The 144,179-nt window shown below is 42.1% G+C and overlaps 4 protein-coding genes and 1 long non-coding RNA gene across 10 annotated transcripts in view; 3 read left to right on the top strand and 2 right to left on the bottom strand.

The window, feature by feature from the left end:
* The window catches only part of errfi1a (ERBB receptor feedback inhibitor 1a), a 6,404-nt gene extending 31 nt beyond the window's left edge, over positions 1–6,373 (top strand). The window contains exons 1-4 of the mRNA XM_084349922.1: positions 1–204; positions 2,662–2,868; positions 3,078–3,166; positions 3,405–6,373. The exon at positions 1–204 is cut by the window's left edge and continues 31 nt beyond it. Coding sequence (XP_084206048.1) covers positions 2,717–2,868; positions 3,078–3,166; positions 3,405–4,516 — 1,353 coding nt within the window. The 5' untranslated portion in view covers positions 1–204; positions 2,662–2,716 and the 3' untranslated portion in view covers positions 4,517–6,373. The remainder of the gene's footprint in view (positions 205–2,661; positions 2,869–3,077; positions 3,167–3,404) is intronic.
* Positions 6,374–49,672: 43,299 nt separating this feature from the next.
* Positions 49,673–53,193, bottom strand: mrps16 (mitochondrial ribosomal protein S16). The gene is made up of 4 exons (XM_084348407.1): positions 53,037–53,193; positions 52,751–52,785; positions 50,653–50,919; positions 49,673–50,118 (listed from the first exon to the last, which is right to left on the bottom strand). The coding sequence occupies exons 2-4, from the start codon at positions 52,761–52,763 to the stop codon at positions 49,982–49,984; spliced, it is 417 nt and encodes a 138-aa protein (XP_084204533.1). The 5' UTR covers positions 52,764–52,785; positions 53,037–53,193; the 3' UTR covers positions 49,673–49,981.
* A 20-nt stretch (positions 53,194–53,213) lies between these two features.
* Positions 53,214–114,963, top strand: pax7a (paired box 7a). 6 transcript variants are annotated; one of them, XM_084348404.1, is made up of 14 exons: positions 53,214–53,300; positions 54,807–54,932; positions 57,120–57,162; positions 60,804–60,877; positions 68,591–68,939; positions 69,041–69,169; positions 70,464–70,699; positions 71,446–71,590; positions 71,991–72,119; positions 90,594–90,793; positions 99,263–99,428; positions 99,899–100,092; positions 110,785–111,034; positions 112,232–114,963. In XM_084348404.1, the coding sequence occupies exons 6-14, from the start codon at positions 69,082–69,084 to the stop codon at positions 112,345–112,347; spliced, it is 1,524 nt and encodes a 507-aa protein (XP_084204530.1). In that variant the 5' UTR covers positions 53,214–53,300; positions 54,807–54,932; positions 57,120–57,162; positions 60,804–60,877; positions 68,591–68,939; positions 69,041–69,081; the 3' UTR covers positions 112,348–114,963. The 6 variants fall into 6 exon arrangements, with proteins under 6 accessions (XP_084204530.1, XP_084204528.1, XP_084204531.1 ...); XM_084348402.1 differs by having other exon boundaries at positions 60,840–60,877; positions 68,591–69,169; XM_084348405.1 differs by having other exon boundaries at positions 68,591–69,169; positions 71,446–71,575.
* Positions 69,076–76,406, bottom strand: LOC311254564. The gene is made up of 3 exons (XR_014622265.1): positions 76,284–76,406; positions 74,845–74,919; positions 69,076–69,162 (listed from the first exon to the last, which is right to left on the bottom strand). It is a non-coding gene; the product is annotated as an uncharacterized lncRNA (long non-coding RNA).
* Positions 114,964–140,488: 25,525 nt separating the features above from the next.
* park7 (parkinson protein 7) overlaps positions 140,489–144,179 on the top strand; it is a 6,240-nt gene continuing 2,549 nt past the window's right edge. Inside the window, exons 1-4 of the mRNA XM_084349310.1 lie at positions 140,489–140,679; positions 141,200–141,301; positions 142,018–142,077; positions 144,007–144,076. Coding sequence (XP_084205436.1) covers positions 140,590–140,679; positions 141,200–141,301; positions 142,018–142,077; positions 144,007–144,076 — 322 coding nt within the window. The 5' untranslated portion in view covers positions 140,489–140,589. The remainder of the gene's footprint in view (positions 140,680–141,199; positions 141,302–142,017; positions 142,078–144,006; positions 144,077–144,179) is intronic.

Raw genomic sequence — 144,179 nt, 5'->3', positions numbered from 1 at the left:
ACAACACAAGACTTTATTTAAAAAGTGTCACATTATAGAGGGAGCGTCACCAATGCGCTGGCGTCCTGTTCCTGATGCAATAGACGCCTTAAGACTCAAATCAAACCGAGAAATTTAAAGAAACAGAGGAGCTATATTTGACCAAAGAGGAGTGTAGCCTACAGGAGTCAGCCGGCGGAGGAGGACGACTGCGAAGTTATTTAGGTGAGTTGAGAAAGTGGTCTGAAATGTCTGAACCCATGTCTCTGTCGCCTGTCTGTTGTTTTGTATGTTGGTGCCAGCTCCACAGACACCGCTGATTGATGCAACCTCACCTCCTTCCTGCGATGATTCCTATGCTTTCTGTCTCGTTGTGTAGGAGAGCGAGTTGTTTTTGTTTCATTCAGCTGAAATCAGGAGGATTTAGGAAAATAAACAACAAATCAGGCACACGTTTGTCAACATTTACTCACTCTTTAAGTCTATCTGTGAACATCTGAGCATATCCCTGACATAACTTTTGTCCAAGTGCAACCCCAATGACGTGCTTTTATTTTTTTAAAACTCACAATATCTATTAGTGTCTTCTCGTCTTATATCATAATGTCCTGGCCTCACCAGATAGCCGACTGTTGTGTGTTGTGGTGTGAGTCACCTGCCTGCTAGAGGGCTTTTAACCATTATTATCTCAATCCGGTAAAGTGAGGGGGTGTGCGCGCTGTTTGCTTGCCGCACAGGTAGAGCGGGTATGGTTGCTCGGAAACCGCTGCAGGGGTGTCATGAGCGGGGTGTGAACTGCTTCTGTCAAGGTCTGTGTGTGACTACTGCACTCCTGAATCAAAGCAAGCAAGCCAGCTGCCTGCTGATGTTTTACATCACTGCCAACCCCATCAGACCTCCTCCTTTTTCCCCCAACACCCATGGGCCCTGTGTTATGTCCACAATCTCACACTGAGCCTAGTCCACCTATAGTTTGACCGTAGAAAGACTCAAAGTATCTGAATTAAGTGCCTTCAACAATTCCTTTCTTAATGCCCTGCATGACTACACATCATTTGTTTAATCCCGTTGCCTGTAAATGCCCCTGTGGTTAACTGCCAGGATGAACTGTCTTTGCACCTGTTGCAAGAGGAAGCACAAGCCCCTGGGGGTTCATTATCGAGGATCATGTTGCTTCCCATCCCCGCCGAACCGAATCGACGGCCCCGGGCAGGGGGATTGCATGCCTTGTTGGGCAGTTTGGCTCAGGCCGATGCCCCAGGCTTCCTGTTGTTTTAGAGCTTTGTTTCTCACCAGCTGTCAGGGCAGCACATAAATATGGCTCGCAGGAGACCGGGAACGAGGGGGCCGTGTTCTCCTCAGTCATCACTCCTACATTATAAGGAGGACGGCGTGTCTCTGGCTGCGGTCTGCAGAAGAGATGACCACCAGGGCTGTGGATGCACCTGTTTCCCAGCACTCTGAAAAATAGGATTAATGGTTAAGACTTCTGATCGGGCACTGAAGTCATTAGGAGATTTGCTGCAACAACGCACGTCTGGTGAACTCAGACATTGTGACACCTACAGTGACCACGAAACACAAATGCTCTAGCACATTTAGTGACTTTCTAAACTCATTTCACCAGAGATTGTGACACACTGAACAGGTTTATCCAGTGCGAGGCAGGAGACAAAATCAGATTTGCTTCCAGTGTATCGCTGACAACAGAAATATCAATATGCTGCAGGGTTTCCTCCCCTCTGAATATTGTATATGTTGTTTACTCAGTCCTGACGCGTACTTGACATGACACGAACATGCAGGTCATTTGACATGAGGAGTTCTTGCAACATCAGGTATATCTCCAGTAACAGGAGGAGTCCCTTCCTCTGCTGTTTGGGACCAGCCAGATTGCAGCAGTGGGGCAAGAGCACAGTCGGGTTTTTAAATAAAGTGTACACTTGTGAGGTGTGGACACACGGTACATAGAAAAAGTCTGAAAGTCGGTTAATGAGTTCAGACCTAAGATCGCTATGTACGGCTTATGTAGACTCCAGCTATAGGTGGAATGTAAAGATAGTTCAGTGATTTGTTTATTAATCTAAACATTTTAGGTGTTCTGCCAAATAAGTGAAAACATCGTTCTCACTGTTTCCAGTTTATAAGCCTACATTTTCTCATCAAGCTAAAGAAAAAAAAAAGAGCTTCTCAAAGACTTGGAAAAACAAACTAAATCTGTGCATCACGGCATTTTTTAAAAATGAAATCTGCGCGGACCATCTGCTGCTATTATGCTTGAATGCAAAATACAATGAGCGCAGAACATTATTAATGACAGAGCGCTCTGTTGTCAAGGTGTGTTGAAACACACGTGTCCTAAAATCTTGTCAAACTGAGCTTTCGTCATTCCTCTGTCATAGAAGATGGCCGTCTTGTCGTCTTAGAGCGAGGAAAATCACAAGCACAAGGCCATAGCTAAGTCTTTGGCTTGGTGGGCAGCAGAAAGGGGAAGATTTGTGTTATTTGTTCTCTATTCTAATATCAGTATTTTCTTTCGTTCTTGGCTTCACGAGAGGATGTTGGCTCTGCTTTCAGAGAGTGTTTTTCAGTGTGCTGCCACATATTCTGTTTCTCTTCATCTGCTTTTGCTTTCAGCCTCCTTTCACTGTCATTCATGGCTGTGTCTTGGCTATGTTACAGGTACACCAGAAGCAGGGGCAGCCAGCCGGGGCGATCTGAGTGTTTCCTGGCTTTGATGCGACCCGAGTGTGCCTGGAGCATGTCCACAGTGGGCCTGACTGCCCAGGAGATCTCTTTTCCCATAGAAAACCCCTTCCTGGGGGGCAGCTACTGTCACAGCATGGCTGGACCCAAATCGTCTTGGAGCTCTCGCCATGAGCCAGACAAGTGAGTGTTCAGGTGCCAGGACTAGCAGTCCATTAGTGGAAGGGTTTTAGAAAGAGCAAGGGGGGTTTTGTTTTTGTTTTGTTTTTCAAATCTGCATGACATGCTGAAGTTTTGTTGCTCAGGTCAGTCTGATTTCTTGAAAATTACAATAAAATGTTCTTTGGCTTATTTCAACTGATGCTAATCAAGCGTTTCTCTTTCTTTAACAGCTTCTACTTCAGTATGGAGACTGCATACACAGATCACAGCTCTCGTACCCAGCAAAAGGGGCCACCTCCACCGTCTCTAAGTCATGAAAGTAAGTGCGTCATCTGTCATCTGCACAGTGCAGGTCTTCTGAAATACACAGATGCTGCATTGCATGTGTTGTGCCTTTAAATCATCTGCTACATCCCTGATATAGTAAGCGGTTTTCCAGAAATGTAGAGAAAGCTTTTTTTTACAGGATACAGTTAAGTTATAGTAGGATGCTGTTATCAAACTTCAATAATTTAATACTGTGCCATTAATGTGATGTTATTTTTCCTCTCTGACAGGACATAAACACAGTCCCAGCTCACAGAGATTGCCCCCAAAGAAATCCCGGCCCTCCCATCTCCCCCTGTCCTGCAGTGTTGAACCGTCCACCCCAAGTCCTGCTGATGACGACCAGGTGGTCCCCTCATTCCAGAGGCTCTCAGTGTACGAGTGTAGCAGTCCACCACAGACACCGGGCAGATGCTCCAAGCCTCTGCCCCCTATCCCTCCCCAAACAGACATCTCCCCCGAGCAGGCTATTGACAATGAGGTAGAATTTTTCACGAGTTCGGACGACAGCTGCTGCCTGGTGTCTGATCAGTACAAACCGTCTCCTTTTCGATATGGAGTCCCCAGTCGAAGGAGCTTCAGGGACTGCGGGCAGATTAACTATGCTTACTATGACGGACCATTAGGACCACAAAGCCCGAGGCAACCCCAACAGCACCCTCAGGCACATCCTCCACAGGAAGTGCGGGAACAGTATGAGCAGCAGCGACAGGAACCACCGGAGCCGGCGGTCTGTCTGAGACAGCAGGATAAAGCTCAGAGGAAGCTGCGGCGCTCGCACTCTGGCCCAGCTGGATCCTTTAACAAACCCTCGCTGCTGCGCCTCACATGCCACAAACGCCACCCCAACGGTATGGATAAGCACGAAGTGCCACCCCCTATCCCTCCACGAACCATCAAGACAGGAGACTACCGCCGCTGGTCAGCAGAGGTCTCGTCAGGGGCATACAGCGACGAGGACAAGCCACCCAAGGTGCCTCCAAGGGAACCTCTGTCCAGCGGCAGCTCCCGCACCCCCAGCCCCAAGAGCACCCCGACATACATTAACGGAGTGATGCCCCCAACCCAAAGCTTCGCACCGGACCCTAAGTACGTAAGCTGTCGGGGTTTACAGAGACAAAACAGTGAGGGTTCCCCCTGCATTCTTCCGGTTATGGAGAAAGGCAAGAAGGCCAGCACCACACACTACTATCTCCTGCCTCAGCGGCCTGCCTTCGTGGACTCACCTTGTGTAGAGAAATTTCTCAGAGTCATGGACAGCCCCGCAGCTCGCAATACAGACGTATCGGACTCAGACTGGGACTGCAACACCAGGAGGAAAGCCCCTGTGGATTTAGTTTGACAGGTTTTAGTGGAAGTAGCAGAAGACTCTACTGTACATGAGCAAAAACCACTTGCTGCTTTTACTTTTTTTTTTTTTTTTTTAACCCCTCATGTATTCTCAACACAGGGTATGGTCGCACTGTATCCAGTTACTAGTAATGTTGGAATAGCTATCCCCCACTGAGATTAAAAAAACAAACAAACTGTATCTCTGATTATAGAAGTGGGCAAAATTCAACATTGTAGAGCTTATTTTTGATATGATTTTTATTTCATGACATTCAACATTGTGCTGTTTTTGCTGATGATGTGGTACAGTCTGAAGGTACAAGCGGGCCTTGAACCTCACGTGCTCAGTGTTCTCTGTGTGTGGAAGGTTGAGGATGTTTTGTGAGATACATCCATGCTGCTTTTGTATCTCACAAGGGACAAAAGGTCAGTAGTGTAACCATGTATCACTTAATATATGAAGTCTAAATGCAAGGCCAATTAACTAAAATGAAGGATGCTCGCACACAAACCTCCATTCTGTTCGCTATTATGTACGGACACTGATATGGTTTCCCTGCCTCGATGAAGTCTTACTCAGGCCACTGTATCTGTGTAAATTTGTGTTTCCCACATGTCATGGTACATTTTGTACTAAGAGGTGGGTTCATTACTGGTAGCTATGCATGTTTCCATTGGAATGTCTAGTGCAGCTTTTATGGTATAGTTGTCTGTGGATGTGTGTGTCTGTGTGAATGTATGTGGACGTGTTTGTGCATACGTGAACAGCAGTTGGAAAAGTGTTCTGGTGATAAAATTACTTGTAGATAATTGTCAACCATACTTGTTACTGTGCTCTGCTTATTCGCAGCGCCTGCTTTTGAGTACAGCCCTCGGAGAAAAAAAAAGTGCACGCGTTTGATTGCTTTCTTTCGGTGCCCAGGTCTGTTTTGTTGCACAGAAATTGGCCTGTCGAACATTAAGTGAATGTACGCTATTCTTACTGAAATTCCATCAAACAGTTGGAGAAGCTTGTTTTTTTTTTTGGTCAAGCTGTGAGTTTTTGCTTGGAACGACTACCTCCCTTTTGATAGTAATCCTTTATTTCACATACACCCAGTTAATAAAGGCGAAATCTGACATTTGAATCGACAAAAGACGAGGTATCCAGCTCCTTTTGTGACCTGACACAGTTTTAATTCAGTGAAGAGTTAACACAAAGTCAACTCTAACCGGATATCCTTAAAAAGAGATTTAAGATCACGTGGATCTGAGATCGCAGAGATGTTAGGCTAATACAGACAAATTACAAAGACAGTGCAGGGTTTACCTACCTGACACAGACTTTCCTGTTCTGCTCATGCATTCCTGCCTTACATGATTGCAGTGGGTGTGGTCAGAGAGACTTTGGCTGCTGGCAGCCTAGAAAATATATGAAATTTATTGTTGTAGATTATTCAAGAGGCGTCAGGATGATATAGTAAATGTAGCACATGTATTGAAGTAACCCTTAGGTATCGAACACGGTGTTCAGTTTGGGAAACAGATATCTGCTAAGGTCAAACGGTCATTGAAATATACTTTTTCTCTCCCTTCTGCTCACAAAACCTTGCCAACACAATGTTGCTTTTGACTTAAATGTCTGAAAAAATGTTTACATCATACACTGATACTATTTAATCTTAAGGTATTCATATGTCTTATTAGAAATAATAAAACTGAATGAAGACTAGTTTCTCAAGAAATAACTTCTCTGCTGTGGTGAAGACATGCACTGGGAGAGTACAGTATGCTGTGTACAGTATTTAACAATTCCAATTGTTGTTATGAATAGTTGATAAGTATATAGTCTTTGAAAAGAAAGCAAAATAAAATGACTTATTTATGAGCCTGCTTCGTTCTGTTTCTTGAATCCGTCAAGCCTCAGCTGTTTGGCCTGTTTTATCACCCACACACCCTCATGCTGTGCCTTATTGTGACTGGCCTCTATCCAGAGAGGGAAGAGTGACTTACAATGGTCGATTGACAGGTGTACAATATACCGTCTTCCTCTTCCTGGTTATAACATGCTCTCCTCCTACATGACTGCTTAGATGCTCCGTGGCAGCCAGCTTTGCGCCCACACATTTTTAAGCACTTGACAATGTTGCAAGTGTTTTACTCTTGACTTGTGTCCATGTGGTTAGGCACTGAGCCGAAACCACAGTGAGCCATACAGCGCTTTTAGAGGTCAAATAATTATTAAATAAGGTGGAATTCAGATGCAGTAACTATATCCACCAAAGCCTCTCAGCAAGGTTTGCTGTGCTGACAGCAACTGATTTTTCATTATCCTTTGAATGGCAGGAGTTTGAACTCTCTGGGCCACCTGCAAACTCTTTCACTTGCTTCACTGCTAGGCGACAGCATGGGTAGTGACTATAGCAACTAAAGACAGGCTGCTCATTGTAAATGTCTGTTCGAGGCAAAAAGGTGAATCAACAAGGCATGTGGTTTGAGATTAGCTTTTGAGAAGTTATTGCACTGCTGTGGAACTAAAAGGCAAAGTTGTGCTCGGACACATGACTTACTTAGACTCCACTTTCACCGTTTTCATGACTTTTGACTCGGCTTGTGACACTTTCTTATCAAACTTGGCCAATAAAGCCAAAGGGGTCATTAAGATTCTCTGTGAAATTCAGTGTCCCAGACTGTTTCTTTCCTCTTTCTGTGCCACATTTATACAAAAACTTGTTTCTTTCCTGAGTGAGCTTTATTTTGTCACCACGACTTCTTAAACTTATATTGGACACTGGGTTTACTTGGGTTCAGTTCAGGCCTCAAATATGTGGGACATAACTTCCAGTTTTAGTGGCTCAACTTCATCAAATAATATTTTTGGCCTCAGTTAATTAGGTGAAAGTCCTTGGCTGGCTCTGCTGATGGATTAACAAATGGGACAGGACTAACGATAAGACTAATAACAGTAATTATGATTACTGCCTCTTTAATTGCGATACAGATTACAGCCGATTAGTTTGCAGTTGTTGGAGTTGTGTGTCTGGCTCTTGACATGTGTCTGCAGCGCTGCATGGATAAATATTGTAAAAGGAAACTGATCCTTCATTAAATAACATTGAGTTCTGCCATAAAGTTAGGCCAACTAGTTATAGAACATCTTATACACTTGCATGCAGATGTGATTATTACCCTGATGGGTCTAACTCCGGGGTCAAAAAACTGAAGCTGAGTATCAAGCAGCTATTCTGTTGAACCTTTATACAAACAACCAAAAAGTAAATGTTACTGTACTTGGTTAAATTCAACTGTTATCATCAGTAGTATTGTACTGTAAAAAAGGGCCATGGAGGCAAATTGACATTACTTAAAACCTTACATCAAAACCTTTAACGGTCAAAATAGCTTCTTTTGCACTCAATCATCCAGGTTTAATTCACACCAAATTCATAAAAGACCAAAATGGGTAGACTGATCATTATCTTTTCATAAATATAGTGGTAAAATCTTCTTAACATTGAAAAATTGCTATTCTTTGATCAACCCCTGAAAGTTTTGCTCACATGTATCTGTTATATATATAGTTATATAAAACTTTGGTTATAGCATGAAAATGCATATCTGCAGTCGGTCATATTTTCAAGAGGCTTGTGTTTTTTTCTGGATATTTTGATTATCAACGTCCCTTAAAAAAAATGTGTGCATTGACTTTTGTTTTGGTGTAACTTTTCTTATCATTTGCTGTAAGGGGTGGCATGGGTTGTAAATATTTAACTTAGACCTAAGCGCTGGTGGTTAAATTTTACTCAGGTCAGAGTACTTGTAAAGAAAATATAGTTTGTCAAGTGAAGGTAAAGAAATTGGTCCCAAGTGTGTGTTCTGAGTCAGGGTCGAGGTGGACACAAACAGCCATCGATGGTCCAGACGAGAAGATGTCAAAGGACTGTGTATTGCTGTTGTGGAACAGCTGCAGGAGTGTGGCTTTGAGGTACAGTGGCACCAATGCCACTATTACAACTAGTACGACTGGCAGCAACAGTAATAATGGACTGTTAAAGGACTGTAATTATAAAGCTGTTATTACCTGATGCTGACAGTGCACAGTCCCAATTCTACACCAGGACAGAGACCCGCTGAGCTCACTGTCTTTCGCTTTAAAGATATTAAAAATGTGTATTAAACTCCTGGCGGTCTCTGTGCCTTTCTCCTAACATGAGGCAGAACATGATTAAAATCAATGCGTGTGCGCCATCTAGTGACAAAATATTGTACTTACTGTGAGGGATGTTGACAGCAACCACTACCCTCTAAACCTTGAGGAGATATAACCAACCTGATTGAAACAAACGGAAACAAATACAGAAACCCAAGATACTTGAAAAAAACAACACCTTTGACACAATTAAAGTAGCATATACTGTACTTGATTTCATAAAACTTGACAGATGTGCTTAATTTTGTCACCCCATGTATTTGAATGCTACAGATTATGTGTAACTGTGATTTTGTGTTATAAATAATTATCACTTATAGTGTTATGGCACACTGCATATATTTATATATGAAATAATGTGAGAAGTGGTAAGTTGGCCTGGCCCACTGCATTTGGTTGCACAATACCGAAATTGGTATGACTTTTCAAAATCAACTTACTCCGAACCCCACATCAATAAAAACTACACTTAAAGGGGCACTACATAGTTTTGGAGAAGAAATTTATAATGTGAATCTTAATAATTTAGAATATTAATGAAGTAATAATAAAAAAACTCAGAAATATTCATTGTTTCCATAACTGAATAAATAAGCTGTTGTCAGAGGAAAATAAGGTCCCCAGAACACTGTTTGTAGCTAGAAAGGTGGCAGGGTCCGCCAAGTATAAACAAAGTAAAACATATATAAACATATACATAAACATATACATATAACATATAAAAAATGTGTCGTCCTTTAAGGTCAGTTTGTTTATTCAGTTTATTCAGACATGAAAACAAAAATTGTTTGTTTGTTTAGTTTGTTCAGGCATAAAAAAAAATCAGTCAGTGAAGATCTTTGCTTTCTGATTAAAATTTCTTCACCAAAACTATACAGGGCAACTTTCACTAAGCTATCTTTAAAACATTTTAATTTTTTAAAATGTTGACTCGGGTACAATAGGAACCGTAAGTAGGCTTATAACATGAATAATATGAGATTTGTTTGTGCACTCTTAGAAAATGCACACGTACAGTGCTTGTAATTAAAGCCACCAGGTCATACATGCACTCAATGAGGAGACCATTTTCCTGTATGTTGATGACAAAAGTGCTGAAACAAAAATTGGGGAGGAGTTTTAGGAAGGGAAGGAACAGAATATTTATACTATAAATAAATAAATAAATACAGCATAATGTACTTCTCAAATTTCACATCCCAGAGTGACCCCAAGAAATATATTTATATATAGTGTAAAGTGAATCAACAACAATGGAGTCTGAATTGACACGATCAATTTTATAGAGCACAACAGGCTACAGTAAATTACAGGTTACATAAATAAAATCATAAATATTATAATATATATATACGGAAACATTTCTAGTATATTATTCATGTACAATACATGGTTATTAGCTCATACTGATCTGTAATTTTCTTTATTTCAAGCATGGAAACCGCACTGTAGCATACGGTCTGTCACTACCAGACTACAAAACAGCTTCTTCCCCCAGATCTGAATACCTCTGTTACCCTGTTGTATGCTGTCCTGCATCGCTGATTATGTATTAGTCTGATGCACTACTGCACCTCATGTAAAAAAAAATAATAATAATAATCACACAGTCACTTCACCAGTATTTTTGCACTACACTAGCAGTTACATGTAGCATATGGTATTGTTGTTGTTCTATGTTGTTGTTGTTTGTTTGCACTGAAGCTTCTTGGGAAACGTTATTTAATTGCACTGTTTACTGTGTATATGGCTGGAATGACAATAAACCCCCTTGAATCTTGAATCTTGAATCTTGAATCTTGAAAACACTGTAATCAAAATAAAATTCTCTGGTCTGTGGCCTTCATCGAGGGTTGACGTTCAAATCTCTGTTGTGACCTGGAAATACACAATAGTTATCTCATATTACTATCAATGTACTATCAGAATCAGAATCAGAATCAGAATTCCTTTATTTGTACCGCAAATGGGGAAATTTCTTTGTCACAACAGCCAAAGGACAGTATCACACTTAAACAGTAATAAAAGTAAAAAATAAACAATATAATAAGACATAAGAAATAGAATTTAACTGGTATATACATAATATCTACAATATGAAATTGGTATTTACAATATGACATAGTATTTATTATTTATAATATGGACAGTGTAAGTTTAAACAGTTGGTATTTTTATTTACAAACAATAAATAATAAATATGGATATTAAAAATTGTCCAATTTGTGCAAACCAGAAAGTGTGTGGATATGTGCAGAGTTTTTTATTGTACAGTGCACAGTGAGGTCTACTGGGAGCAGTGCTGGTTGTAGACTCTGACAGCAGCAGGAAGGAAGGACCTGCTACCTACTATCGACTATAATCTTCGATTCATCTGTCCTTGTATTTAAGAAGACTTTCGTAAGTACTGTATGTAATATAGGGTATTAAACAAGCATACCTGCAACTGGGTGTCAATGTTTTATAGGTGTTGCCTGGAACCCTGTGATGTGTAAGTGCCTGTGATTCCCAAGTTGTGGTGTCCTGGGGATAATAATTTGAAAATGCTGAAACTGCAAATGTTAAAGTCCTTGCAGAGATATTGTTTACAGATATTTTTTGTTTAAATATCCAACTTATTACTAAAATAAACAGACCAGGACAGACCTGTTTCAGAGAAATCAAAGAACTCTTCATCAAACGCAGACAGTCTTCTGTTATACTGGTTTCTTGATTTCCTAAAATATAGACAGTTTTATTAGCTTCACATGGCAATGTTTGTAACTTTATGATCAAAGGCAACAAGACATAAAAGTTGTCGGCCATTATCTTTCTTATAAATAGGACTCACCAAACACCTGTGTATCTCTTTTTGGCAATGACAGCAATGACAATGATAATCAAGAGCATGAGTGCTACTGCCAAAGATCCAAACAGTGCTCCATAGAAACCTGGACCATAACGGAAGAGGTCACACTGTGGGCCATAATACTGCTTCAGACTAGACTCGAAGCACCTGGGGAGAGGGGCCATGAGAGTGAATTATGCTAATAAATTAGTAGTATGAGCAACATTTTGGACATATTTAAGCTCCTGGTGATTAAAATAAGAATAGATGTTTTGACTTACCTACAGACAGGTCCTTCGTTAATGTTATTTAAACATTCTCCATGTTGATGACAGTGATCAGGGTTTGTTTTGCAAGGTCCAACACACTGCCATTGACCATTAATAACCTCAGCAGTGTATTGAGCAAACTTGGTACAGTTAACAAAGGGCTTCAGGTCTGTGATATCTGATTGATTGAAAAGATATATCAATTTTTCATTTTGCACAAGGATCAGAATACGGATACAAAAACATGGACAAATATTGACTGTGCGAAGAAGCAGGAAGTCAAATATGCATGTGTACAGCTCACATTGTACACTTACTTTTAATCACAGGGGGCTCAAAGGTGAGTTTCTTTAAAGTGACACTTGCATTAAAGACCTGAGAAATCTTGTGGAGGTTACTTGTGTCATTCAAGATTTCAGTCAACACCCCATCAAGCTCATTGTTGACAAACTGGATTTGCGTGTCATTGTTTGCATAGAGGTACTCCACCACGCTCTCTGCAAACACACTCCCCGATCTACAGTAGAAGGAAAGAGAGCGATATTACAAATTGTACTTAATGGTAAAGTAATTTCAATAATTTTATCAGTAAAGTCTGTTGAAAACCTACGATAACTTGATGACTTGTACTGTTTTGAAGTTTTGTGGATCTGCTTCTTTGCACAAGGCTTCAAGCTGGAACAGAGGACAGATGTTATTATAGCATTGTTATGGGAATAAAACCACATCTTTGATTTCTAATGTAAAAAACAGTAGAGGGCAAAACACAAATAATAAATAGCACTTATTGCAAAAATTGCCTGTTAATTAATGATTAAGTTAGAAGTTATAAGACATTATTCTTGTGCTCTGAAATTAGATCACTTATTGTGTGATAATCATGAAGTCATGCAACAATGAAAAAATGATTTACCTCCTTTATCAATGTCTTGATGAATTCTAATGACTGAGGAGAATTTATGTCTTCAAAAGCCACATCAAAATCCATTTGGATCCTCAAAGAAAAAGTTGCATTGCGGGTTGGTCTATTTTCTGGATCTGCAAAAAATGATGACACCCGTACATTGACATTGCAATGACACATTTGTTAAATTTTAAACGAATATTTTGCTAAAAGCAAATAAGCAAACTATACATTCAACATTTATTTTCAGCTACTATAATTTTTTGAAGAACTATGTTTTAGGATAAAAATCTCACCGATATCAGCAGAGGTGTCATTCTCTCCAAAAACACATGCATCTCCAAATACAAACGCCCCACAGTTGCAGTAACATCCTTCAAGTGTTGTGTTGAATATACAGGTTCCAGTGCACCCTGGACAGTCCTTTTCTGTACACTGATGAGGTGTAGATGGCGCTGTCATAGTGACAGTGGCATTTGAAAGGGGGGTAATCGTAGATGTTGAAGGACTGAATGTTGCAAGTGTTGTTTTGGTGATGATTTCTGTTGAAGTCAAAGCGGTTGAAGTTTGGGTACTTAGGGAAGCTGTATGTGGATTGCTACTAGAAGATGGACTGACTGATGACTTGGTGACTGTGGAAGTCACAACAGTTGATGTTGATTGATCACTGCTGGAGGTGGTTGGAGTTCCACTTGTTGTGACTGTTGAAGTTGAAAATGTTGACTCGGACTCTCCTGTGGTTGTCACCATCGCAGAAGATGTAAACTGTACCTCTGTGGTTGAGGAACTTCCTGTTGTAGATGGTTCTTGGCTAGTTGATGGAAGCTGAGTGGTCCCAGGACTTGTTGGTGTTGTTACAGTTGGGTGTTCAGGAGATGTTTGAGTTACATGAGAAGTTAGTGAGGGTGAAGCAGAAGATGGCCTGGATGATACCTCAGAATTTGTGGAGGAAGTAACAGTTGTTGTTTGATCACTGCTGGAGGTTCTTGGAGGTCCACTTGTGGTGACTGTTGAAGTTGACAATGTTGACTCAGACTCTCCTGTGGTTGAAACCATCGCAGCAGATGTAAATTGTGCCTCTGTGGTTGAGGACCTTCCTGTTGTAGATGGTTCTTGGCTAGTTGAAGGAATATGTGTGGTCTCAGTAATTGTTTCTGTTGTTTCAGTTGGGTGTTCAGGAGATGTTTGAGTGACATGAGAAGTTATTGAGGGTGATGCAGAAGATGGACTGGCTGATACCACGGTGACTGTGGAGGAAATAACAGTTGTTGTTTGATCACTGCTGGAGGTTGTTGGAGGTCCACTTGTGGTGACTGTTGAAGTTGACAATGTTGACTCAGACTCTCCTGTGGTCGAAACCATTGCAGCAGATGTAAATTGTGGCTCTGTGGTTGAGGACCTTCCTGTTGTAGATGGTTCTTGGCTAGTTGAAGGAAGCTGAGTGGTCTCAGTAATTGTTTCTGTTGTTTCAGTTGGGTGTTCAGGAGATGTTTGTGTGACATGAGAAGTTATTGAGGGTGAAGCAGAAGATGGACTGGATGATACCTCAGCATTTGTGGAGGAAAAAACTGTTGTTGTTTTATCACTGCTGGAGGTTCGTGTGGGTCCACTTGTGGTGACTGTTGAAGTTGACAATGTTGACTCAGACTCTCCTGTGGTTGAAACCATTGCAGCAGATGTAAATTGTGGCTCTGTGGTTGAGGACCTTCCTGTTGTAGATGGTTCTTGGCTAGTTGAAGGAAGATGTGTGGTCTCAGTAATTGTTCCTGTTGTTTCAGTTGGGTGTTCAGGAGATGTTTGAGTGACATGAGAAGTTATTGAGGGTGAAGCAGAAGATGGACTGGATGATACCTCAGCATTTGTGGAGGAAATAACAGTTGTTGTTTGATCACTGCTGGAGGTTCGCGTGGGTCCACTTGTGGTGACTGTTGAAGTTGACAATGTTGACTCAGACTCTCCTGTGGTTGAAACCATCGCAGTAGATGTAAATTGTGGCTCTGTGGTTGAAGACCTTCCTGTTGTAGATGGTTCCTGGCTAGTTGAAGGAAGATGTGTGGTCTCAGTAATTGTTTCTGTTGTTTCAGTTGGGTGTTCAGGAGATGTTTGAGTGACATCAGAAGTTATTGAGGGTGAAGCAGAAGATGGACTGGATGATACCTCAGCATTTGTGGAGGAAATAACAGTTGTTGTTTGATCACTGCTGGAGGTTGTTGGTGGTCCACTTGTTGTGACTGTTGAAGTTGACAATGTTGACTCAGACTCTCCTGTGGTTGAAACCATCGCAGCAGATGTAAATTGTGGCTCTGTGGTTGAGGAACTTCCTGTTGTAGATGATTCTTGGCTAGTTGATGGAAGATATGTGGCTTCGGGACTTGTTGGTTTGGTTTCAGTTGGGTGTTCAGGAGATGTTTGAGTGACATGAGAAGTTATTGAGGGTGATGCAGAAGATGGACTGGCTGATAACTCGGTGACTGTGGAGGAAATAACAGTTGTTGTTTGATCACTGCTGGAGGTTGTTGGAGGTCCACTTGTGGTGACTGTTGAAGTTGACAATGTTGACTCAGACTCTCCTGTGGTTGAAACCATTGCAGCAGATGTAAATTGTGGTTCTGTGGTTGAAGACCTTCCTGTTGTAGATGGTTCCTGGCTAGTTGAAGGAAGCTGTGTGGTCTCAGTAATTGTTTCTGTTGTTTCAGTTGGGTGTTCAGGAGATGTTTGAGTGACATGAGAAGTTATTGAGGGTGAAGCAGAAGATGGACTGGATGATACCTCAGCATTTGTGGAGGAAAAAACAGTTGTTGTTTGATCACTGCTGGAGGTTCGCGTGGGTCCACTTGTGGTGACTGTTGAAATTGACAATGTTGACTCAGACTCTCCTGTGGTTGAAACCATTGCAGCAGATGTAAATTGTGGCTCTGTGGTTGAGGACCTTCCTGTTGTAGATGGTTCTTGGCTAGTTGAAGGAAGATGTGTGGTCTCGGTAATTGTTTCTGTTGTTTCAGTTGGGTGTTCAGGAGATGTTTGAGTGACATGAGAAGTTATTGAGGGTGATGCAGAAGATGGATTGGCTGATAACTCGGTGACTGTGGAGGAAATAACAGTTGTTGTTTGATCACTGCTGGTGGTTGTTGGAGGTCCACTTGTGGTGACTGTTGAAGTTGACAATGTTGACTCAGACTCTCCTGTGGTTGAAACCATTGCAGCAGATGTAAATTGTGGCTCTGTGGTTGAGGACCTTCCTGTTGTAGATGGTTCTTGGCTAGTTGAAGGAAGATGTGTGGTCTCAGTAATTGTTCCTGTTGTTTCAGTTGGGTGTTCAGGAGATGTTTGAGTGACATGAGAAGTTATTGAGGGTGAAGCAGAAGATGGACTGGATGATACCTCAGCATTTGTGGAGGAAATAACAGTTGTTGTTTGATCACTGCTGGAGGTTCGCGTGGGTCCACTTGTGGTGACTGTTGAAATTGACAATGTTGACTCAGACTCTCCTGTGGTTGAAACCATTGCAGCAGATGTAAATTGTGGCTCTGTGGTTGAGGACCTTCCTGTTGTAGATGGTTCTTGGCTAGTTGAAGGAAGATGTGTGGTCTCGGTAATTGTTTCTGTTGTTTCAGTTGGGTGTTCAGGAGATGTTTGAGTGACATGAGAAGTTATTGAGGGTGATGCAGAAGATGGATTGGCTGATAACTCGGTGACTGTGGAGGAAATAACAGTTGTTGTTTGATCACTGCTGGAGGTTGTTGGAGGTCCACTTGTGGTGACTGTTGAAGTTGACAATGTTGACTCAGACTCTCCTGTGGTTGAAACCATTGCAGCAGATGTAAATTGTGGCTCTGTGGTTGAGGACCTTCCTGTTGTAGATGGTTCTTGGCTAGTTGAAGGAAGATGTGTGGTCTCAGTAATTGTTCCTGTTGTTTCAGTTGGGTGTTCAGGAGATGTTTGAGTGACATGAGAAGTTATTGAGGGTGAAGCAGAAGATGGACTCGATGATACCTCAGCATTTGTGGAGGAAATAACAGTTGTTGTTTGATCACTGCTGGAGGTTCGTGTGGGTCCACTTGTGGTGACTGTTGAAGTTGACAATGTTGACTCAGACTCTCCTGTGGTTGAAACCATCGCAGCAGATGTAAATTGTGGCTCTGTGGTTGAAGACCTTCCTGTTGTAGATGGTTCCTGGCTAGTTGAAGGAAGATGTGTGGTCTCAGTAATTGTTTCTGTTGTTTCAGTTGGGTGTTCAGGAGATGTTTGAGTGACATGAGAAGTTATTGAGGGTGAAGCAGAAGATGGACTGGATGATACCTCAGCATTTGTGGAGGAAAAAACAGTTGTTGTTTGATCACTGCTGGAGGTTCGCGTGGGTCCACTTGTGGTGACTGTTGAAATTGACAATGTTGACTCAGACTCTCCTGTGGTTGAAACCATTGCAGCAGATGTAAATTGTGGCTCTGTGGTTGAGGACCTTCCTGTTGTAGATGGTTCTTGGCTAGTTGAAGGAAGATGTGTGGTCTCGGTAATTGTTTCTGTTGTTTCAGTTGGGTGTTCAGGAGATGTTTGAGTGACATGAGAAGTTATTGAGGGTGATGCAGAAGATGGATTGGCTGATAACTCGGTGACTGTGGAGGAAATAACAGTTGTTGTTTGATCACTGCTGGTGGTTGTTGGAGGTCCACTTGTGGTGACTGTTGAAGTTGACAATGTTGACTCAGACTCTCCTGTGGTTGAAACCATTGCAGCAGATGTAAATTGTGGCTCTGTGGTTGAGGACCTTCCTGTTGTAGATGGTTCTTGGCTAGTTGAAGGAAGATGTGTGGTCTCAGTAATTGTTCCTGTTGTTTCAGTTGGGTGTTCAGGAGATGTTTGAGTGACATGAGAAGTTATTGAGGGTGAAGCAGAAGATGGACTGGATGATACCTCAGCATTTGTGGAGGAAATAACAGTTGTTGTTTGATCACTGCTGGAGGTTCGCGTGGGTCCACTTGTGGTGACTGTTGAAATTGACAATGTTGACTCAGACTCTCCTGTGGTTGAAACCATTGCAGCAGATGTAAATTGTGGCTCTGTGGTTGAGGACCTTCCTGTTGTAGATGGTTCTTGGCTAGTTGAAGGAAGATGTGTGGTCTCGGTAATTGTTTCTGTTGTTTCAGTTGGGTGTTCAGGAGATGTTTGAGTGACATGAGAAGTTATTGAGGGTGATGCAGAAGATGGACTGGATGATACCTCAGCATTTGTGGAGGAAATAACAGTTGTTGTTTGATCACTGCTGGAGGTTCGTGTGGGTCCACTTGTGGTGACTGTTGAAGTTGACAATGTTGACTCAGACTCTCCTGTGGTTGAAACCATCGCAGCAGATGTAAATTGTGGCTCTGTGGTTGAAGACCTTCCTGTTGTAGATGGTTCCTGGCTAGTTGAAGGAAGATGTGTGGTCTCAGTAATTGTTTCTGTTGTTTCAGTTGGGTGTTCAGGAGATGTTTGAGTGACATCAGAAGTTATTGAAGGTGATGCAGAAGATGGACTGGCTGATAACTCGGTGACTGTGGAGGAAATAACAGTTGTTGTTTGATCACTGCTGGAGGTTGTTGGAGGTCCACTTGTGGTGACTGTTGAAGTTGACAATGTTGACTCAGACTCTCCTGTGGTTGAAACCATCGCAGCAGATGTAAATTGTGGCTCTGTGGTTGAAGACCTTCCTGTTGTAGATGGTTCCTGGCTAGTTGAAGGAAGATGTGTGGTCTCAGTAATTGTTTCTGTTGTTTCAGTTGGGTGTTCAGGAGATGTTTGAGTGACATCAGAAGTTATTGAGGGTGATGCAGAAGATGGACTGGCTGATAACTCGGTGACTGTGGAGGAAATAACAGTTGTTGTTTGATCACTGCTGGAGGTTGTTGGAGGTCCACTTGTGGTGACTGTTGAAGTTGACAATGTTGACTCAGACTCTCCTGTGGTTGAAACCATCGCAGCAGATGTAAATTGTGGCTCTGTGGTTGAGGACCTTCCTGTTGTAGATGGTTCTTGGCTAGTTGAAGGAAGCTGTGTGGTCTCAGTAATTGTTTCTGTTGTTTCAGTTGGGTGTTCAGGAGATGTTTGAGTGACATGAGAAGTTATTGAGGGTGAAGCAGAAGATGGACTGGATGATACCTCAGCATTTGTGGAGGAAATAACAGTTGTTGTTTGATCACTGCTGGAGGTTCGTGTGGGTCCACTTGTGGTGACTGTTGAATTTGACAATGTTGACTCAGACTCTCCTGTGGTTGAAACCATCGCAGCAGATGTAAATTGTGGCTCTGTGGTTGAAGACCTTCCTGTTGTAGATGGTTCCTGGCTAGTTGAAGGAAGATGTGTGGTCTCAGTAATTGTTTTTGTTGTTTCAGTTGGGTGTTCAGGAGATGTTTGAGTGACATCAGAAGTTATTGAAGGTGATGCAGAAGATGGACTGGCTGATAACTCGGTGACTGTGGAGGAAATAACAGTTGTTGTTTGATCACTGCTGGAGGTTGTTGGAGGTCCACTTGTGGTGACTGTTGAAGTTGACAATGTTGACTCAGACTCTCCTGTGGTTGAAACCATCGCAGCAGATGTAAATTGTGGCTCTGTGGTTGAAGACCTTCCTGTTGTAGATGGTTCCTGGCTAGTTGAAGGAAGATGTGTGGTCTCAGTAATTGTTTCTGTTGTTTCAGTTGGGTGTTCAGGAGATGTTTGAGTGACATGAGAAGTTATTGAGGGTGATGCAGAAGATGGACTGGCTGATAACTCGGTGACTGTGGAGGAAATAACAGTTGTTGTTTGATCACTGCTGGAGGTTGTTGGAGGTCCACTTGTGGTGACTGTTGAAGTTGACAATGTTGACTCAGACTCTCCTGTGGTTGAAACCATCGCAGCAGATGTAAATTGTGGCTCTGTGGTTGAGGACCTTCCTGTTGTAGATGGTTCTTGGCTAGTTGAAGGAAGATGTGTGGTCTCAGTAATTGTTTCTGTTGTTTCAGTTGGGTGTTCAGGAGATGTTTGAGTGACATGAGAAGTTATTGAGGGTGAAGCAGAAGATGGACTGGATGATACCTCAGCATTTGTGGAGGAAAAAACAGTTGTTGTTTGATCACTGCTTGAGGTTCGCGTGGGTCCACTTGTGGTGACTGTTGAAATTGACAATGTTGACTCAGACTCTCCTGTGGTTGAAGCCATTGCAGCAGATGTAAATTGTGGCTCTGTGGTTGAGGACCTTCCTGTTGTAGATGGCTCTTGGCTAGTTGAAGGAAGATGTGTGGTCTCGGTAATTGTTTCTGTTGTTTCAGTTGGGTGTTCAGGAGATGTTTGAGTGACATCAGAAGTTATTGAGGGTGATGCAGAAGATGGATTGGCTGATAACTCGGTGACTGTGGAGGAAATAACAGTTGTTGTTTGATCACTGCTGGAGGTTGTTGGAGGTCCACTTGTGGTGACTGTTGAAGTTGACAATGTTGACTCAGACTCTCCTGTGGTTGAAACCATCGCAGCAGATGTAAATTGTGGCGCTGTGGTTGAGGATCTTCCTGTTGTAGATGGTTCTTGGCTAGTTGAAGGAAGATGTGTGGACTCAGTAATTGTTTCTGTTTCAGTTGGGTGTTCAGGAGATGTTTGAGTGACATGAGAAGTTATTGAGGGTGAAGCAGAAGATGGACTGGATGATACCTCAGCATTTGTGGAGGAAATAACAGTTGTTGTTTGTTCACTGCTGGAGGTTGTTGGTGGTCCACTTGTTGTGACTGTTGAAGTTGACAATGTTGACTCAGACTCTCCTGTGGTTGAAACCATCGCAGCAGATGTAAATTGTGCCTCTGTGGTTGAGGACCTTCCTGTTGTAGATGGTTCTTGGCTAGTTGAAGGAAGATGTGTGGTCTCAGTAATTGTTTCTGTTGTTTCAGTTGGGTGTTCAGGAGATGTTTGAGTGACATGAGAAGTTATTGAGGGTGAAGCAGAAGATGGACTGGATGATACCTCAGCATTTGTGGAGGAAATAACAGTTGTTGTTTGATCACTGCTGGAGGTTGTTGGTGGTCCACTTGTTGTGACTGTTGAAGTTGACAATGTTGACTCAGACTCTCCTGTGGTTGAAACCATCGCAGCAGATGTAAATTGTGGCTCTGTGGTTGAGGAACTTCCTGTTGTAGATGATTCTTGGCTAGTTGATGGAAGATATGTGGCTTCGGGACTTGTTGGTTTGGTTTCAGTTGGGTGTTCAGGAGATGTTTGAGTGACATGAGAAGTTATTGAGGGTGATGCAGAAGATGGACTGGCTGATAACTCGGTGACTGTGGAGGAAATAACAGTTGTTGTTTGATCACTGCTGGAGGTTGTTGGAGGTCCACTTGTGGTGACTGTTGAAGTTGACAATGTTGACTCAGACTCTCCTGTGGTTGAAACCATTGCAGCAGATGTAAATTGTGGTTCTGTGGTTGAAGACCTTCCTGTTGTAGATGGTTCCTGGCTAGTTGAAGGAAGCTGTGTGGTCTCAGTAATTGTTTCTGTTGTTTCAGTTGGGTGTTCAGGAGATGTTTGAGTGACATGAGAAGTTATTGAGGGTGAAGCAGAAGATGGACTGGATGATACCTCAGCATTTGTGGAGGAAAAAACAGTTGTTGTTTGATCACTGCTGGAGGTTCGCGTGGGTCCACTTGTGGTGACTGTTGAAATTGACAATGTTGACTCAGACTCTCCTGTGGTTGAAACCATTGCAGCAGATGTAAATTGTGGCTCTGTGGTTGAGGACCTTCCTGTTGTAGATGGTTCTTGGCTAGTTGAAGGAAGATGTGTGGTCTCGGTAATTGTTTCTGTTGTTTCAGTTGGGTGTTCAGGAGATGTTTGAGTGACATCAGAAGTTATTGAAGGTGATGCAGAAGATGGACTGGCTGATAACTCGGTGACTGTGGAGGAAATAACAGTTGTTGTTTGATCACTGCTGGAGGTTGTTGGAGGTCCACTTGTGGTGACTGTTGAAGTTGACAATGTTGACTCAGACTCTCCTGTGGTTGAAACCATCGCAGCAGATGTAAATTGTGGCTCTGTGGTTGAAGACCTTCCTGTTGTAGATGGTTCCTGGCTAGTTGAAGGAAGATGTGTGGTCTCAGTAATTGTTTCTGTTGTTTCAGTTGGGTGTTCAGGAGATGTTTGAGTGACATGAGAAGTTATTGAGGGTGATGCAGAAGATGGACTGGCTGATAACTCGGTGACTGTGGAGGAAATAACAGTTGTTGTTTGATCACTGCTGGAGGTTGTTGGAGGTCCACTTGTGGTGACTGTTGAAGTTGACAATGTTGACTCAGACTCTCCTGTGGTTGAAACCATCGCAGCAGATGTAAATTGTGGCTCTGTGGTTGAGGACCTTCCTGTTGTAGATGGTTCTTGGCTAGTTGAAGGAAGATGTGTGGTCTCAGTAATTGTTTCTGTTGTTTCAGTTGGGTGTTCAGGAGATGTTTGAGTGACATGAGAAGTTATTGAGGGTGAAGCAGAAGATGGACTGGATGATACCTCAGCATTTGTGGAGGAAAAAACAGTTGTTGTTTGATCACTGCTTGAGGTTCGCGTGGGTCCACTTGTGGTGACTGTTGAAATTGACAATGTTGACTCAGACTCTCCTGTGGTTGAAGCCATTGCAGCAGATGTAAATTGTGGCTCTGTGGTTGAGGACCTTCCTGTTGTAGATGGCTCTTGGCTAGTTGAAGGAAGATGTGTGGTCTCGGTAATTGTTTCTGTTGTTTCAGTTGGGTGTTCAGGAGATGTTTGAGTGACATCAGAAGTTATTGAGGGTGATGCAGAAGATGGATTGGCTGATAACTCGGTGACTGTGGAGGAAATAACAGTTGTTGTTTGATCACTGCTGGAGGTTGTTGGAGGTCCACTTGTGGTGACTGTTGAAGTTGACAATGTTGACTCAGACTCTCCTGTGGTTGAAACCATCGCAGCAGATGTAAATTGTGGCGCTGTGGTTGAGGATCTTCCTGTTGTAGATGGTTCTTGGCTAGTTGAAGGAAGATGTGTGGACTCAGTAATTGTTTCTGTTTCAGTTGGGTGTTCAGGAGATGTTTGAGTGACATGAGAAGTTATTGAGGGTGAAGCAGAAGATGGACTGGATGATACCTCAGCATTTGTGGAGGAAATAACAGTTGTTGTTTGTTCACTGCTGGAGGTTGTTGGTGGTCCACTTGTTGTGACTGTTGAAGTTGACAATGTTGACTCAGACTCTCCTGTGGTTGAAACCATCGCAGCAGATGTAAATTGTGCCTCTGTGGTTGAGGACCTTCCTGTTGTAGATGGTTCTTGGCTAGTTGAAGGAAGATGTGTGGTCTCAGTAATTGTTTCTGTTGTTTCAGTTGGGTGTTCAGGAGATGTTTGAGTGACATGAGAAGTTATTGAGGGTGAAGCAGAAGATGGACTGGATGATACCTCAGCATTTGTGGAGGAAATAACAGTTGTTGTTTGATCACTGCTGGAGGTTGTTGGTGGTCCACTTGTTGTGACTGTTGAAGTTGACAATGTTGACTCAGACTCTCCTGTGGTTGAAACCATCGCAGCAGATGTAAATTGTGGCTCTGTGGTTGAGGAACTTCCTGTTGTAGATGATTCTTGGCTAGTTGATGGAAGATATGTGGCTTCGGGACTTGTTGGTTTGGTTTCAGTTGGGTGTTCAGGAGATGTTTGAGTGACATGAGAAGTTATTGAGGGTGATGCAGAAGATGGACTGGCTGATAACTCGGTGACTGTGGAGGAAATAACAGTTGTTGTTTGATCACTGCTGGAGGTTGTTGGAGGTCCACTTGTGGTGACTGTTGAAGTTGACAATGTTGACTCAGACTCTCCTGTGGTTGAAACCATTGCAGCAGATGTAAATTGTGGTTCTGTGGTTGAAGACCTTCCTGTTGTAGATGGTTCCTGGCTAGTTGAAGGAAGCTGTGTGGTCTCAGTAATTGTTTCTGTTGTTTCAGTTGGGTGTTCAGGAGATGTTTGAGTGACATGAGAAGTTATTGAGGGTGAAGCAGAAGATGGACTGGATGATACCTCAGCATTTGTGGAGGAAAAAACAGTTGTTGTTTGATCACTGCTGGAGGTTCGCGTGGGTCCACTTGTGGTGACTGTTGAAATTGACAATGTTGACTCAGACTCTCCTGTGGTTGAAACCATTGCAGCAGATGTAAATTGTGGCTCTGTGGTTGAGGACCTTCCTGTTGTAGATGGTTCTTGGCTAGTTGAAGGAAGATGTGTGGTCTCGGTAATTGTTTCTGTTGTTTCAGTTGGGTGTTCAGGAGATGTTTGAGTGACATGAGAAGTTATTGAGGGTGATGCAGAAGATGGATTGGCTGATAACTCGGTGACTGTGGAGGAAATAACAGTTGTTGTTTGATCACTGCTGGTGGTTGTTGGAGGTCCACTTGTGGTGACTGTTGAAGTTGACAATGTTGACTCAGACTCTCCTGTGGTTGAAACCATTGCAGCAGATGTAAATTGTGGCTCTGTGGTTGAGGACCTTCCTGTTGTAGATGGTTCTTGGCTAGTTGAAGGAAGATGTGTGGTCTCAGTAATTGTTCCTGTTGTTTCAGTTGGGTGTTCAGGAGATGTTTGAGTGACATGAGAAGTTATTGAGGGTGAAGCAGAAGATGGACTGGATGATACCTCAGCATTTGTGGAGGAAATAACAGTTGTTGTTTGATCACTGCTGGAGGTTCGCGTGGGTCCACTTGTGGTGACTGTTGAAATTGACAATGTTGACTCAGACTCTCCTGTGGTTGAAACCATTGCAGCAGATGTAAATTGTGGCTCTGTGGTTGAGGACCTTCCTGTTGTAGATGGTTCTTGGCTAGTTGAAGGAAGATGTGTGGTCTCGGTAATTGTTTCTGTTGTTTCAGTTGGGTGTTCAGGAGATGTTTGAGTGACATGAGAAGTTATTGAGGGTGATGCAGAAGATGGATTGGCTGATAACTCGGTGACTGTGGAGGAAATAACAGTTGTTGTTTGATCACTGCTGGAGGTTGTTGGAGGTCCACTTGTGGTGACTGTTGAAGTTGACAATGTTGACTCAGACTCTCCTGTGGTTGAAACCATTGCAGCAGATGTAAATTGTGGCTCTGTGGTTGAGGACCTTCCTGTTGTAGATGGTTCTTGGCTAGTTGAAGGAAGATGTGTGGTCTCAGTAATTGTTCCTGTTGTTTCAGTTGGGTGTTCAGGAGATGTTTGAGTGACATGAGAAGTTATTGAGGGTGAAGCAGAAGATGGACTCGATGATACCTCAGCATTTGTGGAGGAAATAACAGTTGTTGTTTGATCACTGCTGGAGGTTCGTGTGGGTCCACTTGTGGTGACTGTTGAAGTTGACAATGTTGACTCAGACTCTCCTGTGGTTGAAACCATCGCAGCAGATGTAAATTGTGGCTCTGTGGTTGAAGACCTTCCTGTTGTAGATGGTTCCTGGCTAGTTGAAGGAAGATGTGTGGTCTCAGTAATTGTTTCTGTTGTTTCAGTTGGGTGTTCAGGAGATGTTTGAGTGACATGAGAAGTTATTGAGGGTGAAGCAGAAGATGGACTGGATGATACCTCAGCATTTGTGGAGGAAAAAACAGTTGTTGTTTGATCACTGCTGGAGGTTCGCGTGGGTCCACTTGTGGTGACTGTTGAAATTGACAATGTTGACTCAGACTCTCCTGTGGTTGAAACCATTGCAGCAGATGTAAATTGTGGCTCTGTGGTTGAGGACCTTCCTGTTGTAGATGGTTCTTGGCTAGTTGAAGGAAGATGTGTGGTCTCGGTAATTGTTTCTGTTGTTTCAGTTGGGTGTTCAGGAGATGTTTGAGTGACATGAGAAGTTATTGAGGGTGATGCAGAAGATGGATTGGCTGATAACTCGGTGACTGTGGAGGAAATAACAGTTGTTGTTTGATCACTGCTGGTGGTTGTTGGAGGTCCACTTGTGGTGACTGTTGAAGTTGACAATGTTGACTCAGACTCTCCTGTGGTTGAAACCATTGCAGCAGATGTAAATTGTGGCTCTGTGGTTGAGGACCTTCCTGTTGTAGATGGTTCTTGGCTAGTTGAAGGAAGATGTGTGGTCTCAGTAATTGTTCCTGTTGTTTCAGTTGGGTGTTCAGGAGATGTTTGAGTGACATGAGAAGTTATTGAGGGTGAAGCAGAAGATGGACTGGATGATACCTCAGCATTTGTGGAGGAAATAACAGTTGTTGTTTGATCACTGCTGGAGGTTCGCGTGGGTCCACTTGTGGTGACTGTTGAAATTGACAATGTTGACTCAGACTCTCCTGTGGTTGAAACCATTGCAGCAGATGTAAATTGTGGCTCTGTGGTTGAGGACCTTCCTGTTGTAGATGGTTCTTGGCTAGTTGAAGGAAGATGTGTGGTCTCGGTAATTGTTTCTGTTGTTTCAGTTGGGTGTTCAGGAGATGTTTGAGTGACATGAGAAGTTATTGAGGGTGATGCAGAAGATGGACTGGATGATACCTCAGCATTTGTGGAGGAAATAACAGTTGTTGTTTGATCACTGCTGGAGGTTCGTGTGGGTCCACTTGTGGTGACTGTTGAAGTTGACAATGTTGACTCAGACTCTCCTGTGGTTGAAACCATCGCAGCAGATGTAAATTGTGGCTCTGTGGTTGAAGACCTTCCTGTTGTAGATGGTTCCTGGCTAGTTGAAGGAAGATGTGTGGTCTCAGTAATTGTTTCTGTTGTTTCAGTTGGGTGTTCAGGAGATGTTTGAGTGACATCAGAAGTTATTGAAGGTGATGCAGAAGATGGACTGGCTGATAACTCGGTGACTGTGGAGGAAATAACAGTTGTTGTTTGATCACTGCTGGAGGTTGTTGGAGGTCCACTTGTGGTGACTGTTGAAGTTGACAATGTTGACTCAGACTCTCCTGTGGTTGAAACCATCGCAGCAGATGTAAATTGTGGCTCTGTGGTTGAAGACCTTCCTGTTGTAGATGGTTCCTGGCTAGTTGAAGGAAGATGTGTGGTCTCAGTAATTGTTTCTGTTGTTTCAGTTGGGTGTTCAGGAGATGTTTGAGTGACATCAGAAGTTATTGAGGGTGATGCAGAAGATGGACTGGCTGATAACTCGGTGACTGTGGAGGAAATAACAGTTGTTGTTTGATCACTGCTGGAGGTTGTTGGAGGTCCACTTGTGGTGACTGTTGAAGTTGACAATGTTGACTCAGACTCTCCTGTGGTTGAAACCATCGCAGCAGATGTAAATTGTGGCTCTGTGGTTGAGGACCTTCCTGTTGTAGATGGTTCTTGGCTAGTTGAAGGAAGCTGTGTGGTCTCAGTAATTGTTTCTGTTGTTTCAGTTGGGTGTTCAGGAGATGTTTGAGTGACATGAGAAGTTATTGAGGGTGAAGCAGAAGATGGACTGGATGATACCTCAGCATTTGTGGAGGAAATAACAGTTGTTGTTTGATCACTGCTGGAGGTTCGTGTGGGTCCACTTGTGGTGACTGTTGAAGTTGACAATGTTGACTCAGACTCTCCTGTGGTTGAAACCATCGCAGCAGATGTAAATTGTGGCTCTGTGGTTGAAGACCTTCCTGTTGTAGATGGTTCCTGGCTAGTTGAAGGAAGATGTGTGGTCTCAGTAATTGTTTTTGTTGTTTCAGTTGGGTGTTCAGGAGATGTTTGAGTGACATCAGAAGTTATTGAAGGTGATGCAGAAGATGGACTGGCTGATAACTCGGTGACTGTGGAGGAAATAACAGTTGTTGTTTGATCACTGCTGGAGGTTGTTGGAGGTCCACTTGTGGTGACTGTTGAAGTTGACAATGTTGACTCAGACTCTCCTGTGGTTGAAACCATCGCAGCAGATGTAAATTGTGGCTCTGTGGTTGAAGACCTTCCTGTTGTAGATGGTTCCTGGCTAGTTGAAGGAAGATGTGTGGTCTCAGTAATTGTTTCTGTTGTTTCAGTTGGGTGTTCAGGAGATGTTTGAGTGACATGAGAAGTTATTGAGGGTGATGCAGAAGATGGACTGGCTGATAACTCGGTGACTGTGGAGGAAATAACAGTTGTTGTTTGATCACTGCTGGAGGTTGTTGGAGGTCCACTTGTGGTGACTGTTGAAGTTGACAATGTTGACTCAGACTCTCCTGTGGTTGAAACCATCGCAGCAGATGTAAATTGTGGCTCTGTGGTTGAGGACCTTCCTGTTGTAGATGGTTCTTGGCTAGTTGAAGGAAGATGTGTGGTCTCAGTAATTGTTTCTGTTGTTTCAGTTGGGTGTTCAGGAGATGTTTGAGTGACATGAGAAGTTATTGAGGGTGAAGCAGAAGATGGACTGGATGATACCTCAGCATTTGTGGAGGAAAAAACAGTTGTTGTTTGATCACTGCTTGAGGTTCGCGTGGGTCCACTTGTGGTGACTGTTGAAATTGACAATGTTGACTCAGACTCTCCTGTGGTTGAAGCCATTGCAGCAGATGTAAATTGTGGCTCTGTGGTTGAGGACCTTCCTGTTGTAGATGGCTCTTGGCTAGTTGAAGGAAGATGTGTGGTCTCGGTAATTGTTTCTGTTGTTTCAGTTGGGTGTTCAGGAGATGTTTGAGTGACATCAGAAGTTATTGAGGGTGATGCAGAAGATGGATTGGCTGATAACTCGGTGACTGTGGAGGAAATAACAGTTGTTGTTTGATCACTGCTGGAGGTTGTTGGAGGTCCACTTGTGGTGACTGTTGAAGTTGACAATGTTGACTCAGACTCTCCTGTGGTTGAAACCATCGCAGCAGATGTAAATTGTGGCGCTGTGGTTGAGGATCTTCCTGTTGTAGATGGTTCTTGGCTAGTTGAAGGAAGATGTGTGGACTCAGTAATTGTTTCTGTTTCAGTTGGGTGTTCAGGAGATGTTTGAGTGACATGAGAAGTTATTGAGGGTGAAGCAGAAGATGGACTGGATGATACCTCAGCATTTGTGGAGGAAATAACAGTTGTTGTTTGTTCACTGCTGGAGGTTGTTGGTGGTCCACTTGTTGTGACTGTTGAAGTTGACAATGTTGACTCAGACTCTCCTGTGGTTGAAACCATCGCAGCAGATGTAAATTGTGCCTCTGTGGTTGAGGACCTTCCTGTTGTAGATGGTTCTTGGCTAGTTGAAGGAAGATGTGTGGTCTCAGTAATTGTTTCTGTTGTTTCAGTTGGGTGTTCAGGAGATGTTTGAGTGACATGAGAAGTTATTGAGGGTGAAGCAGAAGATGGACTGGATGATACCTCAGCATTTGTGGAGGAAAAAACAGTTGTTGTTTGATCACTGCTTGAGGTTCGCGTGGGTCCACTTGTGGTGACTGTTGAAATTGACAATGTTGACTCAGACTCTCCTGTGGTTGAAGCCATTGCAGCAGATGTAAATTGTGGCTCTGTGGTTGAGGACCTTCCTGTTGTAGATGGCTCTTGGCTAGTTGAAGGAAGATGTGTGGTCTCGGTAATTGTTTCTGTTGTTTCAGTTGGGTGTTCAGGAGATGTTTGAGTGACATCAGAAGTTATTGAGGGTGATGCAGAAGATGGATTGGCTGATAACTCGGTGACTGTGGAGGAAATAACAGTTGTTGTTTGATCACTGCTGGAGGTTGTTGGAGGTCCACTTGTGGTGACTGTTGAAGTTGACAATGTTGACTCAGACTCTCCTGTGGTTGAAACCATCGCAGCAGATGTAAATTGTGGCGCTGTGGTTGAGGATCTTCCTGTTGTAGATGGTTCTTGGCTAGTTGAAGGAAGATGTGTGGACTCAGTAATTGTTTCTGTTTCAGTTGGGTGTTCAGGAGATGTTTGAGTGACATGAGAAGTTATTGACGGTGAAGCAGAAGATGGACTGGATGATACCTCAGCATTTGTGGAGGAAATAACAGTTGTTGTTTGTTCACTGCTGGAGGTTGTTGGTGGTCCACTTGTTGTGACTGTTGAAGTTGACAATGTTGACTCAGACTCTCCTGTGGTTGAAACCATCGCAGCAGATGTAAATTGTGCCTCTGTGGTTGAGGACCTTCCTGTTGTAGATGGTTCTTGGCTAGTTGAAGGAACCTGTGTTGTCTCGGTAATTGTTTCTGTTGTTTCAGTTGGGTGTTCAGGAGATGTTTGAGTGACATGAGAAGTTATTGAAGGTGATGCAGAAGATGGACTGGCTGATAACTCGGTGACTGTGGAGGAAATAACAGTTGTTGTTTGATCACTGCTGGAGGTTGTTGGAGGTCCACTTGTGGTGACTGTTGAAGTTGACAATGTTGACTCAGACTCTCCTGTGGTTGAAACCATCGCAGCAGATGTAAATTGTGGCTCTGTGGTTGAAGACCTTCCTGTTGTAGATGGTTCCTGGCTAGTTGAAGGAAGATGTGTGGTCTCAGTAATTGTTTCTGTTGTTTCAGTTGGGTGTTCAGGAGATGTTTGAGTGACATGAGAAGTTATTGAGGGTGAAGCAGAAGATGGACTGGATGATACCTCAGCATTTGTGGAGGAAAAAACAGTTGTTGTTTGATCACTGCTTGAGGTTCGCGTGGGTCCACTTGTGGTGACTGTTGAAATTGACAATGTTGACTCAGACTCTCCTGTGGTTGAAGCCATTGCAGCAGATGTAAATTGTGGCTCTGTGGTTGAGGACCTTCCTGTTGTAGATGGTTCTTGGCTAGTTGAAGGAAGATGTGTGGTCTCAGTAATTGTTTCTGTTGTTTCAGTTGGGTGTTCAGGAGATGTTTGAGTGACATCAGAAGTTATTGAGGGTGATGCAGAAGATGGATTGGCTGATAACTCGGTGACTGTGGAGGAAATAACAGTTGTTGTTTGATCACTGCTGGAGGTTGTTGGAGGTCCACTTGTGGTGACTGTTGAAGTTGACAATGTTGACTCAGACTCTCCTGTGGTTGAAACCATCGCAGCAGATGTAAATTGTGGCGCTGTGGTTGAGGATCTTCCAGTTGTAGATGGTTCTTGGCTAGTTGAAGGAAGATGTGTGGACTCAGTAATTGTTTCTGTTTCAGTTGGGTGTTCAGGAGATGTTTGAGTGACATGAGAAGTTATTGACGGTGAAGCAGAAGATGGACTGGATGATACCTCAGCATTTGTGGAGGAAATAACAGTTGTTGTTTGTTCACTGCTGGAGGTTGTTGGTGGTCCACTTGTTGTGACTGTTGAAGTTGACAATGTTGACTCAGACTCTCCTGTGGTTGAAACCATCGCAGCAGATGTAAATTGTGCCTCTGTGGTTGAGGACCTTCCTGTTGTAGATGGTTCTTGGCTAGTTGAAGGAACCTGTGTTGTCTCGGTAATTGTTTCTGTTGTTTCAGTTGGGTGTTCAGGAGATGTTTGAGTGACATGAGAAGTTATTGAAGGTGATGCAGAAGATGGACTGGCTGATAACTCGGTGACTGTGGAGGAAATAACAGTTGTTGTTTGATCACTGCTGGAGGTTGTTGGAGGTCCACTTGTGGTGACTGTTGAAGTTGACAATGTTGACTCAGACTCTCCTGTGGTTGAAACCATCGCAGCAGATGTAAATTGTGGCTCTGTGGTTGAAGACCTTCCTGTTGTAGATGGTTCCTGGCTAGTTGAAGGAAGATGTGTGGTCTCAGTAATTGTTTCTGTTGTTTCAGTTGGGTGTTCAGGAGATGTTTGAGTGACATGAGAAGTTATTGAGGGTGATGCAGAAGATGGACTGGCTGATAACTCGGTGACTGTGGAGGAAATAACAGTTGTTGTTTGATCACTGCTGGAGGTTGTTGGAGGTCCACTTGTGGTGACTGTTGAAGTTGACAATGTTGACTCAGACTCTCCTGTGGTTGAAACCATCGCAGCAGATGTAAATTGTGGCTCTGTGGTTGAGGACCTTCCTGTTGTAGATGGTTCTTGGCTAGTTGAAGGAAGATGTGTGGTATCAGTAATTGTTTCTGTTGTTTCAGTTGGGTGTTCAGGAGATGTTTGAGTGACATGAGAAGTTATTGAGGGTGAAGCAGAAGATGGACTGGATGATACCTCAGCATTTGTGGAGGAAAAAACAGTTGTTGTTTGATCACTGCTGGAGGTTCGCGTGGGTCCACTTGTGGTGACTGTTGAAATTGACAATGTTGACTCAGACTCTCCTGTGGTTGAAACCATTGCAGCAGATGTAAATTGTGGCTCTGTGGTTGAGGACCTTCCTGTTGTAGATGGTTCTTGGCTAGTTGAAGGAAGATGTGTGGTCTCGGTAATTGTTTCTGTTGTTTCAGTTGGGTGTTCAGGAGATGTTTGAGTGACATCAGAAGTTATTGAGGGTGATGCAGAAGATGGATTGGCTGATAACTCGGTGACTGTGGAGGAAATAACATTTGTTGTTTGATCACTGCTGGAGGTTGTTGGAGGTCCACTTGTGGTGACTGTTGAAGTTGACAATGTTGACTCAGACTCTCCTGTGGTTGAAACCATAGCAGCAGATGTAAATTGTGGCTCTGTGGTTGAGGAACTTCCTGTTGTAGATGGTTCTTGGCTAGTTGAAGGAAGCCGTGTGGTCTCAGTAATTGTTCCTGTTGTTTCAGTTGGGTGTTCAGGAGATGTTTGAGTGACATGAGAAGTTATTGAGGGTGAAGCAGAAGATGGACTGGATGATACCTCAGCATTTGTGGAGGAAATAACAGTTGTTGTTTGATCACTGCTGGAGGTTCGTGTGGGTCCACTTGTGGTGACTGTTGAAGTTGACAATGTTGACTCAGACTCTCCTGTGGTTGAAACCATCGCAGCAGATGTAAATTGTGGCTCTGTGGTTGAAGACCTTCCTGTTGTAGATGGTTCCTGGCTAGTTGAAGGAAGATGTGTGGTCTCAGTAATTGTTTCTGTTGTTTCAGTTGGGTGTTCAGGAGATGTTTGAGTGACATCAGAAGTTATTGAAGGTGATGCAGAAGATGGACTGGCTGATAACTCGGTGACTGTGGAGGAAATAACAGTTGTTGTTTGATCACTGCTGGAGGTTGTTGGAGGTCCACTTGTGGTGACTGTTGAAGTTGACAATGTTGACTCAGACTCTCCTGTGGTTGAAACCATTGCAGCAGATGTAAATTGTGGCTCTGTGGTTGAAGACCTTCCTGTTGTAGATGGTTCCTTGCTAGTTGAAGGAAGATGTGTGGTCTCAGTAATTGTTTCTGTTGTTTCAGTTGGGTGTTCAGGAGATGTTTGAGTGACATGAGAAGTTATTGAGGGTGATGCAGAAGATGGACTGGCTGATAACTCGGTGACTGTGGAGGAAATAACAGTTGTTGTTTGATCACTGCTGGAGGTTGTTGGAGGTCCACTTGTGGTGACTGTTGAAGTTGACAATGTTGACTCAGACTCTCCTGTGGTTGAAACCATCGCAGCAGATGTAAATTGTGGCTCTGTGGTTGAGGACCTTCCTGTTGTAGATGGTTCCTGGCTAGTTGAAGGAAGATGTGTGGTCTCAGTAATTGTTTCTGTTGTTTCAGTTGGGTGTTCAGGAGATGTTTGAGTGACATGAGAAGTTATTGAGGGTGAAGCAGAAGATGGACTGGATGATACCTCAGCATTTGTGGAGGAAAAAACAGTTGTTGTTTGATCACTGCTGGAGGTTCGCGTGGGTCCACTTGTGGTGACTGTTGAAATTGACAATGTTGACTCAGACTCTCCTGTGGTTGAAACCATTGCAGCAGATGTAAATTGTGGCTCTGTGGTTGAGGACCTTCCTGTTGTAGATGGTTCTTGGCTAGTTGAAGGAAGATGTGTGGTCTCGGTAATTGTTTCTGTTGTTTCAGTTGGGTGTTCAGGAGATGTTTGAGTGACATCAGAAGTTATTGAGGGTGATGCAGAAGATGGATTGGCTGATAACTCGGTGACTGTGGAGGAAATAACAGTTGTTGTTTGATCACTGCTGGAGGTTGTTGGAGGTCCACTTGTGGTGACTGTTGAAGTTGACAATGTTGACTCAGACTCTCCTGTGGTTGAAACCATAGCAGCAGATGTAAATTGTGGCTCTGTGGTTGAGGAACTTCCTGTTGTAGATGGTTCTTGGCTAGTTGAAGGAAGCTGTGTGGTCTCAGTAATTGTTCCTGTTGTTTCAGTTGGGTGTTCAGGAGATGTTTGAGTGACATGAGAAGTTATTGAGGGTGAAGCAGAAGATGGACTCGATGATACCTCAGCATTTGTGGAGGAAATAACAGTTGTTGTTTGATCACTGCTGGAGGTTCGTGTGGGTCCACTTGTGGTGACTGTTGAAGTTGACAATGTTGACTCAGACTCTCCTGTGGTTGAAACCATCGCAGCAGATGTAAATTGTGGCTCTGTGGTTGAAGACCTTCCTGTTGTAGATGGTTCCTTGCTAGTTGAAGGAAGATGTGTGGTCTCAGTAATTGTTTCTGTTGTTTCAGTTGGGTGTTCAGGAGATGTTTGAGTGACATCAGAAGTTATTGAAGGTGATGCAGAAGATGGACTGGCTGATAACTCGGTGACTGTGGAGGAAATAACAGTTGTTGTTTGATCACTGCTGGAGGTTGTTGGAGGTCCACTTGTGGTGACTGTTGAAGTTGACAATGTTGACTCAGACTCTCCTGTGGTTGAAACCATCGCAGCAGATGTAAATTGTGGCTCTGTGGTTGAGGACCTTCCTGTTGTAGATGGTTCCTGGCTAGTTGAAGGAAGATGTGTGGTCTCAGTAATTGTTTCTGTTGTTTCAGTTGGGTGTTCAGGAGATGTTTGAGTGACATGAGAAGTTATTGAGGGTGATGCAGAAGATGGACTGGCTGATAACTCGGTGACTGTGGAGGAAATAACAGTTGTTGTTTGATCACTGCTGGAGGTTGTTGGTGGTCCACTTGTTGTGACTGTTGAAGTTGACAATGTTGACTCAGACTCTCCTGTGGTTGAAACCATCGCAGCAGATGTAAATTGTGGCTCTGTGGTTGAGGACCTTCCTGTTGTAGATGGTTCCTGGCTAGTTGAAGGAAGATGTGTGGTCTCAGTAATTGTTTCTGTTGTTTCAGTTGGGTGTTCAGGAGATGTTTGAGTGACATGAGAAGTTATTGAGGGTGAAGCAGAAGATGGACTGGATGATACCTCAGCATTTGTGGAGGAAAAAACAGTTGTTGTTTGATCACTGCTTGAGGTTCGCGTGGGTCCACTTGTGGTGACTGTTGAAATTGACAATGTTGACTCAGACTCTCCTGTGGTTGAAGCCATTGCAGCAGATGTAAATTGTGGCTCTGTGGTTGAGGACCTTCCTGTTGTAGATGGTTCTTGGCTAGTTGAAGGAAGATGTGTGGTCTCAGTAATTGTTTCTGTTGTTTCAGTTGGGTGTTCAGGAGATGTTTGAGTGACATCAGAAGTTATTGAGGGTGATGCAGAAGATGGATTGGCTGATAACTCGGTGACTGTGGAGGAAATAACAGTTGTTGTTTGATCACTGCTGGAGGTTGTTGGAGGTCCACTTGTGGTGACTGTTGAAGTTGACAATGTTGACTCAGACTCTCCTGTGGTTGAAACCATCGCAGCAGATGTAAATTGTGGCGCTGTGGTTGAGGATCTTCCTGTTGTAGATGGTTCTTGGCTAGTTGAAGGAAGATGTGTGGACTCAGTAATTGTTTCTGTTTCAGTTGGGTGTTCAGGAGATGTTTGAGTGACATGAGAAGTTATTGACGGTGAAGCAGAAGATGGACTGGATGATACCTCAGCATTTGTGGAGGAAATAACAGTTGTTGTTTGTTCACTGCTGGAGGTTGTTGGTGGTCCACTTGTTGTGACTGTTGAAGTTGACAATGTTGACTCAGACTCTCCTGTGGTTGAAACCATCGCAGCAGATGTAAATTGTGCCTCTGTGGTTGAGGACCTTCCTGTTGTAGATGGTTCTTGGCTAGTTGAAGGAACCTGTGTTGTCTCGGTAATTGTTTCTGTTGTTTCAGTTGGGTGTTCAGGAGATGTTTGAGTGACATGAGAAGTTATTGAAGGTGATGCAGAAGATGGACTGGCTGATAACTCGGTGACTGTGGAGGAAATAACAGTTGTTGTTTGATCACTGCTGGAGGTTGTTGGAGGTCCACTTGTGGTGACTGTTGAAGTTGACAATGTTGACTCAGACTCTCCTGTGGTTGAAACCATCGCAGCAGATGTAAATTGTGGCTCTGTGGTTGAAGACCTTCCTGTTGTAGATGGTTCCTGGCTAGTTGAAGGAAGATGTGTGGTCTCAGTAATTGTTTCTGTTGTTTCAGTTGGGTGTTCAGGAGATGTTTGAGTGACATGAGAAGTTATTGAGGGTGATGCAGAAGATGGACTGGCTGATAACTCGGTGACTGTGGAGGAAATAACAGTTGTTGTTTGATCACTGCTGGAGGTTGTTGGAGGTCCACTTGTGGTGACTGTTGAAGTTGACAATGTTGACTCAGACTCTCCTGTGGTTGAAACCATCGCAGCAGATGTAAATTGTGGCTCTGTGGTTGAGGACCTTCCTGTTGTAGATGGTTCTTGGCTAGTTGAAGGAAGATGTGTGGTATCAGTAATTGTTTCTGTTGTTTCAGTTGGGTGTTCAGGAGATGTTTGAGTGACATGAGAAGTTATTGAGGGTGAAGCAGAAGATGGACTGGATGATACCTCAGCATTTGTGGAGGAAAAAACAGTTGTTGTTTGATCACTGCTGGAGGTTCGCGTGGGTCCACTTGTGGTGACTGTTGAAATTGACAATGTTGACTCAGACTCTCCTGTGGTTGAAACCATTGCAGCAGATGTAAATTGTGGCTCTGTGGTTGAGGACCTTCCTGTTGTAGATGGTTCTTGGCTAGTTGAAGGAAGATGTGTGGTCTCGGTAATTGTTTCTGTTGTTTCAGTTGGGTGTTCAGGAGATGTTTGAGTGACATCAGAAGTTATTGAGGGTGATGCAGAAGATGGATTGGCTGATAACTCGGTGACTGTGGAGGAAATAACATTTGTTGTTTGATCACTGCTGGAGGTTGTTGGAGGTCCACTTGTGGTGACTGTTGAAGTTGACAATGTTGACTCAGACTCTCCTGTGGTTGAAACCATAGCAGCAGATGTAAATTGTGGCTCTGTGGTTGAGGAACTTCCTGTTGTAGATGGTTCTTGGCTAGTTGAAGGAAGCCGTGTGGTCTCAGTAATTGTTCCTGTTGTTTCAGTTGGGTGTTCAGGAGATGTTTGAGTGACATGAGAAGTTATTGAGGGTGAAGCAGAAGATGGACTGGATGATACCTCAGCATTTGTGGAGGAAATAACAGTTGTTGTTTGATCACTGCTGGAGGTTCGTGTGGGTCCACTTGTGGTGACTGTTGAAGTTGACAATGTTGACTCAGACTCTCCTGTGGTTGAAACCATCGCAGCAGATGTAAATTGTGGCTCTGTGGTTGAAGACCTTCCTGTTGTAGATGGTTCCTGGCTAGTTGAAGGAAGATGTGTGGTCTCAGTAATTGTTTCTGTTGTTTCAGTTGGGTGTTCAGGAGATGTTTGAGTGACATCAGAAGTTATTGAAGGTGATGCAGAAGATGGACTGGCTGATAACTCGGTGACTGTGGAGGAAATAACAGTTGTTGTTTGATCACTGCTGGAGGTTGTTGGAGGTCCACTTGTGGTGACTGTTGAAGTTGACAATGTTGACTCAGACTCTCCTGTGGTTGAAACCATTGCAGCAGATGTAAATTGTGGCTCTGTGGTTGAAGACCTTCCTGTTGTAGATGGTTCCTTGCTAGTTGAAGGAAGATGTGTGGTCTCAGTAATTGTTTCTGTTGTTTCAGTTGGGTTTTCAGGAGATGTTTGAGTGACATGAGAAGTTATTGAGGGTGATGCAGAAGATGGACTGGCTGATAACTCGGTGACTGTGGAGGAAATAACAGTTGTTGTTTGATCACTGCTGGAGGTTGTTGGAGGTCCACTTGTGGTGACTGTTGAAGTTGACAATGTTGACTCAGACTCTCCTGTGGTTGAAACCATCGCAGCAGATGTAAATTGTGGCTCTGTGGTTGAGGACCTTCCTGTTGTAGATGGTTCCTGGCTAGTTGAAGGAAGATGTGTGGTCTCAGTAATTGTTTCTGTTGTTTCAGTTGGGTGTTCAGGAGATGTTTGAGTGACATGAGAAGTTATTGAGGGTGAAGCAGAAGATGGACTGGATGATACCTCAGCATTTGTGGAGGAAAAAACAGTTGTTGTTTGATCACTGCTGGAGGTTCGCGTGGGTCCACTTGTGGTGACTGTTGAAATTGACAATGTTGACTCAGACTCTCCTGTGGTTGAAACCATTGCAGCAGATGTAAATTGTGGCTCTGTGGTTGAGGACCTTCCTGTTGTAGATGGTTCTTGGCTAGTTGAAGGAAGATGTGTGGTCTCGGTAATTGTTTCTGTTGTTTCAGTTGGGTGTTCAGGAGATGTTTGAGTGACATCAGAAGTTATTGAGGGTGATGCAGAAGATGGATTGGCTGATAACTCGGTGACTGTGGAGGAAATAACAGTTGTTGTTTGATCACTGCTGGAGGTTGTTGGAGGTCCACTTGTGGTGACTGTTGAAGTTGACAATGTTGACTCAGACTCTCCTGTGGTTGAAACCATAGCAGCAGATGTAAATTGTGGCTCTGTGGTTGAGGAACTTCCTGTTGTAGATGGTTCTTGGCTAGTTGAAGGAAGCTGTGTGGTCTCAGTAATTGTTCCTGTTGTTTCAGTTGGGTGTTCAGGAGATGTTTGAGTGACATGAGAAGTTATTGAGGGTGAAGCAGAAGATGGACTCGATGATACCTCAGCATTTGTGGAGGAAATAACAGTTGTTGTTTGATCACTGCTGGAGGTTCGTGTGGGTCCACTTGTGGTGACTGTTGAAGTTGACAATGTTGACTCAGACTCTCCTGTGGTTGAAACCATCGCAGCAGATGTAAATTGTGGCTCTGTGGTTGAAGACCTTCCTGTTGTAGATGGTTCCTGGCTAGTTGAAGGAAGATGTGTGGTCTCAGTAATTGTTTCTGTTGTTTCAGTTGGGTGTTCAGGAGATGTTTGAGTGACATGAGAAGTTATTGAAGGTGATGCAGAAGATGGACTGGCTGATAACTCGGTGACTGTGGAGGAAATAACAGTTGTTGTTTGATCACTGCTGGAGGTTGTTGGAGGTCCACTTGTGGTGACTGTTGAAGTTGACAATGTTGACTCAGACTCTCCTGTGGTTGAAACCATCGCAGCAGATGTAAATTGTGGCTCTGTGGTTGAGGACCTTCCTGTTGTAGATGGTTCCTGGCTAGTTGAAGGAAGATGTGTGGTCTCAGTAATTGTTTCTGTTGTTTCAGTTGGGTGTTCAGGAGATGTTTGAGTGACATGAGAAGTTATTGAGGGTGATGCAGAAGATGGACTGGCTGATAACTCGGTGACTGTGGAGGAAATAACAGTTGTTGTTTGATCACTGCTGGAGGTTGTTGGTGGTCCACTTGTTGTGACTGTTGAAGTTGACAATGTTGACTCAGACTCTCCTGTGGTTGAAACCATTGCAGCAGATGTAAATTGTGGCTCTGGGGTTGAGGACCTTCCTGTTGTAGATGGTTCTTGGCTAGTTGAAGGAACCTGTGTTGTCTCAGTAATTGTTTCTGTTGTTTCAGTTGGGTGTTCAGGAGATGTTTGAGTGACATGAGAAGTTATTGAGGGTGAAGCAGAAGATGGACTGGATGATACCTCAGCATTTGTGGAGGAAATAACAGCTGTTGTTTGATCACTGCTGGAGGTTCGCGTGGGTCCACTTGTGGTGACTGTTGAAATTGACAATGTTGACTCAGACTCTCCTGTGGTTGAAACCATTGCAGCAGATGTAAATTGTGGCTCTGTGGTTGAGGACCTTCCTGTTGTAGACGGTTCTTGGCTAGTTGAAGGAAGATGTGTGGTCTCAGTAATTGTTTCTGTTGTTTCAGTTGGGTGTTCAGGAGATGTTTGAGTGACATCAGAAGTTATTGAGGGTGATGCAGAAGATGGACTGGATGATACCTCAGCATTTGTGGAGGAAATAACAGTTGTTGTTTGATCACTGCTGGAGGTTCGCGTGGGTCCACTTGTGGTGACTGTTGAAATTGACAATGTTGACTCAGACTCTCCTGTGGTTGAAACCATTGCAGCAGATGTAAATTGTGGCTCTGTGGTTGAGGACCTTCCTGTTGTAGATGGTTCTTGGCTAGTTGAAGGAAGATGTGTGGTCTCGGTAATTGTTTCTGTTGTTTCAGTTGGCTGTTCAGGAGATGTTTGAGTGACATCAGAAGTTATTGAGGGTGATGCAGAAGATGGACTGGCTGATAACTCGGTGACTGTGGAGGAAATAACAGTTGTTGTTTGATCACTGCTGGAGGTTGTTGTTGGTCCACTTCTGGTGACTGTTGAAGTTGACAATGTTGACTCAGACTCTCCTGTGGTTGAAACCATTGCAGCAGATGTAAATTGTGGCTCTGTGGTTGAGGACCTTCCTGTTGTAGATGGTTCTTGGCTAGTTGAAGGAAGATGTGTGGTCTCAGTAATTGTTTCTGTTGTTTCAGTTGGGTGTTCAGGAGATGTTTGAGTGACATGAGAAGTTATTGAGGGTGAAGCAGAAGATGGACTGGATGATACCTCAGCATTTGTGGAGGAAATAACAGTTGTTGTTTGATCACTGCTGGAGGTTGTTGGTGGTCCACTTGTTGTGACTGTTGAAGTTGACAATGTTGACTCAGACTCTCCTGTGGTTGAAACCATTGCAGCAGATGTAAATTGTGCCTCTGTGGTTGAGGACCTTCCTGTTGTAGATGGTTCTTGGCTAGTTGAAGGAAGATGTGTGGTCTCAGTAATTGTTTCTGTTGTTTCAGTTGGGTGTTCAGGAGATGTTTGAGTGACATCAGAAGTTATTGAGGGTGATGCAGAAGATGGACTGGCTGATAACTCGGTGACTGTGGAGGAAAAAACAGTTGTTGTTTGATCACTGCTGGAGGTTGTTGGAGGTCCACTTGTGGTGACTGTTGAAGTTGACAATGTTGACTCAGACTCTCCTGTGGTTGAAACCATCGCAGCAGATGTAAATTGTGGCTCTGTGGTTGAGGACCTTCCTGTTGTAGATGGTTCTTGGCTAGTTGAAGGAAGATGTGTGGTCTCAGTAATTGTTTCTGTTGTTTCAGTTGGGTGTTCAGGAGATGTTTGAGTGACATGAGAAGTTATTGAGGGTGAAGCAGAAGATGGACTGGATGATACCTCAGCATTTGTGGAGGAAATAACAGTTGTTGTTTGATCACTGCTGGAGGTTCGCGTGGGTCCACTTGTGGTGACTGTTGAAGTTGACAATGTTGACTCAGACTCTCCTGTGGTTGAAACCATTGCAGCAGATGTAAATTGTGGCTCTGTGGTTGAGGACCTTCCTGTTGTAGATGGTTCTTGGCTAGTTGAAGGAAGATGTGTGGTCTCGGTAATTGTTTCTGTTGTTTCAGTTGGCTGTTCAGGAGATGTTTGAGTGACATCAGAAGTTATTGAGGGTGATGCAGAAGATGGACTGGCTGATAACTCGGTGACTGTGGAGGAAATAACAGTTGTTGTTTGATCACTGCTGGAGGTTGTTGTTGGTCCACTTCTGGTGACTGTTGAAGTTGACAATGTTGACTCAGACTCTCCTGTGGTTGAAACCATTGCAGCAGATGTAAATTGTGGCTCTGTGGTTGAGGACCTTCCTGTTGTAGATGGTTCTTGGCTAGTTGAAGGAAGATGTGTGGTCTCAGTAATTGTTTCTGTTGTTTCAGTTGGGTGTTCAGGAGATGTTTGAGTGACATGAGAAGTTATTGAGGGTGAAGCAGAAGATGGACTGGATGATACCTCAGCATTTGTGGAGGAAATAACAGTTGTTGTTTGATCACTGCTGGAGGTTGTTGGTGGTCCACTTGTTGTGACTGTTGAAGTTGACAATGTTGACTCAGACTCTCCTGTGGTTGAAACCATCGCAGCAGATGTAAATTGTGGCTCTGTGGTTGAGGAACTTCCTGTTGTAGATGATTCTTGGCTAGTTGATGGAAGATATGTGGCTTTGGGACTTGTTGGTGTTGTTTCAGTTGGGTGTTCAGGAGATGTTTGAGTGACATGAGAAGTTATTGAGGGTGATGCAGAAGATGGACTGGCTGATAACTCGGTGACTGTGGAGGAAATAACAGTTGTTGTTTGATCACTGCTGGAGGTTGTTGGAGGTCGATTTGGGGTGACTGTTGAAGTTGACAATGTTGATTCAGACTCTCCTGTGGTTGAAACCATCGCAGCAGATGTAAATTGTGCCTCTGTGGTTGAGGACATTCCTGTTGTAGATGGTTTTTGGCTAGTTGAAGGAAGATGTGTGGTCTCAGTAATTGTTTCTGTTGTTTCAGTTGGGTGTTCAGGAGATGTTCGAGTGACATGAGAAGTTATTGAGGGTGATGCAGAAGATGGACTGGCTGATAACTCGGTGACTGTGGAGGAAATAACAGTTGTTGTTTGATCACTGCTGGAGGTTGTTGGAGGTCCACTTGTGGTGACTGTTGAAGTTGACAATGTTGACTCAGACTCTCCTGTGGTTGAAACCATCGCAGCAGATGTAAATTGTGGCTCTGTGGTTGAGGAACTTCCTGTTGTAGATGGTTCTTGGCTAGTTGAAGGAACCTGTGTTGTCTCAGTAATTGTTTCTGTTGTTTCAGTTGGGTGTTCAGGAGATGTTTGAGTGACATGAGAAGTTATTGAGGGTGAAGCAGAAGATGGACTGGATGATACCTCAGCATTTGTGGAGGAAATAACAGCTGTTGTTTGATCACTGCTGGAGGTTCGCGTGGGTCCACTTGTGGTGACTGTTGAAATTGACAATGTTGACTCAGACTCTCCTGTGGTTGAAACCATTGCAGCAGATGTAAATTGTGGCTCTGTGGTTGAGGACCTTCCTGTTGTAGACGGTTCTTGGCTAGTTGAAGGAAGATGTGTGGTCTCAGTAATTGTTTCTGTTGTTTCAGTTGGGTGTTCAGGAGATGTTTGAGTGACATCAGAAGTTATTGAGGGTGATGCAGAAGATGGACTGGATGATACCTCAGCATTTGTGGAGGAAATAACAGTTGTTGTTTGATCACTGCTGGAGGTTCGCGTGGGTCCACTTGTGGTGACTGTTGAAATTGACAATGTTGACTCAGACTCTCCTGTGGTTGAAACCATTGCAGCAGATGTAAATTGTGGCTCTGTGGTTGAGGACCTTCCTGTTGTAGATGGTTCTTGGCTAGTTGAAGGAAGATGTGTGGTCTCGGTAATTGTTTCTGTTGTTTCAGTTGGCTGTTCAGGAGATGTTTGAGTGACATCAGAAGTTATTGAGGGTGATGCAGAAGATGGACTGGCTGATAACTCGGTGACTGTGGAGGAAATAACAGTTGTTGTTTGATCACTGCTGGAGGTTGTTGTTGGTCCACTTCTGGTGACTGTTGAAGTTGACAATGTTGACTCAGACTCTCCTGTGGTTGAAACCATTGCAGCAGATGTAAATTGTGGCTCTGTGGTTGAGGACCTTCCTGTTGTAGATGGTTCTTGGCTAGTTGAAGGAAGATGTGTGGTCTCAGTAATTGTTTCTGTTGTTTCAGTTGGGTGTTCAGGAGATGTTTGAGTGACATGAGAAGTTATTGAGGGTGAAGCAGAAGATGGACTGGATGATACCTCAGCATTTGTGGAGGAAATAACAGTTGTTGTTTGATCACTGCTGGAGGTTGTTGGTGGTCCACTTGTTGTGACTGTTGAAGTTGACAATGTTGACTCAGACTCTCCTGTGGTTGAAACCATTGCAGCAGATGTAAATTGTGCCTCTGTGGTTGAGGACCTTCCTGTTGTAGATGGTTCTTGGCTAGTTGAAGGAAGATGTGTGGTCTCAGTAATTGTTTCTGTTGTTTCAGTTGGGTGTTCAGGAGATGTTTGAGTGACATCAGAAGTTATTGAGGGTGATGCAGAAGATGGACTGGCTGATAACTCGGTGACTGTGGAGGAAAAAACAGTTGTTGTTTGATCACTGCTGGAGGTTGTTGGAGGTCCACTTGTGGTGACTGTTGAAGTTGACAATGTTGACTCAGACTCTCCTGTGGTTGAAACCATCGCAGCAGATGTAAATTGTGGCTCTGTGGTTGAGGACCTTCCTGTTGTAGATGGTTCTTGGCTAGTTGAAGGAAGATGTGTGGTCTCAGTAATTGTTTCTGTTGTTTCAGTTGGGTGTTCAGGAGATGTTTGAGTGACATGAGAAGTTATTGAGGGTGAAGCAGAAGATGGACTGGATGATACCTCAGCATTTGTGGAGGAAATAACAGTTGTTGTTTGATCACTGCTGGAGGTTCGCGTGGGTCCACTTGTGGTGACTGTTGAAATTGACAATGTTGACTCAGACTCTCCTGTGGTTGAAACCATTGCAGCAGATGTAAATTGTGGCTCTGTGGTTGAGGACCTTCCTGTTGTAGATGGTTCTTGGCTAGTTGAAGGAAGATGTGTGGTCTCGGTAATTGTTTCTGTTGTTTCAGTTGGCTGTTCAGGAGATGTTTGAGTGACATGAGAAGTTATTGAGGGTGATGCAGAAGATGGACTGGCTGATAACTCGGTGACTGTGGAGGAAATAACAGTTGTTGTTTGATCACTGCTGGAGGTTGTTGTTGGTCCACTTCTGGTGACTGTTGAAGTTGACAATGTTGACTCAGACTCTCCTGTGGTTGAAACCATTGCAGCAGATGTAAATTGTGGCTCTGTGGTTGAGGACCTTCCTGTTGTAGATGGTTCTTGGCTAGTTGAAGGAAGATGTGTGGTCTCAGTAATTGTTTCTGTTGTTTCAGTTGGGTGTTCAGGAGATGTTTGAGTGACATGAGAAGTTATTGAGGGTGAAGCAGAAGATGGACTGGATGATACCTCAGCATTTGTGGAGGAAATAACAGTTGTTGTTTGATCACTGCTGGAGGTTGTTGGTGGTCCACTTGTTGTGACTGTTGAAGTTGACAATGTTGACTCAGACTCTCCTGTGGTTGAAACCATCGCAGCAGATGTAAATTGTGGCTCTGTGGTTGAGGAACTTCCTGTTGTAGATGATTCTTGGCTAGTTGATGGAAGATATGTGGCTTTGGGACTTGTTGGTGTTGTTTCAGTTGGGTGTTCAGGAGATGTTTGAGTGACATGAGAAGTTATTGAGGGTGATGCAGAAGATGGACTGGCTGATAACTCGGTGACTGTGGAGGAAATAACAGTTGTTGTTTGATCACTGCTGGAGGTTGTTGGAGGTCGATTTGGGGTGACTGTTGAAGTTGACAATGTTGACTCTGACTCTCCTGTGGTGGTCACCATCGCAGCAGATGGAGATTTTGGCTCTGTGGGTGAAGGCATTATTGTTGTAGATGGTTCTTGCCTAGTTGATGGAAGCTGAGTGCTCCTCATACTTGTTGGTGTTGTTTCAATGTTGTATTCAGGAGATGTGCGAGTGACTTCAGTCGTTATTGAGGATGCAGAGGATGTACCAGGCGATTCCACAACTTCCATTGTTTTATCTGATGTATCTTTCACCTTTTTGGCTGAATTGAATGTTGTTGATGCATCAGTGGTGAATGTTGGCTTCCCTCCTTTTGAAGTTATTGATTTTGTTATCTCAGTTGAGGACAATTTTTCTAAGTCAGAAGTTACTGATTCTTTGGAAGTCGTAGTTGTGCTATTTGTATGAGCCTCCGTAGATATATTGTCAATCATGATTTGATTAGATTCAAGCCTTTGAGTCATTTTACGTTGGTCTGTATTATTAAATGCTAATCTAATTTTCAAAACCTCTGACAATTCACTAACTGTCATGTTTATATTTGAAAGATTGGTTCTTTCCTCGTTGTCCGCTGTCTGTTTTCTCCTCCGTGTTTCATCAGGTTGTTCCTGTTTTGGTTCATGATTTCCTGTTAAGTAAGACAACATTTGTGTGAGATAAATGTATTAGTCAGTGCACCTCAGAGCAACTTCCATCACAGTTTAACTATCAAGCTAAGATAAATTTAACACTCCCTTGTGTTTGTTTGTTTCAACCGTTACCTTGGAAATATCCCCAGTGTCTTACTCAATTCAGTCTTCAAATTTAACCAACATAGGATAGGATCTTAGTGAATCAGGTTTTGTGTCAGGGTTATCTTTGTTTCTGTTCAGCAGTGCAGAGCCTGACTTCTAGACTCAGACAAGAGATTTAATACAACAATAATTATGGTCACATACAATAAAATTCCGTTCCTCCAACACTGAATAGGCTATATTGAACTTATTTAAGGCACAAATGTAACAGGGTAAATTTTGTATTTTATCATTCAGTTTCTTCAGTTATAACTGAATATGCCAGTCAGTTGACAGCCAGTATCTGTTATTTTCCCTTTTATGTGAACTATACTGCTTCTAGGGAATTTAGGTTGCACCATGAACAAAATTACAGTCCAAGCCTGAGATGATGTGTGGTTGTTAAAAAATTAAACTTACTGAAAAACTGTACAATTGAATAGGTACAAATATGTGCTTAAAAGTCATGTAACAGATAAGAAATGGTTTGTATGTTTCAGATGTTTTTGAATAAGCTTCTTTAAATAGACCCAATAAAACACATTTGAATAACTACTTGATGACAAAACAAATTAACATCAACATTGAATTGTATGAAGATTAGGGTGCAAGTTACCAGCGATAAGCAGTCATTCTACTTTTACTGTCTGCATTGATTTCTTATCAGATTGTCTGGACTAAAATTAATAATGTCAAACGTTAATGGCAATATACTGTATATAGCTTAGAAATAATCAGTGTTAAGAGGGTTACATTCAAAATTATTATTGAGGCTCACTTGGTTATGCAAAAAACAATCTAAGAAATCACAGACTTACCTCTTTTTTGTGTAAAGAACACACAAACTGCAATGAGCATGATGGCAACAATGGTAAGGATTATAACAACGGTGAATAGCCTCCTCCAATTCCAGGTTCCCGAATAATCCGGCTTTTTCATTTTCCCATGCATTCAGTAAATCATCCAAAAGATATAAAGCTGAAATACTTCAACTGCAGCAATGTCTTTCAGTCATGGATGCAGTACAGTGAAGAAGAAGAATTTAGATGATCTACAATTTTCAATCTTGCAGTAAACTCCCGATGAATTCCGTTGATAGCTGTCTCTGAATTGGGAGTTAAGTTTGATGCTGTTGGCAGTAGTAGGTCATATAAACATTGGTCTATCAGTACCTGTATTATATGACTCAGTGTATCATCAATGATCAACTACTAAACTGAGGCTGTTACAGCTGTTGTGCCCTCCCTAGGCAAACTTTTTAAGTATTGTGGCTTGGCACTGCAGCAATTTATGAAGTTCCCTGAAAGTGCACTCACACCCTGTACATGCTTGTTTACAAAGGTACAGATCACGGTGACGTTAAAGTGAACAAGGACTAAGGCACAAGTGGGTGAGGTGGGGTTTGGGTGAGTGTGATTCTAGTAAGAAAATACTTATTACCCAATGTAACATCATTAAACATGCATTTGCTGACATTTTTCATACAGTAAGTGCTGGAAATATGCATATACCTTTTTCAAAATAATTAATGAACACTCAATACACTTAACACTTAAGTCGTAATATTTAAATTGTATTTGCTTGGTTTTTGACATTCATTTCAATCCAATATTTACTTGCTGTGACATAACTGGGCAAGAAGGTCATATGACTGTGACATGAGTGATGTTATATTGAGCAACTTATGGACAATACAGTCTTTTGAACTGTATAGACAAGCCATAAATAGTGTTAAACATGATCCAAGTACAGCTATTAAACAGTCTCAATAGCACCAGGTGGGGACCTGTGACGAGGTTAAACACAAATATTTCTCTTAATCTTTAAGTCACAAGAGGTTTGGGTAAAGCTCTCCACACCTCTATTTGCCATGCAAAAAAGAGAATATTTCCTTCTCACTATGTTATGCTTGACTGCATTTAATTCATAACAGAGCTTTTGTATTTGGGTCATTTTTTTAATATACAATCTAATTTGTTATGTTCTTGAAATACATTTCATATAGCCCATAACTGTCCTGAGTGTGTCCAAAATGTTTCATCAATGCCCTGCTGCTTCATGATTACAGATGCATGGGAAAGCTCAGTACGCCAACATGTTCAAGAATCAAACTGACTTATATTCCACAATCCTCAAGGAAATGAAACAATGTCAACAGAAACAACTAAATTGTGTAATTGTTTCTGCCCCACTTTCATATGACACCTGGGTGTTGTTTAGTGTGTCTTGGCACAAATCAGTCTTTTTATCGCTATATGATAAACGCAAACCACAGTTGATTGATTTGGAATCGGGACCTGTTCAAGATACGAGGGGGAGAATGGAGGAAGTTGAGCCAGTGGGTTTAATGAGTTGATCCCCTGTATCTAGGTAACCATTAACAAAGGTAGTCATTTGACCACAAGTTAAGGAAATACACTTAAAATAACTTAATTCATGAAGCACATGGAGAGAGTGGCAAGCAAACAACAGCCAAAAGAAAATGATAGCATAATTGTGGACCTAAGCCACTATGTGAAACAAGACGGAGGTCTAGATTAAAATGATAAAATGTGATGTGCACATAATGTTTGATGACTGTTACAAGTCTTACAATGTTGATAATATCTACCTAATTGTTGACTAATGGTAAGTTTAAGCAACACACAAATGTGTTGTACACAAAAGCACATTTAGACATACATTCATTCTGTCATACACACAAAGATTACAATTTAATCTTTACTGAAAATGTTAAGTTAGCGTGTTTACCAGGAACACACACACATATGGATTTACTTAAAAGTCCTTCGTTAAGTTGATGGTATGAGTAAAGTTAAAAAAAAATTCTCAAAATTATTTGATTTTATGTCATTTTTATATCAGTCTTTAATGGTGGCTGTTTACACCTAGAGGGCTCATGTTACTCCACCCTGGGGCAAGTTGTGCCATACAATTACTTTTTTTGATTAATCATTGTTCTGAAACCATCATAGATAACTTGTTATTAATTTCAATGGGGACACAACCAGAGGTGTATATACTGTAGCATTATTGAAACAATTACATTTTTATTTTGAAATAAAATAATAAAATGTAAAAAGTTGCTTATCTTAGCCCATTCTCCAGTGTTTGTGGTACTTTACGTTACATGATTTGTAGAACCTCTTTGTATTGATCTCCAGAGCTAATCTCTTTTAGTGAACAGGTACCACAAAACACTAAAATAGAACTAAATGTGCAGTGTACTGTGCTTTCTCTGGACTAGGTTTGACAAAGACAACGTGCACATAGGTGTCAGCAATCTTTTTTGTACAACGAGTTGTTCAGGAAGACATTTACTGCTTTAGGTTTTTAAAATTTAGTGGTGTGACTAAGCTTTAGAAGTTAAATTAATCCATTACTGCAACGTTTTTCCATCGTAATCATGCAAACTCTGAAGCTGGTTATTTACTTTATGCATGGTTTATTTTGGTGGTCATTATTACAAGGTAGAGCTGATAAAATGAGGAATATAGTCTATAAATCTTGATCCTGTAATGGGAAAACATCACATCCATCACAAGGCCGCTACCTTTTAAACACATGGTTGGTGGTTATCATAAATCTAAAATTGGCAACCATTATGTGTCTTCTGTCAGTAAACAGTGATTTACAAAGGTTTCCAAAACACACAGTATAAGGGTGGAGAATGCATGTCTAAAAAGGAACAAGGTGCTGTAAAGCTTGCCAATCATCGTATCAACAAACCCACCCACTTCTGATTTCTTTCTTTTCTTGTGTTTGACATCATTGACGTTCACTATTGATTCATGTGTGCACATTCAAATACATGCAGGCCAAAAAAAGAACCAACGCAGACCACAGAAGGAGGAATGATTCCAAGGTTCACTAGTCAGGTTGAAAAGAAACAAAACAAATTCATTTCTTGACATTCTTGGGCGGATCGTCTGTAAAGGTCAGAGTTGCACAAAGCATAAAAGAAAAAATTCTGCAACGTAACGTCCAACAAATTCAATAATAATGAAATACTTTATTTAAATCAAATGAAACAGTAAATACAAACAACTGCCTGTTATGGCACTGCACTCTCAAAAACAAAACCTGAAGTTATTGAATTTGATTTGATTTCACAAGACTCCATTTTAATATGAGTTGGTCAGAGCTGCTGCTAAAGCAACTACAACTACAATATGCCATATTTGACGTTGCTTCCTCCAGTCCACCCAACAAGTTAGGAAACAAATCAATCAGTTGTGTGTCCACATAACTGTGACATCCTTTTGTTCTGGACAGTCACACGCAGTTCCCAGCTTTAATTCTCACACTTCAGCCTCCTTCTGTGCCTCCTCCTGACCATCCTCTGTTCCTGTTGCTGTTTCTGTCAGCATCGCTCGGGCTCTTTGACGCTCTGCCTCTGTTATTGTCATGGGGTGCAGAGGGAAAAATCCAGCAAACCCTGTTGAAACAGAAAGTGGAGAGAGGAAGACCACATCTTTCACTACAAGCTTTCCCCAACTATGGTGTAGACATTGCTTAGAGATGCTGACATTTTTTGGAAGCTGATACATCATAACTTTTAAGATAATTTGGATTCCTTGTTGTGAAATTTTTTGGAGAACCAACTTGGTAATACAGACGCTTGTTATCATCATGAAAGGCTAATTTGATCTGTATCTGTACAATGCTTAAACCGGAGGGCATGGATGACGTGCTTGAGTGCACAGTTAACACATTAATACTTAACATTAGTCATCTGTACGGTTGAAGATAATAAAAAGAAGGAAGTCAACGTTCCAAAGAAAAGTCAGCACAGATAAGTATTTCTCAAGCTAAATATTGCCTAAAAGGTGTTGGTGCTCATAAAGTTACAGATATACCTCCTTGATTAAACAAATCACTTCAGAGCAGCAATATTTTAAGGACAGGCCCACAATAAACTGAAGCAATGTTGAGCCACCTTAAAGAACATGCTCATGTAATAAATACACACCTAGAAGTTTGGCCACTGGCTTTGTCGGGTGTGCGCCACAGCCGATCCAGTGCTTGATTCGGTCAAAGTTGAAGCTGACGAGTTTCTCGTTGTAGATGTTCGGGAGTGGGTCGTAGGTACCCAGCTGCTCTATGTATTTACCATCTCTGGCCCTTTTGTTGTAAGCTGCCACAATGCGATAAAAGGGTCTGTTTGCTTGTTTGTGGCCTGCAAGAGCCAATCGGATGACAACATAACCCCCATGGTACTTTTTCAGCAGGAATGATGCTGCGGAAGGAAAATAAGCACAGTAAGCATGGTCAAAGAAAAATAAATAGTTTCTTGTAAGCATTTAACACCTCACTGCATCAGTGAGAGATTGGTAACCCACATTCTCCAATAAAGACTGCATTGTCTTTATTGGAGGGGATTTACAACAATGTGCAAGTCATTTCCTGAGAGGCATATTTCATGTCATAAAATCTTGTGTACGCCAAGGACTGACATCTTACTTAGCAACTCTATTTACCACATGTCTGACTTCCTCCTGTTTCAAACAAAATTACTTCCTTGAACAAGATGAAGGGCAGAGCAGTGAGGGGAAGGCGAAGTAGTGAAACAGCCGCAACTTGCTTTTGGGGTTAAATTGTGTCTGTTGCTTTTTTTTCTTTTATTGTGATATACTACGGAAATCTGCTCTATAAAGGTGGTACAAATACACAGTAACCAGTTTGTTTACACCTAACTAAGACAAATGCAGTCTAAATCCTACTTTATAAAGTTCAGTTTCCGTTAGAAGTGTTTCATAAGTGTTCTACTATTTAGTCTGCTTTTGACATGAAGAGGGTGGACAACATATCAGAAACATCTCTCGGAACATAGCACTGTAAATCAAAATAAAAGCAATTGAAACCGCCCTCTTCTAAAAACTAGCAATAGAGTTAAATCAGTGCCTCTCTAAAACAGTACAAACAAAAACTAAGTATCATGACCTTCACAAAGAATTGTATAGTTTTCACTGGGAGTATCTACAGAAATTGGAAGCTGCATGTACTTGATAATGTGTCAATTAATAGACTGACAGAAAATGAATCAACATAAAATGCATTACTCAATAAAAATTCACCAAAAATTGAAAATGTAGTCATTATCTACTACCCCCATGCTGATGGAAATTAGGGTTAAGTTTCATAATCCACAAAACATTTCTGGAGTTACAGCAAATCAGCATTGCAGCATTCCCCTAAACAACTGAAGTACATGGGAACTTGTTTGAAAACATTAAGAAAGGAAAAAATTGAATTGAATCAGCTCGTCCAGCATAATCCAAGTCTCCTGAAGCCCGAAGATACAAAAATGATTTGAAAAGACGTTATTTACACTCTTGACACTGTGTCAAGCTTTTTGGACACACATCAAACATGATGCGCACTAACACTTTCAGCTCAGAAGCTTCAGAGACAATTTTGGCTTAAGCAACTCAATTTGGAATCTCAGGGCTTCCTGATGCATGGATAATGCTGAACGAGATTCATGGAGCCATTTTGTGCTATTTTTTAATTTTTTGGGAGGGATATTTCAAATCAAGTATCAATCTACTTAAGCTGTGTAGGAGAATGTTGCATTGCGGTTCTGCCATGAAGCTCCAGAATTGTTTTGTGGACTAAGTAACTACACACAACTTTTTATCATCATGAGGGTGAGTGGATAATGACTGAGTTTTAATTTGTGGGTTAACTTAACCTTTAAGATTTTTGGATACAATTTCCTTTATTCCTGCTGTTGGGTTATAAAGCACTGAATGGTTTTAGGGCCATAAATACATTTCTGATCTTTTGCTACATTATGAACCATCCACGCCTCTGAGGTCGTCAGGTACAGGTCTGCTTTCAGTCCCTAGAGTCAAAACTAAACATGGAGAACCAGCATTCAGTTATTATGCGTCACACATCCTGAACAAATAAACTTCAGGTGACTATTGTGTGCGGAAGCTACCCTGGGTGCTTTTATTGAATGTCAGTCTCAAATAGATGTGATATTACATTCACTTGTCTCGCTAAATCTCTGCTTAAGTCCCTGCTGCCACAACACAATGTGCCCTTTCACAATGTATACTCACATAAGTGAACCATGTTGTGTGCTGGCTGGATAATCCTGCAACAACAAAAAAAAAAGTCACCTTTAAACCGAAGTGTATATTAGTAACTTTCTTTAGCAACATCAGCAGTGAGTCTCATACTTTTACAAGTTTACTACACATCCAATAACCCTTAAAATGTCCTTTAATGTCAGGAGTGCAGCTACGGAGATGTTGCTAACGGCTAACATTAATAGTACAGAGCATCTCCTGCTTGAAGACAACGTGTGGTTTAAAAAAAAAAAGCAAATAAAATATATCAAAATACCTTGATCGAAGTAACACACAATCTCCGCAGATGTCGCCCTATTAATTGCTGGCCATATGATATAGAAAAAACGTAAATAACTGTATGTTTTCAGCAGCAGAAGTAATGTCACATTTAACAGTGCGCCGCCATGTTTAAACAGGAAGTGACGTAGCTGCTCCAGCGTCTTTCCAGCCCGTTGACACAAGATGGCGCTGCTGCACTGCTCTCCAATGTACCACACGAAACTGAAGGTCTACATGACTCCGTGCTACTCTGGAAAAGGTAAGTTTGTAATGTGAACTTCGACGTTACAGCTGAAATATTTAAAAATAATTTATGTCGGCCTTGAAAATGTCCCTTAAATAAGAAAAATATGCCATTAGACGTAGATAGGTGTTGCATTAATACTGCAGTTGTATAATGCATAGTCTGTTTTGGTCAAAGATCTCAGGCTAGTAATACTGAGATTCTTAAGAAGGCTAAACGTAGTTATAACACACGTTGAAATAATATTTGACCAGTAAAGGTTATGTATTTAAAGTTTCAAGTAAAAGTATAGTACTATTATCAGCAAAATGTACTTCAAAAGTAAAAGTAGGCCGACTCATGATACAGTGTTGGCAAGTGTTGTTAAAGGCTAATATAATATGCTATTGCTACTAAATTCTGTTAATGTATTTCTATTATTGTGTTAGCATGTAAGCAGCATATTAGTCTTTTAGCTGGTTGAGGTAGAGCTCATTTAAACAACTTTTTATGCTGTTGTGTACTTTAATTCATATCATATTTTATAAGCAGATGTTATGTTTTGTGTGTCAAACATTCAGCCAGTAGCTGTCAGGCAAATGTAGTCTGATGAATAAAAGTACAGTATTTATACAACATACAGTATTACCTTAAATCAGTGGTTTTCAAACACAAAAGGGCAAGACAAAATCTCAAGGCACATCTGTATTCATATCGATGCAAAATACCCTCAAAAACACGTGTTATCTCATCATTCTGTACACATTTATTTTGGTGCCTTGTAAGGTTTTAAAAGGAGTTTTTAAGGCTTAAAATTTGCCTCTGTATTAGGAATGTATCTGTACAAAGTAAAGATATAACTTAAAAACATATCCATTACTTGTTGTATAGTTGTATTTACCAGTAATAATCAATGTAACAAAATCCCAGGGCACATATGGACTTGCCTCACAGCTCACCATTTGGGAAACATTTGCTTAAATGTTATAGAACATAGACTAGATACGTAAAGTGGGATACAGTTGAAATTAATTCAATTTTTTCTGTAAGGGACTGCATTTGATGATAAAATAAACAGTGATTTCAGTGCCTTATTAGGGTGTAGTATAGCTACATTTATTGCTATTCCACTTAACTGTCATTGGTCAAATACATAGTGTATATGTATCACATATATAGCCTACATAGGTTATACAGGCAGCCAAATGCCTGACATGTGTGAATATGTAAATGTACTCAAATTTATCTAAATGCAACGCTTCAAAAACATGTATAATCCAGTTTCTAGTTTTAGTGAAGGTAAAGCGGGGACAAAGATAATATCATAAGCATGACAATAACAACAAAACCAGCTGTTACATTTATAATTATGACTTTGTAGGTGTCACTTGAGGTTATAGGCTGTCTGGTTACAACTGTGCTGTCAGTCATGTCATCTTTCATGTTCGCCTTTCTATAATTTCTATTCTACATGTGTTGTGTTGTGCCTTACATCAGCAACGCATTGAGTTTCAAATCAGTTTCCACTGTTGACCCCAGCAGAGATGAAACACTGATTTCCTGAGAGCGCTCATGAATTCTGGGGTCATTGCGTTGCCTGATGTCGTCCGAGAGCACAGAGATTTCTGCCCACTGGGAGCCCAACTACCCCCCCAGTGTTGGAACATGGTGATTTCACACTCCTGTTGTGTAAAGCTTGTTTTTCTGTCTGTGTGTGTGTGTGACAAACACATGTTTTTTTCTGCAAGGAGAGGTCACTGAAGACACAAAAGAGACGGGCTCTTGTTTGTGATTCTGAAAATATCCCCCTGCCCTTGTGTGTCTTCATCAATAAAGCCAGTTATCCCTTTTAACTGATTGCAAAAAGATAAAAGAGACATAGGACTTTTGTAAAATACTTCATTTAGTTATGTAAAACCCTCTTTCCATAAAATGTATTTGAAATACTTTCAGTAATACAGAGATAGTTTCGTCTCTAATTTAGTCAAACTTATCTTAATGATAAACCATTAATACAGAACAGCAGCTCTGATGTTATTGCGAATTAATAATGACAAATATCATAGCCAAAATACTTTAATTACCAAAATAAGATAATACTTAATACTGTATTTTGAACAAATCTAATTGACATATCGTAACACATTACTAAAACACTCACATACATCTTTAACTGAAAAGAATAACAAGATTACAAGGATATTAGTTCAGAAAAGATCTCAGAATTTTTGTCAGTTTGGTTTGTCACAGAAATCATGTCAGCAACCAGACAAACAACGTAACACAAAACATTGGCTTCTCAAAAATCAGGGCTGAAATTTCACGAGGAGGGTGTCATTATGGGGTTGACCACGTTCTTTCTGTGAAAAAATCTGAAAATGAATAGAGGCTTTACACAGCTAGGCAGCAAACAAAATGCATCTTACATGGTGAATCGGCAATGCGTGATTATCTGAACGGTGACATTGATTCTAGTTGTGGCTCAGTCTCTCGTGAGGACCCCATGCTCTTTGGGATACCAAGACGAGTTGTTCCTCCTCTAATCATCTGTGACAGTTCAGTTAGAGACGCTCAGATGACCAGATATTTTACTTGGAAAAAACAAGACGAGTCTGCTTTAAACGAAGAGAGCTGCTCCAGACATTATAGTAAAAGATGTCTGTATTTAATTTGATTATGTGGAAGATTCCACTAATATCATCTAAGCACTGAGCTTGCTCTTACATCGTGCCCTTATTAATACCTCTCACTACATCTGTAAGCTGAATTAAAGCAACATTTAAGATCATTTGAGGTCATGGGTTTATTAAACCCAGCATAAAGGCAGTTTGTGAAACAGTGATGAAATTTAATCCATGGGAGTCATATACATTGACATGAATGTTCACTTTTTGTCATGACCCTCAGCACCACTTTAAAATGGAAAGTTCATGTGTATGTACATGAGTCCTAAAAGTTAAAGGGCCTGTTTGTAAAAAAAATAGTTTTTGATGAGTTGGGGATGAGACTCAAAAATCAATTTTTCTCACAAATAGGTCCTTTAAATTTCATCACTACTTCAATAACTGACTTTAGCATATAACCAAAATCACAATGTTATACCTTAATCAAAGTGAATCCTACAGAATAAATGTTGTGACTGTTTCACATACTAAAAATATCTTTGTCTAACCTTAATCAAAGTGCTTTTGTTGCCGAAACTTAACCACAGATCGGATACGAACCCTGGATTCTGGTGTCACAATCTTTGTACGTCCACAACCCACCGCGATCTCCTTCCCCTGACACCAGCGCGGTTCATAAATCTTGTGTTTCATTCAGTCAAAGAAAAGTAGTGCAGGCACAAAATATCACACAGAAGTCACAAAATGAAATACAAAAGTAGTGACTATGTAAACGAATCCTGTAGATCATATTTTGTGATAGTTTCACAAACTGCTATGATAATGTGGGGTTATTATATAGTCCTAAACATGTTTTCTTTCATATAATGTTGATTGATGGAATTAGGGTTAGGATTCAAGCTAAAAATTGATAGCCATGTTTTTTTTATGATATAACAATATAACATGATAGACCTTTCCTTATTTACCAACTACCTGCATGGTTGTGCATTTAAGTTCACACTTTCTGTCATGATTTGCATCCTTAACACACTGAACGAAGACAGTATTTAAGGGAAACTTTGACATTGTTGGAAAGACGTCTTTAAATTTTTTTTGAGAGTTACATAAGAGGGATTATCCCACTTTTATATTTACACGCAGTTTTACATGCATGTGGGCTGGGGTGTCCAAAATTACATCTTGCAAAACCTTAACATTCATCTTCTAATGCGTGCTGAATTATTTTCAGGCAAGAAGTCGGTTTGGAGCAACTTGAAGCTTAAACATGGCAGGTAAGAAGACACCTTGGACTTCCCAACACAGAGACACAGAGACAGACATAGTATAGTCTGTCTGTATAGTGTACATTAATTTATATAGGTGAGTGATGTCAACTCTCCAGCCCCCCTTATGCCTTTGAACTATGTAATGAAGCCATTATAAGCCCATGAACAGTGGGAGGGCATGCAATCTCTTTCATGCAGTATTGGAAATGTTGCAGGGACATTCCGTCATGATCACAACCATGAAACATTTCTCTGTCCAAAACAAGACAGCACAAGTGAATATTCATTTGTTGAATGAGTCACGCCACCCATAAACATCTTTACATTCCCATGACTACTTTCGATGACCTCTCAGTAGTCAGTACTACATTGTTACATGAGTGCTCAGTACACACGGGTAGGACCACGCCCATTTTCAAACTTAATTTTGACCTCAACTACACACCTGTAAAGTTTCAGGACTGCATGTTACAAGGTTGTGATACTATTGTGGTGACAGAGTCAGTCACCAGACAGACAGACAGACAGACAGACAGACAAGGTGGAAACAATACCAGCTACGACTGGACAGGAATGATTGGGACTGGGTTACAGTGATCTGCAACTTAAAACTAATGTGGCCAGAGGCGTAAAGTGAGGAGCCAGTGGCCCATTTCCTACATTCTACCTCCGTAGGTCCAGCACCCTCACTTGTACCACACCCATCTTCAAACTCAGCCTCAATTTTTTATCTCAACTACACACCTGTAAAGTTTCAGGACAGCATCTTGCACGGTTGTGATGCTATCGCAATGACAAAATCTGTCCACAGACAGACACATAAACATCACATTCACAGTCCGTATTAGAGCTTGTTTTAACCACTGAACCACTGTGCCACCCAAACCTCTCTAAAGGCTCCCGCCGTTTTATGCTTCTTACTTCTGACCACCATTTCTGCAACAGATAATGCATCTTCTAAGGCAAATCATCAGGAAAATAACAATCAGTCAATGTGCTCGTCTAGACCAAATGACAACCAAAGTTCCTCCTTAATTAGATTAGCTTCTCTGGTATTTTTTATTGCTGAAAACCTCCACATTTATTTTAAGATTGCATCTATATATAAGTTTTACCTGAACTGTTAATAAATTGTTTACAACACACTATAATGTAATCCTGAGCAGATACTGTGCGAGTACAGTATAAGTATAATGAACACACAGTGATGGAAATGTATTGACAACTATATTGAGAACTCATTTAAAGGCCTTTAATCTGCTTACCACTATGTTTTAGTGTGGTAAACTGTTTATGACGTGTGTGTACTGCTTATAAATGCTACAGGGTAGGTTAATGTTGAACATTTTGTAAAGACAGTCTGAACGAATATTGAGATTCAAATGTGTGTGTTTTCCAACCACATGGTAGTTTATGTGTTTTTTTAAAAAGTTTGTTATTTGAAAGGAACCGCATATGCGTAAGATTCCTCAGCACGGTTAGTCAGAATAATGGATCCTTTCAATCACAGGCGCCGTGTGACTTCTAGTCTGTGAGCTCTTTGTGATGCCCTCCACTTTCTTAAGCATCTGTGTCCAGCTCGAGCGGAGATAGACGTTATGGTTGCAGAGAGCACCTAATGGAAAGACAGGATTCGGTCACAGATGGGGGGTCAAGTGATCTCCCTTCTCTGGAAGGATCTTTCAGATGGTTGTGGTGAGACTAATTGTGATAGCATGCAAAATGGAGGCATTACTTTTATGTTCATTAACAAAGAGACTTTTTCTTTTTCTGCCACTTTTTTTCTGAGATTTGACTGCTCTCACAGCTTCTGATTAATACAGAAATGTTCTGTGTTCTTTTGAATTGGGAGGCATGTGGTCGCTTGCCTCAGTCAACAAAGTAGTGAATGTTGTGGGTGATACACAGCCCACTTCATTAGACACATGTCAAACGTCCTTAAACTCTGATTTGAAATAACTAATTTGGTTACTTAGAAAAATCTTTAATTTGTCACTAATTACGTAGTTAGAGTGTTAAATTACTAAAGCAAACTGTTGTTTTCTCCCTTTTCAAACATCAGCAAAGAATAGGTCTACACTGTGTTTCAGTTTTCAGTCAAAATCCATCATTTACATCTTGCACAACTTGAACCTCTTCAACAGTTTTTAGATTTGATAAAATAATGAACTCGCTTTAAACACAGTTTAATGGGTTATCATATAAGTTTTCAAAAATCAGGATACATTTCAAAAACAAAAAGCTTGCAGGTGAGTCACGATAAACTAATTAAAATAGTGCTCTAAAGTAAATTTTAGCTTTTTATTAGCTTTTGATGACTTTATTTCTTCTTCAGCATGAGAAACAGAAGGCTGTCCAAAGATTTATCCCATTTGTCCAAATGAAAAGCAAATGTTTGACACCACATTTTTACTTCTACAACAAATATGCCTGCCTGCTTATAATGTGAGCTTCTCATCTTCATAAAGTGGCAACAGATAACTTTTCCCCCTTAGCGTTGCACGTGGTATTATGGATGGTGTCCCTGTCACACAGACAACTGGATAATTTCTGTTTTCCTCAGAGTTGCAACAACACAGGACAAAACGTATTTATTCAATCACTGATTCTACAATATAAATAGATCACCAGTTGAACTTCCTTTTCCAGGGTGGCAAAAAAACATTGTATAGTGTTAGTGAGGTTTACAACACAGATGGTTTCATTATCTTATATTCATTATATTGTGCAATCAACATTTACTTCATAATGATACATTGCAGCAGAAAACAGAACTATTGCCAGTTTAAATTACATTAAAGGACCATTAAACATTTTTTATAACCAGTAACAGGCTACATATCATAGGTAAGTTCCCTCCACTGGAGCCAAGAGAAGTTAACTATATAAGTTAAACATCATTCTGACAAAAATTGCGCTCAGTCAAAGACAAATAGATATAAAAAGAGAGCTGGGGCACATGTAACTAAAGTTAGAGTCTAATTAAGAAACGTGAACTCAAACTCCAGTTTTGAGGTACTTACCTTGTACCTTGTACCTTACTTGAGTATTACCATTTTCTACTACGTTATACTTAAACATTTCAAGGGGAATGACTGTACTACAACACTACGTATATTTGACGGCTATCGATATGTACCCTTAGTTTATGTACACATTACATTTTCTTTGGGTTATTGTGTTGGTCTACTTTAATGTTTTGTGTTGTTTAAAAACTGTATACATTTCTGGACTTGTAGAATTAAGCTTATTGGTGAATACAATAATTATTTCATTATCATTTAAAGTTTAACTATTATTTTATGTATTTACAGGTAGTTACTATTTCATGTCCCAATATAAACAGTTGCTTAATAAATTGTTTATAATTAATTTCATTGTTTGTAAACAAAAAATATTAAAGTTTGATTAACTATAAATGTACTGTTTATTAATGATGGTTATGATAAAGTCTTACCACTTACTCTATTTCTGTTTGTAGCAAAGGGGGGACGAAGTGCTTAGAAAAATCTATTTAAGAATACAAATAATTTACACTATGAAATGATTACAGGCCAGCGAGGACAGACGGGGTAACTGTAGCTAGTTAGAGGTAATATTTGGTCACATTCAGTCAGCACATCACATTGTGATTTCTTCTTTACGAGGTCGTGACCTGCTTCCTGTGCTGCTGCTCTCCCCAGACCTCGGCTGGCAGAGCTGAAACGGCAGAGCCACACTGGTAGGTTGTGTGAGAGGACAAGTGGATTTGGCATGCACATCAGAGCGTGATACCCAAGCATTTTGGTCCTATCACATGCCACACACACAGACTCACACTAGTACAACACACACACAGAGCATTCTTGGTCGTGTAAAATGGATTGTAACACTGGCCACTGTAATGAAATGATGCCAGCAACCCACAGTATTCCTTTACAGCCAAACACACGAAAGGTTTCAGTGTACTCTCAGTGTCCGCTGTTGTTACAGCATAAAAAGGAGGTTTAACAAACGTAGGTTTTCTTACATCAAAAATAAATACTGTACATCTTCTTTAGGTGCATGTTTGCTGGACGGGGCACAAACAGGTTTATGTTTGACAGTCTTAAAAGTATGTTTTAGTTTTTAATTTGACCAATAAAAATGCTCCGATTAATATAAAAAACCTTCTGGTTGTTTTCCAGTCAAACCTTTGAAGGGATTTTCAGCAGAGTGGCAAATATCATCAGGGACAAATTCTCCCAAAATGTTCGTTCACTGATTTAGTCTCAGTCATATTCGTGCATGCTTCAGGGAAATCTGTTCATCTGTGATCTTTCACATTTAGGTGTTAGTGTAACCTGTAGCGACAGAGTTACTCCTTGTGTAACTGTAATGAAACCCCTCTCTGAGGCAACTGACACTAAACCAAAGGCTGCCTTATCTTGGGGACATCGTAGGCGGCCATGACAAGTTATACACCATTTAAAATGTTGCATTATCGCAATGCGTTTGTGCCGGTCTGAGGCGAATCATCAAAGACACGAGATCAGCGGTTGGCTATGACATGGTACCTTGTTTATGCACGACTCAGAGTAGCAGGCATCGCGTTAAACTCTCACGACCAACGCCATCCTCGCATAAACAAACGTTACACAAACTGGCTGCGGTGAAAGTGTGATTTCATGTGACAGTAGAACAGAAAGAGGTGCTTTAATGGTTTTCTGTTGCGTTAAACAGAAGCGGACAGGTGAGCTCTGCGGTGGGGTGATAAGAGCCCCAGGACACAGAGACAACAGGTTTCTTAGCGTATTGTGTGAGGAGGATAAAGGAGCACTGTTGGACTTCCCCAGATGCGGAGGAGACAAGAGTCTCCATCGTGGCATTGTCATGTGCCTTGTATTTTCTGCTTGTTTGTTCCTTGTTACTTCTCGGCCTCAAAGTGTGAGATCGCTCTCATTTGAAGACTAGAGATCATCTGTCTTTGTGCTGCGCATTGTCCACCATCTTTATTGTCTTCCACCTGTTCCTTACTGATCAAACTACATTTGCACTCTCTCTTCTACCCATCTCCAGTGTCACATCACCAGCTCGTACTGCCTGTGCCAACTGAAGGTGTTATTGAGGATACACAGAATTCACACTATAATGAGCAGTGACAGGATGTCACCCACTCTGCCACAGATCAACCCCCAGCACCCACCTGCACCCATCCAGCTGAGTCCGCCTGTTTGTGTGATGTCACCGCATAGAGTTGTTGTCTCTGCAGAGCCGATAGGCCTGTTGACGGTGTTGCAACAAGGAGGCAACACTCACTCTGTCTCCTTGTTCCCCGCCTTGGCCTGATAAGACTGAGTTGTCCTCTCAGTTTTACCACAGTTGTTCCATCGTTTGGTGTTTTCCTCCCTCTGATACCTCTGATCTTCTTGGAAGTGAGAGCTGCCCTCTTCAAGTGGCCTTTGGGCTGTGTTTGATCACTGCTTGAGTTATAGTTGTCTCTGTGAGTCATAACTCAGACGCCAGACTCAGATGTCAACATAACATATGTTGTTTTCCAGCCCCGTTACCACACATTGTGTGTGAGTACAGGGTGATGTAGGAAAGAGTAAAGTGCTCGAGCTTTTTGGCTTTGGATAAAGGGTGGGATAAAATATCGCTACAGGAAAATACTGTATTACACCCTCTGATCGATACATTATCCATAAATGCTGGTACTAAATATCGATATTTTTATTCAAACATACAGGCTGTCTAAACATTTGATGTTACCAGAGTCATGACTTCATGACGCTTCTGTAAACTCAATTTACACAGATTGAAAAGTGAGACATTGTTGTGTCCTTCCTTTAAAGATTTTAACCCCAGGAGAGTTCTGCTTTCTGTCAATTTAGGGCTATTTTATGTTATAATGATGGCACACATAGACATGGACAAGTTGAAGTCAGTGTGTGTGTTAAAGAGGCACTAAGCTAAGATTTATTGGACGTTTTTGTACATTGTTTCATCTACATTCATGTACATTTCTGTCTCCACAAGGCAATGAATAAATTCATGATTCCTGCTTTTTGCCCTTTTTAGGGGTAGTTTTTCTTCTTCGGTTATACAGACATTGTGATTTATCTTTGATACAATACGAAACAATTTAATTGTCAGTTTAAACTGATATTCATTTTGCATCCTCAGGCAGCTCCGCTTGAGAGGTTTACATATAAGTTAGACATACCGTCACACATATGGATCGCGTTCATAAAATGATGTTGAACAGTTATGACCTTGTCGAATATCATATAATATCCTGAGATCCAGATCTGATTTAGCAGCACACTGATTTGGTTTAGCAACAGGATAGACTGATGTATAAAATAATTCTTCAGCCTGTTGTTTTTAAATGGAGAGATTATAAATGGCCTATTAGAAGGCAGAAGTTGGTGTTGTCCATTCTCCAAATGATTGTCTTGCAATGTGTCAAGTATTGCAGAATCACGTATTGTGATACCATTGGGATCATGGGCATTATATCGTAAGTTCTTCTGTGATTCCCACCACTCCTTTGGATATCTCTAGATGAAACAGTTTTTCACTTGGGAAATGAGTTATGAGCAGATCAACCAAAGCGTGATCTAATTGTTTCATTTTTGTGGTCTGAAGTATTATAAAATGGAAACAGACAACCTTCCTGCCCCTAGCGTTTCCAAGTGGTATTATTTGTTGGCGGCGCTGGAGACAGCTGGATTGTTTTCCATTTTCCTCAGTGTAGCAACCAACAACACAGGACAAAATGCGAGTTTAGTCATTCATGTAATGAAGACGTAAAAGCAGATAGAAATGGTGCCAGGCTGCCAGCCTGACTTCATTTGCACTGGCAGACGAAACTGCGCAGTGCAAGTGAGGTTTATAGGGAACCAATCTTAACACCAACGATGTCTTCATTCTATTGCCATTAACTTGTTTGATAACATTTAGTTCAACAATAAATAATATGTTTCCAGTTAAACAAAGAAATGAATAAATTGACAAATGTTGTGTAACAGATCTTTTACTTCGTTCTTTGACCCCTCAGATTCAGGTTGTTTCTTGAAAGGACCATTTCAAAAAATCATTGTTGTGCACACTGTAGTCTTTATGGTCGTGTAAAAAAAGGTTCTCTGTTGTACTTTTGAAAATTTATTACATTTTCCAAACCAGCAGCCTCGCCTTTGCAGACCTTATTTTATTATACCTCTGTGTTTCTTATACAGTATATGTACTGTATAGAGCCAGCTAGGTGGAGACTGAATAACGGGAGTTCAGGCAAGGTTCACACGTATGGCTAACTTGTTCCAAATGAGTGTGAGGAATGCCTGCGTCCTTGCTCTCCTTATTAACCAAACATCACCTTGTCGGACCCTACATGCCTGTTCGGAGCTCCTCCCTGTGCAACACATAATGAGATGAGTATCTCAAATCAGCTTTCTTTAATTAAAGTTACAACACAAACTAAGCTTTTCGCCAGTCTCCTCTTAAGAGCGCATTTTATACGCTCTCTCTCTATCGTGATAGAGTGATTCCCATAAGGAAGTGATTACACATTTGGATAATTCTGAGCAGATGTGAAAAATGGCTCAACAAGTTAACAAGGCTGTGGTGGAAGTGCAGACCATGTCACTGTTGAAGCGGCGTGCTGCGGCACCGAGAAACTGTCTCCAGAGCCTGGAGCCTGCAGTGGAGGTAAAATATGAATGGGAGGATGAATTGTTCGCTATTTTTTGGGGCTTTATGCACTTGGAAAACTTCCTCCTTGAAATCTTTGGGTGGCAATTTGTCATTGTGACCACTGTTCGGCTGCATGCAGGCAGATTTTGCATGCAATACTTTCAAATTGGTGACGCAATCATGGGGGAGAAAAGCTAGCTTGTGATTCGTGTATTGAGTGCTCGTGCAGATGTAAGATTATCTGTAAATACATCTGTTATATTATCAACAAAGAGCGGAACTTGCCCTCAGCATTAAAATGCCCACAGATGGAAAAAAGCTTCAGGAAACTATTGAATTTGATTCATGATTTTATTTTATTTTTAAATTCTGGGGAGTGGGGATCATAAGACTGCAGGAGACGTTGTGTTTGTCTGAATGTTTACTGTGTTTTGGGTTTTTGTTGAGAAATAAATTAAACCTGTATTTAAACTCTTTTATACATTTCAGTCCCCTTTAAACAGGGACGGAATTTGAAAACAAAAAACAAGCTTATTCCTTTTTTATTTTATGAAATTTATAGCATGAAGACAGTGCAAAACAGAGGTCTATCAGCTCTGACAGATATCTTTCAGAAAAACATAATCTAAAGATATTTTGCACACCATTCACTAAAGACAAAAGGTTGAATTCAACACTCCACCCTCATTTCAGCAAGATAAAAGCACTGTTAAAATTTAAATACAGTAAAAAAAAAAAATGTTTATATGCACTTAATGCCTGTATATCTCGCCTTTGTTCAGCTCAGACGAAGATAAAGCCCAAATTGGCGATGCCTCTCATCAAAGGTGTTTTCTCTTTGTGCTAGCTGAACGTTGTGTATAGAGAAAATACATGTAGATAGGAGAGAGGGGGTGAGGGGAGAAAAGTGTTCACCTACAAGCAAAAAAGAAACTTTGGTAATTGCCATAACACAAATAATGAGAGGCTATGTAGGGAAGTGTTTGAAGAGCGGTCCTGATCAAGATAAGATTGGAGACAGTATCGAGAGAGAGGAAGTGTTTTTTCTGTCTGCTGCAGCTGAAAAGAAACTTAAGTGACGGAGTTACTTATATGAGCCAGACGCTGAGCTGAACCCTGCAGAAACAACACGGCTAAATGGAGTTTAGGCTGTGACGAGGACCAGTGTAATTCAGATGCCACTTGTGGTCAGATGATACAGAAACATTACGCATTCATACACATGAAAAACTGTGGTTTGGAGGAGCGTACAGATCACATAAAACGTGCCCTTTAACATAAGCTGATGGAGAGAGTGAAACAGTGGTCGCCCACTAGTGGACATGGTGCCACAACAGTGTGAAAATATTGTAATCCAAAATACTCAAAACCTCAGTTTAAACCATCTACAGGCATTTGTAAGATAAAAAATGTCTTTGCTGCAATGTTGAGATTTTAGTTTTTTCCCCCCAAAGGTCTAACAAAGGATAAAAAACGGAAAGAAAGAAAAAGGCAAGTAAAGGCTTACTTGTTTTTTGTTTTTTTTGTACCTAAACAAACTAAATCAACAAACTCTCTTTGTTTTCATGACCGAATAAACTGAATAAACAAACTGACCTTAAAGAACAACACAATGTCAGACTGTTTTACTTTGTTTATATGTGGTGGACCCTGCCACCTGTTTAGCTTCAGACCGTGTTCTGGGACCTTATTTTCCTCTGAGAACAGCCTGTTTATTCAGTTATGGAAAAAATAAATATTTCTGAGTTTGTATTATTACCTCATTCATATTGTAAATATTAAAATTCTTAATTTGAGTTTGAATTTCTTCTCCCAAACTACACAGTGCCCCTTTAAAGAGGAGGCTTTAATAACCAGGTAATAACCAGGCAAGCTAAAGTTGCAATAAATATAAGCGGGCATTTTATTTTTTTAATTCATCATCTGACCTCTTTTTAAAAATGTCCTCGGAGACGCTGTTAAAAACTGAACACAAACAAAGAAACGTCTATAAAATACAGTGCAATAAAATGACTGAATGAAAACCTGGCAACTTATCTAACTTTTTCCTTGGATGAAAATTAACAGCACATTACAGATATTATAATATTCTTGACACACCTAAAAGCAAAAATAGCAGAATATACATATTTCAGCCCTACAAGTGAGAAAACACCTGTGTCTAAAAATACAACAATGTTTGCAGCGTTACATTTTAATATTAAAGAATGAAAATGAGGCATCATTTCTCTGCTGCACTTCAAACTCTGCCCTGTTTGAGTGTAATTATCAGCAGCTGCATAACAAGTGAACACCAGGCTAATAATGATTAGGATAACAGAGGCAAGACCTGGTGGATGTGAACCAATAATATTTGCAGGGGAGAGACGGGATTATTAGCTTTATTTGCGTGTCTGTGTGATTTCAGAAACATACCTGTTGTAGCTTCAGAGAGAGAGGGAGGTGAAATGTTTGCAAAGGAACATGCTTTCCATCAGAGAAATTGGCCATTGTTTGGATTTCACATGATTGATGCTTGACTTAATCCAGTGCTCTTTGCGCCTTCCCAGGAGGGTGAGGCGGTCTCTTTGTGCTTTCCTGTCCCATGTGAAGCAAACCAAAGCGGGAGAGTGAGGGTCATAGCTATTCGGCAGGGTACCAGATCCTTCCCACCGGCACATCTGCATGTGAAATCGCCATTTCACCCCTCCACACTCCCTAATTGTTGCTAAAATTATTTGTGAAATTGCCTTCCACCAGGAGTGTTTTCCACGGCAATTGTCACACAATTTTATATGCACGGTGGGCCCACAGAGTTGACACATGCACCTCTTCTTTTCTGCCATATGTGCTCTTTTTTTTTATTCGAGTTTAATAGTAGCGCATTATTATTTTTTTTTATTATTTTTTTTAACAATTACCTTTAAGCAATTACTCGTGCGTACTGGAGGGCAAGTCAACCTGTTGTCATCAATAGCGGGTCGATCCAAATGCTGTAATTACCACAAAAGCTTTAGGAGCGATTTAAGATGTTCATGCTGCGCACATTTACTTAATTGAAAGGTTAACAAGCGAACAGCATCTTAAAGTCTAACCTTCGCCGTGCGGGGCTGCTTTTTTGCGCAGCGTTTGTCCACTCAGAGAACCACATCATCAGTTTCTGAATCCATTATTTTGGGCCGTGATTTTTTTTTTTTATTCACACGAAAGCTCTGCGTGCGCACCGGTGCGTCTGTGGAAGAATAACTTGGGTTACAGACGTTTGTGCGCTTGAGGTTTATCGAAAACAGGATGATTTTGGACAATGAATTCATGTATTTATTTTTTCCAAAAATGGCATTTTAATCTGATTGTTATTATTTATCTGCAGATAATATGAACAATTTGCTATTTAACAACTTGACAGTGTGTTTTATTTTTTTATTTTTAAAAAAAAAATAATATTTTTAGCTTCAAACTCAGGCTTTCTTATTTCCAGTTTATTTTTCCAGCTTCATATTTTTGACATTCTTCTGAGATTATCTTCTTCTGATCAATCAAAGAAAGAAAGAAAGAAAGAAAGAAAGAAAACAGAAGAATGATTATTTTAAAAGCATTAATAGTCCACAGGTTTGAACAGCTGGATGTCATGAGCGCAGACACACTTTTGAAAAGGCAGCATTTAGAATAACATTTAGGTATAATAACATTTTGCTGTATGGAGTCTTATATGAGGGAGGCAGCAGTGAATTAAAAGTGGAATGTGTGGCTCTGATTGGTCGGTCTGCTCCTGGATAAACCCACTCTCTTTCATCCATAAAAGAAAGGCCAGTGAGCCTATGGGAGCGCTCGGCTGTCTCCTCCTACGACATGCACGAAAGTTGGCCACTTAAACTACTTCCAACCAGCCGGCAGACATTATACTGAACCCAAACTACACCAAGGGAAAAGAATAACAGTGCGTTTTTTTTCCAACACACACACACACATACACATAACTTCAAGTGCTCTGTTTTGCAGATTTTTTATTCCACGTGCAGCTGAGCTTATTTCTTCTTTATTCTTGGTTTTGTCGCACCAGAGGAGAGCATCACTTTTATTTCTCCCCCGGTGGAAGAAGGGCTCGTCCAGTTTCTCCGCCTGGGATTGGGATTTGACAGCAGCATCTTTTTGTGAGCATTTTTGAAGACATTCCGGGTGTTTTGTTTTTTTTTGTTTTTTATTATATTTTTTTTATCGTTGTTGTTGTTGTCTTGGACTTTTGTGAGAGCAGCAAGGTTCGAGTCCGTTTTGTTGTTTCGTCCGAGTGGCTCGATGATGGCTACACTACCAGGAACTGTGCCTCGGATGGTGCGCCCAGCTCCAGGCCAGAACTACCCAAGAACCGGCTTCCCCCTGGAAGGTAAGAGAAAAAAGAAAAAAAAAAAAAAAGACGACGACATGTGTTTGGTGTTGGAAGTTGTGCTGTGACAAAAGTCGTCAGTGCTCCGCTCTGTCAGCTCGTAGCGTGATAGGCACACCGAGCACACAGTTTGTTACCGGCGACATGCTGGGAAATAAAAAGGTGGGTGAACAAATACGACCTCCAGTCAGTGATGATTAAAGATAACAAGCTGGATCCAGTCGCAGGAAAACATCGGCTCGTGCTTTGGAAACCAATATACAAATATACTTAATAATCAAGAGCATCGACACAGCCTGACATGATGTCGTTATTTATGAATGCATGTGTCCAGCCTGCATTTATTTGTAAGTTATTTGAGTTTAGACGTAAAAAAATATCTGAAATATTTGTGTTAATAACTACATTTATTTTTTATTGTATGCATTTGTTTTCTTGTTTATGCTTTAACTTTTAAATCACAGGGAAATTGTATCAATAGCAATAAAACAACACCTATTTAAAAAAATGTAAAGTTGCATTTTAAAGTATTCTTTGGACTCAAATTGCAGATAAATAATTCACCGTCATAATATCACAGATGACAGAATAACCAGACGCTTTTTTTTTCATTTAGTTCATTTTAAAGAGCGTTTCTCACGAGTCCAACTTGCAGCACGAGAAAAGCAATCTAATTGGTAATTTATTTAAAAAACTTCGATGCCCCCTCTCGAGCCGTCTGAACATATGGGCGTAAAAAAGATCACTTTGTATTTGCATGCATTTATGGAAACTGTTTTCCCATTACGCCTCGGTTCGTGCTCAAGTGGCCTGGACTGAAATGTACAAAAACCACGTAGCCCGCAAGTTACTCGAGCTGCGGGATTTGTTCAAGTGTCCTGCTGCTGGAAATGGCAATAATACACACAGCAAAGAGACGACTCAAAGGATCACATCAATATTTGTACAGCATGACTAGGAATAATCAAGGTGGGAAGTGTCACCCTCTTTAGTGTCTCTTGAATGTGAAATTGGATCGTGAAGTGGCCTCGGATACATCCTGTCAGCCAGACAGACGCTCGGATGAATTTTGGCACGACGCTCTCTTGAAAATGTCTAATATGATAATGTGCGTAAACTGCGTGCCATTAAAAGTCAGTAACACAGCAAACAAGCCGCTTGTTTGACTACAACTCAGGCTGAATTAGCTTCATCTGCAGCCTGGACATTTTAAAGCTGTAGGGAGCTGCTGCTGCTGCTGCTGTTGTTGTTGTTTTTGTTGTTTTTGAGACTTTTATTGTTTATTGTGGCGCAGTATCCACCCCTCTGGGCCAGGGTAGGGTGAACCAGCTTGGCGGCGTGTTCATCAACGGGAGGCCCCTGCCAAATCACATCCGACACAAGATAGTGGAGATGGCCCACCACGGCATCCGACCCTGCGTAATCTCGCGACAACTGCGAGTTTCTCACGGTTGCGTCTCCAAGATCCTCTGCCGGTACCAGGAGACCGGCTCGATCCGTCCGGGGGCCATCGGAGGCAGCAAGCCCAGGGTGAGTGGGATCCATGAACCGGCGTGTGTCTGTGTGTGTCTGTGTGTGTGGCGTCACGAGGTGAATGACACCTGAGCGAGCTCAAGGCTGATGTTGTGTTTGTTATAAGAGACTGATGGAGACAAAAAATATGGTTGATCTTCTCTGTATGGAAGTATTTGGATTTCTGAATTAAATAATAATAATAATAATAATAATAATAATAATAATAATAATAATAATAATAGGCCTTCTCTAGCCAGTGTCTTGTGTCTCCTAAAATTGTAATTACATCTACACTGCTGCCCACCTGTAACATGGTTGCAGCTGACATTTTTGTTTTTTGCTAAATATTTGAATTAACGTCCAATAATTTAAAAAATCGATCACAAAAATCACAAAAACATGAACCTAAAAATGAGAAATTTAAGAAATCACTTCCTCTAATGTTATTTGTTTTTATCTGCAGTGCTCAGTGAGATTGTTTATACAGTATTGTAAACATTTATTTGGCTCGTAAATAATGCCTCTTTTCCATTACAGTATTTTGTTATTATAAATAAATCACATATATATTACAGGGAGACACGTTTTAAAATCTGTCATGTATGTGCCGTTTACTGTCATGATATTTCCATTAAAATAATACATTTTGTTTTCTATTTTCGGTGTTTATTATTCATGTCCCCTTCAATTAAAAACTGAAATCTGAAATCTCCTCCTGTTTTTGTCTCTTTTCCTGCCTTCGCGCCACTTCCGACCTAAAGCAGGTGGCAACTCCTGACGTGGAGAAGCGGATCGAGGAGTACAAGAGAGAAAACCCGGGTATGTTCAGCTGGGAGATCCGGGATAAGCTGCTGAAGGACGGGGTGTGCGACAGAAGCACGGTTCCTTCAGGTGAGGCTTCATCTGGTAAGCTGCACTCTTTTTTTTTTCTTTATTACGAGCGAACACTGCAGCATCACTTGTGAACATCACTTTGAATCCAACATGTTTTGAGCCCCTCAGTTAAAGATAATAACATGTTTGAGTGTAGCAGGAAGTAGCACACCTACAGCTGTTTGACCCAGAATAAAATCTCCCTGTTGGGCAAATTTACCTTCAGTGCTTTTAGTTATTTTTTTAATATTTTTTTTATATTATTGCATTTATAGTGTAATGCTGCTCCTTTTATTAATTTTATTTTTCAACATTTAAACTTTTCCTGTGCTATTTTTTTGTATCCTTCTAAAAAAAAATGTATTATAGGATTACTATGGTTCTTTTATGGGTTTTAGGGCTAATCACCCATTTACCTTTTTGTTGCCATTAGTGAGCTCCATCAGCCGCGTTTTGAGGGCCCGATTTGGCAAAAAAGATGACGAGGATGACTGTGATAAGAAGGATGAAGATGGAGAAAAGAAAACAAAGCATAGCATCGATGGCATCCTCGGTGATAAATGTAAGTTAACAGCAGAAATATGGCCCTTTTTGTATTTGTCTGAAACATCAAATTATTATTATTATTATTATTATTATTATTATCATCATTATGTAATGTAAATTGCAGCCTTGTAAGCAGGAAGTAATTGTTTTAAATAGACTTCCTACTTTACGTCCTCTTGGGAAATTGTCCCACATCCCGAGCTGCAGCTAAACGCAGAGAATTTATTCCTGCTTTTAACTCCGAGCCAGCAGTTGTTCATTCACTCAATTATTTATGAGAGCCTTGGCAGAAGGTATTTAACTGCAGAAAATTAATTTGTGTAGCGAATTCCTCCTCATTCATTCACTCATTTAACGACCTCTAAACGACAGCTGACAGTTGACCCATTTCACAATCGATGTCAGTTCACTGACATTTCACCACTTGTCAGTTAAAGTGGAAATCAATGTTCATATTATTATTTGCTCTATTAGTAATGCTGCGAGGAGGGGAAAATAAAGCTTTGGTGCAGGTATTGTCAGTGTTTGTAAATAGTGTTTACGAGCTTGTAATACATTAAAATGTGTTGGTATTTTCTGTGGTATGTAGTATTTTTGTAGCGTATTTTACACGTTTTAAAAAAAAAAAATATGAATATAATATTACACGCGAATGTGAGGTTTCTCTTCTTCTACGTTATTTGGAGTAGAATAAGACTCGTTTGGCATTTAAAAGGACAAACTTCTGACATTTTATTTTATTATTTTAAGTGCTTTCCTTGATATTTCTTTAAAAATGCACAGGCTCCAAACGACATAAAGGTTGGCCCCTTTTGATGATCAAACATGAGTGAAAGGGGGTTTAGATAAGAGTTCACAAAAGCCTCCCTTTTTCCTCAAAAAGACACTGCCAAAAATTTTTCAAACTTGAAGATGAACTTCACGAGCTGAAACCTCCCCTCCATTGACGCTTTTCTAAAGTGAGGAGTCCGAGGTACAAAAGCAAATCCTGGAAAGCAGGGCAGCGAAAAGGAGAGTATGGGCCCGTCCCATTCTCATTCAAAAATCGGGTAAAAGAGAGAGAAAAGTTTGGACAAAGGGCAAGGAGAGACATAAAAGGAGATGAATTATTCAGTACGCCCCGCTGGTAGATAGTTTTGTAATTTTATATAATGGCCCGTTGGAGAAGAATCAGTTGATAGCGTGAAAACGGTCTCTTTTTCTGTCACACCACGCGTTAATGTTATGAGAAAAATGTCACAATTTTGTTTCAAATATCTCCGGTGTCCATGTAGATGGTCTGTAAACCCTGCTGGCGGTAAACGACCAACATTTCTTAGGAGAGTCTGCTCGTTACGCACAACTCAGCCGCGTAAAACTGAGGACACGTCTTGTGCGTAATGCGATAGTTTGACTTGTAAAGCGTTAACTACATTACCACTGCTTCATTATTGACTGTCTACTGTTAGTGCAAAATATCCACACAATGTTCCTGCGTCTATTTTTTTTTTCTCTGCTCAGCTTGTGTTTTAAATTGGGACGCAATTACGTTGCTATAAAAAGAGACGCACCCCTCTATGCGTAATGCAGTTTAGACTACCGGCATCCGGATGGCATCTAATAATGTTAATACTTATTAGAGTAAGCACTGGAAACGATGGTTGCTGAATAGGTGGCTGTGTTCGTGCCGGGTGTAATAGCTCGCAGGCATGGTAAGAAACGTATTTATCCCCAATCAGCCCCTCACTCTCCGAGTTTGAAGCACAGCCCTTATGTGGAGAGGGGTTTTAAAGCAGATTAAATAGAGCCTTTTATTTCTTTTCACTTTCATCTCAGAGCGGAGCTCACAGTGGCTCGCCCTGGGCACAAAATTCATGAGATTTTTTTTTTTTCGTTTACTTATCCAGATTTTAAGACTTTATTTATTTATCTATTTGTTTATTAGGCCTGCGTATTTGATTTTCTCAGAGGTTACATCACGGATTTATCCCAGCTCTAATCTATCTTTATTAAACGTGTATTTAAACTGCTAACCATATTACAGCATTGTACATTTTTTATTTCGTCGCATGGGGTTATTTCTCAGGAAGCCAAACCAACTAAAACTCAGTGTACGCACCGAAAATAGCTCCACCTTTTCACGCTGCTGTATTGGCCCTTTTCTTTTATTCAGATAATTGTTAATCGTCTGTTGATCACCGAGCGGAGATCTTGGTCCAGCCTCTGTCCTGTCCAGGATGTGCGCTTTCATGGTCATGTACGGCTGTTAAAATCTGTGCCAAAGTTTAATTGCGCTCGAGAAAAAAATGGGGGAAAGGTTGCACTACATCTGTGCAAACTTGGGCATCCCTTTGTTTTGCGCCACACCGCTCAGAAAGAGAAGGTGGATCAGCTGTCCGGCGTCCATCTGCCACACTAACACAACCAACCTGTCCGTCAGATGAGGTGGAGACAGGCGATGGACACTTCAGCAAATCGCAGGATTACCTGAGGTCCTCAAACTAATTAAATAGATGCCAGGTGGGATTATTTCCGCGCGTCAGGGAGGGGAAGTGACAGAGCAGCGGAGAGGTGTGAGGGAGTCAGACAGACCAAAGATCCAGGTTAGGATTTGCTGAGAGGAGGTTATATTAAGTGACATTTTATCTTTATTGTGAAGAATATAAGGCGTAAATTGTTACACAAACATACACTGCGAGGAAAAACTGTCTCTAGATTTTTTTTCTTTTTACACTTTTGTCTCAGTGTGTGCGCTGAGTTACCTGTAAATGTTTGTTAATTCACGTCGTACGTCAGCGCCAGGTTCATCCTCCACTCCCAGGTACAGCTGTGTTTTCCTGCACAAACAAAGGAACACAAAAAGAATCATTTCTGCTGTTATTAACGACAAACCCGGCCTATAGTGATGGAGAGTGTGAATAGCTGCCCCCTCGATGCTCTGCGCGTCACAAACACACACATGCACGACGCACAATTTCGCGCGCACACACACCCAGTCTCTAAGTGTATGGTAATATAATGTAGCTATATTTCGGGTCTAAAGCCGTGCTGAATGAGAAGGACAGGGGAATGAAGCGAGAGACCACTTCAAACAAATCCATCTGGAACAGTGTGTGAGAGAGATTCAGTGAAAGTATGGGGAAGTTATTTAGCTATTAATAACGTTTTTTCCTCAGGCATTGAGAGTGACTCCATCTGCACTTTCTCGCAGCTATTTGGCTGGGTGGAAATTGAGGGAGACCCAAATGTTGGGCAGAGATAACATACCCATCATAGCCCAGACCCTGCGCTGTGCTTCACTGCATTAAACTCGGATTAACCTCCCCTGTCCCCGCAGCCACTCAAGCCACATTTCACTGGAATTTACATCGGTAGGCCTACATTTCTTATAAAGGGGGCAGGAGCTGAAAGACACCACACAATAATAATAATAATAATAATAATAATAACAATAATAATAATAGGAAGGGTTGTAGCCCATTTGCAGTAGGCCTAAATTAATCAAATTAATAAAAGTAGGCTGGTTAGGTTCATTGAATTAAACAAAAATACAATTTTCTGATTCAAACAGTTTTTGCTAAAATGAAATATCATTTTCTTCTTTTAACCACTCAAATATAGCTACTCTTTAGCTAAATTTAATTTGTAATAGCCGATAAAAAGTAGGCTAGGCTAAACAGTGGGCTAATTTTAGGACACTATCACTTTAAAAATATAGGCTATATTTAAGCTATATAGCCAAGTTGGCTTAAATATTTTAGTTTTCAAGACTTCTCCTCCTACCATCTCTGAATTTTGAGGGTTTTTTTGTTTTGCTTTCAGTATATCTGGTCATGTTTAATAAGCTGTCTCACACAGGCTACCAGCTAGCTAAGCTCACATAGCCTACGCTAGCCTGCCTGTCGTATTTCTCTTATGAATTAAAAATGTTTAAAAGTGGCAGGATTTACATGTCACTGAAAACCTAACAGCCTTTAACAGGTAATCAATAATATGTCTATCAATAATAATACCCTAAATAGGTAGGCTAAATAGCTATTGAGCACATTAGCTAGCTTAAATTGCAGTTAGCTTAGTTCGTGGTTGCTAGGTAACCCTTATAATGGCTAACTGCTCACTTCCTATGCCGGAAGTGGTGTAACAAGTTTTAATTTTAGCTTCAGAAATGGACAGAAATAATCATTATTGTGGACATTTTTACCTCCAGACAGAATTTGAATTCAAAACCAGTTTTTTTTTTTATCTCCATCCACTCGTTTTCAATGTCATTTTACAACAACATTGTGCTTGTTGAAGATGAGAAACATCTGTGTGTGGCCCAAAACATCTCCACCATATAGAATCGGTGACATTTTCTTTTTATCCAGCATATTTTCTAAATTAAAAAAAATTTAAAAAAAAAAAAAACGTTGGTATAATTTGTTGTTAATGACATATCGCGATATTTTACGGTGACGAGCGTCTGCTGAGTGTAACAAATTAGCCTATTGGTTCCAGCAAGGTAACATGAGCAGACCGTGCAACATAATAACATGAAGCCCATTGCTTATGAGTAATGAGTAATGCATCAATTTTAAGGAGCGCAGTTTAAGCTTGTAGGCCTACCAGAGCCCATACTGGAGAGACATTTCAGTGTCAGGAGCTTTAAGTGTCGGCAGCATTAGGCTAAATAAAAAAAAAAAATGGAGTAGGCTTAAATTCATTCTGTGCTGGCATTTGACTTTGATCACATCAGAAATATTCATGGAAGCACAAACACAGGCTCTGCCACCATTATCCAGGCTGACAGTGATACCTCTCAAGGCTGTCTATTAATTAAAGTGGCGCTTACCATGTGGGACGACTCCCTATCTGGGCACAAAAATGGTTTTTCCATCTCTTGTGGGGCTCTTGAAAAGGGGCAATCTTTCCTCTCCAGCTTCTTGTGGGAAATTTAAAAGTGTACAGAGGAAGACATGGGGATTTCTAGCTCATTTATAAAGACGAGTTTATAATCCTTTCCTGCTTAATAACTTAAAAGGATTCAATTTCTCCCCTCATTTATGGGGTTATGATCACACATTGTTAGGCGCAGATAGTAGCATTTCAAGGTTAACATTTCCTGCTCGAAAATATCGGAATATAAGCTGTAAGCCCATAGGTGCCCTTTGTTTAGCCTGCGATTTCCCCCCACAAATGCTGATAGGCCCATTTTAGATGTTGTTACTATTAATGTGATATCAACTGACGAAGCCGGAGAAGACCGAGTCGATAAGATGCCTCCATGCCACCGAGTAGTTTTTTTTTTTTCTTTTTTTTTTTTTAAATGATACGATATTTAATTATAGCATATAATTTCACCATCGAGAATTAAATTCAGTAGGCTTACGCAGACTCTGAGGATTGAATGTCTGGTTGGGGGTCTCAAACCATACGAGACAAATTAAAGAGGAAGCGTTGCCCTCCAGGTATCCTGTCACAACAGTGGGGTGCTTCAGCGCGTCTCTCATTTCTGTCTGTGTTTTATTCCGCCAATTTTCACTATGGGGCTCCGGGATCCTGCGCTGTGTGCCTGCAGGGCTGCGGTCCAAAATAAATAGAAAATCTCAATTTTTCATCTTCCCTTTCTTTTTTTTCTTCTTCTTTGCTTAAGTTTGACTCCATCCCCTCCCTGTCTGTCTGTCTCTCTCTCACACACTTCTCATGTCAACAGGTGGAGTGATAGTGACACAACTTTGTACTTTTAGTCAGCTGAGTTGCGTTTTTATTCCTTATTTACTTTTTGCAGCTGGTTCGCTTGATTTGATTTGTGTCTGGTGTAATTCGTCTGAAATTTATGGGTGGTTCGGGTTTATCTTTTAAATGGCTGATGATTTAAAATGTCAGTTTCTTCTGATCTCATAATGTTTTACAGAGGGGCAGTACATTTTGTGGTCAGTGCGGTAATTTGTTGTTGTGTTTTTGTTGAAATAGACATTTTATCGCACTGACAGCTGACATTATGGGATGTTCAGCCTCTGTGTGTGGCCCTGCTATTTTTGCGGGAAATGTCATCAACAACTGACATCGTCAACATCTGTATATTATATACGACTAGTCTTTTTTAATTTATTTAATTTTTTGTATTTTGTACTATTATTATTATTATTATTATTATTATTTTATTATTATTATTATTGTTATTATTATTATTATTATGTTAGTGTTTTAGTGTCACTGGCCTGCCTGAACATCGCCCCCAAACATTTACATTTCCACTTTAGGCGCCTAATGAATCCCCCCCGTAAATTGCCGCCGCTTTGTTAGCGCCGATGTTTAATTGGCTGGAAGAAGATGAATGAGGCTGACAGGAATCAGCTGTCCAGAGATTCCCCTGTGAGTGTGACTCGGAAATCATAACCTGACCAGCTTTTCCTCCTCCGAAACCAGCTCGTTGAACTTGTCACATCTAATTAGGGTGTTAAAACGCGCGGAGTGCATCGGTGGGAAACAGTAGGTGGTTGGTCCGGGGCAGCCAATAAGGCCTTTTTGGGTCAGATGGTGGAGGGGTGGAGGGGGGAGCGGCGTGGTTGGATGGTGAAGTTGTTGAATTGGACCGCTGCGGGCTTTTATTTTCTAAGCAGGCCCCCTTTTTTCCGCTATTACTTCAATTATGGCCATCCAGCGGGCTAAACAGGCCATCCTGCATGGACTGTATGGGCTTGTTTTAATTAGGTATGAAATTAATTACAGCAGACATCTATTAAAGACTTTTAAGTTTGGCTAATTTTTTTCCACAGAGTTTAAAGGTATAACACTGGATTAATGGCTTACAGCCAAAATTACATTTTATTGCATCCCATCACTTCTTTCTGTGCTGCCTGTCTAACAGGTGTCAGGCGACGTTTGAATGAACAGATACAGAAAAGGAAAATAATCTCAGTTTGCTCAGTTTTCTCGCCTTCATGCGTATTTTGATCCAGAAATTCAAACATGGGTATTTAAAATTAAAATCCAAATATTTTTATTTACAATTTCTGCAAAATATTAAGTTGTTCTTGTGGCAAAAAGTCCTTAAACATATTCTTCTTTTTAGTTTTATAAACAACTTTGTAACTTATTGTGCTGCTCGAGTCAGCCCGTACCTTCTCTGCAAGTGCGAAAACACAATCGTCTTCGATTCCCATTTTAAGAGGCCGCATTCTCTTTTTATTGAATACTTTTTTTTCCTTGTATTGGTACAAAAAAGCCCTGTGATGTCTGACAGCCTACTCTCACCATTGTTAGACGAACAGCCACTAGAAAAGGACGAGAGAAAGAAGAGGGAGGAGAAAAGGCCCTTCTGTTATTTTCTGTCTTGAGACTTGCTGCATAGGCTATTCAGGCAAGTTGATGAACTCCTCCAAAAAGTTTATTAAGGGGCCGAAAACAATAAGAACTAAAGCCTTTGGGTGCCTGGGCAGACAGTTTATAAACTAGCTGCTATTGTGCCTCAAAGGCAGATGCATGAATACTTTTGAATAGGGGCCTTCAAACTGACACGATCAGGCTGGACAGCAGCAGTTTTAAAGGGAGAGAGGGTGCTTCTGCTGCAGCTCAGATCTCTGCCTTTTTTTGCATTAATGTACATCTGCAAAGGACGGGGGGAGGAGAAGGAGCTGGGCACTGTCTGTCATGGCCACGCTGGTTCTCCCCTGGGCTTTTGCACTATATGTGCGCTTAAACAAACTTTAAAAAGAAGATGGATTTGTTTGAGTAAACAATCACTTTCTTACTTGTCCCTGCAGAAGCGATCGTGTGTTATACTTTCATGTTTATTTATTCTCTAAGAGCAGAGGTCAGTTTATCAGCGTCATGTGTGGTGAAATTTGAGCAGCGAAAGTCTGTCCTGTGAATCATCATAGAAGCAGATGCATCCTTGTTTCTCCAACTATATTTTGAGTGTGCAAATTGCACAAGCTGTTAGGTGGCGAGTGTGACAATTGGTCTTTTCCTGTTAATGTTGAATTTCTGACAAAAAGCTTTCAAATATTCCTGATCATTCATGCGCACCAAAGGAAAACTGTTGTGCGGCTTTGGCGACGTGGCTTCACTGTTGATTTATTTTTTTTTCAATGGGGCACACTGGTTACGCGCACTCAAGAAGATACATTATTCCCCTCCTTTTCAGTAAACAATAGACTGTCACTCTTTATCCCTCTTCCCTCCTCTGTCCCTCCCTCTCCAGCTTTCTCTTTTAGTCCTCTCAGTCTCTGGCTCTGTGCCTCACAACATCAGAGGGAGTCCAGTGATTTGTGACCCCAGCAACCCACACTTAATCTCGCTAAAGAGGGGGAGCATCCAGTTTGCAGCTTGGCGGGCCCCAAATAGGCCAAGCCTGCTCTGGCAGGTGTCAACATTAGCAAACAATTGGTCCCCAGTCCCATGCCCCGTACCCCAGTGCGACACTGAACCTAAACTATTTGAGGCGCGCTGAAAGGAGCCACATAATAGGGAATGTGGAGGAGGAGGAGAGGAGGGGGAGGACAAGGGAGAGATTACACTCTGAGACAGCTATTAGCAGGGATGAGGCTTTTCTAAACAAACAAAAAAAGAAGAAGACGATCAATACTGTGTTAGTTTACCAAGTGGAGTCATCATTGTGGCTTTGGAGTATTTATTTTCTGCTCCATTGTTTTTCTCGACTTCTCAAACGTCTGTGGGCCGTATTGGCAATCCAATTTAGTTTGGAGGGGGGTCCCTGGGAGGCCTATTTCTTCTCCCGGGCAGTTGTGTGTTAGTTTCGCTTGCGGTGGGCAGCTCATTCATAGATTTGCTGTTGTAATGAATCCTGATTGGTGAGTATTACCTTCGATAGTGGACCAGGCTGTCCGAAGGGAAAACAACACTCAGGGATGACAGAGCTCTGCTCGGCCCTGTGGGATTGCAGCCCCTCGTCTACTTCATTAGACAGGAGTGTCTTTGCAAAGAGAGCAGAGGAAATGGGAAGGGAATGAGTTGACATGTGGACTGTCGCTGCTCTCAAGTGGATATGTGTCTTGACAAGAGGGCCAATGTTTTTTAAAGGCCATTTATTTATCTCTCACTGCTGATTCCTAGCCATGCCACGAGGAGAGACAAGTGTTCTCAGCGGGGGAGATTAGTTTCAAAGGTTTTAATGGGAAAAACTATAGTTATCGGACAGAAATCTCATTTAATTGCTTTGAGATCCGGGACGTCTTTCCTCCTGGCTTCCAGAAAGAAAGAAAAAAAAAACAGTTCAATTCAGGTAACATCGGCTAAAACAAACCTCCCAGTGCAGTCGTTCTGCACACACATCATTTTCCTGCAATAAACAAGCGTAATTAACTGACCTCATGACCTCTACTGACAATGTTGCCTGTTGTCAGAAAGCACCAATAAGCACGTTAACAAGCAATAAAATGATTCTGAGCATTCATGGCTTAACGTAGAGAACAAGCCCCAAACACAGACTGATCAGCATTTCTCCTAAAGGCCATAAAATCTCATGTCGAGTCCTTTTGTTTTCATCTCGACTAGGTGACTTGCCAAAGGGGACAGACAGTTTGCAGAGTATTTAATTAACCATATAATCTCATAAATCATCGTCATTTTGCCTAATAAGTTATCTACCAAACAACATAAATTGTTGTTTCCAGCTGACAGATAATGTCAAACAGCGACAAAGGCCGGTTAATTCATGAAAGGTCCACCAGTAATTCTTCAGTGTATTTGTGTAGTCCTTATCAGTCTGGAGACAAATACTGGCGTCTTTGATTTCCGCCAAATACTCCAGCGCAGAAATCAGAACCATCTCCTATTTATGGCTCCCTTTTTTCTGGATTTTCACACTCTGTGTACGCCTGCTTTTACAAACTGATTTTGTACGTATATCTTACAATATATTTATATGTACAGTTCAAATTTTACATAATTTTGCATTTGTTTCACTTCTGTATTAATTATAATGCTTGATTATCATTGTAGTAAATTTATTCCTGCTGTCCTGCCATCAAAACGATCCATTGTGTTTTGACAGCATTTAAAATTTTATGTTAAAGCCTTTTCTCGGCAGCTTGAGGAATATAGAATAAACTATAGTGCAATTGAATTTCCTGCCTGTCTGAGATAATCTGAGGAACATTTTAAGATGGGCAGTGTAATAATAAGCGGGACCTTCGTCTTGGTGATTAAACCATTGTTATTCTGCCAAACAATAACGCTGAAGGATCACAAAAATGAGTATACAGTACATCAGGACGTTATTATGCCCATGTTAAATTGTGCAATGGATGAGCAGGTCAGAGCCACATAATTTATTGAAAGAAATGTAGTTTCCCCCAATTCGCCTTGCCACCTAAGGTTGTCAAACTCTGACAGCTGGCACAGATCGGGACACTGTGTTGCATTATGACCGTCCACTGGTTACCATGGAGCTGCATTAGAAAAGACAAAAAGCATTTCTGGCTAATTTTATTACAATACAGGAATAGCCCACATAATGTGCAACAGTAATTACGTTTAGCACAGTGCGCCCGTGCTCTCCCTCAGTGATGAATGAGAAACATTGACCATGGTCTGCTAGTTTAAAAATCGCCATTAGCCTATGCTACTTAGGGCCAGAACATTTCACATTTTATGCTCTTGATCTGCTTCAACACTGAAATATTCATTTGTTTTAATTGTGCGTGTGTTTTTTGTTTTTTTTTCATAGCCACAAAGACAATAAACATGTTCCCCGAGTGTTGCGAATCAGAAATGTGTTTTTTCCCACCAAGTTAAAATGTGTAAGCGGTTGTCCAAACAGTGGGGTGGAGCTCCTGTCCTTGCCGACAAAATAACAACTTCAAATGTTGTCCCCTATTTTCAACTAATGGGCTTATTTCTGCATCGTCAGTCATTCTCTCCTTGGGGAATATGTAGTCTCAGTATAAAAAGCTTTGCCACTGTGCCACATTACAACCCCTCAATATGGAGGGATCTCAGAAATTAATGCCAAGCACTGTGATGCTTTCACTGCGCCCAGAAAAAAGCTCTTCACAGGAAACATTCATTAAATTGTTGAACATAAAGGAACTCTCTGGGAACAGTTTGTTTACTCAGTGCATAATAACACTGTGGAGTATAATAGCATTTTTGAAAATATGTTGGCTTTGTGTATAAAGATTATGGAGCCATTTTTCTGAGATTTCAAAGCCACCTATACTGATTTTATTTGTTGAATTAGAGACAACTCAGTGTCAAGATGTGCAGGAATAAAGTAATGTTTAGACATATAAATGTGTAGCAAAAAGGCAACGTTATCTGTAAAAAGGACCTTAGCATTACAGCCCATTAATTAGATATTTGTATATATTTTTAGCTTTTCAATCCTGAAGTTTCCATCATTCTTCACAACTCTTCTTCCCTTCCTGGTGTCCTCTATATCACACAAACTTTTCCACAATATTTGCTGCCTAGCCTTGTCCAGAAAATTAGGAAACTTCCCTTGGGCACATAAAAATGTCCGCTGTGCATTCCTATACTGTGCCCAGTAATCTCTCTTTGGCTTTGTTGAGAAAATGATTTGTTCCTCCAGGAGACCTCGGCTCATAGCCCTGAGACGTTACTGTTTGATTTCCTGCGTAGGTTTTTTAGAGCTTTTTGCTGGGGGACCGAGGCGCTGGCTCCAGTGCCATTTGGCAGAGACCCCCATGGGCTCCTTTTTACTTTCTTGTGCTCTCTGTTAATTTCATTACTTTCGCTGTGACCTCAATTAGCAAAGACTTGAGCTCAGGCGGTGACATTCTGCTCAGCAGAGGAGGAAACCTGGTGCAAAAGCTCACACTTAGTGGGGAAGCAAGTGGTGGCAACAGTCTTCCTAACAAGGTTAACATTTTGTGTCCTATGAAGTCTTTATGTGACCCTGTAAGATCCTTTATAATCTTGATTTTTTTCTAAAAAAGCAGGAATATATCTGATAAATTAGTAAGTAATTTCATATGTGATCGTTAAATGTAGGATTTTACATTGTGTGAATAATAATATCCAACATATTTGCAATGTTAGAAGTGCAAAAGTCTTTCAAAGCAGTTTTTTTACACTAACATAAAAAACTAAACAGTACTCTGGAGAACAACGGTATTTGCGTCATGTAGACTCAAAGAATATGTCAGAGTTAAAAACAAACATTCGTATTGTCGCTAATATCCTAGTTTTAGTCAGTAGTTTATTAAAGAAAAAGAATCCCACCCCTCAAGCCCTTCACGCTTTCACACTCAGGCAGCGCAGAGGCATGGGGAGTCAATATGTCAGCGTTTATGGATGCCCTGCGGAGCTGCACAGGGCTGTCAGGCCCCTATTCATGCTCTAATGGCCCCCTGAGGAGCTCGTCTCTCCGGGCTGAAAAGGCCGGGAGGCCCAGTGGACGCCCTGTTGTTGAAGGTGAGCGTGCGCTCTCATGGACGCGCCGCGCCTTCATCCATATGACAAGAGCCATAAAAGAGCATCGCTCTCGCTGCTTCTCCCTCTCTGTCTCCTCCGCTTTCTCTTGCGTCTCCCCCCTCACCCCTCCCTCCGTCTTCTCTCCCACTTTCTCCCCACCTCAAACAGAGAAAAGGGGGCTAATTGTTTGTTGTGAGAGCCAAAGATTATAGAGCCTCCCATCTTTCTTCCTCCCTTTGCCTTTTTCTCCTCTTTTTCAAGCCCCCTACTCCTTTTCTAAAGAATGTGATTCTGTCCGAGAGACAAGGGAAGAAAAGTATTGGAATTTTCCTGAGGAATGTCGACGTAAAAGAGCCTAAAAACTCTGACACCGGCAGCGAGAGGGTGCAGAGAGGCGTCTTTTCCTATTTTCATCAGGTAGTTGTTTAGTCGGTTTTAACAGCTACTTCTTATGTTTAAAAGTAACAACGAAACACTGCAAATTTTAGAGCACAGTTCCCTTCTGCTTTTCTCCCTCTTCCTAACTGACCACTTGAAATAGATTTCGTAACAAGTGCCCTTGGCCCTCGACCACCTGCCATAAACTGGTAATTGACATGATAGGCATGAGACAAAGCTGAATCCAATGACATCTGTCCATAAAGGTGAGCTGGGAATGATTTTATTTTAGATAGACGGCGCAGTTTTAATCTCCTTATGTATAGTTACACATATCATCCAGATTCAATTTCAGCTAAATGTCAAATTACGGCCCAGAGAAGGTCACTGACAACCAGAGGAAATTGATGATGCATTTTGGCATGTTACAAAACCAAGTAAACAGTTAACTTGATTCCGCCACATATGATTGTTCGGTATGTTGATCTGAATATTTTAATCGAATGTATATGAATAAAAGCGAACCGCACTGAGGCTGCGCTCACTTTTACAGTTTTGTTTTTGTTTTTCACTCGCGGGGAGATAACTACAGGAAGAGATTATTCATAGAGAATTTGTCTTTAAACCATTCTGGTTATCGCTGTCGTCTATCTTGTATTCACATAAGGTTCCTATCTCAGATACATCCTTCGGTAAATGCCTTGAATCACATGCTTCCCTTAACTTGGCAACCCCTTTGGGATGAACAGGCAAGTGCATTAAATGGAGATGCCGCACCATTCTCAGAGAAATGCAAATTGGGAAGTTGTTAGTTATTTGATGTTGCAGCACGATCCCCCCCGCCCCCGAAACATCCCTCCACTCCAGTGTTGGTGGTTGAATCGTATGCAGTCCTGGGGACAGGCAGGGCTGTTTATATGCAGGCCTGGAGCCCCAAAGACAGCACAGAGACAGATGCATGTCAGAGATAGCAGATCCCATCTCAGGCAGATGCCTCTTATCATAGGCCTGTTTGCATAATTAGGCCTTTTGATATTCACCCCCTCTGACTGACAAAAAGTATAATTGCAGTATCAACTACGACAAAAGGTAGGCACAAAATAAACAAGTCAACATAAATAGGGAGAAAAGACGCGGTGTTATTTTTGTCCTGTGGGAAAAAAAGAGGGAGGAAAAAACAGCATTTTAAACTAAATCTGCTGTCAGTCACAGTCAACTGGTGTGACTCGGTGCTCAGAGGCTGGTCCTGTGAATGCCTGCAAAACACAGAGCGTGAGGCCTGATTGTAATTATGCTGGAACTAATATGCTTTTCAAAATGAGCCATTATGAGCTAATGCTGCACTGCCAAAGCCCTGTCTGTTTTTGTCCCTCTGTCTTGGATAGTTTGCAAAGGTATGGCTGATATTGAGGCCATGGGTTATGATATCAGAGACAGTCTGACTGAGGATGAGCACTACTTAACTTTAGGCTAATGCTGCTCACAGGTTAGAGGGGGGATAAAACCACCTGACCCCTGCACCACTGCACAGTGTTTCTAATAAAGAAGTCATTGATTTCTGATTTTAAAGAGTCATTTCTTTTTATTTATTTTCCATTTGCAAAAATAGTGTTTATTTTTTATCATTTTGTTTATTTTCACGGTGGATTTTGCAGTTTTCTAGCCGGTTATTGTCACACCTCTGGATCGAAGTACAGATTTTGACTCATTTTTCAGTTTTAGTTTTAGTTTTTCACCTTTTTAACTTTGTTTCTGGTATAACTCATACAAGGATGCGGTCTTTAAGAAAGATTAAACACAATTTTTATGCATTTTCTGATCATTTAACTGCAATGCGTCACTGGTTTTCATTGCAAACTGCCTCAAAGAATCAGATTCACGTCTTTAAACCAACATTTTTCAACAACTCGGTTGACCTGAAGTTTATGGCAGTTGTTATGTATCATAAATCTGTAACCTTACAGATCACTTGGTTAATTGCTGGTATTGAGTGGACAGCTGTCTGTTTAATCAGCATTACTTCAGCGTCTCGGGGGTAAAGGTGGAGGACTGGAGGAGTCCGAGGGGTTGGAGGGAGAAGAAGAGAAGGAGGGCTGATGGAGGAGGAGGTTCTGAGGAAACAGGGTGATGATGAGGATCCCATCTGTCTGCAGTCTGAGGAGAGACTGTCAGCAGAGACTGTCGGGGTCAGCAGAGGAGCATCAGGGGAGAGAGCAGGCTTTAAACCTCAGACTGACCTTAAAACTATTAACTAGCAGCACAAGTCCTTCAAGAGCAAGAACTCTGTTTTATCTAAAAGGTCTGGTCAGAATTAAAGCATCATTAAAGCAAAGTCACACCAGCAGGATGGAATAATTTGGTGGTTCTCTGGCATCTGTAGGGATTATTTCTAATAAGGAATCAACCACAGTGATTAAAACAGGGGTAACGAATTGTTAATCACTGTAAATACACGTTTATTTAGTAAAAGCTGAGTTTTCTAGCACAAACTTAACTAAAATATACTGAAAACAGTCAGTATACACTCTCTTACTTTTTGAGTGTGCTGTTGATGTACACTCTTCTCCCACAATGTAGTGCACAACGGATGTAGAGAAGCTGCTCGTAGCAAGAATACAAGTTTAAACCAGTTTCGAATGATGATGAAACATCTTCAGAAACACTTTTAGAAAACAAAACAAAGGTCTGAAGCTGCAAATATTGAATCTTTTAGCAATTGTTAGCATAAAACGATCATGTTTGTTGATATAATTCTATACTAACTACAAAACAGTATACAAGTGGACAATTTCCTCCAATGTGATCAATGAATGATATCTGATTCTGTATACTATGAGGATTAGTGTGTACTAGTTTAAAGTGTAAACCGTTAGTACGTAGTATGGATTTGGGACCCAACTCTTTACGTTGTTGCAGAGATTAACCAGCAATCATGACAATTTCCAAGTTGCAGTTACAACTGGGAAACTCAGATTTTCTGAAATGTACAAAATATCCGATGCCGATTTTAGCCTCACATCAGCTAAAGTCTGTCGTTCACCAGAGTTGTTAACGTGGTAATCATTCCCATCCTTTATGTTGTGAACGCTGCATTCGTTTCTGCTTTTGACCTCTTAAAGTGGTCAGCAAATTCACTACAGGTCAGAGATTGATCCTCTTCAATTACATTTTTAAACTATTACAATCTAGGTTAAGGTTGCATTTACTCAACCCATACCCAGTGTTATTTTTTAATCTTAATCTTAATCAAGCACTTACCTCAACAAAGCAGTGTGTAAACCTGATTAATTCCTATTTATAATGGGCGCAATTTTAAATCAATATCGTGGGGAAAAACCTCAGAGGGCCCCTGGAGGAGAGTACACGGCGGTAATCGTGCCCACTGGATGGCACATAATTAGATTGTAATTGGACGATAAGTAATGAGAGTGGTTTATCAATATCCCATGAACCTGTGAATGGAATTACCTCAGTGGTATTATACAAACGTCTAATCAGAGTGTACCTTTTTGTGCTGAGCAGACCGTTAAGGAATTGACCTGGACAGGCCTGCAGGGATTTTTGTTCGCTGAGTCTTATTATGTCTGTGATTTGTTAACATTAGGCTCATGTGTGAGGGGAAAAGGAGACATGAAATTCAGATTTTAAAGTGGTTTCGAATGGAAAACAAAATAGAAAATTGTGGGGTTTTTTGTCTGTTTAGCTGTTTGTATGTACTGACATGTTTCTGAGTCTATTGTAACACTACTAAATATTCACCAGAAGTCAGTTTCAGACATCAAAATGGAAAGCGGCCACGTGTTTCAATATATTTTCTCTCTCCTAGTCTCCAAATGTAGTCAGCATATAGATGAGTTTTACGTCCAACCCCAATCCCAGTTGGCCCCATGCAGCGTGTGCCATTTTCCATTTTCCCTTACTCATTACAGACAGGGCTGTTGACCTTGTGCTTCTGGTTCATGTACAAGAGCAGATGTGTTGGCTCTGTAGGGCTTAATGGAGAGCAGCGGTACAAGCTATTGTCTGTCGAGCTTTATCAGTCATTAGCCTGATAGCATGCTAAATGTGACACAGATTGCCGCAGAGGTTTACTTGCAAAATAAAGTCTGCGAGAGCGCCTCAAACAACAAAGGGGAGGAAAAGAAAATAATTTGAGGAGGAGAAGACTTTAGTGTCTTTCTCTGGGCCCCTTGAGTATGTGGCCCCCACGTCTCCCTGTAGGACACAGAGGTGACTTTGGAAAGTGATCTTCAGTCTGCAGGGCCGGTCTCAAGTGTCGTCATGGCAAGTTAGCAGGCGAATGGATATACGCATCCTCATGAAAACCAACAAAGGGATATGTGGTGTATGTACATATTCAACTTTGTATGTTCAAGGGTGTTCTGCAGCGGAGTGAGTCTGTGCTTCAAGAATCAATCTTTATTAAAAAGGATAAGACTGAAGAATTGATTTAATGAATGCGGCCTCATGTCCTGCAGCCACATGTAATCCGCAGAGAATCATCGAGCATGAGCTCAGGGGGACAAAAAATGTTCGTAGAAGACTCATAGAGTGGCCTGTAATGATAGTCTCCATATAATCCCATAATTCCTTGTTTAATTAAACTCTGGAGCTGGCCTTGAGACTCCGCCAGCTCTGTTGCTCTTTTGTTCTCACAGTTGTTATTTGGAGGCTAGGTTTGAGTATTCTTTTGTCCACTTATGTTGAAAGATTTGACTGGAGTGAGCAGCAAACAGAGAAATCGTGGCTGTTAAATGATGAATTAGGCAGCAGGAAGGAACTCGCTCGGGCGAGACATTCAGGTGAGCTTTATAGTTTTCGTTTGAGCTGAATAGCGAAGGGCTTCTCTGTCAGAAGCAGAAATCTCTTCATGCACCCTCTCCTTCAATATCTCCCTTTATTTTCCCTCTCCCACACTTTCTGGACTGAGCATGATGCAATCCAACTAGGCCTGGAGCAACACTGGCACATCACGCCGCCTTGTCAATGTCTCAATGAGGAAATTATGAAAATATAAATTTTATGACACGAAATGAAAAGGGCCATGTAGTTTGAATAGACATGCAGAGGAGGTGAAAATGATGCAATTTTCTAAATTCAGTTATAATGGTAATGTGCAATGGTAATGCGTATTTGCTGTCAAAAATTTCCCTGTCGGCCCGGATTGTACAGCTTTGTGCTGTATCTATATTCCTCGAGCAAAAATTCAGCTTAGTTGAATGCCTAAAAAGTAATGTAAAATATGTTTTAATTCATTTAATGACAGCAGATGGAAACACATGGGACTGAATGGTTTTGGTGTGATATTGTGTTCTATTTTATACACTTTTGGCTGTGCTGTGTATGAGCAGTGTGCCCTGGGCCAATGAGAGAGAAAAGCAGGGTGAGGAGCAGCAAGGTGGCCTGTGCAGATTAACCCCTCTACCCAGCAACACCCCCGCTCCCCCTCAGCCCTCTGCCTTCACAGCCTCTGGGGCCCCTCACAGAGGCAGGATTGTGTATCAGGGCCTCTTCTATATTAAATAAATATCCACAGATTAAGATAATATTCTCCCAGTTGTGAATTGAGCGAGGAGAGGCTGTCATTTGAGCCACAAAAGAGGCTCCAAAATGCAGATAAACGCCGTTAGAGTTTCGTCTTGATCAGTTTTTTCTACAAACAGCCCTTAGTTAATTCAAACAAAAGACTCATTAACTTGTTTTCATTGCGTGATCACACAGATGGCCCTCTGTCTTTTTCTTTTCACCTCAGGTAACCGCACAGACGACGGTTCAGATGTAGACTCAGAGCCCGACTTGCCTCTGAAGAGGAAGCAGAGACGCAGTCGCACCACCTTCACCGCTGAGCAGCTGGAGGAGCTGGAGAAGGCTTTTGAAAGGACACATTACCCAGACATCTACACCAGAGAGGAGCTGGCCCAGAGGACGAAACTCACAGAGGCGAGAGTACAGGTCAGACGAACAGTACAGTAGCAGTTAGAGCAAGCATCAGTTCATCTGAATTATTAACACACATACACATATGGTGGTACAGAGCTACAGCTACTTTTGAAATGTAATGGGTCACACATTACTAGTTACCCTGTCAAGAACGCATCACTGGGGAGTAGTAATTTGTTTTCAGGTAAAGTTACAGAAAAAAACATGTGTTTAGATTACAGATACATTCAGTCAAAGGGGGATTACTGACAGAATTACAATTTAAAAATAAAGAATGATATACTCGTCTGTAACCGGGAACATGTGCGCGCATGACAACACTTCACGAGTCTCACACAAAATCACTCTGGTCTCGAGTAAAACCAAATACATCCATATTCACATTAAATAAAATATGGCAAATAAGCAGGCCTGGGGAGTAACAGAATACATGTAATGGGATTATGTAATCAGGATACAAATAAAAAGGTAACTGCATGCCGGTAAAGTTGCAGAAAAAATCTTATTGATATTTCTTTTCTCTAGTCTTTATTTCCATATGTTTGGTAATGAGGTAATGCAAACGTAGCAGAAAGTAATCAAGTTACATTACTTTAATATTGTGATACTTGGTTTACGCTACTGAATACATTTTTTTTCATTTAGTTAGTAACCTTCTCAACCCTGGATATACAATAGGTTGCAGATTACTGTGAAAAATGTAATAAGCAATGTAACTATTTTTATTTCTCCATTTGATATGTAACTTATTATATTTTACTACTTTTTGAAAAAGCAGCTACAAGGAACTTGAACTTTTTGTTGATCCTGTCGACAAAATGTGACGATGGTAAATCTAAGGCAACTTAACCGATCCTCAGCACTCTGCCATAAGAAATTGTTTTAATTTTATGACTTATTCAACCTGGATAAGTCAGATCCAACTCTGTGACAGGCATTAAAAATAACTTTAACATCTATATAGAAATAGCCAATGTTTTCGCTCGAGGTATCTGTTTTAAATTGAGGCTGTTTCATAACCAGTTAAAAGTTCCTTGAAGTACATTTAATGATGTATTTTTTTCCTCAGTAACATTTAACAGATTGCGATGACATTTATTTTGTAATTTCATCACATCTCATCACGACTCTGTTACATATAACTGGTTCCTCCCCAGAACTGCCTAGCTTTGCAGAAAGGCCCAGAGATTTCCTCTTCCATCCAGATACAAATAAAGATTTCCATTTAAAAATATTACAGCAACATCTCTTCACAGGAACAGTGTCTCTGTTTCTCTGGGCAACCACTACTTTGTTTATAGAGATGATTTCTTTGGCAGAGGTTCCAGTGAAAAGTATTTTTTGTGATGTTTGTTGAATAACTAAGACCTTGTTTCCAGAAAGACACATTCCAAAGACACAATGTAATTTTTCAATGACGACATTCACTTCAACATCACTGTTTTGTGTTGGTGGCTGAAATATCTGACATATATCTTAAAACCTGGGCAAATAAAACCAATATATGTTCCTCTTTTTCGTATTTTGGGTGAATACGTTTAATTGGGCCTAACCTAAGCTGAGTGTAAAACTCCACCTGCCGACATCAATGTGCTGTAGCTGCTCAGGGCTGCGAGTCGTTAACAAAAAGAGGTTCACACTGTGTTTCACCTTGTTCAGGCCTCACAGGGATCTGTGCTGCCTGAACAGCAAATACTGTAATTCCACGGCGAAAAGCATCACACTTGACTGAACTCACGCCTAAAGGCACTCCCTTTAAAATCATAATAATATTGCCCCTCTTTCACCCATGGCGATGATTTACTCATCTGTCAGAAGGAGGTTGCCCTCTTTACCGTGTTGCGCTGTGCATGTAGGGGGAGTTTTGCCGCTTAGCCTTCATGTTCAAGATGTTTGACGGAGACGCTCCCCATCTTCACACCTCAGACCCATGCAGGACGCTGTCCGACAGCCTGGCTGCCCAGCGGTTGTATGTAAGATTGAAGGAAGATATGTACAGTAGAGTTATAGCAGCAGCTGTTCTTCCAAAGACGGAGAGAGGGAGAAAAAAAAGAGGAGAAGAGAGAAAGGGAATGCATTCCTGATGGATTTCTCATTTCGGCCTTTGGCCAGGATCTCATCCCATCACTTTCAAGCTCGCCGCTGCTTGTAAAACCCTCCACATATCACACAGGGTTCCTCATCCTCTCTAGGGACCCTATGCCCCGACAACAACATTAATCAATCAGCCGCTAGTAAAAAAAAAAAAAAAAAAAGAAGGGGTCTGGGGCACCCCTCTCCTCTTACCACAGTCGTTCACACTCCCTCTGAAGCCCCCAAACTGCTCACCGCATGCTAACTGTTCATCAGCCTGGGTAACTAATTCCACACATGTCTTTGTCCATCTTGAAACCCCCCAACATGCAGGGATGTCCTGTGTGTCTGAGTGTTTAATGCCTCACTCAAGGGAGGAGACATTTTTCTCATGGCTGTTACAAGGCAAAATATTAGCATTTTATTCAGTGTATAAAAGGTAAATGTGGACGAGAGGTGGAAGAACTGAACACAATCGGAAAATAAATGTGTAGACAGTAAAATTAAATGTAGCACTTTTTAGACCGAGCTTCAACGATTATGTGAGAATAACGACACATGTTTTGCTTAATATTTAATGCCTATAGTAAAGTACAAATGCATCAGTGTAGTTTAATTTAAATTCATCATGTAGGGCAGGCTTGAGAGCGAAATCCATTCTTTTATTAGCGCCTGAGTATTTACAGAGCCCGACAAAAATACCCAAACATTAAAGCGAGAGAAGAAAGAAAGCGGAGTGACTGCTGTGTCTTTGCTGTTAGATAATAGACTTAAATGATGTCATGTGGGAACCTGAGGAATTTGAGTCATGGCTATAATTTGTTAATGCTGTTTACCTCATAATCTAATTCTTAAAGTCTTTGAAAGTCTCCAAAGGTCAAGTCAAACTTAATTTTCTGAGAAGGTAGTGAAGAATCGGGCTCTGGCAGCCAAAATAAATAATGCTTAAAGTTGTGCTGCAGTTTGGTTACCCAGATAATTATTTAGTCATTTTTTAAGCATTTTTCCCCCAAAGTATCTCAAAGGAGTCATTGTTTTTCAAGGAAATACCACACAAACATTAACATTAAATGATAAGCTTAATCTGGAAGAAGTCAGTCTAAATGTGAATTTGATGGTGTGTGCATGTTTGTAAATGTCCACCAGCTGGGCCCTCACATAGGTGCCCAAAGGCCCATCACAGGGCAGAAGAGAGGAGACCCTTTGGCCTGAGAGCAAAGCTTCTCCAGCACAGCTGCAATGACGCATCTTCCAGATGTCGTTCACGCACTAACCGGTGTTTCGGGGCTGAGAGAGAAACTATAGGCAGGGGGTGTTGGTGCTCCCACAGACTCATATTTTAACTTGAATTTGTGTCCGCGGTCATGCTTCGCTGTTATCCGTTTGTCATTAAACATGGCGATAATGTGGAGAGCAGTTTGTTCAGGTTGAGGTAGAACGCACTCAAACGTGGCCGCGCTCGACCGCCGCAGCCCCAGAGCTGCAGTTGTAAATTACACTGCCGGATTCTCGTGGAAGTGATGAGTGTTTGGCTTAGCGCTGACTCACAACCTAAACTCATAAACAGAGCTAACTCCCTTGTGTCTGCCCTCGCCTGCCATTTTAAGACCCTTTCACCATCCATCTTTATCAGCCCCGCTGCCCCTTTCAGCAGAGCTACCAGCGCTCCTTCACCACCACGAGCCCTGCAATGGTTTTATCACCCCAACTGACAAATTGTGGGATATGATCCGTATCTCTCAGCAATTAGTTCCAGGCTGTCTCAGTGGGAGGGGATACTGCCAAGTCTACCTTCAGTCTGATGCAGTGTGCGCTGCCACTTTCCATCTGATAACCCCTCAGTTCTAACAGGAGCAGGCAGCAGAGCCATTCCATGAGCTATTAGAGAAGAGAGAGCATCATTTGTGTCCGTTCCCTCTGAGGGGGTGGAGGCAGGCAATAGGCTGCAGGCCGCTGTAAATCAGCGCTCACAGATGAAGCAAATTACATTCTCCTCTATTTGGACTGAAGTTTTTAAGAGAGTGACTCCTGAGTCTCGGCTGAGGCTCATCATCTCAGCACGCCGCCTCTGGCTCACTTTACCGAATCTGTCACATAGATCCTCTTTCATTACCAATAAACATTCTGCATGTAGCTATTATACTTAGTGGAATCTAATAAGGTATAACCATTGCTTTTTACGAAGCGTGCAAATCAATTTGGTAAAAAGTTTCTCTCTTTATCTGTGGCTTGTGCTGGCCTGTTGATGCATGGAATGAGCACAGGCAAAAGACCTATATGGATACGTGCCGGCCCTCGTAGCTTTATGTGACGGACCAGCACAGGCTGACGCTTTTTGAAACAAGTTTTCAACACAGCGAGCGAGACTATAATCCCATAGGGGAGGTATCAGGAGGTAATACGCAGCTTCCTGATTGTTATAATATCAGTCGAGTACCAGCGGCAAGAGAGGAAATCACAATGGAGCTGAGTGGTGACAACCAAACCCAACAGGCAACTGTATTCCCGCCAGTATGGGTTTATGTTTCATAAAGGAATAAATAGGATTTGTGTAGATTGTAGGGGAGAAATTGTTGCAATGCATCAGTGTGAATGTTCTAACAGTTTCTTATTATTAGAATTTAAATGACTTTGGTACAGTGCTTCTGTACTCCTGATACTTATCAAGCTAATCCCACTCTCCTCTCAAATTCACACTCCTAGCTACTTTAATTAGCATAGTGCCAGTCTGGAAGGCAAGCAGGGAGGGAATCAGAGAGAGAGAGAGAGCGAGAGAGAGAGAGAGAGGGGAAAGAAGAGGGGAAGGAGAGAGGAGGAGGAGGGGGCATTGCGTGGTATGAGACAGAAGAGGATTTGTATGTTGAGGCTGGTTGCATCACCCCTCTGTGTTTTTGTGGATATGAAGTCAGCAGCACATTTTGTTTTGTCATTATCTCGGCTCTTGGTATTCATCTACCGAATGTTGCAAATTGGCTCCTGAAAGGCGTCACACACATTCAGCGCTCGTCTTTGACAAAAAAAATAAATAAAAAATTCACGGAGGATTGTCTGAACGGGGAATTCTGAAATATGAGTGATCCTATTTAAGAGAGACAACAGAAAGAGGTTTTTACTGCACTGCAGTGTCACATGTTCACCATGTTGGGAGTGTGTATTATCGCTGATCGGAGATAAGAAAATGCAAAATACCACTTGATCGCACCGGAATTGATTCTTTAGGCTGTGAATGAATGGAAGATTACAGCAAAGACACCTAACTTGAACCGTCTATTGCAGATTTAATGTGTGCAGCTGGTCCTCCATCTAGTTCTGCCTTTTCTTCCCCAAAGAAGGGCTAAGCTCGACTTCTATGAGATGGGTTACTGCTCTCCCATCCTCCCTGCCTCCCCAAACTTTCTTGGAGATGCAGTGCAGACGTATCCAAGCGGGAAACCTTTTAGTCCGTGAAAAGGAAACAGAAGTGAGCCACATGAATTCGCCGGCACACTTGTAGGTAGATATGGGGAGACATGGAGGAGCGCCGCAGCTCTCTGTACTGCAGAGAATTAAACCGGATTGTGGAGAGCAGAGGAGAATCTGTGGTCCAAGGTGACTTTGTGATCAGGTTCCAGAGCGCAGCCTCAAATCCTCAGCTCCAGGCTGTGTGTTCGTCTGCGCGAGAGGGAATGTGTATAAGAGTGTGCTCGCAATGTATGCATGTGTGCGATAGCATATGGGGCGTTTGTGCGCATGTGCGTTGCCGCTTGTGTACATGTTTATCCCAGTCTGTGCTGAGAGCCTGATGATTGTTGGACAAAGTCACTCAGTCGGTGGCGCCTGCTCCTCTCATGTCTCGTACGTTAAAGTGGACACACTGCTGCTGTGCACCCTAACTCAATAAAGCTGCAGCCTGTTTGGTACATTAGGTAAGTTTAGTGTGTTAACGTTGAAGCCAGCCTGTTCAAAGCCTGAGAAGACTAATTCCAATAAATTATGATGATACCCTTCATTTTCTTTTCTTGATGTGAGTTTTTCTGGCAGCTGAAGGTGATTAAACAACCCCGTCCCCTAGAAATCATGTTTATATTATATTAATTTGTGACCGCGAATATACATTTTAAGAGGAACACAATGGATTTTAATCAGAACAGAATAAAGAAACATTTTTTAATGTTATTTTTTATTCGCATATTTTGAAAACAACCATTTGAACCACACATAAATCAATACCCAAAACCCAACTTAAACACACGCTCACATGCGCTCACACACATTCAGGAGGAGGGTCATCCGTCTTCCCTACAGTATCTGCTTGTGGCTACTAAATAATGATTAAACTTTTTGTGGTTAAGTTTAATCGCTAACAACACTTTGTCAGAGTTAAGCAAATATTTCTGTCCTGGTTTACAAAGAACATTATTTGCAAACTGGTGACAGACTAGCATCTATAAATTCAGCCTTAATCTACAGCAGCAGCAGCCAATAAATCTACGTATGCCCGTTAATTAAATTTAGAGATGCAACCATGAATTTGTTGTCATCTATTAAACTAAGTGGCAACTATTATGATAGTCAATTCATCGCTTTGAGTCATTTTTCTCCTCTATGACAGTGAACTGAATTTCTTTTGGTTGTGGACAAAACAAGATATTTGAGAGCGTCATCTTGAGCTTGGGACTTCAACATTTTTCTGACGTTTCTGTTGGCCAAACAGTTAATCGATTAATCAAGAAAATACAATAATCAGTGAAAATAGTCATTAATTGCAGCCCTAGTTAAGTTAGGATTGGGAGACTGCGGGAAAAGGAAGTGACAAAGCAACAAAAGAGAAAAAGGAAAGCAGACTTCAACGTTTAACAGTTTTGTGTCCTCCATGATGGAACACCTCCTTCCTCGGCTTGGATGTCAACGGGGGAAGGAAGTCAAAGTGAACATAAAAGACGGGTGGGGTGAGTGGATGAGGTCGGAGGTGAAGTGGCACGGCGGGGTGGGGTGATGGGGAGTGTGTGGAAGAAAGGGGTGTGCCCCCCCGTGCCCCCCTCCACTGGGGCAGGCAGCTGTTTGTCTGGCCCAGTAGGAGCTTAGTTCAGACCTCGGACCACGCTCCACTTCATCCCAATAGCAGAAATTTCACTGGAGCCACTCACCACATTTGTTTTGGAATAGCTGATTGAGGGATTCAAACGGGGTCTTTATAAGCGATTGGACTTGAGATAAAGATTTCCTGTTGGTTTTTCCAGTTGCATAGTTGACACGGCCGTCGCCTGTTGCTCCTCGGTTTCTTCCGTGCAAAGCGCCCCAGACCGAGCTATAAGCATTTAAAAAAAAAAAAAACATCACATGGTCTTTGCAGAGGCAGTGACCGTGTGGGAAAAGAAGCACATTCAAATTAAGATCTCCATCGGGCTGAGATCCCTTGTAGGCCTATACGAGTTTATATGTATGTTTGTGTGTACAAAAAGAGGCAGCCCCCGAAAAGCAGCGAGTATGTCGCTGTGTAAGTCCCCTTGAAAGTGTCCCTCTTTAAGACCTGTTTAAAAGGGACGCCCCCTCTTTGTGTCCACTGTTCTCCGTGGCGTATGGAGGGGCTTTTGTCCCCCTCTTTCATGTGCTCTCACAATAGCCCGGGCCGTTTGAAACACAACAGTAGATGAACTGCGCTGACAGTGTATTAAACTCTGATGAATTGCCTGTGCGAGGCATAGATCAATGTCCTTCAACCCTTAGCACACAGCGAAGCCCGGGCCTTGTCTTGGTTAAATGGAACAGGTTGCTGGCTCTTTTCAAAAGGGCCTGATTATATTCATGTTTTGTTGAGGCAGAAGCCTTTTTAAAATGTGTAAATCTTTGCGCTTCAAAAGAGTCCTATTTTTTTTTTCCTCCTTTTCACGTGGGGAATTTGGTGCTGCTCATTTTGCGAGCATTTTGCAGCCTCAGAACTCTTGACTCAAAAGTTAAAACACTCTTTCTCTTCTGACTTTAAAGCTTTAAAAACAACCACACAGAAAACAGCACGGTGGCAGTGTACCAGTAGAAGTGATGGCCTCTCTTAAAGCATCTAATAGCTACGCAAACATACTTGAGGTGTGTGGCGTGGGGGCTAGTGGCCTACGTCTGACCTTTAAATGACTTCTTCCCTCTGAAGGGGGCTTAGGGCAGCCTGTTTACACAGATCACAGCTTCAGGCCCTTAAGAACAACAGGGACGGACCACTGAGCCTCTGTGGCAGCTCCCACAGGGACAGCACACTCTCAACTAGCACCAGCACCACCACTCACTCTAACTAGCAGATTAATCACAGGTGGCAGGAGGCAGCAGGCTCAACTGAGAGTCTACTGCAGTCAAATGCTTGCAGTGCGAATATGAATGTGAAATAAAACTTAACAGCATTTGAACCTTTGATTTCAAGTCGTGTGTATTCCCTTACAGGTGTGGTTTAGCAACAGGCGAGCTCGGTGGCGCAAACAGGCCGGGGCCAATCAGCTAGCCGCCTTTAACCACCTGCTTCCGGGAGGATTCCCGCCCACGGGGATGCCGACTTTACCCACATACCAGCTACAGGATTCTGGCTACCCCAGCACCACGCTATCGCAGGGTAAGACCGCAACGCAACCTCACAAAAACACTTCCATGCAGAGCATACAGTGAGCTCTGTAGTCTGAATTTAATCTAATTTTTGTCAGATCTAAGATTAGGCCTAAGATCACATTAGTCCTATTTATTTGAGGTATGCCATCCATATTTAATGTTCATTTTTAATAACATTATAAATTATATAGGAAGCATGTGGTGAACATAAGAACCATGCAGCAAGTAGTTATGTTTACAATCACATGTTCGTCACAGTGGGGCAGACACAAGCCTCCACTTATTTTCTCGCAGGTCACTTCTGCTCTTTGAAACACTGAAGAGACATTTTTTTTTTGAGAATTTGCAGGAAGGACAGTTAATGTATGTCATATGACCTCACATTTCCAGGCTTCTATTTAATGATTCTTGTCGCTTCAGCCCAGAATTTTACTTTATTTTTTTACCTCAACTCTCTTTTACCTGCTTGCGTTGCAGAGGGCAGCACATTGCACAGACCCCAGCCCCTGCCTCCATCCTCCATGCACCAGGGAGGTCTGAGTGCTGACAGCAGCTCCGCTTATGGCCTCTCATCCAATCGCCATAGCTTCTCCAGCTACTCCGATACTTTCATGAGCCCCTCAGCATCCAGCAACCACATGAACTCTGTCGGCAACGGGCTCTCCCCACAGGTCAGTCCTTCCCCTCAGTATATCTGTAATAGGTATGCATTCACATCCTTCAGTCTACTGCCTCCCCTCCTCCACTTCCTCCCCTCACTGTTCAGAACATGTAATTGTATTTGACTGAAATTAAAATTCAGAAACAGCATGTTCAGCAAAATAACTGCCAGTGTGGGCTTTTATGTTCGCCTTCCAAAGCCCTGGATTTATTTTAGCTACTCCAAATTGCTACATTTGTAAAACAATTGGATTAACATCAACAAATTAAAATTCATCTTGATAGTACCGCAAGTGCTCAAGCTGCTCCAAACAGCGGTTTCCCGACTTTCCTGGGACATCTAAATCCCGCGCAGCGCAGTGAGAACACATGCAGATGAAATAATTAGCTAAAGCTTATAAATGTAGACCCATAATCTTCTTCACGTAATTGTCTGCAGCTGGAAGACTCCAGCGCTACGTGTGATTTTCCTCATCTCTTTACTGCATGATTTACAGGCAGAGTGACAGAGGCGATGTGTAGGTTTATCAAGCTGGCCACTTCACACGAGGAAGAACAACATTAGATTTCCTAATTGCAGTTTAAATCTAAATGAGCCCAAAAATATCTTCTCCTTCTTTCCATCTTAATGTGTGATACTATGTGCGCGGGTTTATTTGCATCCTCTTCTGAAAAAAAGCGCCGGATTTCACATGTTAACCTCTTTGGACACCTCCATTAATGAGCGTTCAAATGCGACTCTATGGTAAGGGTTGAGCTTTAAGTAGCACTGAATGAAAAATGATTTGTATTGATGCAAATCGTGTGTACGGAGTGAATTATACACAATTACCCATCAATACTGGCCAGTCTTGCCCACCCTCACCAACAAGATGTGGTTAACAGGCAGAAAATAAGATTGAAATGGTGTGTAAAGAGTTGAAAATGAATTTCAATGCTGCATTTGTCCACAATTACCCCGTCGTTCACACGTGTTTTATTGGGAGTTTTTTTTTTTTTCTTCTTCAAATATTTCTCAAAGCAGATTGGAAACATTCTTGGTATTACCCTCTTTCTTCGGAGAAGAAAGAATTAAGGATTTTGTGACAAAAAAGAGATTTTCTCTCCTGCTGGAGCGACGGAGGATAACATGGAGGCTCACAGCGTGTTTGATTGTTAATCGTGGCACAGGGGCTTTAACTGCTAATGCTCTCACTGCAAACCTGCAGAAAAACACCAGGAACATGGAGTCGTTTTTTTTTTTTTTTTTTTTTTTCATTAATGGCTCTCTCTAATACTGGCATGGGGTACACTGTGGCTTTTTCTTCCTCTCTTCACAGGCATTCAAGAATGTGTTGGGATATTAAACATTTCCTGTCATAGTGAGGATTAGGACAGGAGCCTTTGGGCAACTGTACAGCATGGATTTCCACTATTCAATTACTCTATCAAGTGGGTTTGATTAAAGTGTTTTTTAAAAAAGAAAAACCCACCTGCAATGCATTTTAATTTTAAATTCACTTATTTATTTAGAAGTTAAATTGTGGATCCTGTGTTCACATTTTTTTCAGGGGGGCATAAGCGTGTGGTGTGGATGTTTTGATGTGTCACACCGTGTTTGCACTGCACAGAATTGAAATGTATTGAATGCATGCAGAATGCTGTGTGGCATTCCTATCAGTCTCTCAGCATGGAGATGAATGTTCCCACTGACAGCAGAATCAGAGTTCACTCTGTGGTGCAGCGGCCTGCTGAGCCGGGCAGCCCTCATTTCTCCCCCCTCTCTGCACAAACATGCATTAAACCCTCTCACACAATAAACACTAAGTTTACCTTGTTTGTCTTTGCGTTTAAACACATTTCACTCAAACGGCAAATCACTTTTAGCAAAAAATTATCCACCCGCATTCAGTTTATTTTTCATGATTTACAGCATCTTTTTCCCTCCCCCTGTAATGGAAAAAGAAGCAACACAAAGAGACTCTCTATCGAGATGGAAATGAGAATTTGATATTGTAAGTTACAGACAGCATCTGTTTGCGGGAGATATGCTTGTGCATTGGTATGTGCAAGCTATTTCTTCAAGTGTCTGGCATTGATGGCCTAGCTGTTGCTGTAAAGATTGACAAAAATTCTCTGATTCCCAGTAAATGGGCTGCGGTGGCGAGGTGCCAAGTCTGTAATGGAATCCTGCAGCGTTCAGCAGTCCCGACAGGAGCTCGCGTCCATCCCAATCCCATAACCTATCCCGACAGCACACATTTTCCCATTACAGGCGGTGGAAAAAGCCATGCACCCTCAAACTGGTCGCTGTCATTGTGGGATATACAACGTGTTTGGCTGGTCGAGGGAGGCAGTGTATTAGGGGTGGTGAGAGTGAAGCTGTGCATGGCTGGGCAAAAGGTATGAAACCAGAAGTGTGTTTTGTTGTTGGTCTTGTTTCATTTAGCGGCACAGCAGGTGTTGGAAAGAAGGAAAGGCAAGGGCATGGAGGACAGACTATTTTTCTCTCCTTACCTGGAGATTTAAGCTTGCGTCTGCTTTTTCCTCACGGTCTTTTTCATTTTTATTATTTCGTTTTAAATAGCCCTCATGATGCTTCAAATTTGAATTCTCACCACAAAACAAACAAGCAATATTTTCTTTTGGACAGACAGCTTTCCTTTAACCAAAGAGGTCATCTCTCAAGAATATTGTACATTTTTTCAACACAACCTTGTAATGGGAAACACTAAAGAGCCTTTTAGATACTTTTCAAATGACTCTTTGAAGCGGTGTTCATGGCCAGTGCATTTGTGGGCTGAATTCCTCATTATTGCATGACAGGGACACCTGCTGGGAGAGGAAAGAAAACAACTGCACTGACTGGAGAGCTAAAGTCAGGCGAGAGGAGCTCAGCAGTGGCAGAGCTTGGGTTTCACTCCTCAGAGAAATGTCTAGAAATAATGACACCAGGTGATAGACGGAGAAGAAAACACATTGTTGAACGCTTTGCGCTGATAAGAGCTTATTCCGGATGGAGTCGGTGAGCTCTGTAGGTGTGGTGGACAGAGATCTTATTGCTGTTTTGATGAAGGAAGTTCACAAAGTTTTGTGAGGAACTTTTTTTTTTTTTCTGTTTTGCAGTTTTATGAAAGTGTTGTGTGTTTTGGAATGACAAGGATGTGTGTGTGTGTGTGTGTGTGTGTGTGTGTGTATCTGAGGAGGGCCTTTGGGCTGTGTGAGTGGGCCGGGCCTCCACACATACATACACACACACACACACACACACGTACACGGGATCAGAGGCAGAGCGGCTCTCACCCCTGCCTCCCTTTGATCTGTGTCCCCAGGCCTGCCTGCCCGCGCGGCGCTGCACCGTACCACGCACGCTGACACCATGCTCACCAGCGACTCCCCACAACTGTCTGAGAGAGATAAGCCAGGGGAGACTCCAAACTGTGCTGCTGCTCTTCCATTAGCTAGCGCAGACGCTTCTTTTAAAAACGGGATGAATTATTTTTAAGAAGCAAGCTCTGCCGTTGCCAAAAAAAAAAAAAAAAAAAAAAATGGTGAGGGGAAAATGTACGGAACAATCTGGAGCTCTGGCTTCATTCCGCCTCCCTCCCTGACTTCTAACAAGACATTCTGCACCTGAATACCAATGAGAGGGGGAGATTCATGTAGTCCCCCACATTATTAAAACTTGGGCATTAAGCCTCTCACCGGGCACTGTGTCAGCTGGCAGGCTCCACTGACAACAAATCAAAGGGGATGAGCACATAGCCTGCATTCATAGCTCAGCCACTCGCAGAGCAAGAGGGGGAATACATACTGGTTAATTAGAACTCCCATTAAAACAAATACTGTTTCAATTTGGCAAGTATAAAAAAAGATGTAAGAGGCTTTCAGAAAAAAGAGACCTGCGGTTGGCAGCTGCCAAGAAAATCCAGGGACTGTAAATCATATCCACTGGCTATACTGTTTCTGCACAGATTATTAGTGTTTGCTGTTGTTTTGCAACACTTTTGAACTCTGAGGAAAGATTCTGCGTCTGTGACACTAGAAATGCACCTCTGCACTCGTCGAAGTCGTGTGTCGTTGGCCTCCGTCTTCTGCGAGATAATGCGTCCCGGGTTTGTTTCTGCGAATCGCTAACAGCATTGTTTCCCAGCCTAAACTTCTGAATCACAGTGCACATTATGGTCATAGCTGCACGCTTACACGCAGCTCACTCGCCGTCTGCACACCTGAGCCATTTGTTGCTCCCTCCATCGTTCAGGTCTCCCGAGCACCCAAGTGAAGCCATTTTCTTCCTCTTTCCAAAATATTTTGGGTCGGAGCTTTATGTATTCATAATCTATTTTTCACCTACCAACCTTCCTTCCCTCCATTTGGCTTTTTGTCATCCCATGATGCCTTGCCAATAGTGCTTTGCTCTCTCTCTCTCTCTCTCTCTCTCTCTGTCTCTCTCCCCACCTTCCTCCCTTCTTGCTCCAACTCTCTCCCCTGGAGAGGCAGCTCTTCTCCCTACGCCCAGATGAAAGGCTACGGCGGACAATAAAAATGCTATTTAAATGCAAGGGTGTTTGTGTGCGGGTGAGAGATATTTCCTGCTGAAAGTGAGCTGCTGCATCCTGATAAATAGTAAATATAAGGGAATGTGATTTACATTTATCTTGCAGAGGCAGCCAATATGAATTTCAGTAAATCCTGGAAGATGGGGATTTAAGGAGGAAAATGACTGAGACTGATTCACATGCTGTGTGTCCCACGCAGTTGAAATGCCTATAAGGTGGAGAGTGGTACGGCCTTTTATTAAAGTATAGGCACAGACATCGATCCTATCTAAAATACCTATTACACACAGGCGTACAGTGTGTCACATGCTCATCTGCGACGATTTCCACACACAATTTGAAGGTGACTTGTACTGAAATAATAATAATAACAATAATAATAATAATAATAATAGTAATAATAATAATAATAATAATAATAGTAATAATAATAATAATAATAAGGCAGGTGAAGTGTCTGTTCGACATACGCTAGGTGACCCATCTCCTCGGGGTCAAGGGTCAGGGTGCAGGGGGAAGAAGGAGTTCGCTGTGAACCTGTCCTGCTAGCCGGAGGTCTCGGGATGTTGTCTAGCTGCATGTGGTTCCTTTTAGTTCCAGATGCCACTCTGACAGGTGCATAGCTGTGATTAATACTCTCTCTGACTTCTTCTCTCACCCACGTTTTCTCATTCTGTCCCTCCTTCCTCCCCCTCTGTCTCTTTCTGCATGTCCCTCATTGGTCTCTTGGTCCCTTCTTCACAGTTTTCTTAGCCTTTGTAAAGGCCAGAAAAATCAGTATCTGTTGGCAGCATGCTTCGTTGCACGTGTCTCCTCCGTGGCTCTCTCTCCGCCTTTCTTCCTCCTGACAATAAGATGAGAATATGGGAGGCGGTTTGGTCCTCAGCTGCTTGTCTCATGCAGCAGCTCTCTCCCTCTCAGTCTCCAGCTGAGAGCTATTTCACTATTTATTTACATGTAATTATGGCTATGAGGTGCAGATATTAACACTGTCAAGAACAATTTGACCTGACATTTTTCACTAGACCTGGCCCCTGCTGTTTTTAGCAAACAACCCCCACCTCCCCGCCTCCTTCTTCCTCCCCCTTTTTGCTCCTCCACTCCCTCGATCCGCCTCGCTTTGCTTCTGGAGCTGCTCCCTCACACACACACACACACACACACACACAGGCCCTGCCTGGCTGAAACCACTCTCCTGGAATCAGAAAATCTGCCGTTTAATTTAGAAGAGGCGTCGGTGCAAGGTGCGGGGAGTTGAAGAGTGTGTGTGTGTGCGTGCGTGCTTGTGTGTGTGCATTGAAGGGGCCTCTCTTGTTCCCAGTGGCTGAATCCATCCCATAGTTACTCAAGCATATCACTAGCAGAGAATAGAGGATTGCTCCCCACACGTTCTCCAATTGCAGTCCAATAGACGGCATATTAACCTCTGGTTAGTGCGGGGCCAAGTTTATAGCTTATACTCCGGGACGTTTAGGAGGGAGGGAGGTGGGGGGGGGCTTCCCTCAGCTCCAGCAGCTGCGCTTTCTTGAACATTAAGGCTAGCGTAAGCTAAAGTGGGCTGCAGAGGATTTATTTAATGGAAAGTTGCAAAGAGAGAAAAAGAACCTTAAAATAAATATGGATCCTGTTCCATCGCTGCTTGTTTGAGCCTCCTTTGTATGCATGGGCAGCTTGATGGAGCGCAGGATGGCTAACATGTTGTGAGGAGTGACAGCTTGTTCCAGTGCCCACTAATCGTCCTCATCTGTGCCTGCCTTGTCAATGCCCAGATTCTGTCAGTGCCAATCAGCCAATTAATTGAACACAATTAGCACCCCGCCCCAGCCCCCCCATACGCACCACATTCTTCAAAGGCCCATCGCGCTCCCTCCAGCACCAAACCCCCCACCCTCCTACCTCTCATTCTGCCTCTGTCTCTTCATCCTATGGCGCTGGTGGTGGAAGACACTTTTCAGTTTTTATTAATGTGCCGCGGCCAATTAACGCAGTGGCATGCAGGCCAGAGCCCGTCATCTGCTGCCTGCCACCATCCCGGCTGTCTGCTGCGGCCCCACGCCACCCCTCGCGCCACCTCCACCGTGACCAAAACGCTTTAATTCAATTTATGCAATCACTGTTATTTTTAAATAGTCATTTTGTCTGCTCAGATGAGGGGCCTTACTGCCCGCTGGGCCGGCCCTCTCATGTGAGGGATGGGGGAAGGGTGGAACATTGTGGGAGCAGGAGTCGACTGACTCGGACGGGGGGGATCCCTGATATTTGTATTTGTTATTTACTTCATTTGTGTTTGTTTAGTTTAAGATTTTTAGGAGTTTGATTCAGATTTTATTAACTGAGGGTTTTAAGGCTTGAAATCAAGGTTTAATCTAGCCATTTATTTTTTTTGTGTTTATATATTTTTAAGAGTCTATATTTAATGTTTTCAAAGTCAGACACTTTCCACACACTGGATCTGTGTCACTCCCAGGTCACAGAATTAAACACAATTCTCTTCCTGTAATCACACCCTCAGGACTGGCCTTCAAATATTGATCTGAAATTCAGTGTCATCACTGTGGATCTTTAATCACTCTCCGCTGAAGCCGAATATCAGCCAGGCCGATCAGCTAAGGTGCAAGATGCTATTCTGCAGCACTCAGATAACTTACAGACATTTGGAGTGCTCATTTTTCCCTGTCTGCCCCGGTGACCTCTGCCTAACTTAAAGGTACATCTTGGGGGCATTTTGATTTGGGCAGAACAGGGAGCTATCGGTGACAGAGGAACTAATCCAGTCTTGCGCAGATTAAGAGTATTTGTGGAGTGGGGTGTGTTGGCGCTGGCGCCGGGAATGGAACAGAAGGGGCTCCTATCAGCTCTCCAGGCAGGCTAGCCCTCAGGCCAGCGCAGTCCTACAGGAGTCTTTGTACTTCCCAAAGCCTCCACTTTCCTCTCACTCACTCTATATCACTTTCTCTTCTCTCCTCTGCCCCCCTCGCCCTCTTCCTATAGGCTATCATATTTTCGCCGCTCTATTTCCTCTCTTTACGTTTGTGGATTTGTTTTGTTTTAGTGCAACGCAAAAGAGTTCATGTGTCCACTCATTACCGTCAGGTGACGAATAGTCGTAATTTTTCTGAGTGACAGACTTGAGCGTAAAAAGACAAAAATGCTGCACATTTTAATGCACAAAAACGCCAACAAGTTTTCATAAAAAAAATCGCGGTCACGTCCGCACTATTTCTTTGCTAACTTTCCCCCCTTGTGTTTATTTTTCCCTCAGTGTTTCTCTCAGCTTGTGTTTTTGTCACATTGTTTTATTCTGGAAAGAAATCCAACAAAGAACATCTCGTCAAACATTCACGCAGACAAAAAAAAAATGTAATTTGACTGTTGAAGAAATTAGGGAGGTATGAAAGGGCCTCTTTTTGTCTCTCAAGTGCGCTATTTATTTATCTGAAAGGATGCACATTGTATCAATTTACACTCTCCCCATTCACTTCGCCACAGGCTGGAGGGCTCAGAAGTTGAGAGAATTAATTACTTTTTTATTATTATTTATAAAGTAATCTATCTGTAGAGGAGAGGGAGCGGAAAAAGGAGAGGGTGGGGGGGAGGAGGAGGAGGAGGAGGAGGGGTGAGAGAGAGGCAGGGAACGCCCTGGAGCATTGTCCTTTAAACTAGGTCCTGGCTCACATTATCTCCCAAACCAGCACTCACACAACGCCGAACAACAAACGAACTCTGGGCTAGTGAGGACGCTGTATGCAAGGAAAGAGAGGGAGGTGGGGAGGGGAAGGTTTGGGGGGGGGGAGGGAGGGAGGGAGGGAGGGAGGAAGTCTTCTCTGCAAGAGAGTAAAAAGTATGTTAGGAGGAATAATGTGGCTGTTAAGATTTCTTTCTCAGCTCTTAAATTCAAACTCCACAAGTCTTGTTTAAAGCACCTGAGAGGTGTAATTTAAATCCTGGTGCAGCAGACCCCTTCCAGTGAAGCTCAAATATCGCATCGACAATAAGCTTGCTGAGCCATAACCACACACACTTAATGTCTATCAAGCTGTGTTTATGTTATATATAGAAATATAACAAAATAGTGATTTATTCCTCTCTGAGAGTAAATTCTCTGCTGCACACTTTGTGCCAGAATTTAATATCTATAAAGTTTTGTAGAGACAAAAATATGTAAAGGTATCCAGCTGCAAGCGGTTTTTACGAGCTCATGTGACTCAGTATCATTTAACCCCTGAATGTGAAGTGAGAGATCTTTATGGGGACATCAAACGGACAAAGTCATGCTATTAAAACTGACCCCCCTATAACATGAAATACTGTAGATGTGGTCGGAAGAAGACAACTTTGCTGAGTCCAACTTGGCGCTTGTTCACCCCTATCTGTCCCTCCATCAGACTGAGAGGACAGTGGTGAAACAGCATTGATTTCTGACGCAGAATCTAACCGATACAATGAGAACCTGCGGAAAAGCTCAGGACAACTGAAGGAAAGCGTCATCCTCACACATGACAACACTCGTTAGACTCTAAAGTGGCCAGCCCATCCTAATTCACTAAAATAGCAAAACTGCTCCAATGTCAACGATAAGGAGTCATTTTCTTTTGAAGAACTTTTATGAGCATGAATAATAATAATCGGGCCAATTGTTGGCTCCTCTATTTCATAAGAAAGCGATGTAATCAAGCTTCAATTAACCAATGACTAAAATGGACTCGTGCCCTGCGGCTGTCTCTCTCAGGACACTTAACGAGCCCTCCCCTCCTTTGCAAACCGTCAGGACATAACGCTCCTCAGAGTCTGCAGCCCGGCTCCATATGGGAGGGAGCATCACATGTGTCCGGCATGAAGAGGGCCATGAATCTCCCTCTTATGGATAGATGTCACATGCTTTGTCCGCAGATGTGGAGGGGACGGGGTGGGGGTTTCCATACTGATAGAATTAACATGTGGAAATGACTAACCAGCCTTTATGTTTCTGATGTGCTCCGAGTGCTTTATATTTCCTGGGAGGCCTTTTCTAAAGATATGATTAATTTGCAGAATATGGTTAATTTTCCCTCTGTGGGATATTGCTGGCTTAGAGCATCGTTTGTGCACTGTTTGGCTTGCCCCTCCGTTGCCTCCATGAGTCTGTTCATCTGTGCATGCATGCAAACATATGTCTGCGTGTGCATCACCCCTGTGTAACCACCTCCATGATGGGCTAATTGGTTTAGCAGCCGAGGGGCCAAAGGCCAGTGCAGCATAGCAAAACTCAACATGAACCTGATGTTGAAGGGAAGGCTTCCCTGCTATAGGAGGGAAGCATGTGTGGGACAATTCCCTTTTTACCACCCCCTCCCACACACACACACACACACACACACACACACACACACACACTACTTTCCTTTTTCACTTAAAGAAACTCGCAGCATAAGAAAACAAAATTCTTCACAGTGTTCTGGGCCGCTGTCCCTAGGACTGGAGGAGCACTAGAGGTAATCTCTTCCATTTTAACATATTTTGAGACCTTCTTCTGACGAATGTCACATGCTATTACATTAATCTAGAATATTGAATTGGAAGCTTTTATACACTATGAATAATATACACACTGTGATATTCAGGCGAGCCTCAACCTGCAGTATCAGCGGGCCCCTCAGTAAGGTTTGTGGAGCCTACTTTGTGTGGGGATCTGAGGGGATCATTTACCAGTTCCAACTCCATTACTATTCATGAGATGGGTAGGCTAGGGGCGAGGGATTAGGGACTCCCTTGGTGCTTGTTGTGCTGTAGGCTCGGGCTCAGGCCTCAGGCTCCGGGACAGGGGCTGTCTGGCACGGATGGTGGGTCTATTATCACCCTGGGACCCTTCTGTCCCACAGCAGAACACTTACTGGCAGCGCCAGCTAATGGAAAGAGTCTCTCTTGTTCCCTTTCTCCTTTTTTTCTAACCTCATCACCCTCCGTGTATCCTTCCCCCTACTCTTTAAAAAAAAAAAAAAGATGTGGAAGTTTTTCCCTTTCCCTATTTCAAAGTTGAAATGGTGTATTTCTATTGGCATCTTTACCGTGAAGTGCCAGGATGGCTCTATATTTGCAGAGAAAAAGTACTTTCCCTCAACTCTGTCAATGCTTTGATCCTCAATTTTCCAAATTTCTAACATCCTCCGTTCCCCCTTCCCCCTCCAGGTGATGAGTATCCTGAGCAACCCCAGCGCCGTACCCTCCCAGTCCCAGCACGACTTTTCCATTTCCCCCCTGCACAGCAGCCTGGAGAGCTCCAACCCCATCTCAGCCAGCTGCAGCCAACGCTCGGACACCATCAAGAGTGTGGACAGCCTGGCTTCCTCCCAGTCATACTGCCCCCCGACCTACAGCGCCACCAGCTACAGCGTGGACCCCGTCACTGCGGGCTACCAGTACAGCCAGTACGGCCAGAGTGAGTAAAACCTCTATTAACAATTACATTCTGTATGATTGTTGCATAAAGAGCTGCTTTTAGTGTCCAAGTGAGAGCTTTCTTTTATACCCTCCTCTTAAGTTGATTTAAAGTGATGCCCACCTCCCTGAGCCTCCTGACCTTTGCACCCTGGTTGGTGGAGGCAGACACGTGCTCTTGATAAAGACCCCCCCTCACACCACCACAAACACCACCACCATCCTCTGAGAGAGCTGCCTTAGTCACACCCCACTCCACTTGGATGGGAAAGAGGAGAGGGCCACTTCAAAGAACGGCACACCCTCAGGGGCCACAGTGTCCTCTTGCCCACCTCTCTCTCTCTGCCTTTTCCTCTGTTTTCCATCACACACACACAGACACACACACACACACACACACACACACACACACACACACACACACACACACACACACACACCCTGAGGGCAGGAAAGAGTTTGCTTTATTAGATTAGCATAATTGACTGATGCTGTCACAGCCATTCATAAGAGCTAAAATGAAGCACACTTCCCCAACAAGCTAGCCAGCGCCGGCTCCAGCTCCAGCTAGCTGACATTTGTTTGTATTTGTGTGCAGCTTCTGGTAGCGATCGGCTGCGTTGTGCATCTGCTGTTTTCGTTTTAATGTGTTTGTGTTGTGGTCCGTGAATGCACGTGGGCGCGTGCCGATCCGTCACGTTCCGCGCGTGCGCGTGCACGCCGGCGTTTTGTCACCAGCGAGAAACTGATGGCAGTGCGGATGTGAGCTGATGTGAGGTTAATTAAGATGGTGATTGAGCACAGTAGATGGGTAATGAATGGAGGAGAGAGGAGAGAGCTGCTGTCTGAGGATGAAAATGATCGGCCATGTGGAGTGTGGAGGGCATGAAATCAGAGATGCCAAGTGTAATGAAGACTGGCACACAGAACACACACGGGGAGCCGTCTGAGTGACAGCATGGAGACTTTACCAGGATGCACATGCTCCGTGCCAGCGGCGTGCCAACCTCAGACAAGGGACAGGGGAGGGGTTTTTATCTTTCACTCTCTCTCTATGAATTGTTTTTCATTTGACTCACTCGCTTCTGCCACAACTTATTTCAGCCTTAATCAGAGAAATGAAATGCGAGTGAATAGGACATATGTCTCAGGAATCAACCACCTGTCTGACGTGTGTTTTGTTTCTTTTTATTTTCAGCTGCCGTAGACTACCTGGCCAAGAACGTGAGCTTGTCCACCCAGAGGAGGATGAAACTGGGAGACCACTCGGCCGTGCTGGGACTGCTGCAGGTGGAGACGGGTCAGGCCTACTAAAGCTCGCCCTGCACCGCTCTCCTCCGCACTCTGCCACCCTCCTCCATGCTCCATCAAGTCTGGACTCCAACTCCAGCTCGCCTCGCTCTGCAGCTCCGGCCATGACATCAGCGCACAGACACGCAGCTGTGAAAGGGTGACGCTTGCGGGTGTGACAAGGCTCTCCGGGGAATGGAACTTTAAACTTTTCACGCCATTGTCAACCACCAGGCGGCTCTGCACCCTCTCTTCTCGATATCTGGGCGCCTCTGCCTGCTCCTTGTACTCCTGCCCCAGCCCCAAACCCTGTTTTTGTTTTGCTCAGAAGGCCAGACAGGACCCCAGAACACCCCAGGATAGCCGGCCGCCTTGGCCCGGGTCCCTTTTTGTCATGGCTGCAGTCCAGCACACATTACGAGCCATCAACAACATGTACTTTGACCTTGCTGTTCATAGTAGTTAACAAAGCCAATATCATTTGAACGACTCTTCTTCTTGTTCCTTTTTGATATTGTTAAGATTATTGTTGCTGTTATATGATTATGGTTAATGTGATTTATGTTGTTCTTTGATTCCATTCGTATCTCTTTTCTCTGTTAGATGTTGGTGTGTAAAACACAGTGTGGATGACTGAGACGATTCGGGAGTGAGTGTCTGTTGCGTGTGCATGTTCTGCGTGTCGGCACAGTCACATGAGAGAGAGGATGATTGTTTTCCAAGCTGCTGTTCCTCTGCCTGTTCCCTGAGCTCTAATGTTCGTGAGCGATTTGACCTTCCCACTTTCATATTCATCTTGACATTCCTAAAGAACTTGGCCACTCTGTGGGAAGTCTGGCTGGATGGATTCTGCAGGGAATTAAAGCAGCGTTTTGGCGGCCAATAGCTTTCCCCTTCTAACCTCCATCCCATCCTTAGCCGCGGTCCATGGGGAGGGGGGCATTGTTTGCAAAAACAGGATTGGGGATATTAATGTATTTTGTTTAGAAATATGGACCTTGCCAAGGAGGGCTAACTCACCCTCCCCTTCCCCCTCCACTCCTCCCAAATCCCATCTGCCAGGAAACCCTGTGTGACTTTAGCAGTGTAAAGCAGATTAAATCACACAAAAATAATGTCAAAGCTAATTCACAGTGACCCTTTCCATTACCCGTCAGTATTTCTGTTTTTATAGACTAATTAGCACATTTTGTAAATGCACCTTCAGTTGGTTTCCACTCTCGGACGAAATAAACATTCCTCGAAACATTCCACAGCCTCCATCTACGATATAAGCATTCCAGCTCTTTCTGTTACGAGATTAAGAAGTACACAAGCTGTGCCATTCACATGCACTCTGGAAAATCATATAATCCAGTCAGTTGTGAAAGGGCACAGGTAACACCACTGATTGGCCCCCCTCTCTGGTTTTGGACCGGAGCCACCTCTAATCCTCCACTTTGTCGTACTCACTGAAATGTACAAAAAAAAAAAAAAAAAGATGAAAAAATTTAAAGGATAGCTGGATATGAGACATTTGTGTAGCACTCATAGTTGACTTTTGACACGATCCAGGACCAGATCGTTGTGATTTGTTTCATAGGCATCCGTGTGGTGGTGATGATGATAACGATGACAGGATCCGGTCCTCAGTCGCCTTTTAAAAACTGAAAACCTGTACAGTAGCTGGAGCAGATTGTGTATTGTTTGTTTATAAAGAGTATGTTTTATACTAAAACAAAACTATGTCGAGTGGTAGGTAAGCGAGGGATCTGTGGAAGTAAATGTTTGATTTGAGTTTCCTTAACTGGCTTGTTTTTCTGTTGGTTTTGTTCTTAATTGTATTTAACTTGTTTTGACCAAAAGTTCTGTTTCTTGTTCGGGCCCAGGCAAGAATGAATTTGTATAAATTAGTAAAAATATAAATTCCATGAAAAATGTTTCCGATTAAAATTGTACAAAGGAGGATCAAACTGAGCTCGAAGGAAAGCTCGGGGACACAGACTGACTCCCTGGACCACAGGACTGCTGTACATTTGAAAGGCTTTGGAAGCTGTTGTCGACCACCTGATCTCACAGACTTGACTGGACCTGAACACACCTGAACCCCTGAGACTCGCGTGTGGGAGTCCGTCGACGGTTCGGCACGATGACAAGTGGTGACAGTGACGCTGGTGAAGACAGCCTCTCTGTTCTGGGAATCGAGTCACATTTGATTTGTGGACCAATAAGACTTCGGAGAAAAAGTCAAAGTAACGTTGACTCCGCACTGAATCGCAGCAGCACTTCCAGCTGCTCCGCTTAGACGCCTCACTCATGTGTATATTTTAAAAAGGAAGAATTTTAGACTCGTCTTTAGTGTATCAAACCCATTTCTAACACTTGCGTCAATAAACATTTGGATATTTAAAGCATTCGACTCCTTCTCCCCCCTCTCCCGTCTGTTTGACCCTTAACCTGTTTAGTTGCTTTCTGACATCTGTGCTTTGCTTTACTCCTTTTTCTGTTCCGCATGTGTGTATATTATCATGGTATAATTTATTCTGCTGTATGAAGTATTAGAGTAGTGGGAAACTTGTACTGGTATTTACTACCTTCAGCCTGTTGGTGTGTTTACTGTAACACTGGCGTAACTGTTATCAATTAAAGATCCAAAACTGATTCTGACATTTGTCTCTTTTTTTTTACCGTGTGTTGATTGATTTGCATGTTTTTCTTCACATATTAAATGTTGACTGCAGTTACACTGTACATTTTAAAAGATGACTTTACTTTAAAAAAGTCAGGAAACAGATTACCTCAGGATTACCATGTAAAGTAGACTGTCAAATTTAAGTTTATGAGCTAAAAAGTGTTAACAACTTAAAGTCATTAGTCCACTTCGGTAATTTTCCGATTCGGTTTTACGGTGTAGTTTCACCATACATGTGTGTGAAACAGTGTGATTCATCAATTAATAAAAAAATAATTAACATTTTTTTATATCCTCGTGCTGTGCAGCCAATCATGTTCAAACCTGCAGAACATTTTTTTTTAAATTGTAGTTGAGATGTTTCCAAATATACCAACACTGTACATTTCAGGTCAGGAAACCGATTACCTCAGAGTTACCAAGTAAAGTAGAGTATAAATTGAAGTTGTAGTAGCTGAAAAAACTCCAACAACCTTAATATTATAAGTCTACTTTACTTTGAAGTAATCGGTTTCATGGATGTTTTTTAGAAGTAAGATCACTTTGTCCGATTTTACAGTGTAATATATGTGAATTTTGGGAAAATGTGTACAAAATTATGCACAAGGCATGTATAATATTTCTATCTAATTGGATGATGTAAAAAAAAAAAGCACTGCATATTGGGGTGGAAAGTATCGTATAGCTTGACTGAAGATTTTTAATAAACTGAAAACACTCGACACTGTAAAGTTGACTTTACTTTAAAAAACATCAGGAAACAGATAACCTCAGAATTACCATGTAAAGTAGACTATTACATTTAAGTTGCACGAGCTAAAAAGTTTTAACAACTTAAAGGTATTAGTCTACTTTACTTGGTTATTTTGAGGTTCTGAGGTTTCCTCAATTCACTTCGTCACTTCGTCAGATTTTACAGCGTACTGAAAAACTAAGGAAGTATTTAAGAGTTTAAGAGATTAAAATCAACTTTAGGTCAAACAAGAATGACAAAACATTTTCTGGTTTCAGCCTCTTAAATGTGAGATTTTTCTGCGTTTCACTCTCGTACGTCACTCTGAACTGAATATCTTTGGCTTGTCAGACAAAAAATCCATCATCAAACTGTGATGGGTTTTATTTAGCATTTTCTCACATTCATTAGAGCGTTATAAATGTCATAATTAATGATGGTTGCATCCCTGGTGTGAAGTTTATGAGTGCACCTGTGCTCATGATGTATATATGCATACAATAAGTGTATGCATGTGTGTGTCCTCCGTCCACCGGTGACTGCTCCAGTGCTGGTGATGCGTTTAGGGAGTGATGAGAGCTCAGACGTCTCCGACTCAGAGACGCAGGCTGAGAGCGTGTCTGGTTGCAGCTGGAGGAAGTCATTCATTCTGTCCACTGACCAGCAGCGCTGTCCGGGGGAATGTTGTCTGCAAATCTCTGTGGTATGGTGTGAATGTGTGGGGGGGAACGAACCGCTGTGGTACGGAAGCATCCGCTGTGCTTTATATTATTACACGTCAGGACAGTTGAGCTCATTCAGTTTTTACCATCAGCTCTGCTGGAGGTATTTCAAACACGCCTCGGGTATGTCCATTCAGTCCTGGAGTCACTGCAGCTACAAAATCATGCGTAAATTAGTGACGTTGTATTTACGTTTTTATATACCAGAAAATAATCACAGATATTTTACTGTTTATTTGCGATTCTATGAAACTAATTAAATGCATCACTAATCACATAATAAGAGAAAGATTTGATGCCAAACACTCGTCTGACTGAACTTGTATTTAGACAAGTGTGTTATCATCATGAGGTGACTGTCACTCACGTTTCACACTTCACACAGCTCAGCGAGTATAAATAGACGCAGAATATTTAGTATTCTCTTTAGATTTACAGATTCAAATCAGCCACAAACTGCGGCGTTATCGCCACCCCACATCATCAAGGCTCGCTCACGTTTGATGCAAATGGAAACAAATTCTCGTCAGTGTCTTAATTACAAAACACACGATCATTCTTGGGCTGTGGAGCAGCATGTCAATAAGGCGGGAATATGGTCGACTCCAAAGCAAATTCATCCAAGCGAGTTCACTCTGAGGAGACTCGGGTGGATCCTCTCGACATTTTGAATATGCATTGTTAGTCTCCTCTGTGTCATCCCTCATATATTCCTCTGAAAGTTTGTGTTCTGGTTGTCCAGATTAGACCTTGGCATGTGCTATGGTTGTCCCCTTTGCTCCGGCTTGTCTCCTGAGGTGCCGGCCCGAGAGTTTTGTCCCCCTCCGGTCTGCTGTCACTCAGACTGGACGAGGTGGCGGCTCAGGCAGTGGTGTGTGGGAGAGCTTTGTGACACTTCCCTCATCTCCCCCTTTGATCCCCTAATTGATTGACTACAGGAGCAGAGGATAAACAGAGCCCACAAGAGCCGATTCCACTCGCCTCTCTGGAGTGGTTTAGATAAAGAGCAGAGGCCCGGGCTCTCCGCTCCTCCTCTCCTCTCTCTATATGGACATACGGCCATTGAAGGTGGCTCTGTGCCACGGTAGCTTAGCCGTGGGCTGTGTCCTCAGGCCCGGGGCTTGCGTACTGCCCCTGTGCATAACTGGCTGGCGGTAATGGGTTTGTTTAGATCACAGGGATGGAAATGAAACTCCTGAGCCTCGCAGTAGAGACCAGGAGGCCCTATCGCTCGCTCAGGAGGCAGCGATAGAGAAGTCACAGCCTCAGACCGGTCATACTCGCTTTCAGACTGAGCCATGGAATAGAGGCTCTGATTCAGATCTAATTTAGGACCCGGCTCCTGAACCTGGCCATGCTCTGATAAATAGAGGCAGGAAAGCCAGAGAGAAGGAGAACACAAACAACCAGTGAGGCCTTCGGTGAGGGGGAAACAGGCCAGAAATGTCTCCATTTTAGAGAAAATGTGTGTTTGAAAACAGAATGATTTATAGCAGATATGATAATTATATTCTAATTTTACAAATCTGTCTTCAGAAAGAGAGTTCAGAGCCGTGTGCAGGTATGCTAAGAAATGATTAAGAGATGCTCTGGGGGTCTTGGTTTTATTCTTTGAGATTATGTGTCACGGGGAGTAAAAAGCTCCCAGCTGTCGCCATGAAAGCACTTACAGTATAATAATCCTCCAAATCCTGTAATTATGCCAGCATACGCCGTGTACCTGAGCCTCAGCTTTGTGCTCGTCACCTCAAGGATCCCACTGACACAGACACAGACGCACAGCTTGGTGTGCATATATCTCCTACCCAACTGTGTGTTTTGCATAGGGAGAAAATCTTATTTTCAGAACATTTTAGGTATTTTTAATTTCATGGTTACCCCTCTCAGGTATTATAGATAGACAATCTGTCATGTATAAGTAAGAAGCAAGAGCTCAAATGGGATATTGTCATAGCTTAAAGTCATCTGATTTATCAGAAACCTTGACCCAGTCAGGAAATACTTTACCTCTGTTGCATTTGATCAGTTTTATTTTGGTTCGTGAGATACAACTCGTCTTGTTTGTCCAACGTTGCAAATGCAAGTGTGCACATGCGTGCTCAGACACACACACACACACACACACACACACACACACACACACCAATGCACACCTCCCTTAAAGCCATCTTTTAAGAAACGAAAGGAGAAAAGTCCGAGTAAAGTTGTAAATCTAAGAAATCTGAGCGAGATAAAAATCACTGTGAAGCCAAGCTTGATTTACATTTAAAATCTGAGCTGTGCTCTCAAACTAATTAATATTAATAACAAAAATGGAAATGAGTGCAGTGGCGGCCCTAAGTGAAGAACAAGCTGGGTGCATTCAGTCAGGAGATTCATATATAAGCCCTTTCTCAGGAGAGGTGGGCTCGAAACAGGCGTGACGGCAGGGCATAGACCGCCATACACAGCGACAATTTTTCTAGATAATAGCCTATCACGCAGGATACAATTTAAATTAAAAAATGCAATTTTCACCTTGAAATGAACAAATGATTACAGTTTCTATACAAATTAAGGCATCCAGGCTGTGCCTCAGTACTGTGCCAAGGCCATGAAACCTGACATAATTACCATGAAATACATTTTCAAATATTTGTATTTTGTCCATCGCTTTAAAACATGCCACTCTGCCTTCTGTGGGTTTGTGATCTCACCTTCTGGGGGAAATACATAAAAAAGAGAGAAAATCATCAGAGATGAAAAGCTCTTCAACAGGAGAGATAAAAATGTGGAAAAAAACAACCTCCCATACACACAGTAAATCAGCGCAGCTCAGCACAGCGGCCCCCGGAGCTATCTCTAAAAGCCAAATTATTGCTCCTTATCTAAGGAATCATATCTACTAGTTATCTGCTCCTGAGATAGGCTCCTCTCTCTCTCTCTTGTGCCTTGTGCTCATCGCTAGAAATGCTATTTATTTGTGATTACAGACACCCTTTGAATAAAAGATGTTTGTGTTTGAGATCCAAAGTTTCGGCAGATTCTGAACTCCTCAGATTCTTCAGAGAGGAGAGTATTGAAGGCAGAACACCTTATTTGGGCAGGGTTGCTAGGGGTGGTCTGCTGCGGAGAGAGGGATGAAAGTGTAGCCGATGGGAAATATGAGACAAGACCTCAAACTTCTCTGACGCTTCATATCACATATGCTTTCGGAGGGGATTCATACTGAGATGAGGTGTCGAATTGACTTTAAATGCAGAACCTTATGTTTGAAACACACGGAGACACCAAGTTCTGGCGTGTATTCTGCAGAGAGCTGCCAAAGTTTGGGGGTTTGGTAGCGTCTCTGCTCGGCGATGTCAGTTTCTGAAAAAAATGAAAGCAAAACATGATATTTCTAACAAATAAATGTAGACGAGGGGGAAGTGTTTTTATAAATGCTGGCCATGACTTTAAATGAATGGAGGCACATTTGCCTCGTCATTAGGGGTGTTGCGATATTGCGATGCACGATAATCATGATGTAAAAAATTGAAATATTGACATTGTGTTAATCATATACATGTGCTAATATGTGAATAATCCCGCGATGATGTTCAACCTTTCTGCACCCTTTTTTAAGTTACGTTTACACTCTCTCCACCTCCCTACATGTGTATTTTTGCTTGTACTTTGTTTGCCAAAAAGAGACAAAACACACAGTAAACAAACATTGTTATCGTGAATTTGTTTGACCACGATAATCATGTATATTGTGACTGCTTTTATTGTCATATCCAAATTTTTCTCTTCACTTCTATTATATCCAGTTCAGTCAAATAAAGGCTAAGGTAGTCATGATTTTTGCAGGAGTATAAAGATGTTCACTTCAACACAGAAACCATGAGGCAGAAAGAGACAGATACTATCACCAAAATATGACATTCTTGAACTTATTTAGAGCAACGTAACCTTTTAAGACTCTTTAAGGGCTATAATGGCCGACTTGTTAGGAAGTGCCTCCCTTCTCTATCCATTTCTTACCTTCCCTCACTTTCCCTCCATCTGTTGAAGTCCCTCAGCCAGAGAGGCGCACATCAGATTTCAATAGTTGACCTCTTAATGCTGAGGTCAGTGCTGCACCGGCAGCGATTTCACACTCAAGATGAAAGGGAAATGAACACTGAGGATGCTGGGGGTGACATGGGGCCCTGACCACGCCAGCCATTGCCACTCTCACCGCTTCACTGCACCAGGCTGGTCTGATCTGAGAGGATCCGAGGAGGAGGAGGTGCTAAGATTGAGGTTTTGACACCTGTATAACGTTGGTTAAAGGAGTCGGTGACCTAAGACAGACATGTGCTGATTGGTTTTCAGTGATCTCAAACCTTCTTGTAGCATTGATTTGTGATGCAGCACAGGAGAGAGCGACTCCGCCGGTATCGGCAGGTCTGGAGAGCCGAGCTCCCATGAGACTGAAACACCACCGAGGCTCTCGTTGTATCTACAAGCTACTGAACCCTGACAGATTTTTCTCCTCCGCTCAATGAGCCCGGGCCATCTTAAACGTCTCCTGATGCTTGGTGTCAGACTCCCGGCCTGCCCGCCTGCCTGCCCGCCTGCCCGGTTACAAGTGCTCGTTACTGCTGCATTTCTCTGAGGCCATTATTGAATGAACACTGAGACAAGGCTCGCGGTGAATGGACAGTTTGGTTACACCGCCGTGAGGCTTGAGCTCCTCAGAGTAATGTACCGCTTAAGTACCTGTCAGCTTTATAAAGGAGGGAGTAGACTGTGTAAATGTGTGTGTAAATAGAGTGTCAGATCAGGACCCCAGGGAGCGGAGGTGGGGAGCGTGCATGTGTGTGTGTGCGCATGTGTGCGCTCTTTTGTTCACTGATGCATATGTGAGCGCATGTGTGTCTGTGTGTGTGTGCATGTGAATGTCACAATAATGATCATTTAACCCTCCTCAGCATTCCCCAGGGCTTCACGTTCCCCTTTTTCGACTTCATGGTGCTCCCGTCTCTCTCTCTCTCTCTCTCTCTCTCTCTCTCTGTCTCTCCCCCTCTCTCCCCCTCTGCCTCCTCTGTCTGCTCCTCACGGCTGGGCACAGTTGGGGAGCAGCTCCTTATTCATTCATGAGAGAAGCACCGGATAAATAAAAAGGTTCATTACTGTGCTAAAGTGTTACTAATGACATGTACCTGCCACTGAGCACCTCCGAAAATCTAATGTGACACACTAGAATGGAAAATCTATTCTGCCGCACCAAGGCCTCCAATGGTGCTAGCACATACTCTATGGAAATTTCTCTCCGCTTGCCCTCCAATTGTGTCTCTCTAAAACCAATATTTACAATCCCATAGCCATTATGTCCTACTACGCCCTCTGCGCCTGCTGTTGCGACCTCCATATTAGCTGAAAATTGGACTTTGCAAACTTAGCAGGGGAGAAGAGACTCTTCTCGTAGATGAGAGGGGGCAGCACCAGGGGACTCAGCGTGAGGCTGGCGGTGCCTCTCGACTCCCCGCTGCCCCAACCCAACGCCGACAACACCAACCAAATGGCAAACAAAAATACAGAAATACTCACCGTGCTGCATTCCATCATCCAGTCTCCTCAATGCAGTCGGATTCAAAGTGTGTGATAATCAAACATTAACCGACTCGACTGAATTTAAATCGTGAAAACGCCAAAAAAATAAAACAGGAGTTCTCTCTGAAGATGTGTCACTTGATCACGTACATTCAGCCACCGGCTTATAAGTTATGCAAATAAGCACTTAAGTAGTAAGAATGCTTTTGCAATTGTCTGATTAATAGACAATTTCTTTTATGGTACACCTTTTAAATCGGATGAATATACTGTGAGGTTCTCAATAATAGCAAAATATAAAGATTATTTGATTATTCTGTCACAGTTATATATTCTTAATCATTATTTTTTTATGTTTTGGTAGCAAGATAAAATCTAATACATGATTTTGTAATCTATAAATAGTTCACTGCAAGTTTACAGATATGGTGGATAAAAATTGCACCTTAAAATTAATTAAATCCAAGACAAGTATCTGAAAAATGACCCCACACGGCCGTGGTTGTAATGGTCCGAGACAGTTTCATTGACATGTTTCTGATGTATGTTTCAGTCATAGATTCGTAATTATTTGAGATCATAAAGTCGTTAAAAAGCAACTGAAATTGAATAAATGAGGTTAAAAGGTTGATTAAAAAAAAACTGAAGAAGAAGAATGGACCACAGTTTAGTTGAGAGCATTTTGGGAAATGTTGTGTTGTCGTTTGGTGATGTCATGGGTCAGAACCAACATGGCCGCAGAGGACGATGGTTCCAAAACAGAGTTTTTCTACACATGGTCCATGAGGTGACACGGCAATTGTCTTTCATTTGTTTTACATTTACATATTGTTGTTAATGTGAGAGATATATGTTCTGAAACTTTTGTCTTTTAGTTTGTTGTAAGTCAAAAGAGTTTCATATTACAATCAGAGGAATTGTTGCTAAGTAGGTAAGTAAGTAAGGAATAAGCAGACACTGTTGAATTTAGGCTTTAATTTGAGTTCAATGTTTGATACCATACATGTTTTATCTAATAGATGATATATCAATTCTGTGGACAATGATACGATAGGTCTGTTCGCCGATATCACAAAGTCTGCCACGTTATGATTTCGATTTTGATTCAAATCAGGGGGCTGTGACCGATATGAGACGATATCATCTTCTCATTTAACACAATCGGTTACAGGAGAAGCTGTTACCCCTTTTTGTTCTGCTTTAGGCCATCAAACAAAATAACAACACATAAATAATCGTAAATAACTGTGAGCGGTTAAGTGCAATAAAGTGTAACTTAAACTGCCTTCACAAACACATGGTGGCTTGACAACGAGAACATTTAAAAAAAAAAGTATAACATTCGGCTCGATAATAACTGTCAAGGTATTGCTTAAGTCTGTAGCATTTTACGCTGGATAAATTAGCCTAGTGGCTAGCGGACTGTACCATTACTCAGAGCAAATTCCACATATTATTTATGTAGAGAACTATTTCTTACTCGCTGCTGGTTTAAGTCGCTGCATCTCTGGACAGAGCAGCACAGTTGAATTTCAACCTGCATGCACATTTTTCAGCCTGACGTTGTTGAAACAGAGCAGCTGCTGTAATATCGTCATAGCGAGAGCAACAAGTTGGCGGACCGCTGAGTGAGATGTCCTGTTTATCTGAAATCTAAACTAAGTTCACACTGTTGATTTATTGCCGATCTTAAAGATGATGATACGGATCTTTGTTTTCACTCTGCATCGAAGATACTGGATCGTTTATTATTAAAAAGAATCGATCTGGATCGATGGAACATTAGCGACACCTCTATACATTCACTGTGCATACTCTGTAAACAACTGACATGATACGACATTGATGATATTGTATCTGGACGGATAATACATGTGTTGTCAGAACATTTGATGTTACAGAGAGATAACGTTTCCTTTATATGTTCAAACATGTTAAATGCCAGTTTCTGATGCAATACAAACAAGCTAGAAAATGTGCTCAACAGATGTGAATTGTAAAATGTGCTCGGTCCCACATGTGTACGAATGACAAACAAAATAGCTCATTGGTCCAGCAATATTCATCTGCTTTTTTTCACATTGTGAACTGCTGTTATCACTTCTTATCTATCAAATCATTTCACCCGTCTTAAGGAGCTTTGCTAAAGTGTGAGAGTCCGTCCGTCTGGAGCTAAAATACTTGTTGCATCTCTGAGAGCTCGGTATCTAATTGAATCATGGCTCCCATCAGCGTCTCAGCAGAGTCTTAAATGACTGTTTGCTCAACATGTCTGCCCATTTCCACTGATTAATACGTACGAAGCCAAACGAAATGTTCTGCCTTGTTTGTCATGTTACATCCAAGCCCTGCAGTCTTTCCCCCGATCATGATGAATATTTTTAGACTGGTATAAAAATATACAAAATATAAAGCAGAGAATCATATTTACCATGAGTGTAAGGATATTATATAGCATCCAAATCATGTTTATACATCAACACCTAAATATCAAACTCTGACAGAATAAAGGATTTAATCAGGTCTCATTGAGTTTTACACATTTGTGCCGTGGTATCACATCCATCCTGACTACACACGGAAAATGCGTCCAGTGTCTGATCACTTGTGTTAAGACATGATACAGAAAAAGGCAGCGATCAATCAAAAACAGGAGCAATGTAGGACAAAACACGTTCCAGAGCAGATGTAACATCACTGCACAAATCTGCCTGTGTTGTAAGACACTAATTAATAGGATTATTCAGATTATTTCACATTAGTGATGCATCGACATTTGGTCAAGCTAAGCGTCCAGTGGTCCGGCTAACAGCAGAAGGGGGGGAAACCGGTCTGGCCCACAAACCATGACTGAGGAAACATTATGTAACTATTTTACCTTAAAATGACAGCTTTGAAATAATTTGATGGTACACTGACTTGTTAGAGGGAGAATGGTGAAACTGGATCATATTTAATGGATAGAGTGTATTCTGGTTTTCCTTCTGATGTCCTCTAGCTGCTCTGCCTCAGCTCTCTGTGAATCATGGACTTTCCCGACAGGCAGATAGCTTCACTTGTATGTATGAGTGAACTCAGATAGCCGTGAAGCTAGATGACGTTAGCTAGTTGGCTCAGTTTGCAGCAATGCTCGGTGACTCTGCCTGAGCGTGACTGGAAGCTCGGAGCACCGGGGAGTGTTGGTGTTTACAGCGCTAGCACAGGAGTAGGCCCATCTACCCATCATGGTTAACGTTAGCTAGCAAAATAACATTTTCATCTACAGTATGTGGTACTTACAGTGCTTGTTTTTAAAAGTGGAGATCTCACCTCATGTAACTGTTGTCTTTTGTAGATATCGGTATAAAAAGTGCGGCCTGATGTGGCTCAGGGATTGTTGCTCTGGCTTTTTGCTCCATCAGGCGCTGCCTCTTTTTCTTCCAGGCAGCTGGTTACCTGGAGATGCTCATGCAAGCTCTTCCCCTCAACACTGCGTAACAACAGCATAAATGGCAAATGTGGTAAATTAAAATAAATAATAAATATATTGATTACTGGCTCAAACATATACTTGAGTAAAGAGTAGAAGTAGAGATGAACATAAATCCTTCAAAAAAAAAAAAACACAGGTTTTTCTTTTTACTGTGCATTACCTGTAACTTTTAACAACCCAGCCAACCGACAGCCTTCTTGTAGTTGGACTGGTAAGTAATATTAGCTGGATTGCGAAGTTGCTCCAATAGTCCCCAATAGTTCTGTGGACCAAGGACAGGAACAAGAAATGTCTCGGCTGTTGTGTGATTTCCTGTAAAACCAGTCTGATACAAATAAACCTGAGTGATGCAACTTTAACTAACTTTAACTTTGACTTAATGTAGTTTAGGCCCAACGTATTGTTCTCAATCAGGCGTTATTGTGCTTCCTGACAACACAAATTCAAGCGTCATAAGTTTTGTAATAAATCACTGAGTTAATACTCTGTTGTTATGTCACAGACTTTGTGACAGCCTCTGTGATTATCTGCCCTCCCAGTGCTTCCTAAGGCTCCTATAAACCACATTAGCCACTGTAGCCAGGCAGATCATTTATGAGAGGAACCTCCTCCTCTGAACATCACTCCACCGATCCACCAAAGCAGCTCCATCCAGGATTTGACACAGCTGTAAATATTCAAATATGATGATTTCATTATGATGTGCCCTCCCTGCATGAAATCTGTGTATATTGGAGTCAGTATTTGTTTTTGCTTTATTTTTGGTCCATTTCCAACACAAGACTGATTTGTCATTTACGTCTTCATATTCTTAAAAAATCTAAAATTAGGGCCTGACTGAGCACACATTTGTTGCACTGTGTCTGTTTGAAAAGCCAGCTCAGTTCCTTATTCAGCAACCTGTTCAGTCCGTGATTGACTTTTCCCTCAGCGCCCCTCCAGCAGATGAAGGAACAGAGCTTAAACCTGTTACTGTCAGCTTCTCACCTGGATCATAAGAACTCCTGCTCCGAGCATGCAAACCAATATCCTCCTATTCTTCGCTCAGCCGCCCAGGATTCACAGCAATAGCCTTTCACAAAGAGCAGGGCAGAGCGCGCTCTGTGTTATCTTATTGAGTTACCTGTAGCTAAGCTCTGAGCGAGCACACACAATGGCAGGCAGTTAATGACAGCGCAGGGCCTAACCCCTTGTCCCCGGCCTTTCCCTGAGCCTCATTTCCGCGCGGCGGCTGCCATTTCACAGCTGTTAGCCACAGACTCTCTTTGTCATGATTAAGGACAAATTAATAGATGCCTCCTGGTAATCAGCTTTCATTAGGGCTGTCAAACCGTCAGTGGCGTTCGCTCAGTGCACTGGACACGGGATGATCACCTCCCAGTTGAGAGACACTACAGCTGGCTGTGCATGTGCCGCTGTACTGCTGCCTCTCTCAGCTGCTGTATTTGTGTGCTTGGTGTGGCTAAAGTGTGGGTAACCAGTGCATTAGCACGCTCCTTCGTGGCACAAGTGCTTGTAGTTGGTGCATTAACAGTGCTCCGTGTGGAGCTGCAAGATGGAGGTCATCGTGGGAATGACATAAAGAGTAGTCTTTCTGCTGGGTGTAATTGGCCCCAGCATGCTGAAAATGGACTGTGAAATGTAAGGGGGGGTCAAATAATTGATTTTCCCCCGAATGCAGAATCCAGGGCAGGGCTGTTTAGTGAGTAATTTACAAGAGCAGTTCAGCCCAGGCTGACTGGCATATCTGTTGAAAGTTCCCAGGGGCACAGGAAGAGATAACACACACCTGAGACCCTGGAGCAGATGGACAGCAGTCACTGAGCTACTCAGAGGGCAGAGAGGATCCACATCAAACTTACTTCCACACATCTGTGTACGTAGAGGGGATGGAAGTGCACACACACACACACACACACACACACACACACACACATGCACACACTCCGGGGATGATGGACACAGGCTATTGTATGTAGAAATAGACTCTCTCCTCTCACTCTGTCCATCTCTCTTTCTCTGTCAGTCCGTCTCTCACCCCCCCCCTCTCTCTCTCTCACCCCCCCCTCTCTCCCCCTCTGCAGCATTTCTGGAATTGATGAAATAAACTCATCAGACTTCCAGCAAGTTTGGCATTGTGCGAGAGAGCTGAAGTCATTTCAGTATGTAGATTTCAGACTTAAACCCATAACCGTGTTGCGTGGTGCATGACCACCCCCACCTGCTGGAGAGAGAAGGCTGGGGTGTGCATGATGGGATAGCGGCATCTGTAAGACAGGATATAGCCTGGCCCTTCTGAATGTTTAGTGATTTTTTTTTCCCTCCACCGCAGCCTAAGGGAATTAAGACAATAGCCTTATGTCAGATAGCATAATCTGGTGACAAAATGGCATTTTATTTGCTGTGCCAAAATTGGGCTCAAATACATGTGTAAGCTAATTGAGAAGAACCAGCTGCTTAGCCATCTGCAGGGGGAAAATTGGTTTCATCTTCGATTTGGGGAATTTCTTGTTGAGTAAAAAGATGAGTGACGATTGTCAAGATCTATGATCTCTGTAATTTGAATTTATGGAAAACACAACGATTAGCTATTGTTGCATTGTCCCAGAAAGTCATTGCCGTCAGAGATGTAGATGAGCCACCTAGAGCTCGCACATTGTGCTCGGCACAACAAGACATTTGTATGCCGTGCAGTCACTGCTCTTCAATTTTCTTAAGCATCTTGGTAAATTGCACCAAACAATTTTCAAGATCAATTCCAGCGTCAAAAACAATGCACACAAATCCTAATCTTCAACCCATATTGTGTTGGAGAGGGCCCCTGTGTTTGCATGAAGGTAATTACAGTGGGATTTGATGTTGTGGTGTGCCCAGAATTCTCCAGCTTTAGATCAGGCTCAGGGTGCTCCACCCCATTAATACTCCATATGGGGAACCCAGCTGTGATCAGAATTGGAAGAGCGGGAGGGGAAATCGATTTCATTTGCAGGATTATTGATGTAACCGAGATGCCGTTTGTATGAAACATAAAGTCTCATTTCAGAGGTTATGGATAAAACTGGATTGAGGGGGCTGGCTGTTTGTTTTATTCAATGAAACATTACAGAAACAGAGAAGTCAATATACACACTGCTGTACAGTCCTCACCCGCATTGCACCACATTAAAGCTTTGGAATGAGTTTTTCATATCTACCTGCCTCTGCTGCATAACATACACACATACATACATAAAGGTGGAGACATAAATGTGTAATGGTGTTGTGGTTTATGTGCGGAGAAATTTACAAAATAAAAGTGATTTATTGCACCGCAGGACTTAAAAAAAAAAGGGGGTGGGGGGGTGGGGGGGTTCAAAGCGACGTATAATGTTGGCAGACAGAACAGACCTGGCATTCGGCCTCTTTCACCCTTTGCCAAACTTCCCCGTCCACCTGTTCCCGACATTTTTTAGGAGGCTTTATAAGTCCGGCTGATGTGCTGGCGAGGTGATCGCCCATACATTAAAAACAGTATCAGACTTTCCCAGGGTTCGGATGGCCTAACAGCTGGATCTTTCAAGTGAATCCATCCCTCTTTCCTCTTATTCCTCCCTCTTTTTCTTCCTCCTCTGTGCCACTGTAGTTCCCACACGTAAAAACAGCAGCGTTTGGAGTGATGGCAAGCCAGATGGGGTTTTTTTTCTGGGTTCACTGATGACAACAACGAGGTCAAGACAGGGTGATGTCTCCCCATACCTTTGATAACACTTTACAGATATAACACAATATATGTACTGTATATAAAAGTGCTGCAACTGTAAAGTTCACATAAAGTTCATCCTTCAAAATGACTTTTAACAACTGCTCCTGGTGATCAAGTTAAAGGATGCAGGCGGTCTTCTTCCCCGACTCGCTGTCCTCCCTCGGAGCAGATGTTCGGGGTGTTCCAGTGTCAGTGATGGGCAGTGTAAAAGCAGGCTTTACACATGTCGCCATATCGTTACAACTGGAAGAGGAAGTTATGTCATCGGGCCAGCTGGCTCTAATATGTGCCGCGGCATTGTGTGAAAAATATGGAGCAGGGGTGGAGCCAAAACTCAAAATTGGCCGAGTGTGTTACAGCTTTGTGTTCGGAGCGCAGACACACAATGAGCGGCAGAGTTTCACAAGTTCATCATTAATTTTACACATGCAAGGACACACGTGGTTTCCCCGTCAGTCCTCTGTGCAGTTTTGTTTTCAGTGACAATAATTACGGCCTTGTTGCAGATGATAAAGGAAATTGCAGAATTCCATCAGAGAGCGTTTGTATTTTGACAGGGAGAGGGCCGAGCCAAGTGAAAAAAGAGAACATGCCATTTTTGAGCGGCGTGTCTGCGAGGGGGCCGCTGTTTTGATATGTGCCTGTGTGGAGCGAGAAGGGGAAAGTGGGCCCCTGTCTGGGAGAAAGGGCTGAAGCTCTGTTATGGAGCTTAGGTCTCCATCTATCCTAATAAAAAACACTTAAGCCAAACAGCCCCCTCTTGCTCTCCCTGTGTCTGATCCTGGGAGCTACCTGCAGGCCCTCCACAGAGCACATTTAATAATGGTCCCCACCTCCGAGCGGTGGGCAGTCCGAACGACTCTTGGCTCGAGGCAGCAGCACGGTATTCTGGGAAGGCTTGTCGTACTGGCATGAAGGGTGTGGTTAGAGTCCCTGCAGTGTCTGTTTCACAAATCTAACAGCGCTGCAGTGTTTTCAATCATGATATTTTTGGCTTTTCTCCACAAACTACTGAATTCAACCGCACTGTTAAACTGACACATTTATGTTTATTTTTTCCCTCTTCGCTCTTTTTCACCCAGGCTTCTCCGTGCCGCCGTTCTTTGATGGTGTTTACGGAAGCAGTTTGAAGTGGTTTTCCTTTGCCACCGTAATCCCTGTTTCTGTTCCACACAGACCCTGATGTGAATGAGCGGGAACGCAATGAAAGACTCGTGCTCTCGACGGTGTTAAACCAGAATAAAAAGTGGCATTTTTTATTTGTTTTGCCTCGTGTTTGATTCTTGGTAATGCAGACAATCAACAGGGTAGAGGAGTTAAGTGCATTATAAATTACTGAGAGGGAGCCACCTCGCTCTTGGAGCTCATCCTGATGCTGCTGCTGCCACTTTGGGTTATGTGAGGAGTAAAGTACTTTAGCAGAGACCGTGGAGCTGCTCCACAGCACTCCTTTGCATATCAAATAAACAGCAGGGCATGATGGCGGTGCCAACCCAGACAGCTATGTTATACGTACACGGTGATGCACATGTCTATAAAGGTGCCATTGAAGCCTATTGAATATGTGCTATGATACAGATCATGGTGACATAGTGTCTGAGGTTGAAGTGGTTTGTACGTGGTGTGTATGAAGTCCTGAGGGGATGTTTCCAATGGTGAGCTTTACCTTCAGGATGTGACACTTTAATTTAAAGCTTCACAGGTAAATATGGTAATTAAAATTAACCCACTCACGGCGAATATAATTACACAAGAGGGATTTTATATTAACACGAACACAGCACCTGATCATTCGCACTGGTTTCGTGTTTTTAAATTGCATTGTGTTGATAAATAGGTGTATTTGAATAGTGCATGCTTTCATTTACAGTAAAAAAAAGAGAGAGAGAGAGAGAAAAAAAAAGATCAGGATTTTCATGCTGAAAGCCCGTGTTTATAGTCTCCTATTCTGTGTGCTCAATCCTTAAGGTGAAGATCCATGACTCTTATTTTCATAACAAAGCGTCCCAGGGTCCAGCAAACAAACTGTTGTATGGATGTACCATTGATTTCACATTCACACGTCCGGACTTAAAGGGACTATGGGATTGCCCATGAATCCCAAATCTGTGTGCTACTCACAGTCTGTCAAGTTGACATCCACTCTCTTCTGTAAACTGGCAAGATTATTCACTCAACAGGATCTCTCTCCCTTTCATCCTGCGAACTACAGGCCAATCCGGCCGCTGACAGCCAAGTGATAGCATACAGATGGAAATGAAGAAGGCGAGCGGGGGAATGGTGCTGTTTGTCAAACACTGGAGAGAGCTTCTGGGTTCAGGGAGTAGACTGCCGCGCCAAACTGGGTCCTCTGACTCTGACTTCACTTACTGTGAGGTTTCAGCACCCGAAATTGTACACTTAACACAGTTATCATACGTGTTGTGTGCTGGCTGAACTCGTGATCTGATTACCGCGAGATATATTCGACGTAGAGCCATCAAAGTGATAGATGAAATCCAACTTTTTACCACAAGACAGCACGACACACTTACATTTAAACGTACACAGATGTGAAACTCTTCCCTATACTCAATGATAAAGCACAATGACACAGTGCCAGCGGTTTTTGGCCTAAAGGGCCCGCTGGTGTATGCACAAGAATTTATTTTCCCTCCTCGTACGCCCTCCGTTCGCCGCGTTACGGAGACGAAGAAGAACACAAGCACAGGAAGATCTCACAGTGTGCCGAGGAGATGTCATTCATGTCCGTTATTTGTGGAAGTAAATTACGTACAGCCACTGCGTTGATAACAATCATATAACAACCAAACTGGTCTCAAAAACTGATATGAGCAATATGTGCTGTGAAATGTATTTCCCTCACCTTGGGCAACAGATAATATGCATTCATCCCTGTAGTCCACCAAGCAATACAAAGAATGTACTCTGCTCGTTCAATCATAACGTTGGCTTTTTGCTCGGAGATGGTCATTGTCCTCTCTGGATCACGATTCACAGTCACTGGAATGAAACCAATTTGAGCTCCTTTCAAGATAATGCAAATAAATATCAGCCCTGATTTACCCGTTTTTTTTTCTTCTTTTTTTCATTACTTTCCTCTCTTCACTCCCTTATCAGCACACAGAGCATTTCTGTCTTTCTTAAGGGTCGAATGAAAGGTCTCTCTTCTCTTGAGAATCAAGGCTGAGGAGAAGCCTGGTCCAGGACTGATTCATGTCGCACACACTGGTGGGATGTTATGCATGGATAATTGATTGTCGAAGCAGCATGGCCACTGTTGGATCTTGATGGTGCTGCCGAAATGTCACCTTACTGATGTTACAGCGGCGCCGATATTAAAAAGGCTGGTCTCAAAGGCTTCCATCCGAGCACACTCCTCTCCCACTGTGTCTGGGAGAGACAGCACTGTTTGTCAGGCTTCTATTTCAGAGAGACAGATCTTCCATTCGCAACCTTATCTGCACAGGACAGTGCACCCACTTCCAGAAGTGCATTGAACATTTCCAATCATAGGAATATATCACTCTTGCTTTTAAAGTGGAAATCAAAAGTGTGGGAATGGTGAGAGGGGTAAAAAAAAAAAAAAGAAAACAGACATAATTGAGATCGCATAGGATTTATTTAGAGGTAGTTTGTCTCCTCCAAAACGCTGAAAAATTACACTCCCAGCTGCAAATACCCCCTTCGACTACAATAAAGAAGCCATCATTTTCGTGGGAATGTTTTCATACCAATTTGAAGAAGTTTTTAAAGGAAAATTGTTTGGAAGCGTCTCAGACATTGAGTCAGATAATGCAGGATGCATTTATATAAAAAGTAGGAGATTAAGTGAGTAGAATCCGGTTAATTTCAGAGTTAGGGTAGTGTACGGAAAGCTGAGCAGGGACTGGTAAACTGTGTTAATCTATAAAGGCTTATGCAGGTAAAAATAGACTACACCTGCATGCCTTTTTACCGCCATAATACTTTGCAGAGGGAGACTATTGAGCATCCATTTCCATTACCAAGGAATGGAAAAAGGATATTTTACCGTAAGTTTTCGGTGCTGCTTCGGTACATTGTTCGAAGAATGAAGCGTACGGCTGCCATCAATCCACAGGCCTGAGCGTGGAAAAAAACCTGAGCAAAATCGGGATGTTTTGCTGAATTTGTTGCACCGTGAATTATGCCGAGTTGTAAATATATGAAGTGATAGCACATAGGAATAAAACTGCTCTAATCAAGGCGTGTTTATAAGCCAGTCTCCATCAGCAGTATTTAGTACTGCTGATGGAGTATTTAAAAAGGGGCATTATGTTGTTTTGTAGAAGAAATTCAAAGTCAGAATTTTAATGTTTACAATATTAATGAGGTAATAATACAAACTTGATATATTTATTTTTTCCAAAAAACTAACAAGGTCCCCAGAACACTGTCTGAAGCTAGAAAGGTGGCAGGGTCCGTCAAATATAAACAAAGTAAAACAGTATGAAATTGTGTTGTTCTTTAAGATCAGTTTGTTTATTCAGTTTATTCAGTCATGAAAACAAAGAGTTTGTTTAGTTAGATCTTTCTCTTCTGATTTAAATTTCTTCCGCAAAACTACATAGTGCTCCTTTAACTGCATTTCATGAGAAGTTTCCTTTTTTTTGTTAAAATCATGTTAAATATACAATTCTGCTCTTTTTTCAACGGTGGTTTAAATTTTGAAAAAAATACAACAATATTTTCAGGTATTGCAGTCCCATTGTACTGCGAAAGCCAGCCCTTCCCTTGTTGTGCCTCTCTGACATACTGAAACCATTCAGAACTCAGGGCTTCCCCCATAATCAAGTGTGAATGAACATGTAAACTTAGCCAAGTATTAACAGAACTTGGCCTTTCTTCTGCACACAGCGGTTCATGCTGCTGTGTGAATCCTGGTTGGCGTGACAGAGGTAAAAGGCAAACAGCTTGAGGAGTGAAGAGGACCCAAAACAGACAGGCGGGAACAGACCATACTGTTTGGCAGTGAGGGCTGCGGCTGAAAAGGGGGAAAGGAGCATTAATGGCCACCATATGTCTGCATATTCTGGGGTCTCTGGCGTAAATTTCATTACCCGACGCACAAAACGGACCGTCTAAAAGACGTGTGTAACGTGGCCTGAGACAGCTACCGTGTGAAAAGCGGCCCGTTATGTGTGAGAGCCATGGTCTGATCTGTCACGCTGGGGGTTTTTAAGGAAAAACGGGGGTAGCAGCTGTTTGGTTCACCTGTCCTGTCCTGTACACGGCTCTCCATCAAACCAGAGGCTACTGTCCTCTCGGGCCCGCACCCACAGACGCGTTCCTCCACAGTAATCTCAGATGTAACACTCCTATCTAATGTGACAACATTTACAAGACCACAGCCCCTCTGTTTATCAGACTTGTACAATTATATGGTGTTCCATTTGTATAAGCACGCTGGTTATAGTGGGAGAGATATCCATAAACATACTGGAAGGCCTTTAGCTTGTGTACACTCCGCAGCAAACCATGCTGGCGAGTGGGAAGAAAGACGCTTGTGCTGGACCACCAAGTTGCTGTGTAGGTTAAACTACATGATCGTGGGCTTCAAGCGCCGAAGAGTTGGAACTTTTTCACCAAGTTCACTGTGGGAAAGTCTTTAGCGGAAAAATATGCACAGCGCACAGAGTATGTGATTGAATTAAATTTAACTGTTTGCACATATGTTCCCTTGTTTAAGGGGGAAAGTTACTACAGCACTGCTTAAGCCATGGATTATCTGTCTGCGTCCTCTGCCTCTTTAGCATCAACACGAATTCACCCACTCAGAGTCTATCACACATCCACAGAGCTCCCTGAGAGAGAGCGGACCTTAGGGAAGCCCGAGCAGGGGGGGACCTCAACAGAGCCGAGCAGAGCGGAGCTGAGCGGGGTTGCGGTGGAGCCCATGGGCATGGCCCTCTCACTCTCTGGCAACCACTTTGTTAGGCACACAACACTAATCCTCCTTGTGTCTTTATTGCCCTCTGTGTAGAGGAGCAGGCCGGGGCTGGGGCTGGGGGGGAAGCACCGCTGCAGGGCCAGTATCATCAGCATTCCTGTTTGAAGATAGGCCACGCTGTACAGCATTAAGGCATCTAATAGAGGCAGGCTGAGAGCAAAACAGGCTGATACTCACTGAGACAGGGAGGGAGAATAAAGAAAAAAGGAGAGTCACCCCCCTCCCTGTAAAATAGTGCGGGTGGGGGCATAATTTGAGGATAGGCAGATTATTGAGAAATGACTGTGAGGCAATTCTGGTGCATGTTGTTACACATACTCAATAATCTAAACAACACATTAACGCGCTGCCTTAATTTGTAAGTCTGGCTCTGCAGTTGAAAACAATTTGTCATGCGTTGAATTTGTAGGAATCTCATTTTGGATTATTCTAAAGCATTTAACACAAATGGTTTAATGGATGTTGAGACGTACATGCAAACATTTATACATCCAAAAACTTTATATGATTTAAAATAAAAGAGAGAAAAAGAGGATTACCTTTGTTGCAGCCCTACAAGGTCAACTTTTGCTTTGAATAATTTTCTTTTTTATTATTTTTTAGAAATTGCTCTCACTCACCGTTGGCCCCGCTTTTGAACCACCTCGCTCCAGGTCGAACTCACTCGACTGGCGCCATCTTGTGTCTGCGTGCCGCTCACCGACTTGCCGGCACAGGTGCGCAAAATTCAATGTCACCTTTTCCCCCAGATCTCCTGACTGTCCCCCAGCTGTCACCTGAGCGCTTGGCAGCATAAGGTAATAGCATCAAGATGCAATCAAGATTATATGCTTGTCACTCATTCCATGCACTCAGTGGCTTACAATGTGTGAAACAGACACAAGATAAAGCCTGTGCACAGATGGGAAGATAAAATGCTTCTAAATATTCATCAGTTTTCTGACTGCAGCGATGTGAGCTCTAAATGCTGCCATTAGATCACCGGGAGGAGTAAGCAAAGGGCTGGAGCAAACTGAGGTGAAATGTAGCAAATGCAAAGAATAAATAAAGAAAAACATCTTAAAAAATTTTAATCTCTCCCTGTAGAAGCAAATTTTCTGCAACCACTTTGAATTTTGTGGCACTCTTCCTTACTGGGGATCTGAAACAGGGTCTGCAGCCGTATATCTCAACTGAACAGAGCCTCTGCTTGTAAGCTACATCCATATTAGCAGTCTATTTCCATGTTTACACCGCTCCATATTCTTTGCAATAGTAACAGGATTACTTTGTGACAAATGGTAATTTGTGGAATTTCCTTCATTTCAGTTTGAGGATTTTCTTTTTCCTCTGTCCTCGTCTTATATATATATATATATATATAAAAAGTTTCTGTATTCTCGTCTCCCCGGAGGTTCGATTCCAGAAGCCCTTCAGGTTTTGGAGCAGACCTCTGTGAAGGGCCAGATAAAGCAGAGCAAGGCCCGGTGATGCTGGAGTGAGAGAGCGCGGGAGAAATAATAACACGCAAAGAATTCACTGACGCGCATAGTTTTACTCCACAGGCCAATCTCACATATCCCAACGTGAACATGCAGGCTATACTGAACAGCGTGTACATACTCTGACTGACCATCTTCTGCCACTCAACTCAGTTTGTATATGCACGCTTTAAACACACAGTATGTCATCTCTGCTACTAATCAAACCAAAACAGAAGACATAAGTAGCGTGGGATCATGGGAGTTGTTATCTTCATTGTTAAACAACCACCATTACTGATGATAATCTATCTGATGTGAGTGACTCCGGCCGAAATGTTCACGGACGAGGTAATGTTTTATAGTTTTACCCGTATTATGTTTAGCCGTGTTTGACTTCCTTCCTCAATCTGACTCTCTCCTGGAAGTCATGATGTGGTGACAGGTGACCAAATGAAACACAACGGGGAACACTGTTCTAGTCTAGTCATTTATAGTAACGCAGAAATATTTAGAACCTGACCAATATATTAATCTGTTATCTATCTATCTGTTATCAAATCTACCAATATTGGCCTATCACAGATATATCAGTATTGTCGTATATGTTGTCCAGTATGCACCAAAATGAATTTTGTCAGAGACTATAATGCAGAAAATCACTGAAGTCCCAGTGAAGCTGACTGTCTCAGTAAGGGGCGTCACAATGTACCGGTATTGATGATAAAAATTGACGATTGATATCTTGTTAATAACACACATATGATAATATTGTGTGAATATCCCAGCGCTGTTGTTAGGCCCCGGGGATCTTTTGTTTATTTGTTCATCTTGTTGCCTTTTCACTATTCGTTCAATGTAATTGTTATTTTGTACAGATATGCTTACAGACCCTCTCTCCACCTCCCCACACTCGTATTTTGAGGGTAATTTATTTAAGAAAAACAAGACAAAGGGACAGTAAACAAAGTAAAAGATGAATTTGACTGATAGCATTTTGTGTCTATCGTTATCGTGAATTAGTTTGATCACATTAATCGTGTTGTGAAAATCTGATATCGTGACAGCCCTAGTCTCAGTGCACTGGTGTCATTTTAGTCAATAAAGTTTATTGTTCAATTGGTATAATATCCTCGCTCCGTGACATACCTTAGTCATAATAACCACATTTAGGGATCGTTGCAAAAAATGTGTACATCAGCTGCTATTTATTGGAATTTCTCGCTCCCCAATATCGGCATCAGCCCCAAAAATCGAGTATCAGTCAAGCTCTAGAAATGTAGCATATTATATCTTTAACAGCTGACCATTTTTACATTTTTTAAAGGATAATTTTGGGCTCATTTTATATTGTTCTTATTGTCAGAAGAAGCATTTGAAAATAGGGAAAATCAAATGTGTTTCAAGACTTTCCACTTCTCTAGCCTGTCCGTGGTTCTCAGCCCTAAGCCCATTTTCTACCGATGAGGTAAAACTTAAAAAATGCCAACACATATATACATATAGTTTCATTTTTAAAAAAGATTTATTTCCTAAAAGAGTTGAGCATGTTGCGTTTAGCGAATTTTATTCAAACAGGAGAATACTGCACATTTGTGGGACTATTTTCAGCTGTGGATTAATATGTGCTAGTAAGTATTTATGGCAACAGGATCATGTGTGAAGGTCTCTTCAGTGCCTGTGTTCATAGTAATAAAGGAACATGTCATCAAAAGCATCATATATGTGTTTTTAATAGCATTTGGACAACAATGTAAAGAATAAGCTATATACTGTAAAGCTTTGGCTACACAAGCAATCCTTGTTAGTAGGATCAATGTATTGATTGTTGACAATAATAAAAACATAGAACATTTCCTGTCTTTATTGTGTTTTCAGTATTTTCCAGGATTTGTTGTAATCTGTTCTGTTTTGTATAAAGGTGTTAGAGTTGAAGCCCTGTGCGAACAGTTATAGGCTGTTATTTGTCAGTTGTTAGTCAGACCGCTTTGTCTCAGACATCACTTGTCATTCTTACGACCGTCACTTAGGAATATTTTGTCAGTGTGATCCTGCACTTTATGACTACATACTGAAAGGAATTAGTAAATGCACATAAGTGAATTAATGTATGGAAATTAGCTTGAGTGCCACCGCGGGTCTGGTTCTGTTGATCCCCAGCTGCATATGTTGGTAATCACCGCTGCCTCTTGGATTCACTCACAGGCACGCAATAAACAACCTGCTGCCAGCACCCCCTACGCTTTTGTCTAATCTGCCGTTTCACTGGGCTCTAGATTGTCGCACAAATATGAAAGTGAATTTCAGCAGCAGAATGCACAGAGGCACATTAACTAGGATGGGAGCCTGCACACTAAAGCCCCAGACATTAAGTCTGGGATTTACACTGGAATATGATTCCCTAAATGTCTTAAGAGTTTTGGTGCAGACGTTCTCAGACAGATCTCGGAGAACTTGGTGAACTTGGTGACCTGCTGCCTGGTGTTGTTTTCAAAAGCACATTCATCATGTCTCTGAATGAGCTCTTTAAATTGCACCTTGGAGCTGATGATAAGCCTGTGATTAACTGGTAGGTGCATTTATTCAAAAACAGCTTCACTCCAGTCTGAGGAACATTTTCCTTTGGATTCAAGACAGCAGAGAACATCACTGTTTCACTTATTTCTCAACCTTCCCTGACATCCCATCCTGAATCTTTGGTTAATGCCTCCATCTGCTGGAAGAACGAATGTACTGTCTGTTATTAAGGGCCACTGTGAGAACCTCATTTTGATGCCTGTTTGCAACTTAACTGACTGAAAAACCTTTTGTTTCTAGTGGTATATCACTCAATATATTAATCTTATATATATCTTATAACTATGGTCTTAATGTTATGTAAGTGATCTAGGCGTAGCTTGTACAACTATACATGTATAGGTGACGATTTGTTTTCAATTTTCACATACATGGACTGTGGTTTGGTAGCAATTTGTAAGTTATGACCAAGATATTTAAAAAAAACTAACTCACATTATCAACAGAATGTGAAGGATACACACTTTTGACAAAGACTTTTGAGGTTATGCCATGCCATTTTCACCCGCTGCTGACTTCCTATTCTCTGTTACTTCTTCCTCTTTCATCCCCGCCTGCCGTGTCTCGTCTCCAAAGTCATAGTCCTGGTCCTGACTTCCAACTTGCAATGTAACTCACCATAAGCCCAGTCGCCCACGATGACTCCTTGTGATCAACGGCTTACGGTAGCTAGTTACAACCAATGATGGCTACCAAAGCAAGTACCCTGGTGATATGCTGCCCCCTATGTTTTTGGAGCTACCTTCAAATTCTGGACATATTTTACAAATCACACCTTTAAGATTGGAAAAGAAGATTTTTATACTTACTGTATGTTCCTTGCTTACGATTTAGTTGGACCTCAGTCGGCCTCAGGTGGAAAGTGTCTACTGAACAAGCTTAGCCACTTTTAAATTAGTCTGGTGTTGTTTAGATCACAAAGCACATTCAAAGCTATTGCAATTCCAACATAACAAAGTTAAACAAAACTAATAAACAATACTGCAGCTCTTAGTTGTCTATTTTCAGTATTACTGTCCTGCAAGTTTCTCTTCTATCTCCGTGCATGTGTACGCTATTTACATTAGTTTTGCAGTTCCTGCCTCTTGGGTTCATAAATTGGTTTAAGCCATGACACTATTTTTTAGGTTAGGGCTCATACTTGACGTGTATTACTACTGCTGTACAGTACACTCAGTATATGCTGTATAGTGGTAGAGTAGGACATGTAGCACCATCCTTGAAAGGGGGATAGAGGCACGCAGCCTGGCAACCCCGCTCCTGTCAAACCCTCGCTGCGGAGCATGCCAATTGCTGCTGGAAGTTGCACAGTGATATTAGCCCCTTGGCACTTGTCAGTAGCACAACAGTAAGCTAACCATGGCGGGCAAGAGGGCGTTAGTAATCCTGTCTAAAGGTGCAGAGGAGATGGAGACTGTCATCCCTGTGGACATCATGCGCAGAGCCGGGGTTCGTAGCCTGTCCGCAGGCTTGTTCACTTGTTGTATGTTAGCAGCTAGCTAGCTTATAATGCTACTGTCAGCCAGCTAGCCTGGATTAATACTAACGTTAGTCACTCATTCACTCAGTTCACAACAGTATCATGATTTTAGTGCTTCACTGGGCAGCTTTGTTAAGACATAGTGTCACTATGTTAATGACGTGGAGCAACAACATACAGCGAGCTAACGTCAACACAAACTAGCTTGCTAACTTTCCCGAACTAACAGTAGCACTAGCTTTAGCGCTATTTGACCGTTCACAGTGATGTTTCTAGCTATTTAATGCTTTAATTAGACAACTGTGGACGCACTCGTAACCTTTACAGTGAGTGCAGGAGGAGGCCAAGTTAAATGTCAAAAGTCCAACCTCTCTGCCCCTCTCCGCCATTTGATAGCTTTCAAAATAAAAGGCTCCATATACAGACAGGATGCCATGTCGTGCCATGATGCCAATGCTGTGTTTTTGTATTACTCACCCACACCTGTAGATTGCAGTGACGGTTGCAGGACTGACGGGCAAAGAGCCAGTCCAGTGCAGCAGAAACGTCGTCATTTGCCCTGACGCTAGCCTGGAGGAGGCCAGCAAACAGGTTGGCTTCAGCATCTGTCCACTGACACTGTCTTTGCATGTTTACAGGGTAGCCGAAAGCCAGTCAAAGCCACAGTTAGTTAGTAAGTTGGTTGTTTTGTTTGTCTGTGTCATGCCAATATCTGGCCCATCCCACATGGGATAACAAAACACCATCATAATACAGAATGTATGTCATCTTCCGGTTTTACAAGTATGAGCAAAAAAAATTCTGTAAATGCATAAAATGAATTAAATGACAAAATACTGTACCACCAGTTTCTTGCAGAAGAGAGAAAATAATATTAGACACTGAAGATTTATAAATATCAATCTTCAGTGTATCTTGATGAAGAGCTTTTTTCTTATCTCCCACGCTTTCTCCAGCCCACTTAATTTTACACATTAAGATCTTTTCTTTTCACTTTAATTATATAAAACATAATTCGCAGTGCCATATTCAAATGTTATCATCCTAAATGTACGTAGTGTTGGTTCAGTCCATATATCACCAGCCTATTCCTCTTTATACCAAGTAAACACAGATTCTCTGAATATACAGATGTTGACCTTTTCACTATTAAGAAATACTTCATCCAGTCCATAGTTACAGAACAATGTATACACATAATTAGTATTTTGTAATGTGTATATTTTCATTATCATCATCATGTTTGATAGTTTCCTGCTATTTCAAAGCTTGCAGTCTCCCTTTATCTCTCATGGTTTGTGTCCCAGGGGCCGTATGATGTGGTGCTTCTGCCGGGAGGAATGCCAGGAGCCCAGAACCTGGCAGAGGTGAGAAATTCTCAGATAAACTGAAAGCAAGCTGATGACTTTCTTCATGTTTTGATCTGCAAGGTTTCAAGCACATCAAGGGTTTTTCCATGAGTCGTGGTTGGTCAGCTTTAGCCAGGCCGTACCAGGTCAACCCTCAAGGACATTTGTTTCCATTACCACCTCAAGGCAGGGCACGGCCGTGCTGTGCTGCTGTGGTCCTGCTTGGCCCAGTGGTTCTCAAACTTTCTCTGTCAGGATGTCTCCTTTTGAAAGCAAAAAAACAAAATGTCATGCCTGCAACCCCATGTAAAATATGTTCTTACAAACAACTAAAACTAGTGCAGAAATTACTAACAAAACAAGCCAAATAAAGGGATTATACAGGGTTTTTCTTTTTGGGCCCCATACATCTATTAGTCATTTGCACACCAAAATATGGGCCCAGCTTTAAAAATACCAGAATTCCCCATTAAATATTATTTTACTTGAATAACAATATCGGGAACGTGAATTTGTCTGATTTCAAATTTTTATTATTTCTGTATAACACTTAAACACATACTTTTGTACAATGATATAAAAAACCTAACTGACACGCCCCTTGTGGACTGTGCAGGTGTGGTTTTATCAGCATAAGAAACAACCCATCAGCAACCATTCTCTACGCTGTATCGTGCATCTACAATATATTTTGTTTTATATTAAAGGATAACTACCGTTTTTTACAACCTGGACCTTATTTCTAGCAAAATATATGATCATGTACTCACCCAGATAACTTTGGTATCATTTGGCGTTGTTCGGACGAAATTAGATCCAGTGTAGCACCGATATATCCATATAATGCGAGTGACGGGGCACCAAAGGGCAGCCTTTATGAGCATTATCTGCCACGAAACGAGTTCATTTCACCAATATTTTGTTACGATATGCTGGTGCTATTCCCCTCTGAGTCCGGGCTCATCTATTGTCAACATCCGGGGTCTGTAGGTTGCCCTACTGCCTCTGATCTGGAAGATGTCGTCTCTGAGCTGCGCGCGCACCCGCGACAGCCCGGCTTGTTTACCTGTAGCTGCTACGGCTAGTTTGACCCTGGATGTTGATAACGGACGAGCCCGGACTCAGAGGGGAATAGCACTAGCGTATCATGACAAAATATTAATGAAATGAACTAGTTTCGTGGCAGATAATGTGTTATATAGAGGCTGTGTGTCGCTGCCCCGTCACTCGCATTATATGGATATATCGGCGCAACACTAGATCTAATTTCGTCCGAACGACGCCGAATGACACCAAAGTTATCTGGGTGAGTACATGATCATATATTTTGCTAGAAATAAGGTCCAGGTTGTAAAAAACGGTAGTTATCCTTTAAGTCGGGGAGGCATGAGGTTATTCTATTTTATTCAATATACTGTGTTAATTAATAAATTACCTCCTGTCCGGTGCATGATGGGAAAGGATACAGCCCTTCTGTGACCCTGAAAAGAATAAATGGCTATAGAAATTGGATGGATGATAAATACAATAAAAAATAAATGGCCCTAAAAGCAATATAACAATGTGTCACCATAATTCATATTCAAGCACTGAGACTGGGTTCATATTTCATGTATTGTTTCTTGGTATCAGTGGTTATACTTTCATTCTTCTTAAGAATGCCTTTTAGGTCAGCTATTCTCCATTATTCTCTATTATTCTCTATCCCTCTGTGCTACAGTGGTTGCATAGAGGAGTGTCTGCTCACTCGTTTAGTGTTCCCAAAAAGTAAATCTGTTTCGCTGGAACATTATTGTTAGTGTTTAATAAATCTGCATTTGTACAGTGACGTGTTTAAAACATTGCCGCTTTGTTTCAGTGATCACACCATAGTCAGCAAATACACTGTACAGGCACATGGCCTACAAATGACTCAGAGTGCACCTGGTTTTTTATGCTCTCTTACAGTCTCCTGCTGTGAAGGAGGTGCTGAGGGATCAAGATGGCAGAAAAGGCCTGATTGCAGCCATCTGTGCAGGTACACTTTGTGAAAACCGATGAAATTATACAGGACCATCTTCTAATAGTGATGCTTTTCGATGGGTTAAAGTTTAAATATGACATGACCTCAACTTTGACCA

Source organism: Pagrus pagrus, assembly GCF_965226575.1.
Source record: "Pagrus pagrus genome assembly, chromosome: 3".
Classification (NCBI taxonomy): Eukaryota; Metazoa; Chordata; class Actinopteri; order Spariformes; family Sparidae; genus Pagrus; species Pagrus pagrus.
Note: the sequence above shows the minus strand (reverse complement) of the source record. Positions and strands in the feature narration are given on the sequence as shown.

Bases quoted from the DNA above. Each gene is read 5' to 3' on its own strand.
- mrps16 (XM_084348407.1), bottom strand. The intron at 50,119-50,652 runs GTGTGTATTTAT...CTGTTTCAACAG, and splicing joins GCCAGTGGCCAAACTTCTAG to GGTTTGCTGGATTTTTCCCT.
- pax7a (XM_084348403.1), top strand. From the start codon at position 69,082: ATGATGGCTACACTACCAGGAACTGTGCCTCGGATGGTGCGCCCAGCT. The intron at 69,170-70,463 runs GTAAGAGAAAAA...ATTGTGGCGCAG, and splicing joins AACCGGCTTCCCCCTGGAAG to TATCCACCCCTCTGGGCCAG. The intron at 90,794-99,262 runs GTCAGACGAACA...ATTCCCTTACAG, and splicing joins TCACAGAGGCGAGAGTACAG to GTGTGGTTTAGCAACAGGCG.